The sequence below is a fragment of the Hipposideros armiger genome, unplaced genomic scaffold (assembly GCF_001890085.2).
Source record: "Hipposideros armiger isolate ML-2016 unplaced genomic scaffold, ASM189008v1 scaffold_81, whole genome shotgun sequence".
NCBI classification, from domain to species: domain Eukaryota; kingdom Metazoa; phylum Chordata; class Mammalia; order Chiroptera; family Hipposideridae; genus Hipposideros; species Hipposideros armiger.
This window is the reverse complement of record NW_017731431.1, coordinates 2,692,546-2,796,189: the sequence shown is the minus strand read 5'-3', so window position 1 is coordinate 2,796,189 and position 103,644 is coordinate 2,692,546. Positions and strand designations below refer to the sequence as shown.

Sequence of the window (103,644 nt, the reverse complement as noted above, 5' to 3'; positions counted from 1 at the left end):
CCCTTCCCCCAATCCCCCAGCGCTGTTCCCATCCCCCAATTCCCCAATAAAAATCTTAAAAAATAAATTAATAAAATAAAAATAATAATAAAGGTCAATGAATGGCTAGATCTCTTCAACGAAGTATACGTAATGCAAACTTCTGCTAGCTTTGATAAAATGTTTTGAATCCAGTTAATAAAATGTCTTTATTTCCTTCTTTATAATTTGTAGGTCACAAACTTTTTTGGCCTTGTTGGGAAGTGTATGAAGGTTCTGCAGATAAATGGAACCAATAGGATGTGTATGTATGCATATATATATGTAAATATTTATACAATATTATAAGGAATTGGCTCATGAGGTTGACAAGGCCAAAATTTGCAGGGTGGGCTGGCAGGCTAGAGACCCAGGAGAACCGATGTTCTAATAGTTTGAGTCTAAAGGCAGTCTGCTATAGAACCAGGAAAAGCCAATGTTGAAGATAAAGTCTGAACACACTCTGATGAGAAATTCTCTCTTGCTTGAGGGAGACTGAGCATTTTGTTCTATTTGGGCTTTCAATTGATTGGAAAAGGCCCACTTACATCAGGGAGGGCACTGTGCTTTATTTGAAGTCCACAAATTTAAATGTTAATCTCATCCAAACACAGAATAAGCCCAGAATAATGTACGACCAAACATCTGGGCAGTTTGTGGTGCCAAGTTGACACATAAAATTAACCATCACAAGTGCACTCCTTGTCAACTTGGCATCCATATACATTTCCTGAAACTATACTTAACCTTCAAATAATCTCCATTATTAACCTCCAAATAAAGAGAGTAAGAGGGTCATAATTCCACCTAACATACATCTGATATTACATGATAAGGAGATAAAAGAGGAAGAAAACAAAGATATTTGCTATGCAAACGCACACACAAACATATTCATAATAAAATGAGGAAATACTCATAACAATCACAGTCCTTGTTTCTGTACATGGTCACATGGTCATAGCTGGTATTCATGATTACCATTTTCCGCTATCCAGTTTGTATTCCCTTTGCCCTTAGCAAACACCTCTGCTGGTCCTGGTTCTCTAGCTGGTGAGGTGACCCAAACCTTCATTCCTGACAGTGTACTGGCACATGGGGCATTTGTAGGCACCAGACCATACGGTAAGTAACAAGCAGGGAAATCTAGGCTAAGGAGGAGAAAATGTCCAACTAAGTGGACTATTTTACTGTGGTTTAATATTATTTGACTAACAATGTAAACATTGCAACAGCTACTTTATTCCTTTAGTTTGCAAAATGCTTTGGACCTATTGTCTAAATAGCCTCAGTACTGTTCCAGTCAGGCATATTTTTATGGCATAAAATCCTCTACCAGTACGTACATATATTGTTTTTAGAGGGCATGTATCTATCAGAGGATGCCGAGAATAAATTATCCTTTTACTTTGCTTATTAATCAAGAAGAATTTTAGTTTTCAGAGGAAACCCTGAATGTTATTACTTATTCATATACCTACCCCATATAAGTATCACATGAAGGTAAGTGCTCCATTTTATGGAAATGTAAATCTGGTTCCTTTCAACCAACATTGAATTCATAGTTGGAGTTTCATATTTCAATTAAGTAAAACTTGTTGAAGTAAAATATCAACTTTAAATTGCCATAACTCAAAACAAAGTATCACAAATAATTTAAAAAATAGACTAAAACAGGTGGAAAAAGAGGATTTCCAGTCAAGACAGCAGAGTAGGTAAATGCTGTGCTCACTTCCTCACACAACCACATCATAATTACAACTAAACCACAGAAAAGCTATCATTGAGAATCACCTGGAATATAGCTGAACCAAAGTCCTACAACTAAGGACACAAAGATAAGTGACCTTGAAACCAGGAGGAGAAGCAGAGATGTGGAATAGTCCCACACACACATGTGACCATTAAAAATCAGGAGGGATATCTCTGCTGAGAAGGTCCTCCGACCTGTTAGAGGAGTGAGGGGTCCCAGCACCCTACGAAGCTCCCCCTCCCTGGTCAGGATTTCAGAGTTGGGGAGAGAAGTCCCCATAACTTCTGGTTTAAACCAGCAGAGATTGTGGCTGAGTGAGACGGAAAGCAGCTGGAGTCCCAGGTGCTCCTCTTAAAAGGCCTGTGCATGGACACTTACTTGCTGATGGACTTGCTCAGAGCTCCAGTGCTGTGGCGGCAGCTCCAAAGGTGCCTGGAACATACTGGGAAGAACTGAGCTGTTTGGCTGCAGAGCAAAGGCTAGACGGGCAGCTTTCTCTCAGACGGAGGAGTTGACAGAAGCCATTGTTACTTTGTTGAGCCCTCCCCCTTCTTGGTGTGCAGACGCAGGCAGCTGCCATATTTAAGTCTTCATCAACCTGGCCCCACCCCAAAGATTCTGAGGCCCCGCCCCTCCCAACTTGCAGGCCCACCCAAGCCACTTTCAGTGGCTTTTGCATACAAACCACCTGCCTTGGCTCATGCTATAGGCTTTCATAACATAGCACAAAGGTTCACAAAACCCTAACAAGCAGCATCTGGCTTCTGCGTATCCTATACCCTTGGCTGAGTAGCCCTAAGCCCTAAACTAGAGATAGCCAGCTTTGGTTTGTGGCTTGGCCTCTAGAGGCACCTCCAAGCATAGCACAGGTGGTGGATTGCTTTGTGGCTCATGCTAGGTGGCCCCAGGCAGGGCACAGGCTGCAGCTGAATTTGGGTTATAGCAGATCCCCTCCCAGAAGGCCCTGGGGCTGGCACACCCAATGACCAGCTTTGGTACAAGCCAGACCATCACCCTGCCACCTCAAAAAACACACCCAAAGGGCACACTGGGCAGGCACTAGAGTCCTGCTATGCGAATCCTGCTCTGTAAGGTCAGCCTCTGCACAACAGCTCCTCCACTGCATTCACAGCCAGTCCTCACAATCAATCAGCCTGAGGGTCAGTTTCTCCCACTGATGTGCAAACAGCAACCAAGGTTCAACTATAACAAGAGGACACACACAACCCACACAAGGGACAAAACTCAAGCACCCGGTTCTGGTGACCAGGGAGACTGTACCATTGGGCACCACAGGATACCTACTACATAAGGTCACTCTACTAAGACCAGGAGGCATAACAGCCCTACCTAATACATAGAAACAAACATAGGGAGGAAGCCAAATGGGGAGAAAAATAAAAGAATAGAACAAATCTCCAGAAAAGGAATGAAACAAAAATGGAGAAAACAATCTTCCAGACACAGAGTTCAAAGCACTGGTTATAAGGATGCTCAGTGATCTCAGGGAGAACTTCAACAAAGAGATAGGAAACATAAAAATGAAGATAGAAAACATAAAAAAGAACCAGTCAGAAATAAAAAATACATTAACCAAAATGAGGAATACACTAGAGGGAATCAACAGTAGATTAGATGAAGCAGAGGATCAAATTAGAGATTTTGAAGAGAAGGTAGCAGAAAACACCCAATCAGAAGAGCAAAAACAAAAAGAATCCAAAAAATTGAGGACTGTTTCAGGGGCCTCTGGGACAATATCAAGCGTACCAAGATTTGTATCATAGGGGTACCAGAAGAAGAAGAGAGAGAGCAAGAAATCAAAAACCTATTTGAAGAAATAATGACAAAAAACTTCCCTAACCTGGCAAAGGAAATGGATATTCAAGCCCAGGAAGCGCAAAGTTCCCAACAAGATGAATTCAAAGAGGCCCACACCAAGACACATTATAATTAAAATGCCAAAGGTTAAAGACAAGGAGAGCATCTTACAAGCAGCAAGAGAAAAGCAGTTAGTTACCTACAAGGGAGCCCCCATATGATTGTCAGGTGATTTCTCAACAGAAACTTTGCAGGCCAGAAGGGATTGTCACAGAATAGTCAAAGTGATGAAAGGCAAGGACCCAGCAAAGCTATCATTTAGAATCAAAGGACAAGATAAAGAGCTCCCCAGACAAGAAAAAGTTTGGTGTTCATCACCACCAAACCAGTATTACAAGGAATCTTAGAGAGACTGCTTTTAAATGAACAAAAAAAGAAAAAAAGATAAAAAATATGAATAACAAAATGGCAATAACTACATTTCTATCAACAATTGCTTTAAATGTAAGTGGATTAAATGCTCTAATTGAAAGACATAGGGTGACTGGATGGATGAGAAAACAAGACCCATACATATGTTGCCTATGAGACTCACTTCAGATCAAAAGACAAACAGACTGAAAATAAAGGATGGGAAAAAGATAGCCCATAAAAATGAAAACAGGAAAGAAAAAAAAAAGCTGGGGTAGCAATATTTATACCAGACTAAACAGACTTTAAAACAAAGGCTATAACAAAAGACAAAGAAGGACCTAGCAATCCCACTTCAGGGTATTTATCCAAAACAAACCCAAAATGCTACTTCGAGTAGGACATGTGCATTCATGTATTTACTGCAGTATAATTTACAGTAGCCAAGATATGAAGGAAACCTGGGTAACCCTGAATGGAAGAATGGATAAAGAAGAGGTGGTACATATATACAGTGGTATGTTATCCAGCCATAAGTAAAGAATGAAATCTTGCCAACTGCAACTACATGAATGGATCTAGAGGGTATTGTGCTGAGCATAGTTAAGTCAGACAGAGAAAGACAAATGTCATATGATTTCACTTATAAGTGGAATCTAAAGAACAAATGAACCAGAAACAAACTCATAGATACAGAGTACATTTTGATGGTTGCTAGAGAGGAGGGGGTTTGAGGTGGGAGTAAAAGGGGAAGGGATTAAGAAGTGCAAATTTGTTGTTACACAGTAGTCATGGGATGTAGGGTATAGCATAGGCATATAGTCAATAGTATTGTAATAACTACATATGGTGTCAGACGGGTACTAGATTTATTGGGGTAATAGAAGAGAGGGGGGTTGGAGGACAGGATGAAAAAGGTGAAGGGATTAAGAAATACAAATTGGTAGTTACAAAATAGTCATGATGATGTAAAGCAAAGGTAATATAGTCAATAATATGGTAATAACTATGTATAGTGCTGGGTATGTACTAGACTAGTCAGGGGGATCACTTCTTAAATTATATAAATGTCCAACATCCATGTTGTACACCTGAAATTAATATAAAATAATATTGAATGTCAACTGTAATTGAAAAGTTAAAAGAAGGGGAAAGGTAAAGGGCAATAAGAGGTTCACATTTCCAGGTATAAAACAAATAAGTCATGAGGATGTGATGTACAGCATAGGGAATATAGTCACTAATATTGTGACAGCATCGTACTGTGTCAGATGGTTGCTGAATTTATGGTGATCACTTCTTTAGATATATAAATGTTGAATAACTATGGTATACACCTGAAATTAATATAATACTGTATGTTAGCTAAATTTTAAAAAATCCTTAAAATTAAATAATAAAAAATACAAGCACACACACAAAAAGAAGTAGTACAAATATACTACAATGGAATATTACTTGGCCATAATAAGAGAACAAAATCTTACCATTTGCAACAACATGGATGGACCTAGAGGGTCTTATGCCAAGTGAAATAAATCAGAATGAGAAAGACAAATAGTGCCATATGATCTCACTTATATATGGAATCTAAAAAACAAAATAAATGACCAAACAAAATAGAAACAGGCTCATAGATAGAGAACAAATTGATGGTTGCCAAATGGGGGGAGGGTTGGGAAGATGGGTGAAAAAGGTGAAGGGATTAAAAAGTACAAATTGGTAGTTACAAAATAGTCAAGGGGATGTAAAGTAAAGCATAGAGAATATAATCAATAATATGGTAATAACTATGTATAGTGCCAGGTGGGTACTAGTCAGGGGGATCACTTCATAAATTATATAAAGGTCTATCCATTATGCTGTACACCTGAAATTAATATAAATAATATTGAATGTTAGGTATAATTGAAAAATAGAAATAATAAAAAAGATGGAGTTTGAAAAAGGGACGATAAATCTGAACACACTAAAGTATCTTTCAAAATAAATGAGAAATTAAGAGAAAATAAAACTGCCTTTAAAAACATTACTTATTTTATAAAACTTGAGTCTTAATAGTCTTGCCTTATACTGGGAACAAGACAAGCTGTGGATAATCTCTAAAAATTTGCTCAACAAATATTTACTGAGTACCTACTATGTGCCAGGTATTATTCTAAGCCCTGGAGACATAGCAGTGAACAAAACAAAATCCTCGTGCTTACAGAACTAAAAATTAAAGAGGATGGATATAAATCAATACATATGTCAAGCAGTCATAAGTGCTCTAAACAAAAATATAGCAGAGAACAAAGGGTAATGATTGATGGATGGAAGAGAATATGCTATTTTATCTTGAATGGCCAATAAGGGCCTGTCTGCGTAAGGCAATATTTTGAGCAGAGACCTGAAGAAAGTGTTAGCTGTTGTGGTGAAGACATATGAAGAACATTTCAGCAAAAAGCAAGGTGCAGAGGGTGGGGTGGGCGGACTTAGGGAGATAGGATTCTACCGGTAGCCAGGATAAGAGCTTTGGTTTTTATTCTGGTGGGTTTCAAGCAGACAAATAACATGATCTGAGTATGTTTTAAAAAGGTGTACTAGGCTGTGGAGCTTAGACTGTAAGGAAACAAGGAAAGAAGCAGGGAGACTGGAAGTAATAATCCAACAGTAGTTCTAATTCTGCAGTATTTCATTCTGAGAAAAATCTACCCTGTATGCATTTGGAGAATGCTAAACTAATCAAAGCACTTTCAAAACAATATTATGATATTTTGGTTTCCACATTTCTAAAATTTACACATGAACAGAATTCCATCACTTACACAGGTCCAATACATGAAATGTGGTAACAAAAAGCAAAAATTAAATTCATGAAGACAAAATACACCAAATAAAGAATGTGTAACTGAGAAATATGGTGTTAACAACTAATTTTGAATTATCATACTAAGTATATATCTCAGTATATGTGGCTTTTTAAAATTTTTATTGCTATTATCAAAATAATTTATAGGGTTTATACTGCATATGCTAGTTGAGATGCCTGCCGTGCTTGTTTAAAATGTAGTTTTCTGGGCCGGCCAAGTGGCGCGTTGGTTAGGAGTTTGCTTGGGATGTCAACTCTGAGCAGCAGGGCCCCATTTCGGATCCCACAATTGAGGGCCAGTGACACTGAGCCCTCTACAGCTAAGATGGTGAACAACAGCTCGACTTGGAGCTGGGCGGCTGTGAGCTGCTGTGAGCCGGTATGAGCAGCCGGCCAGCGAGCGCCTGCCTCACCCGGGAAGAGCNCAATGATAATACCAACATGGGCCAGTGAAGCGACATCCTCCACAACTAGACTGAAGAACAAAAGGACAGCAACTTGTCTGTTCCCCTTCTCCAATTCTCCAACGCTGTTCTCCTTCCCCAATTCCCCAATAAAATCTTAAAAAAAATAAAAAAATAAAATAAATGAAATAAAATGTAGTTTTCTGGGTTCTATCTAGTTTCAAAATCTCCAGGGTTTTAGGGACTGGAATTCACATTTTAAACTAGCTCCCAGATGATTCTAACATATAATGATGTTCAAACCAGCAAATCTCAGAATAACGAAAAAGTATTACAATAGTTTGAATATTAGGATTAAAAACGAGGACTGTATTCTATTACTTTAGTTCAAATCCATTTCTGTATAGGGAGGGATAAGAATGAAAGAAAATTAAAATTCCATTGCTGTGCCATAATTCTAAGAAAAACAATGAGTTAAACTATAATAAAAATTGCAGACGAATATGCTTTGTTAATTAGAGGGCAATGAAACAGCATTACAACGAGAGCTTTATAGTAAAAATGACCTTAGGAAGCTTGTGGAACAATTTTCTTATTTTATAGATGAGGAAATTGAGACTCAGAAAAGTTAAGTAAAAGCCAAAAAAAAAGTACAAGCCAGAGTGTGGACTCCTCATAACTCCTGTCTCCTCTCTATTGTTACCATTACTACACCATCAATTATCTGGGAAGATTTCTATTAGTTTATCATATTTTTTATTTCCTACAGAATTAGGTGATAGTGATATTTGGAAAAATCTTTTTATTTTCCAAAAAGTGAATAGAGACAAAGAGTAAGATCCTTCTAAAAATTCCGAACCAACTTATTATGTAGGTTTATTTTCTAAAACCTATTATTTTAATACATATATATATATAGATAGATAGATAGATAGATAGATAGATGTATCTATAGATAGATATGCGTATATTTATATATCTATAGATAGGGTACCAAAAAAATGTATACACATTTTAAGAAAGGAAAAAACTATTGAAATTGTAATACTCGATATACTCATGTACCAATAACAAAAGATGAATAAAAGTAATGTTTGACTTCTGCAATTACAAGAGGTGCTCAAAGTGGTTACCATCAGCATCTAGACACCTGATTACGGCGAACTACTGCTTGAGCAACGTTGACCAAAGTGTCCACTTGTGTACATTTTTTTGGTACCCCCAGGATATATATTTAAAATATTTCCTTTCAGATTATTTTGATTACTTTGGTTACTCATAGTGAGCGCAACTATTTGTGGTACCTGTGGGGTATTATTGTTCAGAATTATTTTTTCACAACACCTTTAGTTATGATTTACAATGGCTTCCTGTAGGAAGAGTCATTTTGTTGCTCCAATGACTGGGCTTGGCCACGACTTGCTTTGAACAGAATGTTAACAGACTAGATGTGCACTGTTTCTACTGAAACACTTTTAGACCCATTTCACATAGTTGGCAACTCTCTTGCATCACTGCTCTCTGCCACTAGAAGGGCACATCCCAGGTAGGGGCCTTCTCTTCCAGTCTGGGTCCTGGATGGCAGACCTGAACCTGAACCACATCCTGGAGGACAGCCACAGCAACCAACCCGCAATAGCCAACATGCCACAGGTGAGAAATGTTATTGAAAGCCACTGAAAAATTTTGAAGTTGCTATTCATTGCTGTCTGATAAAAGCTAGCACATAAATGTTCCCAAATCTAGACCAAAAACCTGTGACCTGAGCCAGAAAGATATCAAAAGTAAAAATTCCGAGGTTCCCAAGCTAAGAATCTTTGTTATACTAATGTGTACATATCTTATCTATGTTCCTGTATAAACATTAGTGACAGAATGTTTTTATGCAGTTTAGAGTTTGGTATATGACAGGTATGTATGAGTTATGGTCATTTGTGTTTGGAAAATAGGAGTAATGAATCTACATGACAATTTCACAATGTAAAATTGCACCAATGTGCAGAAAGGAAATGTCACAATTTATCTGGAGATGTAATTTCAAAGTTGATGGAAATATATAAGAAAGTTTTTAAAATTATAATCCCATGAACACATATGTTCTATCCATTTAGATAATCAATGTTGGATTTACATCATCAAAAATAATTTGCTTCTTCTTAAAATTTTTTCAAAGTTTTCCTCCTTACTATTCCTAATCTTCTACTAGTGACTATTGGCTTTTTGTTTAGGAAAATCTATTTTAATTTTATTCTTTCAGTGTATTCAGTGGCAAGGAAGAATTTCATAGATTTTGAAGGACAACTCTACTACAGATAACACCAACTCTGGGGGAAATCTAGCTATAGATTATTATGCCTATTTTTCAAAAGTTATAAGATCAATGTTTAATAATTTCATCTGGCAGTGGTGAGCTACAGCTGGTTCATATAGAATCAAAAGAACAAATTGTGTGCATCTCAACCCAATTCATTGACTTCACATTGATAGCTTGAAATCAGTCACGGAGCGAGAATTTGTGACAAAAATTGGAAGGCACTACAAATAAGGGCTTTTTGCCCCACAGGAGTTGGTGGTGAAACCTTTACCCATATATAAAGAGGCTTAAAAATTCACCTTAACATTTGGTGCTAGTGGCTTCTTACAGAGGTTTAGAAGAGCTGAAGGCACTGAGAAATGAGACCTGGTGATGTTCCAGAAACACTATTCTGCTCAGACTCTAGGCGCTGGTAAAACTGATGCACCTAGAGCAGGAAAAACGAGGCCCTTGACTTTGGCAAGGAGTGTGCATAGATGGGAAATCAGAAGACATTTTTTTCTTTTTTGAAAAGATTTTTATTAAAATATAGCTAACATACAATATTATTTTTATTTTTTTTAAGATTTTATTGGGCCTTTGGGGGAGGGGAACAGCACTGGGGAATTGGGGGACAAGTTGCTGTCCTTTTGTTCTTCAGTCTAGTTGTGGAGGATGTCGCTTCACTGGCCCATGTTGGCACCATCATTGCGCTCTTCCTGGGCGAGGCAGAATGGTTGCCAGCCTCTGAGCGGCCGCTCACGGCGGCTCAGTTGCCGGCTGCTCACACTGGCTGCCGGCCACACACGGTAGCTTATGGCAACTCACCACAGCTTCACTGCAGCCTACGCCGTCTCCGGCGACTCACGGCAGCCCAGCTCCAGGTCGAGCTGTTGTTCAGCATCTTAGCTGTAGAGGGCAGGGTCACTGGCCCTCATATGTGGGATCCGAACCGGGGCCCTGCTCAGAGCTGGCGTCCCAAGCCAGCTCTTAACCAATGCGCCACTCGGCTGGCCCACATACAATACTGTTTTAGTTTCAGGTGTACACCATAGTTATTCAACATTTATATACCTGAAGAAGTGATCACCATGAGTCCAGCAACCATCTGACACCATACAATGCTATATCACATTACATCCCCATGACTTATTTAATACCTAGATATTTGAACCTCTCACTCCCCTTCACCTGTTTCCCCCCTTTAAAAAATTTTTCAATTACAGTTGACATACAATATTATATTAGTTTCAGGTGTACAACATAGTGATTAGACATTTATATAACAAAGTGATCACCCCAATAAATCTAGTACTCATCTGACACCATACATAGTTATTAATTACATTGACTATATTCCCTATGCTATACTTTACATCCCAGTGACTATTTTATAACTACCTTCACCTTTTCCATCCCACCTCCAACGCCCTTCCCCTCTGGCAACCATCAGTTTATTCCCTGCATCTATGAGTTTGTTGTTTTGTTTGTTCATTTATTTTGTTCTTTATTTTCCACATATAAATGAGATCATATGGCATTTGTCTTTCTCTTATTTCACTTAGCGTAATATCTTCCAAGTCCATTCACATTGTTGCACATGATAAGACTTCATTCTTTTTTATGGAAGAGTAATATTCCATTGTATAAACATACCACAACTTCTTTACACTGCGTTTATTGATGGGCATTTAGGTTGCTTCCATATCTTGGCTATTGTAAATAATGCTGTAATAAACATAGTGGTGCATATATTTTTTTGAATTAGTTTTAGATATCTTCAGATAAATACAAAGAAGTGGAATTGCTGGGTCATAAGGAAGTTCTAGCTTTAATTTTTTGAGGAACCTCCATACTGTTTTCCATAGTGGCTGCACCAATCTGCAATCCCACCAACAGGGCACGAGTCTTCTCTTTTCTCCGCATCCTCCCCAGTACTTGTTTGTTGGTTTATTGATGACAGTCATTCTGACAGGTGTTAGGTGGTATCTCATTGTAATTTTAATTTGCATTTCTCTGATGATTAGGGATGTTGAGCATCTTTTCATCTGCCTATTGGGCATCTGTATGTCCTCTTTGGAGAAATGTCTATTCAGGTCCTCTGCCCACTTTTTAATTCGATTGTTAGTTTTTCAGAAGGCATTTTGAAAGACAGAAGCAGAACCATCATCATAATTGAATAGTGTTTCTCTTTTCTGGGTAGATACACATGGTCAGACACACTGCTAACAAACTGTAAGGATAACATATGCTAGGTACATATGTTTTAAGGTCTTTCAATTTTTAAAATATTTCTGATTATAAGGACTTATGAGTTATTTATTTTAGGTTTTACTGGGTAGATTTATTTTTAGGACTTTTAAACAAAATAAACAGGACTTCAACACTGTACCAATTTTTTATCTGGGGTATCAATCAGTAAAAACATCTCCAGTAAGAAAAATGGTGTGCCAGAATTTGTTAGTAACTATTCTCTAGCTTTTGTTGTTGTAATCTTAGCAGCAATTTATAAATGTTCTATAGAATGTATTGCAGAAATGTAACTTCCCACTAAAGAAAAAAAAGTTTAACAAAGTAAACATATTTTCTTGAGAGACTGAAATAAATATATGCATATATATGTGGCAACACACATAACAGGGTTCACATAAAAGTATCCATTTGGGAAGAAATTATTCTCATCATAAATGACCACTTTATTCATTCAGACGTTAGCAAAACAGATGCTAGTTGTGAATTGTTACTATACCTATTTAAAAAAATTACATATTAAACAATTTAAAATAGTCACTGATTGGAAGTTAATCTAAAATTTCTACTACTACACAACTAATGATTAGAATGGTTTACGGACTAGCACAACATATAAATATTAAAGCAAATAGTGAAATCCTACATGCAAACATTAATAATTATCAGATGGTACAGCAGTTCCTCTAGGCATTTCCAATGACTAGACTATGATTCGTATTCACAGAAAATAAACACAAATTCTAAAAGTCTATATATGAATAAAAACTGAGTTAGCAATTATGGACCAAAATAAAAAGCTATCATGCTCAGAAATATTTTTAAAAATCACATCACCAAAGTATTGGTCAACATCCTAACATTCTTAAACAATAAATTAAAAATACTTTGTTAGAAACAAATTACAATGCATAATCTTTAGCAAGCATATTAAAAGTTAGTGTAGTGTAATTTTCCCCAACTGTGCTCTGAGAAGGTAAAATTTTCAAAAAATGTTGACAGGCATTCCATCAAAAATTAAGAAACACTGCAAACTTTTACTCATCCCACCTTCATAGTGTCCATGGTATAGTGAAGGTTCTGAAGAGGAGCAATAAAGAAACCTGCCTAACTTTGTTGTCTATTGTATCCCATGCATCTTTCACCACATAATTTTTTCTTGGCACATAACGATTTTTGAAAATTGCTCTGTGGTTATTGATATGCATTCAGTAAACTCGCCCCCCACCCCAATCTGTGCCTAGCACACACGTCAATATGTATTTGTTGTCAATATATATTGTTGACTAAATGGGTGGATGAATGTGTCTTATCTGTTGTCATTTATTCCAGTCTAGCTCACCAAAAGTAGTTTGGGCATGAATAAGAACTAGGGGACAAGTAAGTGGCTCGTTATTAATGAAGGAATTGGCTTCTACAAAAGGCAAATAAATACCATAGTACATACTACCTTATAAGTAAAAGCAGGAAAATATTGTATCAAACTTTAGTTTGTTTTATGTAATAAACCAAACAAACTCTAAGTAAACAAATCTCATTTAGTGGAATTACTGAGAAAGTAGAAAGAAGTAAATAACACTGTGAACTCAGTTTACAGTTTAATTGCAGATTCATATAATTTTAGAGTTTAAAATGCTGATGTCATTTCATAGCATGAGGATGGTTTGTTAGTGTTCAGCACATAGTTGATGGCTCATCTTCCAGGCTTCTCCGTGTAGGAGGTTGGACAATTACATTTGCAAACTCTACTGCATAAGTGCATGGCGGCAAGTTTGCGAATGCAATTGTTCGACCTTCGTCATTTCATAGAGGCTGTCACACAAACCTATATACCCAAACCTGCCATAATATATATCAGTGTCCTGAAATGCTCAACTTTGAAAGTGAGCTAATGAGACTCCCAAGCTTATCTTATTATTCTAAAGTACAGAATAATACTCAATAGACATTAAACAGCATTTTTATACAAATAAAATTTAAAACACCTGTTTGTACAGATTCTCATTTGTAACAGAAAGAACTATTTTATCTTTGCTGTAATTTCTTCAATTTATCTGATCACATGACTGCTTTATTTTTAAATTTTTCCTTAAAAGTTTTATAGCTAAGACCACTAATTTACCAAATACATTGATAAAAATCTTCCTTCCTCTGAAAATGTCAATTTTGACATAATTACTTTTTCCTTTCAAAATGTAATCAAACCATTAATAATATTGACATGTACAAAAATTTAAGCCAAAAATTCAGGTCTATGGGCAAAAACCTTAAATAATCTCTCTGCTGTGCGAAAGGAAATATCCTGGCCTCTACCCACTCTTATAAAAATATATGTAATAACTCAGGATCTCTGATGAAAATAATTTGTCTTTTCCCATTTGACTTGTAGCTATTACTGCCAACCATTACCTCATTTGTTTATTGACACTGTTGTGCTGCTAGAGAACTAGGCCGTAGGTGTAAAACAATAGCTGGTAGAATAGTGTTTTGGCAATAGCTAATATACTGTTAAGGGTCATTGACAAAATATTCAGAGTGGCTAAAAGGATAGTTCTTCTGAATTATCATTATTCAATGTGCCAAGAGGATGGAAAACTAGATGCAACACTGACACATGTGTGATAAATGACTCTGAAAATGAAAATTACTGTGAGTGATACACATCCTTTTAATACCTTAAAGAAAAAAAAGAAAAGCCAAACATTCATTAATATACATGGCAACAAAATGTAATTTTTATTGACTCCTTGGTTAGTATTATTACACTCGCAAGTGAGTTTTCGGTCTTTAGTTAATTCCTGGGGAGCACGAAAAATAAAAATACTTCTGCAAAGAAATCAGTTTTTCTTTGCTATATATTGGCTCAAAACTAATCACTCCAAAGGAAAGGAAGAATATTAACCATGTAAATGTTTGCTACATATTGTGTATTTTCAGGGTCTTATTTCAGAGCAATTTAAATTGAGAGGACCCTGTAAATATGCTCACAGAGTCAGGGACGTATCTTTATCCATTACTAGCCACTTGGAAGATAATTTATCTTACCAAAACACTAAGATAAGTAAGTATTAAAAAATTTAAGTCAGTTGACAATGCTAATAACAATGGGTCATTTGGTTTCAAATTTAATGGATAGTCTATATATTGTCTTTTGTTAAGGGAACCTTTGTAGACTGTTGGTGGGAATGTAAATTGGTACAGCCATTATGAAAAATAGTGTGGAGGTTCTTCAAAAAATTAAACATAAAAATAAAATACCGTATTATCCAGCAATTCCCTTTCTGGGTATATATCCAAAGGAAATAACATCAGGATCTCAAAGAGGTATCTGTACTCCCACATTCATTTCTGCATTATTCACAATAGTCATTATAATGGAATATTTTTCTTGTTCAGCCTTAAAAAGAAAATACTGACATTTGCAACGATATAAATGAATCTACAGAATTTGTGCTAAGTAAAATAAACCAGACACAAGACAAATACTGTGTGATCCCATTTATATTTGGAATCTAAAATACTCAAATTCATGGAAGTGGAGAGTAGAATGGCGGTTATCAGAGAATAGAGAGGAGGAAATGGGGAGATGTTGGTCAAAAGGTACAAAGTTCCAGTTATGCAAGATGAGTAATTTCTGGAGATCTAATGTACAATAATGTGGCTACATTTCACAATACTTTATTGTATACTTGAAATTTGGTAAGAGGGTAGATCTTACGTGTCACTACCAAAATAAAAGTGGTAACTATCTGGATAGGTATGTTCATTAGCTTGAACAGTGATTATTTCACATTGTAAATGTATATCAAATCATCGAATTATAAACCTCAATATATACAATTCTTAAATATAAATGTATAGAATATGTACAATTGTCAAATATACCTCAAACAAAGGCAAAAAATTTTTGAACTGTCTTTTACTGTGGTAACAAGTTTTGTTTTCTCTAAGTCAATAAAATAATATTTTTCATTTTAAAATCTAAATTATTAAAATGAGAAAGATAAAGGCTGAGAACAGGTTTGAACAAGGTTTATAAAACTAGGAATGGGCAAACCTGGGTTTACTAACTGATTTAAAAATATCCTAGAACCGGGTATAAATTCAGTCCATAAGCCAAATCTAGACTGCCACTTAAAAATGGTGTTTACAGTTTCTAATGGCTAAAAAAATTCAAATCACAGGAAGAATATTTTGTGACACATGAAAATTCAATTTTTAGTGTCAATAAGTAAACAGAGTTTTATTGAAACATGGCCACACTTACTCATTTATGTATTGTCTATGGCTGGTTTCTTCTCTACTACAGTGGCCGAGTTGAGCAATTGTAACCGAGACCTACGTGGTGCTCGCATCATTTTGCACTACTGCTTAGCACATTACAAATCGCAGTGTTGCAATTATAACTACCAGCATTTTGAATGCCACACATATTGTAATACCACAATATTTTAAAGTTCTTTTCTTATTACCAGTGCATACTCATAATGTCAGAATAGACAGCGGGGAGAGAGAAAGGTGGTCTTCAAGTGTCATGTATTTAAGGCAAAGTGGAGTATGGATTATTTTGTTACTTAATTAGATGGCATTGTGTTTAACATGCAGTAATACCGTAGCTGTTCTGAAAGAATACTATATATACATTGGAATTACTAAACGAAGTACTCACCACAATATTCTCAATTCATAGAATACAGTGGCCAGAGAAATTAGAAAATTTAAAACAAGGAAACTTATCACAGCAGAATTTTTCTACAAAAATAAAAAATGAAAATAAAGCTACAGCCAAAGTAAGTTTCTGAATGGCTCATTTGTTAGCCAAGCAAAGAAAGTCTTTTCACCAATGGTGAGTTAATTAAATTGTTTTTGATTCATTAATTAAAGAAACATGTCCAAAGTAAATTTGCTTAAGACTATTAAATTGCCTTCTGGCAAGAACAGTTGCGGGAAAGAATTGAGAACACTGGGAACATCAATAGTCAATAATAATAAATAAAAAAGGCAAATGATTCTGAGTGGTTTTCCTTGGCTCTTGATGAGTAAACAGATGTCACTGATACTGCCTAGTTATTGTTTTTTATTTGATAAGTCAATGCCAAGGTTGAAGTGTCTGAAGAGTTAGTTTCTATGAATAGTCTGTGTGGGACAATTATGGCAAGAATATTTTCTAAGAAATTAGGGAAACATAAATTCAGAACAACCCGAAGTAGAATCTGCTAAGATGTGTTACAATTGGAGGTGGTAAAAATATGTGTAGAGAAAAAAAAAAAGGCTTACTTGATCAAATATACAAAGCTTGTAAAAATGTAAAGTTTTTAAAAACTTATGGTTATTTACTGTATTATTCATCAGGTTATCTGTGAAATGTATTTGACTCAGTGTAGCAGTGTCTACAGTGAACTTCATTTAACCATCATTAGTTGTTATCTCTTGTCAGATTTAGAAGTGTAATATCCACATTGGTCCTACCACACAGCAGTTTGTTGTACTTTTGTTGTAAGTTTTTGAGCTCAGAACTGATACTGAAATTTTCTGAGTAAGAAGAAATACCCTCAACTACTATTATGAATGGTATTTGGAATTTAGCCTTTGTTGGCAAACTTGATAATGCTCTGTAATGAATTCAACCAAAAATTGAAATAGTGCAAAACAGTGAGAACAGTTATTCCTACTGTGGGATTCACGGGGATTTAGGAAAAGGTTTCAGACTCAAGGAGAGTACTACAGCAGTGCTTCTCAAAGGGTGGCCCTCAATCCAGCAGTATCATCATCACCTGACTACTTACTAGAAATGGAAATTCTACTGAATCACAAATTCTGGAGGTGGAGCAAAACAGTGTTTATATATGAAACATACTAATGTAATTTGGTAACAGTTAACATTTGAATCACAAAGTAACATCAAGTTGCTTTATATACTTCCTTGCCATCGAAAGGTAAGACAATAAGCAAGATCTCCATTCTCACATGAATTTGCAACAGATATATTTTCTGAGCTCTAAGCTCAAACTATAGGTCCAACACAGTTTTCTGGACCCTGATACAAGTATAAAGGAAACTTCCATTTTTCAAAATCCATTCAGTTGTGCAATTGAGGAGCCTCCACCTACCTAATCTTCAGTTGGAAGTGATGAATCTGCAACATGTTAAAAGTAAATTATCAAGAGGAGAAAGAATCTATAGCATTCTATCAATGCCTTCCAAGTGATAATATGCTCAATGAAAATCATATTCTTCTCATGGATTGACATATGTATTTGGCAATACCTATCTGCATGAAAAGATTTTCAAAGACAAAATATGTAAGATCATACTAGAGATCAACATTAACAGATAAATATTTGCAATCAATTTTGATGACAAGGAAATACTAATGTTGAACTCCAATTAAGTGAAATATTGGGTTGTCGGAAAAGTCATGTTGCATTTTCGCAACAAAAAACATAGAAAAAATACATCATGGGCCGGCCGAGTGGCGCGATGGTTAAGAACTCGCTTGGGATGCCAGAGGGCCCCGGTTCGGATCCCACATATGAGGGCCAGTGACACTGCCCTCCACAGCTAAGATGCTGAATGACAGCTCAACCTGGAGCTGGGCTGCCATGAGTCGCCGGCGACGGCATAGGCTGCACTCCCTGTGGCAGTGGGTTGCCATGGGCTACCGTATGTAGCCAGCAGCCAGCGTGAGCGGCCAGCAGCCACAGTGAGCGGCCGTCCAGAAGCCGGCGACTGATCTGCCTCGCCAGAGAAGAGCGCAATGATGGTGCCAACTTGGGCCAGTGAAGCAACATCCTTCACAACTAGATTGAAGAACAAAACGACAGCAACTTGTCTGTTCCCCTTCCCCCAATTCCCCAGCACTGTTCCCATCCCCCCAATTCCCCAATAAAAATCTTTAAAAAAAAAATACATCATGACTTTTCCGACAGCTCAATATTATCCTCCCCAGAGTATTTCATTCTTCCAATTAGAACAATATTACAAAAAATTGTTCTCAATTATTGTTATGTTTTGAATTCTGTCAACAAAAACTTTGTGGACATTTTTTTTCTCTCTATTTATATAAAATTACCTACATAATAATCTCAGTTTTGCCTCTAAGCTCCAAATCCTCAAATATTTACTATCTGGCCCTTTACAGACAACATTTGCTGACCTCTGCTCTAGAACCAGAAGTGACCCCGGACATGTAAAGCATAGGTTGAATGCACTGCCTCTAAAGCTAGATGTCTGGGGTGTGTATGCTGGCTCTGCCACTAGCGGCTATGTGATCGTAAATTCTTCGATCTTTCTTTGCCTCAGTGTCCTTGTCTGTAAATGGGAATAAGTAATTGTATCTATATTACGGGGTTGTTTCTGAGGATTAAGTAAATTAGTAAATGCAAAGCACATGAGAAAGAGTGCCTGGATAAAATAAGTGTTCGTACTCCTTCATCCAGTTGGTAGTCAAAGTGTAAATCTCATCATCCTGAAAGGTCCACCAAATAAAACTTATAAAATGTTTACATACATTCGTGAGTGAAAAGAAAATCTAAGTGCATGAAGATCACAAAGGAGGATAACAAGCTCTTTTCCAACTGCCCCTTGCTTCTACCATACACTGCCAGTCGGCAATTCTCATATAGATGGCTTCTTATATGGAGGAGATTGTATTAATATTTTAATACTTTAAATGTCATAATATTACATTCTTTATATTCTATAAAATAAGGACAGTACTAGTAATAATTTATAACATTTACATTTTAAAAATTTGACATTATATGGCTTAATTCAATAATACATAATTATTCATTCAATAAATATTTATTGAATGCCTACTGATTGCCATATGTATAAATCTGCTAACTTAAGAACTTTGGGGGTCAGCGCTTTCACATATGTAGTGATGAGTACCCTCAATATTGTCTAGAGATATATATTAACCATGCTAATTTTTTAACCAAATGTGCTTTTTCTTAAATGACTACATCCTATAACACAAGAAATTCTACAGTAATGCTGTCCAATATAACCACTACCGTCAGGTGACTACTGAACACTTGCAATGTGGCTAGTACATTGAGAATTGAAATTTTAATTACATTTAAGCTAATTAAAATTAAATAAAATAGCCACATAGGATAGTGGCTGCCATATTGGACAGCAGCCTTCTACAGGATTACTCTAGGATGTGCAGGTGTTGGAATTTAACATTTTGCCCTGTGTGGGAAAATAAGTTTTGTTACACTATTCACTTAATATTAGTTTGCTATTCACGACAACCCTTCTTTCTCATGCCACAAAATATTTTCTGTTTACTTTCTTAGCAGGAGAAGTAATTCAATTCACTATTTAACAAAACAATATTTGCTTGTTTATTCCTCCGCTATAGGTGATTTGTAATTACTTAAGGTGCTGGGGCACAGAAAAAAATAAATATAAATAAAATCCACATAGAACTCAGAAGTTTTAAACCTTTCCCTCTGGCAAATTTTCAAGGTATCTGCTTAACAGTTGGAAAGCTGTTTTGTTTAGTTTACCTCTTGCTCTTGGTTATAACCATATTTTTATATTGGTATCATCCAGTAGTAAAGTAGATAAATATATCAAAAAAACAAGTGTAAAAACTAAAAATTTTCAAGTTGATGAGTTAATATATCAGCTTAAAAAAATAATTTTAACAGATGAAAAAAATAAGACTCTTTTTCCAAACTAACTGACAGTTTTGTATATACCAAACAAAATACTGTCCAGGTCACGAGGCTTATAAAATAAGGCAACCTTACATGCAGGTGTGAAAATTTAATTATATTTTTTTCATACATATCATGATAATTTATTGCTCAAACTGTTCCTTTAAAAATAAGTTAAAATGTCTCCACATTACTCTTTTATTAAACATGTAATTGACAAAAGCATAATATCACTACTTAACATACGGTAAAAATAATATCAGCCATTCACATTTTCTTGAAGAAAAGTGCTTACAATATTTTGTGAAAACCTTTGTTTACATTTATACTTGATTTAGTGGACAATTCCATATTTGTCTTTAAAATCTACATTAAGATTTTCCACCAATATGAAAACTACACAAAAAACAAAACCCACCCTAAAATAAAACCCTACAAAAACACATTAATTTTATTACAGAACATATATTAAGTCACTGAGTAAAGCTCTTTTTTATGAACACTTTTGGAAAGCTCACATTGAGTTCTAGCACAGCTCTATTATCAATCTGTGAACAGAAGGACACATCGAGCAAGGAAAGATCTTTACAAGATTCCAGGAGTTTTCTTAGGGATGCTGGACTTACCATTCTTGTTCCTGTTTAAAAAACAAAGCCACATAAAACACTTTCAATATAACATTGATATAATGTTCTGATAAAGAGTCCATTTATTATTTATTGTTTAAAATAACTTAAAGTAAATTATATTTTAAAAAAATTAAAAACATGTCTTAAAACAAAAGATTTCATAGTGAAATAGTCCTGTAAAAAATAAGAACTGAATCTTCCCAGCCAATCTGGCATCGTCTGTCAATACTCTACCAACTATCTTCATGCCTACCTCCTACCCCTTCCAATCAGCTCCTCCAGACTTTCCCATTTCTGTCACCTAGTTCAAAACCATTTGTACATCTCATTTTCTGTAACCCATGGGTCAAATCAGGCAGCAATGCTTACAATGATTCAACCTCTAATTCCATGTAATGAATTAATGAGCAACTAACTACCCTATAGAAACTTCTGTTTCAGGCACTAGAAATACAAAAATACACAAGACAGATGTGTGTCATAAGGAACTCATTAACCAGAGTTGAAAGAAAATAACTACAACAAAATTTGATAAGTTTTCCAGTAACTGGTTGGTATAAAATGGCATTACTGGAAGATAAGATGATGGACGATGAGTACTATTTAGCCCATGTTAAAACTGAAGAGATTATGGGATATTCAGATGGAGGCTAAATTATCACTAGCTCTAAGATGTTATCTGTTGTAAAACATACCTTACTTTAACTACAGCTTTTCTAGGGAGGAAAAAAAAATCACAGTTGTATTCCATATTCATATTTACTGGGATGGGGATTCAAGTTTCTGAAATGTTAACCTATATGTTTTTCTCTGAGAACTTCTTTCTATTCCCCTCCCTGCCATGGGTTCCGGAAGCTGTAACTATACTGCTACCTGGGTTGTGACTGGCCCCACACCTAGCCAATACAGATTTCCCTGAAAATTTAGAATTGGCATTCAGTAAAGACATTCCTTGAACAAAAGGAATGGAAAACTGGGTTGGAGTTGTTATATTTGGCCACGTGTACCTGGAGAGGCAGAGATGCCCAGTATGACCATAAAAGCACAAGGCAAAAACCAAAGGGAGAAGCAGACGGCAGGGTCTTTGTGGGTGCTCAGCTGCAGAGGGTGGGAGTAGAAGACGGCTCCCTGATCACATCAGATGGAAAAAGGAAGGAAAAAGAGAAAATAGCTTCCTTGCCTCCTGGCGGTTTTCCAGTGAGGTCTGACAATAGCTGGCTCCTAAGCATGGGATCTGAGAAACACCTGTATCTTCACAGTAATTTTCTTTTTCTTATGCTTAAGTTATCTTCAGTGGGATTCTGTTATATAAGAGCAGAGAACCTAAGCTAAGACACCTGGCTATGTAGTGGTGTGTTTTTGTTTTTGTTTTTTTATACCTAGGATTGCGGTTATTTTCTATTTGCCAGTCTTGGTCATTAGGATCTGAGTTTCCTGATAAATTAGGAATTCCTAAGAAAATGTCAGGGAAGGAAGTCGGAGGCTGAAAATTTAACTAGGCTGGGGTCCCCTGTCCTCGGCTTGCAGAGCATTTTGCTTTTGCTTTGTTATTCTCTTACGACATGTTTTCAGTCAGCTTGCACCTTCAGGGCAGCAGCCATATCTATCTTGTTCACTGACATATTTCCAGTGTTTAAAACAGTGCCTGACGTGGTATTTGCTCAATAAGTGTGTAATAAATGAAGCGATGAAGGGATGGTAGTTAATTTCCCAATACCATCACCCTGATTCGGACCCTTATTAGATGTATTGCAGCTAATTTCTATGATTTAGATCTCTTCCTTCTCCAATTCACCTACACTTGTTTCCAGATTAATATTCCCTAAATGTATCTCTCACACCCCTAATTAAAACCCAATAATAGCTCTTCCTTGTTTAATTTTGTGCAGATTCCTCATCCTGGCATTCAAAACTCTCCATGAAAGCCTGCTTTATACTAACATTCTCAGTCAATTTAGATTGCCTGTTCTCTGAAGATATTCTGTATTTTTACCTCTTCTGCTTTTGTTTCATGCTATTCAATCTTCCTAAAATGCCCTCCTATCCCTAGTTCCTATTTACTTTTCAAGGATATTTTCCAAATACCAATTAACCTTCTTAATTAAGCTTTTCCTCATTTCTCTAATCATATATACTCTCTTTTCTTTGAGCCCCATGAAAATGGACTTGCTTCTAGCTTGCACTATAGTTACGTATATACTTGTTTTACTCCTCCTTGCTAGATTATAAACTCTCTGAACGTCGGGACTGTATCTTATTCAGCTTTGTACTGATCAGTAAGTATTTCCAGTATGAAGAAAGTATGCCACTTAACACTCATATGTGCTGACCACAAAATGACAAAATGATAATTATCAGCTTGGTTCAATTAAGAATCCTTTTTAAAAACGGACTCTAACACTGAAGGATGAAAGGAGACAAACACACAATAAAAATAAAGGAAATATAGTACTTAGGCAGACTCCAGTTCAAATCCAGGTTCCTTACTAGACATGAGACCCTGGGCAGAGAGATCACTTAACCTGTTTCATTCCACTCCTCATTTATGGCTAATACTAATAATTGCCTCATAAGATTGTTGTGAGCATTAGCTCAGTTAATATATGAACAGTATAAAGTATGTAGTAACGTTGCTGTTAACATTATTTACTATCATTGATATTATTTTTACTGTGCTCTTCATATTTAAAATAAGATGTCCTAATATATTTGCATGATGGCTGTCTTCCATCTATAATTAGTTTTGGCATAATAAACAATGATACTTCCTTGCTCATATGCTCATGAAAGTTACAAATGCTTTCACAAAGAAGTCATTATACGTCTTACCTATTTTTCTTTTATGTCTCTGTCAAGTAATTAATACATTTATAAGTCAAAGTTAGGTCACCTGACACTCAACCCCACTGTTTGTCACAGCTGTGCTTTTGTTTTAGGATCAGTGTTACCAACTTTGTGCTTCTGTAGCATCTCTTTCGGGCACTGGCTACTCTTCGTCTCTAGTGCATGAGTTTTTTGGTTTTTATTGTTTATTTGTTTTGTTTTATTTGTTCTTTGTTTTGAGGGGGAAGAGTTGTAAAACAGACTTTAACCAACAATAGCACCTCCCTCTGAAACGAAGTGTGATGCCATCAGCAAATCCCTTTTAAAAGGCCCTGACCACCTTTCCTCATTCTTTCTGTGAATTCATCACTTTTTCTTGAACTTTTCAAAATATTTCTCTTATAAAAGGTCTAGGCTAATTCAAGGGGGAAGGCAGGTAGGAAGGAAAAGAAACAAGCAAGGTAAGTGGGTGTGGTGCTTTGAAAACAATGATGCTAACTATGCGGCCACAGACCCTGGATTTGAGCCCTGCTCTGCCATGTTAACTGCCCTCACTCATGAAAAGATGATGGTATCCAACTTGCTCAGCTATGAAGATCAAGGAAAATATAACAGATGAAGTATGTATCTAGCCCAAAGTGTGCATATGATAGGCAAAGATTTCTCTCTAGTTTTTAGGCAAGAATTTCTGCCTAAAAGTAGCTTGACTAAGTAACATGCAACTATATAAGCAACATCTACCAATGGGTCATAAACCTGGACTGTGTGAAGACTTTAACTAAAACCATCAACACAGGTTTTCCTTTTGTTGACTGTTTAATAAACAGGAAAGGATATAATTAGCACTTTGTGGACTAATCTGGTAGTACTAATAAATCACCAGAGAACACAGAGCAAGCACTATGTGGGCTCACATAGTACCAGCCATGTGGGCATTTAAAACTGTGACGCTGCGAGCACTTCTGGCTAAAGTAAGAAGTAACAAAATCTCACAGGGTTCCATGCTGAGAAACTGCAGTAAGGACATAAAAGAATCCCAGAACTGGAAAGGATTTTCATTAGCTCTGCCTTGGGGTAGAACCATTCCTAAAAACTAGAATTATCAGGGATGGAGATTTTACAATATTCCTTAATCAAGAATTTGACATCAAAAAGCCATATATGTATGTATGTATGTGTGTGTGTATATATATATATAATCTCCACATATACATATATATATAAACTTGGATTCCTTATACAAATTAATTTACCTTTCCTTAATGAAAACGGAGAACACAGATCATATAAATTCTCACTCTTCTTATTAGACCAAGAATTAATGATTATTTAGAGCTTTCTGATGGGTTCAACTATAACATTTTGTTATTGTCCTCACTCTTTTACTTAAGTACAGATAAAATTATTCTTCATATCAATTGACCTATCTTGTACTTCCTATCAAGCCAAGCAGTATTAGAAGGACAACATTTTTATTGTATCCAAGTTCTTTTTTTCCTTGCAAAAAGTCTGAGATTAGCTTTTATGTCAAGGCTTTAAAATACATTTATGTATTGTATCCTTACCTAATATGTCCAATTGCCGTAATCTGGTACAATTACATGCCAGTTCTTCAATGTCTGTATCACACACAGACCTGTTAGCTGTGAGAAAGAGTTTTTGCAAGTTTGGAAGCTGGCGTGCCAGTTTGGCGAAGCACCCAGTGCTGCTCTGCAGAGTCGGGCACCAGCCAAGGTCAAGTTCCTCCAGGAGCGGACATCCAGAAGCCAGTTCTGCTATGCCATTCTCCGTAATATTCTTACATCTCCATAAGTCCAGAGTACGCAGTTTTTTACATTTGGCTCCTATCATGCTAGCTATCACATCATAGTCTTCAATCTGGAAATCAAATAATTCCAATCTTTTACATATCATGCTTAGAAATACATACTGTTTAGAGCAAGTTAAAACATTCTTAATCATTCCTGTTGTTTGCTTCCATGTAAACATGCCCACATTCTCATTCATATAGATCTGCCCACTCATCTCACAGATCTGCCACTGTTTCGTAGGACAGCAAGAGTAATCACTTACTTAGAAATCCATTTCACAGAACTCCAGATAGAGGACGTTAATGAATTAAGTCCCAAAGCCATCTGAAATCCTCCATCTCTCATGAAGAATTTGAGGATTACATATTGGTCCTGCCTGCCTCCCATTTTGACCGTGATGCTGCTACTTGCTGAGAGGGCATGGCTTCTTCTATTTTATATATAATTAATCAACTTAGGTAGATATGTAAGATCACCCTGGTAAAGGTGTGTATTTTGCTAGGCTCTAAAATAGTATGTGAATATTCTGATAGTACTAATATGGACACTAGTTTGGGGTCAAGTGAGGCATTTGGGGTCTGAAGATAATACACGAAAATAATTTAGATTATGTTGTTAATCATTGTCGGTTACAGGAGGTGTCAAGCGATTTACCTCAAGACCACTGGATAAGCCTCTACCAACGAAGGATTAAACATTTAAGTTCATGGGTTTCATATGCTTTAGTAATGTTTCTTTAAACAGGTTCTTTTAAGAGGTCCATTTGATTTGGTTGTAATCAGGTGCCAAAATTATCACCAGTAATCAAAAGGGAACAAAATAATAAACATTTCCAATGATTATTTCCTTTTATTAACTGTTTATTCATATTTTCAACAACTATGTGCCAGCACCACTCTAGATGCTAGGAAGAGCAGTGAACCAAAAGACTAAGACTTTGCTCACATTTTTGGGGAAGACATACAAAAAATAAATTGGCAAAATAAATCCAGAGGGATCAGTATGAAAAGAATACAACAGGGTGATGTGAAAGCGATCAGAGAGGGAGGCCGAGGTGGCTCCTGGGATCTCCAGGAATCAGCTCGGCGCATCCAGCGAACAGAAATAAGATCAGTAAGGCCTTGAGTGGACAGGCTGTAAGGGGAGAGAGTGAATGCTGGGGCCAGGCCATTAGGCAATAAAATAATTTTGATTTTTATTTTAATTACTAAGGAAATCAATGGGGGGTTTGATATTTACATTAAACGAAAACCAAAACCTCTCTTGCTTCTATCAGATGGTGTATGGTGGGTAAGAATGCAGGAGGTGGCCCAGTGAAGAGGCCTGTACTAGCTTAGAAGAGATGACAAGAGCTTGGATTAAGGCGGCAGCAGTGGGAGTGGACAAATGGACAAATGCTGGGCTATACGTTCAGTAGAATCAAAGGCTTATGGACTAGATATAACGATGATGATTTCTAAGGTTCTGGTCTTCAGGAACCGAACCGTGTACGGTAGAATCATGCAGTAAACCATGAGAAGCAGATTGTGGGGAATATAATTATTCACTTAGGTGACTGTACCTGAACAACACAAAACTGTAGCTTTGATAATCAGTGCAGCCAATTTGCTTCTTTAGAAAGAAACAATTTAAAAATGTTCTGAAACACATCATTCTGATTGGTATTATTTTAATAGTCAAATATAAAATTGGAAATGAATCGTCCTGCTTTGGGTCGATTGACAGAAAAGACACTGAGATAAACATGGTATGAAAGTATTGATCAAGAGCTGTCTAGGTCACTGTCCTGGTAAACTCTGGACCTGCTGTGCTGTTCATGCTGTGAAGTGAGAATGATGTTTCTATGACAAGCATGAAATGCTTCCATCATGACGGTAGTAGCAATATCAGCAATATTAGCAGTATTTCTGAAGTTAATGCCAAGTTCTTTTTTTTTTTTTTTTAAAGATTTTATTGGGGAATTGGGGGAAGAGAACAGCGTTGTGGAATCGGGGAAGGGGAACAGTCAAGTTGCTGTCCTTTGGTTCTTAGTCTAGTTGAGGAGGACGTTGCTTCACTAGCTCATGTTAGTATTATGATCACTGTGCTCTTCCTGGCTGAGGCAGGTTGGTAGCCGGCCATTGGACGACAGCTCACAGCGGCTTTCGCTGGCCACTCATGCTGGTTGCTGGCCGCTCACGGCAGCCCACTGTAGCCCTGCTGCAGCCTATGCTGTCACCGGCTATTCACGACAGCCCAGCTCCAAGTCGAGCTGTCTTTTACCACCTTAGCTGTAGAGGGCGCAGAGTCACTGGCCCATGTGGGAACCGAACTGGTGGCCGTGCTGCTCAGAGCTCATGCTCCCAAGCCAACTCTTAACCAACTGAGCCACTCGGCTGGACCCTAATGTCAAGTTCTTAAAACTTCCTTTCCTGGCAAACAATGTCAATGGTAATTAATGTATTTTACTGGTAACTATTGTATATACTTTAATTTAAAAATAGCTTATGTATCTAAGGCAGCATTTTCCATAGTACCTTACATATTAATAGTTGTAATATGGAAAATTAGGTTCAATAGTTAGATAAAGTTGGAAAACACGGGTTTAAGCAAAGGCAAACACTTGTCACAGAAACTGCCAATCAAATGTAATTGGGCTCATCTAGAAGAGCCATTAGAGCAGAGGTTCTCAACCTTCCTAATGCCGCGACCCCTTAATACAGTTCCTCATGTTGTGGTGACCCCCAACCATAAAATTATATTCGTTGCTACTCTATAACTGTAATTTTGCTACTTTTATGAATCGTAATGTAAATATCTTTTTGTTTTCCGATGGTCTTAGGCGACCCCTGTGAAAGGGTCGTTCAACCTCCAAAGGGTTCACAACCCACAGGTTGAGAACCGCTGCATTAGAGGGACCCAACAAAAGCTTATGAAATGACTAAACTAAGGTAAGAATTTGGCCAGAAGTAAGGAAAACCTAATGCTAACTTAGTGGGCTCCCAAGATTGTTTCCAGATGCCAGGATGGGCCTGAGCTGATACTTGAGATCTCATCAGGCCTAACTGCCAGGATTAAAAACTACAGGGACACGGAGATAAATGTCATCATAACTGGCCACTCCAGCCTACAATGCCAGACCTTGGTGCATCTCTGAAGCCATTGCTGAGCTCCAAAAGATGTTCAAATGGGATCTATTTTAGGTCAGTAACTGCCTGTTGATTCCAAGTCTAGGACACCAGGGGAACCTCTGTGGAATCTTACAACTCTCCTGCTTATTCTGGTCTTCCTAATAAGTGGATGCAAAACTGAAATGGTTGGGGATCTTCTAAATCTGCTTTGGGTGGGTAAAGAAATGAAGAGAAATGGATTGCTCATAGTCAATTATATTGGGAGATGCATTTCCTGTGAGTGCACATACGTGCGCGCACACACGCACATGTGCACCAGACACCAAGTGCTGTACAGTCCCTTGAGTGTCAGTATTATTTATAAGCCATGTAATTTAGATGAAAAGGATTTAACTCATCCCATGAGCTCTTTCAATAGCACATAAACTCATAACTTTAAATCTGGAAGGATTTTAAAGACTATCTAATCCAACAGTCCCTAGGCTTTTGGATTTCATGAACCAGTATAATTCAAAAATGAGTTCCAGGGCTCAGTTGGTTAAGAGCTTGCTCAAGAGTGCAAGCTCTGAACAACAGGGTTGCCAGTTGGATTCTCACATGGGCCTGTGAGCTGCACCCAAGCTGAGCTGCCGCTGAGCTGCCAACAGGCGGCAGGATGGTTCAGCTGGTGCTCCTAACAACAAGTTGCCTGTTGGAGAGGTGGGCTATGCCCACCTGCAACTAAGACTGAACTTGGCACCTTGAGCTGAGCTGCCGCCTGGATGGCTCAGTGGATAGAGCATGTGTTCTTAACAACGAGGCTGCTGGTTCAACTCCTGCATAGAATGGTGGCTATGCACACCCACAACTAATTGAACACAGCACCTTGAGCTGAGCGGCGCGACTGGACTTGGAGCTGAGCTTGCTGCGCCTTTCACAACTAAGATTGAGGACAACAACTTGGCTGTTCCCCTTTCCCAATTCCCCAACACTGTTCCCCTCCCCAAATTCCCCAGCGCTGTTCCCATCCTCCAATTCCCCAATAAAAAAAATCTTAAAAAATAAACATGAGTTCCAATACAGAGTATCCACCTTTTTATCTCACCCAGTAAGGCCAGTAAAACAAACATAAAAACAAAATAAATCTTTCTACTATCAACATTTCCAGGAAATATTCTCAGAACTTAAAAACTAAAATTAGCTTTGTGAAAAGCTTACTGAACTACTAGCATTTGGGTATGATGAATAATTTATTTTATAAAGAAACCCAAAGAGGTAAATAACTAGTCAGAAATAATATCTGATGTGAGGCAGAACCAAACTCTTCTCTCCTTGCTCTTATGGATAATGTCAATGTTTCAAAGATATACTCTCCAATTTAAGGAAAATGTTTGAAAGTGGGGTACAATAGTTAGCCATAAATCAGAAGAGCTGTGGGTAGGTACGAGGTGGAGTGAGTCAGAATAAAATTCACCTGTGGGAAGAAAAAGAGAATAAGTAATTGAGTGTAAAGAATTTTCAAATACTTACCATTACACAACTACCCAAACTGAGGTGCTGAAGCTCTGAACAGAAGTTCAAAATGCTGAGCAGCGCTGTTTGCTGCCATCAGGGACCACATCAGAGGCAAATATGGAAAGTAAAAGAAAGTGAAACAAAGAGAAGAGGTCAATTAGACATTAAAGGCTGTCACTGCTTTTTCTGAAATAGAGCTCAAAACCAGGGTGACAGACACCACAAATGCAATTTAATGAGTCCCCAGGTGCTTCCACCATTGATTGGCTTGGAGTCAAGGTAATCATTACTAGTCTCCATGTAAGTCGTTATTCTGTATATGGTTTTGCATGCCCTAAAGATACCTATATTCCCTATGACCCCTCAGTTCATTTCCCAAAGGCAAGCAATTTGAAAGTCTGGTTAAGACTGAACAAGACAAGCTAAACAGCCCCTCCCTCAAAAAGAAAAAAACCCCAGCAGGCTGGTGACACTCTGAAGACCAGCGGCAGCTCTGACATTCACTGATCAGCTGCAGCCTGATGGAACTGCCAATAGAGTTGCCTAAAATCAGGAGTGAACTGATGACTTTAATGTCAAAGGATTCTCTTTGCTGACAAGGATCCCTAGAGCCATTGAGCACTTGTCACTAGCAGCATGCTGACTGAAACATATATAATGTGCACTTTCTAATCATATTCTGGCCATTTTAGCCCTTCTTTCCTGTGCAATGAAAACAGTCTCACCACTAAAGAAACCCAAAGGTATGACAGACTGCGACATAATCATGGTTCCTAAAAATATCTCTAAATAGCCATAATTTCATGTGAGGGCATGCTTGAAATCAAAACTTGTGAAAAACAACACAAAACATTCAAATTTCTAATTTTTACCTTATACATTAAGGAAAAAAAATGACTTCAATTTATGTGGCAAAATTTCTTTTTAAATAGCTGAACTACATCATATCTAACAAAATTAAGAGGATATTACACAACCTTTGTTTATTGTGTTCCAAATGTTCAGAAACTGAAAAATATCAGTTGAGGAGATGACAAATATGTCAATGACAATACAAATCATTTGTTCCTTTGTTGGGCCCTTTCCAAAACCCAGCTGACAGGCACAGGAGGGCACCGCATCGGAGTCTCCATTAACCGGGCTAACACCATTTGCCCTGCCTTGGTGATTCCCTGAGACCCCACCTCATCCAACTTGCGGGCCTACCCAAGCCACTTCGAGTGGCTTTTCCATGCAAACAGCCTGTCTTGACTCATACTGCGTTCTTTCCTAATATTGCTAAAGGTTTCACAAACCCCAAACAAGCAGCATCTGGCCTCAGCATGCCCCATACCTCTTGCTAAGCAGCCCCAAGCCTGGCACTAGTGGTAGCTGGCCTCGGTTCACAACTTGGCCTCTCCCGGGCACATCCAGTAGCCCCACCGCAGCACAGGTGGCAACCATATGCAGATCACTTTTTAGTTCATACCAAGTAGCCCCAGGCAGAGCACAGGCAGTGGCTGACCCTGCTCTGAACTAAAGCTCCTCCCCAGAGGCCCTAGAAACAACACATCCAGAAGCCAGCTTCAGACCACATCACAGCACTACCCAATCACTTCCACAAATGACACACTCAAAGGACAGACTGGGCAGGCACCAGAGCCCCACTAATGTGAATCCTGCTCTATAGGGTCAGCCCCTGTATAACAGCTCCTCCACTGTAGTCACCACCAGTCCTCATTACCAATCAGTCTGAGAATCAATCGTTCCCAATGATATGCCAACAGAAACCAAGGCTCAACTATAACAAGAGGGCACATACAACCCACACAAGGGACACATCTATATGTCCCAAATGAAAGAACAGAACAATGATCCACAAAAGTAACTAAACAAAATGGAGACAAGTAATTTATCAGATGCAGAGTTCTAAACACTGTTTATAGGATGCTCAATGATTTGAGGGAGAACTTCAACAAAGAGATATGGAACATAAAAGTGGAGACAGAAAACATAAAAAAGAACCAGTCAAAAATGAAGACTACAGGCCAGCCGAGTGGCTCAGTTGGTTAAGAGTTTGCTCAAGAGTGCAAGCTCTGAGCACCAGGGTCACTGGTTCGATTCCCAGCCCGAGGTGAGCAGCCGCTGAGCTGCCAACAGGTGGCAGGATGGCTCAGCTAAAAAAACAGCAAAAACCAAAAATACACACAAACAAAAATGAAGACTGCAACAACTGAAATGAAGAATTTCATTCCCTCGTTAGAGGGAAACAATAGATTAGATGAAGCAGAGGATCAAATCAGCAATTTGGAAGACAAGGTAGCAGAAAACACCCAATCAGAACAGTAAAAAGAATCCAAAACATGAGGATAGTTTAAGGAGCCTCTGGGAGAACATCAAGGGTACCCACATTCATATCATGGGGGTACCAGAAGGAGAAGAGAGAGAGCAAGGACTTGAGAACTTACTTGAGTAATGACAGAAAACTTCCCTAACCTGGTGAAGGAGAGACATATGCAGTCTAACAATTTAGTTTGCAAACTTGTTGCAATGATATTGCTAAACTTTTTTGATATCAGAGGGATTATTCATTATGAACTTCTACCAACTGGACAGTTAACCAAGTTTACTGATTGACAGTGCTGAAAAGGCTGCATGAAAAAGTAAAACGACCTGAACTTTTCGCCAACATTTCATGGCTCTTGCATTACGACAATGTACCAGCTCACACAGCACTGTCTGTGAGGGAGTTTTTAGCCAGTAAACAAATAACTGTATTGGAACACCTTCCCTACTCACCTGACCTGGCCCCAATGCCTTCTTTCTTCACCCAAAGATAAAGGAAATATTGAAAAGAAGACATTTTGATGATATTCAGGACAACAAGGGTAAAACAATGACAGCTCTGATGGCCATTCCAGAAAGAGTTCCAAAATTGCTCTGAAGGGTGGACTAGGCATTGGTGTTGGTGCATAGCTTCCCAAGGGGAGTACTTTGAATGTAGCTGTAGTGATATTAAACAATGAGCTATGTAGCACTTTTTCTAGGATGTGTTTGCAAACTTAATTGTCCTATCTCATACAGCCCAGGAAGTGCAGAGGGTCCCAGACAAGATGCACCCAAAGAGGCTCACACCAAGACACATCATAATTAAAATGCTAAAGCTTAAAGACAAGGAGAGAATCTTACAAAAAGCAAGAAAAAAAGCCGTTAATTACCTACAAGGGAGCCCCCATAGACTGTCAGTTGATTTCTCAACAGAAACGTTGCAATCCAGAAAGGATTGGCATGAAATATTAAAAGTGATGAAAAGCAAGGACTTACAACCAAGATTACTCTACTCAGCAAAGGTATCATTTAGAATTGAAGGACAGATAAAGAGCTTCCCAGACAAGCAAATGCTAAAGAACTTCATCACCACCAAACCAGTATTACAAGAAATGTTAAAGGGACTTCTTTAAGAAGAAGTAGGAAAAAAAATTTTGAATAAAATTGCAATAACTACAGACCTATCAATAATTACTTTTTATGTAAGTGGATCAAATGCTCCAATCAAAAGACATGGGGGTGGGGGGAAGGATAAGACAATAAAACCCTTACATATGCTGCCTACAAGAGACTCATTTTGGATCGAAAGACACACACAGACTGAAAGTAAAGGGATAAAAAAAGATATTTCATGAAAATGGAAACAAACAAACAACAAAAAAGCTGGAGTAGTGATATTTATACCAGACAAAATAGACTTTAAAACACAGGCTATAACAAGAGACAAAGAAGGACCTAGTAATTCCATTTCTGGGTATTTATCTGAAGAAACCCAAAACACTACTTCGAGGGGATGTGTGCATCCACATGTTCATTGCAGCACTATTTACAATAGTCAAGATATAGAGGCAACCTGGGTGTCCATCAATAGGTGAATGTATCAAGAAGAAGTGATACATTTCGTGGATGGTGTAGATACCTAATCAAAGCAGTGTACACCTGAAGCTGAGGCTGAATAATAATGAATGTCAACTATAATTTAATATATTGGGCTGTTGGAAAAGTCATGACATATTTTGTCTATGTTTTTCAAAGGTCATTTATTTATATAAAGAACAAAGATCAATGATATATTGCCCGATTTGATTGATAACCTTTTGCCATCTTTCAGTGAGCTTCATAATTCCTCATTCATAGAAGGACCTGTCTTTATTTACGAAAAACTGAACAAGGTGCTGATTTACAGCCTCATCTGAATTGAACGTTATACTATGCAAGGAGTTTTGAAAAGAGCAAAAGAAGTGGAAGTCTGACAGCATAAGGTCAGGCAAGTATGGTGGGTGTGGAAACACATCCCATCCAAGCACCAATAATTTTTGATGGGTGATCAAATTTGTGGTCTTGCATTGTCACAATGGAACACAACTCCTTTACAATTAACAAGCTCTGGACGTTTCTGGATGATGGATTCGTTCAAACTGTCCAATTGCCGACAGTACACATTTGAATTGATTGGTTCGTTGGTAGGAGCTCGAAAAACATGACACCTTTAAAATCCCACCACACTGAGAGCATAACCTTCCTCTGATGAATGTCTGCTTTCGATGTCGCTTTAGGCGAATCTTCATGTTGGGACCAAGACCGTTTGCGAACCACATTGTTGTAAACAATCTACTTCTCATCACCAGTTATCAGTTGCTTCAAAAAAGGATCGTTTTCCTCACGTTTAATGAGCATATTGCAGATGTTTATACGCGCTGTCAAATGAACTTCTTTGAGTTCATGCAGAACCCAAATATTGAGCTTTGCTTACGTATCCCAGCTTCTTCAGGTGGTCGTGAAGGCTTGAATGATGGATGTTCAATGTTTCTGCAATCTCTTGTGTTGTGTAACATGGGTTTAATTCAATCAATACCTTTATTTTGTTGTCATTAACCTCAGTGGGCCTCCCTGACCAAAGAGCATTGTTGAGATCAAAATCACCAGCACGGAATTTTGTGAACCATCATTGGCATTGATGTTCTTGTAGAGCATTGTCACCGTAAACTATATGCAACTTTTCACAAGTTTGACGTGCATTCTTCCCTTTATGGAAGTAAAACAGTAAAATATGGCAAAAATGCAGTTTGGTCTTTCATCTTCAACTTGTAAAATCTCCAAAATTCAACCAAATCGCTCAATATTTTTTTGGAATGAAGCTAGAACTGTCAGCTGTCAAATGACATAGCAATAATGTAGATGCGAACGACTCTAGTACCTCTAAAAATGAACTAGTGCCATCTGTTGCAAACATGCATCATGACTTTACCGATGACCCAATATATACAGTCACAGGATGTGGAGTACAGCATAGGGAATAGAGTCAATGGAATTGACATATATACCATGTCAGAGCGGTAGTAGATTGGGGGAGGGGGTTTATCAGTTTGTGAGGGGTGTAAATGTCTAATATTATTTTGTACACCTGAAACTAATAAAAATAAATTAATTTAAAAAAGAAGTGGTACATATATACAATGGAATATTACTCGGCCATAAAAAAGAATGAAATATTGCCATCTGTAACAACATGGATGGATCTAGAGGGTATTATGCTAAGTTAAATAAGTCAGACAGAGAATGAAAAATACAATATGATTTTCCTTAAATGTGGAATCTAAAAAACAAAATCAACAAACAAACGAACTTAAAGATACAGAGAACATTTTGATTGTTATCAGATGGGAGGGGACTCGGTGGGCTGGATGAAAAAGGTGAAGGGATTAAAAGTATAAATTGGTAATTACAAAATAGTCACTGGGATGTAAAGTGTAGCATAGGGAATACAGTCAATAATATTGCAATAACTATGTATGGTATCAGATGGGTACTAGATTTATCTGGGTGATCACCTTGCAAGTTATAAATGTCTAATCACTATGCTGTACACCTAAAACTAATTTAATATTGTGTGTCAACTGTAATTGAAAAATAAAAAATCATTTAAAAAACAGCCACTTATCAAAGTTGGAACTTCTCAAGAAAAAAAAAATTTGTTCAAACTCCAGATAAGATTTCATTGAGAAAATAAAGTATTTAAGATAAAATAAACTTAGTTAATTCGGAAATAAAATAATGATAGTTGTAACAGACCCTAGAGTAATACCACACTTAAGAGTAATTGTTTCACTGTTGGGTATTTCTTTAAATTTAAGCAAAAGAAATAAAAAGTTTATATTGATCTTATGCTTAAGTTTCAACCAACTTATAACATATCCAAGGCAATCTCAGGTAGCTCTCAGAATGCTGATATTAGGGGAGATATATGAAGATAAGTTAATTTTCAGATTCTCCATAATACTTAGCTATTTTAACTTACTAACAGATGTGAAAATGATATGAGGTTTGTTGTTATTTTAGTGCCAGATCTTTATAGCAAGGTTGTTACAAGATTTTCCCATGAGCAAGACCCAGCCATATTGGAGAATTTTTAGAGAGGATCCCACATATTTTTGCGGTTAAGAAATTTTAAATTCACACACATACACACATACACTCTCACCACTCATGGATATTATTTGGTAATTTTTAAATTATTACAATGAAGAAAGTTAAATAACATATTTAGTCTCTACATATCTCCTCAATATTCAATCAAAGTTTAGCCATGCTTAACATTTCAGGATGACGGTTGTCTCCTTCCATCATTTTGAAAGTATTACTCATTACCTATCAGCCTTTATTACTTTGATAAGAGGTCTATTGTCAGTCTGTCTTCCTCTGTAAGTCACGTCTTTTCCTTCTGATAGCTCTTGTCCCTTTATCTTTTATATTCTGCAATTTCTTCACAATAAATCTAGATAAAGATTTATTTTCATTTATTCTGTTTGGCATCCTGAGTGAACATTTGATTTGCAGACTTACATCTTTTTTCATGAAAGATGAAGATTCTTAACAATTCTCTCTTCAAATATTGCTTCTCCATCACTTCATCCACTTTTTTCTTCTGGAACTCCTATTAAATGAACATTGGAGTCTCCAGTATCAGTGCCTACAGTAGTTTAAAAAATAAGTCCATGAATTATTCTATACTCATCCCAGAGGTAGAACTTAACTCTTCTCCTTTTGAGTGTGGGCTGGACTTAGTGACTTACTTCTAAGAAACAGAACATAGCAGAAGTGATGGTAGGTAAGGTTATTGTGATAGTTAGTATTATGTCACAGGCTGCCTAGGTATTTGGTCCAATATACTGCTAAGTGTTTCTGTAAGGGTGTTTTGGGATGAGGTTAATATTTAAATCAGTATACTGAGTAAAGCATGTTATTCTCTAATGTGGATGGCCTCATCCAATCAGTCAAAGATCTGAATACAACAAAAGGTTGACTCTCTCCCAAGTAAGAGAGAATTCTTCCTGCCTGATGGCCTTAGCAATAGAACATCAACTTTAGACTCAAACTGAAACCTAAGTTCTTCCTGGGTCTCAAGTCTGCTGGCCATTTGACTGGAACTACACCATTGGCCCTCCTGGCTCTCACTGTGTAGGACTGGGGACTTGCCAGCCTCCATAATCACATGAGCCAATTCTTCATAATAAAATCACACACACACTTTTATTTGTTTCTCTGAAGAACCCTGATAATACAGTTATAAAAGGGCTGTGGCTTCTCTTGGGTTCCTCCCTCCTCCACTGCTCACTAGGGAAAAGCTACCTTTCATCTCATGAGGACACCCAGGCAGGAGAGGCCTATGTAGAGAGAAACAGCGGCCTCTGGCCAACAGCTCTAGAGGAACTCTGCCAACAGCCACATGTGTGAGCTTGGAAGCTGATCCCTCCAGCTGCAGTCAAGCCCTGAGATGACTGCAGCCTCAGCAATAACTTGGCTGCAACCTTGTTAGACACCCTGAGCCAAAACGACCCTGCCAAACTGCTCCCAGATTCCTGACCTACAGAAACTGTGTGAGATCATGAATGGGTTTTTTTTTTTAAGCCACTAAATTTTGGGGTAATTGATATACAACAATAGATAAATAATACAGTGACTGGCACACAGGCACAATGTATATTTATTAAATGAATAAACACAGGGTTGTTATGAGAGCTAAATGAGTTTATATTATGTATATAATAAACGACTTAGAGCAGTGCCTGACATGCAAAGATTTTACAAATTTAAGTACATTCCTCAGGCTGCTCTTCTAATGTAGTAATTCTCTGTGTTTAATTTAGAATTTATTGATTATTAAAAAAAATTACGACTGTCATTTATTACCTAGATTTCTAATCAGTTCTTTGCCACAACTACTTGCTCTTGCTGTTTTAGCCTATTTATGGTCCATAACTTCTTGTTCTATTTAAAAATATGCTTTCATTTACGTCTTTGAACTCCAATCCCCTGCCCTCACTCTTTTTGTTCTTCCCTGTCTAGAGTCCTGCAGACTGCCCCATCCAGAACCAGGAGTTCTACTGGAAGTGCAGTGGTGCTGCCCTGCAGTGGTCCTGCCCTGCAGTGGTCCTGCCCTGCAGTGGTCCTGCTTTGCAGTGGTCCTGCCCTGCAGTGGTCCTGCTTTGCAGTGGTCCTGCCCTGCAGTGGTGCTGCCCTGCAGTGGTCCTGCCCTGCAGTGGTCCTGCTTTGCAGTGGTGCTGCCTTGCAGTGGTGCTGCCTTGCAGTGGTCCTGCCCTGCAGTGGTCCTGCTTTGCTGTGGTCCTGCTCTGCAGTGCGATAGGGGGTAATGCAGACCCAGGAGGGGGGGGGGCCCAGGTCACTATAAACTTTTTTGGTATGTCCATCCTGGCCCAAGTTCCCTCCTCTCTCTAACATTTACATCCAACCTCTGGGGTGGCTTGGACAGCCATCTAACACAGTCACCTAGCTGTGATTGACTACCTCTATGCTGGGACCTTAAGACTCTCTTCAAATGAGTGTGATTTTGAAACAAGGACCAACCTCATTTAAATCACTGCGCAAAGAAATATAGTTTGAGATGAATTCCCTATTGAATTGGTTTTTCTAATTAAAAATAAGAGTAAGATAAAAAAATACTTCTTGTCAAGAACACCATACTGACCTTCCTGGACAGTTTCTTAGCGGAGCCTTATCTATTGCTTATTGTCTGTCTTAAAGGTGGTAACTTTAAGGCACAAACAACTCATTGTCAAATTAAGATTCAAATAATCATATATTTAGAAAATATCTTGTATAAGAGTAGATGCATTCTGGAGGAATTTCAAGTCGTAGAATTCATGGCGTACTATCCTCACCCAGGCAAATATTTTACAATAACTTAAACAGTCTAATCATTAAATTGGGAATTAAAACATTCATTTAATAGAGAGAACATCACTTTTTATTCCACCCTTAAAAAATAACTAATATAGCACAAAAGAGATTCATGTTGAATGATAGCACACATCTTTGCTAAATAAGAGATGAGATCAAATTCTGACACCAAGATAGTAGGGGATGGAGGTGACAGCTAAAGGAAAAAAAAGGATCCCCTTGAAGAGATGCTGTGAGGTATGTAACAAGGAGTCAAACAGAGATAAACCAAAGGCCCGACAGGTAGCAGTGAGGTGAGCCAGCACAAGTTAACACTTTCATGACTTCCTGTGGCAGAGCTCATGATAAGCCAGAGACTGTGGGAGTACCCAGGTTTAAAAAACAGTCTGCAATTTCTCTAAATCCAGTTAACAGTTTCCTTCTAAAATATCTTTAGCATATTCTTTCTCGATGCTGTTAGTATTCAGAATTAAAGTACTGCTATTGATGCTAAAGCAAAGAGGAGAAACAGAGTTCTTCATTCCCAATTATAAAAGTACACGATTTTGGAGGGACCACAGACTCAATGGTTTGTAGCAGGAGATAGCAAATTACTACCCATGGACCAAATCCAGCCACTAACTGTTTTGTAAATAACATTTTATTGGAACACAGGCACACCCATTCTTTTACTCCTTGCCTATGGCTGTTTTCACACCACGACAGCAGAGTTGAATAGTTGTATAGTTGCAACAGAGACCATATGGCCTACAAAGCCTAAAATATTTGCTATTTGGCCCTTCACAGTAAAAGTTAGCCGACCCCTGCTTACAGAACAATTCTACTGTAATGAGTACTTGCCACACTTTTCTACATGACTAGAACCCACAAATGGATGGATTAAATGTCCATTAAGTGTACCAGAAATAAAAAGTGAAATATTTTATGAACCTCTTATTTAAGACTTCAGATATCTTTTAGGTCCCCAAGTCTACAGATTCTGCTGTGACTAGTTCTCTAAAATTCATTCAACAGAAGCATAAGAGTAGCTCTATAAAATTAAAATATAACTTAAAGAGCTAGTAGCTTTTATAATGCAAGGCAACAGATTCATTTTCACATGAGTTTGTAATTTTGAAACAAAGGCCAACCTTATTTAAGTCACCGTGGAAATAAACTCACTAAGGAATGACTGGTCATGTTAAATTCTTCTACAGAATTATCAAAGTACAACCTACGTAAGTGCTGGCACCGGTAACAGAATATATGTTCATAAAGAAAGAATTCTTTGGCATTCCACCTAAAATCTACCGACTAACCCAGTTCAGCAGCTTCAAGATCCAATGGATAACAATAAATGATAGAGAATTATTATTAACGCCTTTACTTGTTACAAGGCAATTTACTAAGAGAGAAAACAAGGCAGGAATTCATATTTTCATTGACAGCCTTTTAAGAGATGCTACCCATAAACTTCATAACCTCCCATCCTCCAGACTTCTAAGTGCTAAGCAAAAATCGTTAATAAAATGATAGCTGATGTTTATTATACTCACATATAACTTTTACATAGTCCAGATTTATGGCTTAGTAGACTTATATTTATGCATGCCATGTGCATTTTATAATATAGTGAGACCATGTAAAATCAATGTATGCAGTACTATGTTAACTACTTTACAATATAGGCTTATAGTCCATAATGTTTTTCACTCATTTAAAAATTGTTGCTTATCTTAAATACAGAACGCAACCCTTAATGATAAACTCTTAATACAGGAGGGTAGGATTCCAAATCAGTATTCTCCAGTCTAATATATGATTCCTAGAAAGCATATTAAAGGAACATATAACAAGTTTTATGTATTACAGACATACACTAGCTAAAATATAGACTAGTGACATCACCTGATCACAAACAAATGTACTTTCAGGTAATCATGATACATCTCAAACACATGAGAGCAATATTTACAAATAATGAGACGGGATTTTATAAAAGTATATTCAGGCACCAGCCGAGTGGCTCAGTTGGTTAAGAGCTCGCTCAAGAGTGTGAGCTCTGATCAACAGCAGTTTGATTCCCGGCCCCAGCTGAGCTGCCAACAGGTGGCAGGATGGCTCAGCTTAAAAAAAAAAAAAAAAGGAAAAGTATATTCATTAAATGAAGATTCATAAATTTGTAATAACAACTACCACCAAGGAAATCCCAAAAACAAAATCACTCAATTATTAGAATTTAAAATACACATATATGTGTGAATCTCTTTCTCTAATATTTTTGCCTCTGTGTTTCAATATCAATCTCAATAAATTTGAGAAGGAAAATATAGAATAAAAGTTGAAGTATTTTTAGAACTATTTAAAGTGCTTGAAATTAACTATAGGTAGAAATAAACATCATTGTTTCAGAATATTTAAATTTAATTACTTTACACAGATTTGCTATGAACCATCTACTACAAATTATCTTTTATGCATTTAGATATACAATATGGTATAGGTTATGTGCTTATACATGATTACAACTTGAAAATAATGTCTTTTACAAGTTAAACTTTAAGATCAACATTGTGGTAGAAAAGTTAGACTCCTGACTGATCTCTAAAAAGAAAAAGGTTAAAGACCATAAATGACATAAATTAATAAAGCTCTTACATATGTCTTTGAGAGAGAGAGAAAAAAAAGGAAAGTTCTTTAAACCTAACTGTAGATGGTTAAAGCTACACTAGACCAAAGACTCAGAAATTTGGCTCTATAGTATGATTTTTAGTTAAGGTTCAAATTATTTGCTGAATTCTAAAACACATGTGTGTCATAGAACAAAACTGAAGACTAAATCCCACACGTCTGCCTTGCTCTGTAGTCTCATTTAAGAACGTATTTTTACCATTGTAGATCTCCCGCATAATAATACAGTGGAACACATCTTTGCTCACAGATAACTGAACTAATCAATTTCCCTACCTACCCAGAAGGGATGATGGCAGATATGCAGTCAAAAAGTCATGGCAGTTTGCACACCGGCTGGACTTGACAGTAACCTTATTGAATATATAGAGACAGACTGTTTCGATCAAAGAGTAAGGGTTGGACTGTCAAGGAAGCATATAAGAGGTGCCTGAGGCATCTGTTGGTTGACACTGTCCATCTAAATGATGCCCAGCTGAGAGAAGGCACTGGTCCAAAGAATTTATCTATCTTCCTCCCAAAGCACTTCTTTCTTCCTGTGAAGATGAAGGTGTCAACCTGTTCTGTGCTGATGCCTTTAAGCATTTAAGTCACATAATTCTCAGGTTTCTCATTCTAAACTCACCAAATAAGTCTTATAACTACAATTTGGTTTTCCTTCTGACATATCAGCATTGAAAGAATGTGGTAATCAGCTATCTCTATTGAATGGTGTCCTCTCCAGGTAGATTTATTATACCTGGTTTATGGGTCACTGTCATGAATGCGACACTAATGAGTCTGACCCCCTAACAAATGAACCTCCCAATTCACTACACTGACAAGTCAGGCTTTTTGACCCTGACAGAACCACACAGCCCATTTGCTCAGGTCACACATACCCAACCCCACCAAGAGCCTCATATTCTCATTAGAACTTCTACATTGATAGACAGAGCTATAGATATAGTCTTGCCTGGAGACATATGTCAAAGACTTAAAAAGTTTGCTAGTTTTAGTATATGATAGTTAATAAGTTAAATATGTTATTAAAACCGTAACTCCTGATTCTGTTTAAGAATAAAGTCATTAATATCCTTTTTTATATGTTATCTAGCTAAATTTATCTGTTAGAAACAGACTGCATTTACGGCGACAGCTAACAACAGCCTGTATTAGTCAATTTAGGTGACCAAAGTAGCTTCTTCCTATTTCCGTTTCTCCTCTGGGTCTTGATGCGTTATCAGCACAGGCTCTGCTAAGTGAAAGGCCACCCCTTTCATTTCCCACATGGTTTGTTTGCTCTTGTAGTCTGAGTTTGTTAGTTGTACTGGCTCTATTAAGAGATCGGCCATTCCTGCTTCTACTTGCCAATATACAGTAATGTGTCCTTTAAATCAAATAAGAATGCAGTTAAGAAGACCCCCATTGTGTATGTATCGGAAAGCAGATTCATGGCAGTAAATTAAATCATACTCTTTTCAAAAGATAGTTTATGTATCTTTTGTAGGAAAACCCAGGTGCTTTGCATCAACAGGGTGGTATGAATTTTTACTTACATATCATATCCACTCTGCCAAATAAACTGGCACAGAAAAAAAAGAAAATAGGTGGAGAGTGTTGATATCCAACAGAAGTAAAGATCAACTATTGATAGTTTCCTTGTCCTCTAGTTCTGAAGATGAAGACAGCGGGGAGTCCTTGAAATGGTTGTCCCAGCCTAGTAGGCCAAGTAAACAGCTGCTGAACCATACTTAGGGATTACAGTCATATGCTAGTCTCCCACAATACCTATAATCAGTTTTTTCACTTCTTCAGATTCTTTCAATTTATGCTCTATCATTCTTGAAGTGAGGCAATCAAAACTGGATGCAGGTGTTCCATTTATAACTCCAACTTTTAAAAAACACTCTTGGTTTTCTTGTCTGCTGCTAAGCAACAGAATGACATTCTTACTGAGCTACCTGTCATGCCCCACTCCAGAGATACACACACACACACACACACACACACACACACACACACACACACACACACACACACACACATATATCCCCCCAACAAAGGAAAGGTAAACAGGCTCAAACTTCTAACACTAACCCAGATTGTTTTAGTAAACGCACAGGACTTCCCTTAAAGACACTTTTTTGTGCAATATGTTAAAAAGTTATTCTTATTCCACCGTTTACAAGTTGTATTAGTTTGCTAGGGCTGCCATACAAAGTACTACAGCCTAGGTAGCTTCAACAATAGAAATTATTGTTTTCACAATACTGAAGGCTAGAAGTCTGAGATAAACGTATGTCCCAGGGTTAGCTTATTCTAAGGCCTTGATTCTTGGCTTGAAACTGGCCATCTTCTGATGTCTTCACACATGTTCTTCCCTCCCTGTGTGTCTATGTCCTAATCTCTTCTTATAAGGACACCAGTCATATTGGATTAGGGCCCACCCTAATGACCCCATTTAACCTTCATTATTTCTTTAAAGAATCTATCTCCAAATAACAATCAAATTATGAGGCACTGGGGTTTCAAACTTCAACATATGAAATTTAAAGAGACACAATTCAGCCCATAACGCCAGCATTTAAGAGTACATTATAGATATATGCCCCTTTGAGGGTAAAGGAGAACTATATCTTCTACTTATTTTCAATTGGTTCAGGAAATAAATTATGCATACAGTAGGAGAATCTACTTTTTATGCAACTTTTTGCATAGAACATTTTTTTTACTAAGTCTGAAATTATTTCAAAATAAAAGGTTTTTTCCTTTTAAGGATTTAAAAGTCTATTTCATGAGTTAAATTTTTACAGCTTTCCTATCATGAAAATGCATCAACATATATGGTTAAATTAATGCTTGCAATCAATGTTCACCATAGATATTAAGAATCTGTGGAGAGAAGGACCAAAGATATTGAAACGGAAGTCCTTCCAATCTTGAAACATTTAATTCTACTATACTTACTTCCTTGTCACAGATACTAGAAGAAACTAAGTATAACTAAAGTTTATTTCCTGTCCTAAGTTCCCATCTTTACCTAATGTGTTGTCTATGTAACCCTAAAAGATTCACTAAATTCAGTAAAAAGGAAATTACCTTATTTATCAACCCACTTCACAAGTTATTTTAGGATCACACAGTAAATAGGGCCTGAATCTCAGCTTGAGGGTCATGTCTTCTAAAAAGATTTCCCAACACAGACAATTCTCCAACCAAGCACAGATCTGTGACACCGTTAGCATGCACAGGGCCTCTTATATACCAGTCCACTCCATCTCTCTCTCTTTTCTTTTATTTTTTATTTTTTTATTGTTAGTTTCAGGTGTACAGAACAATGCAATAGTAGTTATCCTTTTCACCCTTCACACAGAAACAACACTCCATCTCTCTTTAATGTAGTAGTATCTTGTTCTTTATTAGGCATATATTTACTGCTCTGTACCTACTGAAATCCTGCAAATGAACACCACTAACTCTGCAAATAGCTTATTTAGTGATTTTCTGGTTTTGTTTTGGTTGATGTTATAAAAAGACATTGGTTATTTCTCTGGTAAAGCAATTTTTCATTTCAATCCTAAACACATCTAAAGAAAAGAAAGAAAAATATCTCATGAAATAAATTAACAAAACAAATTGAACTATATTTCACTATCTTTTTAGGGATAAAGATTCTGAACAAATATTTTCTTACAATTTTTTCAAGTTGTAGATCTACCCATCCATTTGCTTGCAGATGTGGTTATTCTATAGAAAGACAAACTTAGCTTATGCTTACTAACTTATCTAATAATAAAAACATGAATTAATAAGAGATAGATACTGCTCCTTCATTCAGTACAAGCTTACTGAATATCTGCTATACTGAAGACCAGACACTGTTCTATACAACAGTTGTAAAGTAGTAAACAGTTAACATGATCAATCCCATGATGGCGTTTACAATTTAGGAATGAAGATTCCTTTTACCAGAAACAAGTCCTAAGGGTGAAAGAGGTAATTCAGCTAAATCTCTCTTAGCACACAACAGAAAGAAACTCTGGGATGATCTATAAGAATCCTTTGCAAACGTGGAAATAATTGTGGAAGACTATACTAAGTCTATACTATCATTTTCACATTTACACAAGTCCATCTTTTTAAAAATTTTAAACTGTGGCTTTTTGGTTTTTTTTTACATGTATGACCTAATTCGGTCTTCTTAATAGCCTATGTGATAGGGTAAGTTTTCTTTTTATAATAAATAAACTTTTAGTATAAGTGACTTACCTAAGCACATAAATCTTTTAAGTGGGAAAGCCAAGGTAAGGACTGAGTTTTATGACTTGGGTCTATGACACACAGTAAATAACAAATATCTTCCCAGTTTTTAAATTATCAAATAATGTGTGAATCAGATACTCAAACCTCACTACTAAACAGTTTTAATCACAGCTAAAATCTCAACAAGATCCTGCTGCAGTTTCTCTCACTGCAGGGTGCTAGCCATGGTATCAGCCAAAAGCAGTGGAACTGGGGAGAAAAATCTTTCTGAGTTAGGCCACCCCATAAAATGCTGGGCTCAAACTCTGGCGACAGGGATACCTGGGACTTGTTTTTTTTTTTTTTTAAAGATTTTTATTGGGGAATTGGGGGGATGGGAACAGTGCTGGGGAATTGGGGGAAGGGGAACAGACAAGTTGCTGTCTTTTTGTTCTTCAGTCTAGTTGTGGAGGACGTTGCTTCACTGGCCCAAGTTGGCACCATCATTGTGCTCTTCCCGGGCGAGGCAGATCAGTCACCGGCTTCTGGACGGCCGCTCACGGCGGCTGCTGGCCGCTCACGCTGGCTGCTGGCCGCTCACGCTGGCTGCTAGCTACATACGGTAGCCCATGGCAACCCACTGCCACAGGGGCTGCAGTCTACGCCTTCGCCGGCAACTCACGGCAGCCCAGCTCCAGGTTGAGCTGTTGTTCAGCATCTTAGCTGTGGAGGGCAGTGTCACTGGCCCTCATATGTGGGATCCGAACCGGGGCCCTCTGGCGTCCCAAGCCAGTTCTTAACCATCGCGCCACTCGGCCGGCCCTGGGACTTGTTTTAAGGTTGCTCTCATTTTAGTTTACTACCAAAGCAGCAATCTAGCAGTACAAAGGATGTGCACTGGGCTACATCCCCAGTTCCTGACGAGGTTCCACATGAGGCTAAGCTGGTCGTTGTAGCAGCCTTGCTGGTGAAATCTATCAGGTAGAGAGAAGCCCAGTGCCCTGGGCTCACTAGCTGTTGCACCATTGGCCCATAAAGGGGCCACATCAGCATCCAGGACCCACCTACCAACATATAAGGCAATTCAGACCTTACAATAGTTTCATTCTCCTGGGTTCATTCTTATTGAGTAACCAGACCTGCAACATGCCTCATGCCTACCCACTTAAGAACACACTATCTAGACATCAACAATACATCATTTTACATGCCAAAATTATTTTGGGGATTTATATCCCAATGCTTCTCTCGAATATGGTATGAAATTGAGAGCTGCCCTATATAAACCATTTGCTTGAAGCAGTTCATTATGTATTGATTCTATAAACTATTACTTAAATGTTTCTAAATGTAATTTGAATAACTAATTATAATTTATAAATTCAGAACTAAGTCCTCAAACTAAGTTTGTTCATAATAAAAATAAGACAAAAATTTCATTTCCCTGTAGTAGGTATTTTAGACTAGAAAATATTTATAGAATATAATTTAGCAGTTTGTATTTTACACTGGATCACAATGTTGTATAGCTTAGTTGCATTACGTAGTTGCAATGTTGTATTTCCTTACCAATTGCAAATCAGAAAACAAATAAGTGGTAAAGAAAAAAAAATCCCTATTTTAGATAGAGGCAGCCAAGCTATTAGACTAGAACCAGGGCTACCAAACCTGGGTTCAAATCCTGCCTCTAGCTTATTGCTCTGTGCACTGGGAAACCTATTCATCCTTAGGGACCTTCATCTTATCATCTATAAGGTGAGAGTAACACCAATCCTCTTTGGACTAGCGCAAAGAATTACATAATTGGCTAACTGTCTAGGACAGCAAACAATATATTCAGTAAGTTTTTCCAAACTTTGGGGTGAAAATCCAGGTCTCCAATTTCCTCTAAAGCTTTATTCACTATACCCAGTCTTGCTTAAGTCATATAAAATGGCATAAATGTATTACAGTGATTAATGTAAATTTTATATATAGGCACATAAAATACATAAATCTGCAACATAAATCTAGAACATAAATCTGATATCTCTGTAGTTAATATGCTGTAATAGGGTCAATATTTTGTAATATTAATTTTTGCTTATTTTACAGTTTTTTAGAGTTTAGAAAAATGGATAAAAGTGGCACTGGATAACTGATATTCCTCAAAAAACAACAACAACAACAAAAAAGCCTCTCCCAGGAAGTTCAAATTTGTATCTTTTTTTTTTTGTCATGTATTTCCTTAGAGCAAACAGAGGCATTTGAAATCAATTGCTGTTCCTTCTTTTCAAAATAGTTTATAATGTCTGAGTGTACCACCAATGATTATGTGGAAGGTATAGAGAGAAGCCAGTCCCTAAATTTTATCTTCTTGTTCTCTTTTTTTCTCATCCACCAACATTATTGATTGCAGGACTGAAAGGGTGTATACATGGAAGGGAGAAGTGGATGACATAATGCTTTGCTTAAGTGACAAGGGAGGTGGTTACAGAGTGATAGGAATACCAGTGCTGTGGCTTCTGATTGTTTTAAAAGAAATCAGTTGATTGTGTTGCCTTCTCCCTTTAACCCTATGAGTTACTCAGTAACCATATAAAAATCGGATGTAAATCCCAAGGACGAGAAGATAACAGAAGTGAGGAAAGCACAGATGAAGAGCATTGAATACAGAGTTGGGAAGCAGTTTAAGTGAACATGCCTGGGTAAGTTTTGCTTCATTTTGAATTTTGCCATCCATGTCACCAAAATGACCTATTTTTAAATTTTATTGTAAATCAACTGTAGATCAATGAAAATTAATTTTAAAATTATTTGTACATAATCAATGTCAAAAAATTGTAGAGAATACACTTATAAATGATTTTTATGGTATTTTAGCATATGGACTAATAAAACCAAAACTTAATAGGTAGCAATATAAGCTACAACCCAAACTTTATTTAATGCATTCATGCACTGATTTTATATCTATTTTAAGTAACTGGGGGGAGCCGGAGCTGAAGCTATCTACACTTAGATACATATGTGTAGATCTCCACTCAACATATGAAATCTTCTCAATCCTTGCAAATCACACTTTTAAAAAAATGTGGTCACATTCTATCAGTTTCTTGAGGCAAACTAAAGAACCATGTGGACTACTGAATGATTCCCTGACACTTAGATCATGTGAATACATGACATTTCAAAAATATCCCATGGGATATATTCTTACAAATCATCACAGATGTAAGATGCCTAACAAGTTAATCTCTTGCAATCAATGTTTACATCTTCTCTTTGGTTTTTCTTCTGTTTTTCTTCCTGAAGGTTTATTTAATAATTAACTGTGCTATATTTCTTCTTAAAGTTCAAATTAATCATAACCTTTAAAATGACACACTACGCTGTCGGTGGATCCCAGACTTTATAGTACACAGGACAACAAAACAGTCCACATACCAATGAAAGGAAGGGATGGCGCAATTTCAGGCCTCCCCAAGAAAAGGCAGCTGGTGATTGTATTCCCACACAAATGGTGAGTCATTTTACCACAGACCAATGAAAACAAGGACTGACATTACCCTTAAGCTGTCATTCAAAGTCAACAGTCCTCTCATTTTACAAATAAAGAACCTAGGAATTTGAGAGACTACGTGACTGAACCTAGATCACTAAGGTTGTTACTGGTAGGGCCAGAACTAGGATCGAAGTCTTCTTTCCACCATACCAGGTCACCAGTTAAACTCTAGCTAAACATTTTGCCCCAAATTGGGATTACTGCAGATAAACAGAAGCTCTTATACTCACATACTTTCAGGCTTCCATAGATTAGAAAAAAAGCTATGTCTAGAAAAAGGTATCTACTCTGATCTACCAATAAAAAAGGCTCTACACCCAGATGGTTTTACAAGTAAATTCTGTTTAACAGATAATTCCCATTTATTCAAGTTATTCCAGATCAAAAAAAGATGGGAGTTTCCCAAATCATTTTGCTATGCTGTTACAATCCTACCTCCCCCCATCCCTAATAAAATGGCATGAACAAAAGAACCACAGCTCAACCTCACTTAGGAAAGCAGATATAAAAAGTATTTACCCTTAAAGAATATTTACTACGAACCAAGCACTGTTGTGGTCACTTTATGTATTGTAAATCATTTAATCCTCACAACTCTTTAACATGCATACTATTATCATCTCCACGTTATAGAAGGGAAAGCTGAAGCACAGGGGGGTCAAAACACTTCTGCAAGGAAACACAATTAATTAGTGATAAAACTAGAGCCCAAACCCAGCAATCTGGCTCCTAAATATCAGGAAATTAATGTAGGTAAGTATTAAATTAAAAACATGTAGGGATTACTCCAGGAACGCAAGGACTGTTTAAAGGAAGGCATTATACTAATAAATAAAAAAAAAAAAAGTGAAGTGTGTTAATGGAGAATTAAAAAACTTAAAATATACATTTTTGATAAAATATTCTCAAACAAGAATGACAAAGACTATTTATCAGAAAGCAACACCAAACAACATAGAAAATCAATAAGGTGCATGAGGAGTTGTCTGTTTAGTTCATTTCTGAAGTTGCAGGGCCTGAACAGTGTCTGGCACATAATACGTCCTCAAAAAAACATAAAACATTGAAGACAGTCCCACTATATTAGTAATAACACTGGTACACCCATTGTGATGCAATTATTCCTTATCATTTATGAAGTTCTGCCTATTGTAGCAATACTTTAAATACTGGAAAAGAAAAGTATGTTTATTTCCAGATTATATAACTGTATTGTTAGAAAATCCAAAAGATATAAGTAAAAAGTTAATAGAATATTTTAAACATTCAGTACAGAGAGTAGATATAAGATAAACATACGAAAACCAAATTTTTCTTTATACTAACAATAACCAATTAAAATTAAATAGAAGAGAAAATAATATCTGAGACTATAAAAATGCAAGAGATAAATTTAAACAAAAAGATATAAAAGCTCAGTGAAGAAACCTATAACATGCTCTTGGATGTAAAACAAGAACTATATGAACAGATGAAAAGCTTACTGAAGAGCATAATGAAATATAATGAATGTAATTCTAATAAAATCCTTGCTGGAAGACATATCTGGAATAATAATACAAGGATTTACAAAAAAAAATTCAAAAGAATAGAGACGAGACCCCCCACTCCCAACACACACAGCAAAACATACTGCAAAACTGCCATGATGATATTACTATTACTACTACTGTTATTATCAGCTAGTATTGAGAGTTTACTATGCTCCAGGCACCCTCTAAGCTCATCACATGTAACTTCTCACAACAACCATATGAGATCAGTTATTTTTATTATCTCCATTTTAGAGATGAGGAAGCTGAAATACTGAGGCTGAATGCCTTGACCAAGGTAACATTCAAGGGAGGCAAAGGTTCACTATAGTGGGAAAGCAACTGGTGTATCATTTTGGAAAAGTAATTTGGTTATCTTACTCATTCATTTATTAAATATTTATTGAATGGCCAATCTTTACCAAGTCTATTCTAGATGCTGGAAACATGGCAATGAAAAAAACAGACAAGGATCCTACCTTCATGAAACTTATCTCCTGGTGTAAGGAGACAGATAATAGCAAGACAACAAGTAATTTCAGAGTGATAGGATGTTAAAAAAGGAAATAAAACTAAGTGACATGAAAGAAACACACCAGAAGGGGGGCTACCTTTTATCAATGTCCAAGAAGCCGTCTCTGAAAAAAAAATGTAAATTGAACATCAAGTTGAGAACGAGGCAGCCATATAATAAGTCAGAAGAATATTCTAGACAGGTAGAAGAGAAAAAGCCATGAGCTGGGACCAGATCAGAACGTTCAAGGTATAGAAAGACGGCCAAAATGACTGGAGTAGAGGGAACAGGCACAGGAAAAGTCAAGTGGTACATGTGATGACCTGGAAAGATGTCCTAGAGATATTACGGGGGGGGGGGGCAGGAATATATATATATATATATATAAAACATGATTCCATTTTTCTTTAATGAAGACTCATAAGTTACTGTATCTGGAATTCTAACTCCTAAGTCTGATCCTGGATAAATTCCTCTTTGCTTCCTCCTGCTCCAAGCAAATGTCCTCCTGCATCCTATCCGGCTGCTCCTTTCTTTAATTTATCCCCTGTCAGTATCTCAACTCACCTCAGCCCATTACTTTTTCTTTACCTAGAAACAGTATTACAAAAAGTTTTAGAGCACAGAGAAGAACATTTTCCTATAATTATTAAAAATAACAACACCACAATAGACTCTAAATCATTTTGAAATGACTGAATCAGCTCTAATGATTGTGGAATAGTCAGGTGGCATCATAAACTTATGTATTTAAAAACCAGAAATCACATTATTATGAGCAATTACAGGCAACTAAATAATAAGTTGGCTATTACACTAGCAAAGATGTACATGATGAGTTAGTCTTACCTCTACTTTTGTTCGATAGAGAACAAGTCGTTTAAGGCCACATAACTTGGCAATGTGGTTAAAAGCTTGAGGTGGTAGCTTATCACAGGATGAGAGATTTAAATCCTGCAGATTTGGGCACATCTCAGAAATAATCTCCAAGCAAGTTTCATTAAGGAAGTGGCTGCAAGATAATTCAAGGCGCACTAATTCGGATCCACAAACCTTCAGAAACCTGTAAAAATAATATTCTGTGTGAATTTTGTAAAATTAAAAAATAATTTTGCAAGTATTTTGGAATTATATTAACTCTAAGCAGGCACCTTCAGAAGAATGGATTTCTATTAGGGAAAATGTAAAACTTGTTTTACTTAAATCCTCATTTCCTACCTACTGAAATAGTTATGGTGAGGCTAAAATAAATCAACCTGAGAAGATAAAATGGACTAATGTCATATAAAAAGTCAGCTAATGCAAAATGGAAAGTTAAGAAAGTGGAGGGTGTGCTTGTCCTATGTACATGTAATTCACATCTAAGTTAGTAGAGCTAAAAAACAAAACATAACAAAACTCTAAACTCTTGGAATATTTTTCCCTAAACAATAGCCATCCAATACTAGATAACTGATTTTGAACACAGCATACAGAGTGACAGCTTTAATTAAATGACCTCAAAACAAATCAGACTGGCCTATTCTCAATGCAGAAAATTTCTGGGTTGGTTTAACTGTACTGTTCTGATATGTTCCTTGTAACTGTTACTATTTAGCAGTTAGACTGATGTTGAAATTATTACAAGATATTCAATTGCAGCTTCACATAAAATATACAGCAATAATTCAATGTGGAAGACACAAAATTCCTTTTTAGAGTAGGGATAACAATATTTATCTTAATTACATTACAGATGAAGGAGAAACTGTCCTGTCCATAATTATCACCTGGAAATGATCTAAAAGTAAATATGAGTCTAGGAGTATTTGAATCCATGAAACTATCACCTAAGCAAAATGACCCCTTAAACAAGTATGCTAATCATTCCTGTCTGAGTCTCTTGACATTTTCTTGCCTTTCTCAGTGTCACATCAGTAATATACTGTTAGTTTATTTATGCCACATGTTTCCTAAATGATATAATTAGCTTACAAATACACATACAAAATTAAATTGACTAAATCAATCACGTAAGTAAATAAAGTAACACTAGACTTCTAAGTCAAAGATGCATTTTTTTTCCCGTTCCACTACTTTCTAGATTGTGACCTTGGAAAAGGCATTTACCCAAGACTCAGCATTTCCTCGGCTGTCAAAGCCAGACTAGAATTATATAACAGCACTCACTACACTGCCCCCTGGATTTGGACATCAAACAATATGAGAAAACAAGTCTGTCAAGGTCAAAGCACCTCACAAACATTGAAATACAAGTTAAAGCATGGCCAATTCACATTCAAACAATAAAAAATTCAACTGCTATAAATTTATTTAAAATATTGCCAATTACTCTGTAGCCCACCCATTTTATTTATACCTAAATATCCATTTAGTCCTAATCCATTGCAATATGTGTTCTGCTCTACCTAAATTCACCCTTTCCTTTTAAATAGCAAATGCAATGGCCTTTCTATTCAGTGCTTGTATTACTTGACTTATTGTGGCATTTTGCACAACTGCCCACCCCTCCCTTAAAATTCTCTGCCACTCCTCAATCTACTCTCTCCTGATTTCCTCCCACCTCCTGACTATTGTTACCTTTGCTAGTTATATTAGCTAAACTGCAGTTTGCATCAAACACGTTCATCATTTATTCATTCATTCAACAAATATTTACTGAGCTCCTAGCATGACCCAAGCATTACTCTGGGCACTGGTGGAGTTAGCAGTGGACAAAACAAAGTCTCTACTCTCACGTAGCTTACTTACTTCTTGGTAAGAGAGATAGACTATAAACAAATAAGTAAAGTAAATAGTATACTAGAGAGTGAAAAGTGCAAGGAGGAAATGAAAGCAGGGAAGGGCAATAGGAACTATCAAGGGCAATAGGGTGGCCAGAGAAGCCTCACTGAGAAGGCGGTCAAGAGCCGGCGGAAGTGAGGGGGTGAGCAAAGCAGGTCTCCGGAGAGAGCATTCCAGGCAAAGGGAAGGGCAGCGCCAGGGCTCGGGGACAGCTTAACGCATCTAGTGAGGACATGTAGGGTGGCTAGTGCAGGAGGCACAAAGTGAGGGGGCGGGGCTGAGGGGCAGGTCAGACAGGCAAGGGGCAATTCATAGAGTGTGTGTCCTATTAAGACTTTGGCTTTTATTTTGAGGGAGATGGGACTCTCCCATCTGAGCAGAGTTCTGAGCAGAGGAGTGATACAACATGCTTGCGTTTTAACATGACACTGGTTCTGTGAGGACAGATTGAAGGAAAGAGGGGTAAAACAAGGGGACCATCAGGACAGCGCTGCAGTAATCAGGGAAGTGAGGATGGCGCGCGGGATCCAGGTGGCAGCACGGAGTGTGGTGCTCAATACGCAGGGTCCGGACCTATCTCAGCGGCAGGCGGTGGATCCCGCGTCAGGACATGACCCCCAAACACGGAGCTGAACGCAGGCGCCTCTACTTCTCAACCACTATTTATTTTTCTCTTGCTCACAATTTCCTTACTAATTTGTTTACACCGAGTTTTATAAGCTGCCTCAAATCCTTTGGCAATTGGAACAGATTCTTGATGTACCCAGTACTTAGCACAATGTCAGGTAGGTAAAAAAAATTTGGTTAAGTTTGTTGAATGAATCTTCCAATTATGAAAATTCATTTGAAGAATTTAAGTTACCTCTATTCTGGAACAAATTTCTATAAACTCAGGGTATTTTTCCCTTCATAGGGTCAAACTATTCCCAAGAAACATGACAAAATTAACATTTTTACCTTACTTTGAGCATACATAGTAGTTATGCATAATTCTTCATTATTTTTAAGCTAGCAGTCCAGAAATGGATATAAAGTTTCAAAGAACTAAATTCAGAGTATCCTATTTTGATTTGATTCTTCCAAAATTATTTTCAGATCATAAAAGTTAAATGAGTATATTAACTCTCTTAAAATTAAAATGTTTAGGCATCTGATCTCTTGAAAGTCTTCATTATTTGGCAAAGCACTTTGCTCTACAATTCTTTTTCATATCGAACTTGGGATACTTTGACATTCCTTTTCTTCTCACTCTCATTATTGACCTTTTCCCCTCTAAAGGATTTACAGAGTGATATCAAGCCAATCACCAAAAAGTCAGCTGTTAACAGACTAGAAAACTCCCCAAATTAATTTAATGAATGATAAAATTTGAAAGCACAATAAAGATAATGGTCATGCCTATATTACCTTTCTGACTCTATTTCTACCTTGCATATTTTTATTTTGAGCAGATTATTTGGTCAGTATCCCCATATTCCCTCTTCTTTATCTTACAAAATCTACACTACCTAATTTTTCGTAAAATCTCCATTCCAAGAAAGCAGAAGTAGCAGCACACTTGATCCATTAGCTGAAAACAACTCGTTTTTTTCCTTAATGCTCCTCATGTAAGTTTTATTTTAATGCATAATTACATACATGTTTTTGTCTAGATCATCTATTTTTTCATCTCAATTGTGATACTGGTCACCTGAAAGGAGGACTATAGCTTCTTTGTTTCCCTACAGCCTATTCATTCCATGCTATGAATTCTCACAAAGTATTTCTTGATATTGAGGGTATTATGAGAAGACCTAAGTTCAGATAAACAATCCCAAACTAGGTCTCCGGCTATGAGAAAAGGAGTCTCTGGAGGGAGAAATAAATTGCTTATCCTCATGAGGTGAATTTATTTGTCCAGAGTAATGTAAGTACATCAGAAGTAATTTACTAAATGGTAACTTGCACCCTAAAATAATTACCATCACATGAATAAATGATTTCATCTGAATTTACTCATCACAGAATAAAAGGCACTAATCCTCAGAAGCTGCCTGATGGATAAAGGTAAGGGGGGAATTACATATAAATATCCATTGCTTCTGATTCCTACTCTTATGTTTTGTTAGCCGACTCTCACTGAGTTTTACAAAACAGCATATTTAAGGTAATTTTTTATTCCAAATAACTTGGGACATTATTTGTTATATCTGATTCAAAATAAAGGCAAACTTCCTGCTTAACTGTGTGTGGTACTATCCAACAATAGAAGGAAGGGGAAAGAAAGCCTTAAAATTGTCTCCAGTCTCTAGGTACTGACAATCTAAAAGAAACAACTGTGCAAAATACAGAGGCAAGCAATTGAATAAACTAATATATGAATAGGCAATAAGCTCTTTATCCAAAAACACTGTAGCTCTGTTTCAAAACATCTAGTCAAGTTCTTGAATCTAGAAAGCTTCCCAAAATGTTTTCTGAAGGAAACAAGTAGGAGAGTTTAGGGGTAAAAATCTCTACGTAACAGGTGGAGGTCACGGTGTTTAGTTTGGGCAAATATCTGAAGAAAAATGGTAGAGGAAAAATAAACCTAAGGGTTTTTGACATCAGAATGATATGGCTAAGCCTCAAAGCACAAACAGGCAGGGAGGTGAAGGGATATCCAAGACTTTAGGGAACTGTATTATACAAAAAAAGGAATTATAATAGATGTGATTTTTAATGAGTGATGTTATACATGAGCAGTACTTCAAGTTGCAAACCACAAATCCGTAGATAGAATTGGATTTTAATAACTCATTAAAACTTTTAAGTTCTTGTTATTCCAATTTAACCTATTTCCCTGCTATTTTGAATAATATAAATTCTTAAAAAGTTCTTTAAAATCCAGTTATACAGTTCTAACTGTATACAGTTATACAGTTCTAACTGTGAGAAGGTTTTTAGGCAACAAAAATAAACTATATTAAACTTTTCCCAAAGACTTGCTCAAACAGCAGCTCATCACCAGTGGTCTCTAGTTTAAAAATGTACTGTTTTTTTCTTTAAAGTATTATAAATAAGTCTTCTTTGTCGTAATGAGCACAAATAGGCCATACTTATTCATAGATTATTCATTAATAATCACGGCATGAATATTTATTGTTTATTCTGGGAATGCTGCCTACAAGCCATAATGATTATCAATTCAGCAGTCAAGTCAGGAGGCCAACAGTAATCAGGGGGTGAAAATCCAGTATCTCCCACCCAAAAAGGTTCTCTCCCTGTTAAATTTTTCCTTTTTCTAATGAGAACAATGACCATGCTTAAAGGAATGCTGTCAAGATTTATGGTTTTACTGGCTGAAAACTAGGGTATAATATGGAAAACTTAAATTTATGTATATACTTAAATTTATGTTTTGTGATTATTCAAACAACCCCATAGCAACTAACATGGCTGAATTGAAAATGAAAGAGAAATTGCTAGTGAGAAAGTGGATTGGAGCTTTAACGTTGCAAAAGAAGATCTTTATTCCCTATGAGTCTAAAATTTAAAAAATAGCATTGCTAAGTTTTCTTCTCACAGCCTATGTTTCCACACATGCACCAGAATGAGCTATATAGTTTTAAAAAACTGACTTAATATTACCCTTACATTCTACTCATTTTATCATTATTATAGACAACATTTCACCAAAGAAGCTGGACTTCAGCAATCACTACCAAAGTTTCCTTTAATGTCTATACTCATTAATTGCCTGTTATTTAATTTATAAAAATGTAGGAAGGATATGTTTATATGTTTACCTTTATATCTTAATCTTTATTGTAGTCTGGAGATAGGAACTATATTATACATCTCTTTACTTGGTCAAAAACACTTACTGTAATGCCTTTACACATAAAGGGTTGAAAACAAACAATAAATTCCTAATAGTGGGAAGCATTAAGGAAAGAGCTATGAGGGTAATTAAAATACCGGAAAGGTCCCTATAATGTAAAATACTGCTTACTGACACTCATTGTTTTATCTGCTCTGTTTGTCTTGGTTTATAATCCACAGTGTAGGCTCTAAATACCCACAGACGTCATTAGCTTCAGTTCTTCTTGATCTTATTAGGAGAGAGGAAAATTTGCGAATAAAGTGTATGTGTTTGTGCGAGGGGAAGTAGGAAGGACTAAACTGTGTTCCACTAAATAGTTGTCAAATGTTCAGCAAGTTTTAAAATGTGAATTCTATAAAAATTCACCAAAATCATGCTGTTAAAAAGAAATGCCTTATGTTTCTACTATAGATATCATCCCCTCTTAAGCAAATTTACATAATGAAAAATAATTTTGTATACATAGCATGTTATAAAATCTTTAGACTCTCTGACCCACAATACCCTAATGTTTCATCTAAGAACCCTTCCTCTAGCTCTGTTTCTGGCAGAAAAGAAAGATGCTTGGTGCATCCATGGTTTCTACATGTGCCATAAGCCATTATGTGCTTGTGTATATTTTTTACTTTGATACATAAACTATCAATATTAGCATTTTTGAACACCTTTTACTATTCCAAACATTGTTTCATCCAAATCTAATGGTATCAAATATTTATTTTCTTTTCTAGAATTACACTTTTATTTTTATAAGGTAAGTCAAGTGGGAACAAGGCTCAATATACATGTTTTTGATTCATAAACCACTTTTCAACAATGTATCCACTTGGGGATGTGTGTCGGGAGACCTGAAGTTCATTTTCAACTTCTAACAACAGGATAGAAGATTATTCATTAATCAAAAATAGCAGGTAATTTCCCCAAAGTTTCTACTCCTTCATTATTTAACCTAATGAAATGATGGGATTATACTGTTACATACAATGAGAATAACCATCATCAAAGTTAAGAGAAAAACACCTGTTTGTATCATAAGAAAAATTACTATGGCATTACTAAATGAATACACACTTGTGCAAGCTTTCAAATGTTTAACAGGTGACATTTAATAGTAAGGAAACTAAATGCTTAAATAGAAAGGAGCAGAAACACCTGGGCAGGTCTGCAAGTGTGGTCGCCTATTTAGCATGCAATTGCATTTTCAATATAATTAGTTTAAATGAGCTTCTAAATTTGGGTGATGTATTGCACATGTAATTAAGATTTAATTAAAAATGTTCTATAATAAATTGTTTTCCATTTTTGACAAATCACATTAGAGAGGTAGATTTTGATTTGGAAAGAGTTTTTAAATGTGTTAATCATCTGTGCTGAAAATATAAGAAAAAAAAGGAGCTCTGTTGAAAGTTACTCGGGATTTTAAAAAATATGAGGTAAAAGGCATAGTTTTCCTTCATATTATGATGAAGTTTAGCTGAAAAGGATGGTGAAACTCATTCACTTTTAGAAACAGAAGCATTCTAAACATGAGGATGCATAAAATGGATTTTTTTATTTCTGTAAAGTTACATGGTATATATTTTCAAACTCTTATGGAAACTGCTACAGAGTAAGTACAGCCTGCTGGTGAACTGACTTCAGTAATGCTTGGCACTAACCTGCTAAATCCTGCCACGGAGATGAAACCCCTATTGCCAGTCCACGACAAATTAAGCCACTGGACGAGAGCGCAGCGAGCCTGTAGAAACTCCAAGGAGGTGTCGTTTACTTTTGCCCAGTATGGCTGCAGGTTGAGGTGGATGTACTGGAGAGGGTCACAGCAATGCTGGTTTAGCAGCTTGCAAGTCTGTGCTAACCTACACAGGTCTGGTAGCGTAAGGTGATTCAGAATCAGCTGAATGAGCTACGTTAAAGCAGAGAAACCGAGATCATCAAGATTGCAAAGAACAGCATCACTTTATTAAACACATAATACAGTCTAATAAAGAGCAACAGTATCATATTTCATAACAATATTTTCACATACTAAAAAAAATTTTTTAAAAATCAACATTCAATCGAATTATCCAAAGCAGAAGAAACCACACAGACATAAGACTACATCACATTTCAAAATTGTTCAGTCTACTCAGCTCACGTTGACTACTTATTTATTGTTTCCCGAGCTAAGATGTATTTTGGTAATCTGTTGAATAATACAATTTTTCATAGACTCAACATTGACTAAACGTATACTACACATCAAACACTGGTGATAAAGAGAAAAGGGATTCCCACTTTCAGAGGTTTCAGAGTCCAGTGGAGATTGGTAAAAGCAATGGCATGACTTCATAGCTCTGACAGAGAGAAACACAGACTGCTACTAGAGCCGAACACCAGACATAGGCCTGCACGTGCACAATGTGAAAGCGGACTTGTAACCAGGTTGGCTCAGTTTTAAAGGGTGAGAGGCCAGCTAGGTGAAAGGACAGAGGGAAGGACTGGGTTACAAAAAGCTCACCGAGGAGCTGGGTTATTCTGAAAGCTGAGCTTGAAGGGATTGAAACTGCAGAGTGACGCGGTCAGATTTGTGTTTTCGAAAGATTATTACAGAGGGTACTACTGGAGGCAGGGAGGCAGGAAGGGAGAGCAGTCAGGGGCTATTGCAGAACTCCAGGAAAGAGAAAACAGGGGCCAGCTTCAGGCAGCTGGAAGTGATAATGGAGTGGCAAACAGATACAAAAAAGTATTACAGAGGAGGGATCAAAAAGATTTTCAGTACTAATTAGAGTAATTTTCTTGAACCAGCTCAAGATATTTTTTTCCTTAATGGTGAACAGTTCAGGGTTCCTAAACTAATACACAAGGAATTGTTGCTAAATAGTACATTCTGAACCAAGAAACAAAGAAAAAAAGATCAAATATTTGCTAAATGGTAAAAATCCTTAGATGAGAGAGGTTGAATTTTTTACTTAATGCAGTGTATTTACCTAGCTACACTTTCTGTTTTGCAAATGTGCCCTTTAACGTAAATGTTCTTCTTCAATTTATTTGACTATGTAGGCCCAGTATTAATTTTAGGTCAGAATTTCACTGTTTTAGGCCAAAATATTACAAAATAAAGAGTGACAAAATGATATTTAAAATAAGTTTAAAGAGTATAAAGCATGAACATCTCAGACTAATAATGTTTATTGAGTATGGTAAGGCTTAGGTGTTTTTGTTATTTATTTTTAACATCTGAACTGGGCTTTTAAAAAATAATATTAAGGGGTGTGTGTTTGTGTGTGTGTGTGTGTGTGATAAAAACAGGAAAATATAAGGAAATTAAAAATTAGTCTAAAATCTCATCATTCAGATAATATTAAACCATTGATAGGCAAAATGTTACACAAACAATGAAAGAAAATTCTGGTAAAACATCAGAAACCCAAATATTGAAGAAAGGTAGGAAATAAGAAGTTTGTATTTCTCTACCCTCAAATCTAACAATCCCTCTCCCTATTGGTAAGCACAGTTAACAGTGCTTCTGATCTCTTCTAGATAAATATGTATGAAATTCTATTCTTGGATTTACACTAAAAGAATAACAGTATGCACACTGGTCTACACCTTGCTTTTCTCATTTAATGGTCTATCTTGTAGATATTTCTACATCTGCACATACAATCCATCCCATTCCAGTTTATAAATGTGGCATACTAATTCAATTAATTTTTCATTGATGTATTTCCTGTTTTTCCCCCTATTGCAAATAATACTGCAATATCGTTATGCATATGTATATCTCGACAAACTTTACAAATATACCTTAGGGTAAATTTCATGCATTTAAAAGTTTGATATAAGCACACAATTGACCTTCAGAATATTTGCATCAATTTACCACAAACAGCATATAAAAGTATCCATTCACTTATATCTTAGATAGCACTGGTATCAATACTTTCAATTTTGTCATTCTGAAAGGCAGAAAAAAGGAAAAAAAGACAAAAACAGTAAAGCACTGTCATTTTTATTTGCAGCTTTTTTGGTTTTATTTATTCATTCATTCATTTATTTATTTATTTATTTATTTATTTATTTAGCTGAGCCATTTATTTATTTATTTAGCTGAGCCATCCTGCTACCTGTTGGCAGCTCAGTGGCAGCTCAGCTCGGGCCGGGAACCAAACCACTAGTTGCTCAGAGCTCACACTCTTGAGTGAGCTCTTAACCAACTAAGCCACTCGGCCGGCCTAGTTTTTTGTTTTTTAAACAGAAATGTAACCCTCTGTCAATGTTTCCTTCCTTCCTGTTGGCTTTTTTTTTGGACTGTCCTCTATTCCATTTATTCATTCATTATTTCTTCTGTATCAGTAGCCCTCTGAGTCAAATAAGTAAGTTCTGTTCTAAATTTTTTTAAGTTTATGTGTTAGAATGCATTGGATAGCTTGGTTGGAAATAAGAATTTATATTCATTGTTGACCCACACATATCAATACAATAGCTTCACATTATGCTTTATTATCTGGTGGGACTAGTGCCTGCTCCATCACCCTTCTTTTAGAGAATTTTCCTGAATATTTTCATGTTTTTTTTAGGAGAACTTTTCAATTAAAAAAGAAAAAATTGTGTTTGCATTTTAACTGGGACTTCGTTGAACACACAGATTACTTTAAGGAAAACTGACCCTTTTATTTCATTGTGTCTTCCGACTCCAAAGCGTGGCATGGTTTATCACTGAATGGTCTTTTATGTCCCCAGAGTCCCTAAAGTCCTTGACTTTCCAACCTGCCAACTTACTTATTGTTTGTAATAAATAGTGTTTGGTCTCATCTCCCGAGTATTCTGAAGCATAATCATATTGCCTGCAAATGATTTTACAACCTCCTCTTCAAAAATTAAGGCTTTTACTTCTTACATCTTCCAGCATTGGGTAGTACTTTTCAGAACAATGTTGAGTAACACTGTTGTCTTGTTCCTGGCTTTAATTTGGATATGAACCACAAATATGAGGCACATATATAATTTGAAAGTTTTAGCAACTACATTTCTTTAAAAAGTCAAAGGCTATAGTTAATAATATTGTGTACCTGAAAGTTGCTGAGAGTACATCTTGAGCTTTCTCACCACACACAAAAAAATAGTTAAGATGTGAGGTGATGTATGTATTACCTTGATCTTGGTAATCATTCCACAATGTATATCAAACCATCACATTGTATACTGTATTTGTCAACTATTCCTCAATGAAGTTAAAAAAATAAAGTCAAAATAAACAGGTGCTATTAATTTTAATACTTTATTTAATGATATAATAAAAATTATCATTTCAACATGTAATCAATTAAAAATTACTACTGTGGTATTTTATTCTTCTTGTATTAAGTCTTTTAAATCCTGTGTGTATTTTATACTTTCAACACATCTCAACTCAGACTAGCCATGTTTCGAGTTCTAAATAGTACATGTGGCTAGTGGTTACCAGATGGGACAATGCATTTCTAGTGTTTGATTAATTAAATATGATGCTAGCTTTTGGTTAATGATATTTGATAGTAGACAATCAGTAGATAGCTTAATAAAATATTTACTTTTTAAAAGACATGGTTAAAAATCTGGATATCTATCCAGCTGTCAGCTGTCAACCGATTTTGCACATCTACTGAGATGATCACAGGATTTTTCTCCTTTTCACCTAGTACTATGGTATTATTATATTCTAATACCAAAACACCCTTGAATTCCAGGACTACATCCTCAATGATTTTGTTGTATTATCTTTTAAAATAATTCTCTATATTTTATTTGTTTGCAGAAGTAAAATTATAGTTGGCCCTCCATAGCCACAAGTTCCACACTGGGGGATTCGACCAACTGTGGATCAAAAAGATTTTTTTTTAAATGTTACACTGCTGCTGATGTGTACTATGTAGTTAGGCCTATGACGGTTGTGTCTGTACTGAACATGTACAGACTTTTTTCTTATTATTCCCTAAAACAATATAGTGTAACAACTATTTACATCGCATTTACATTGCATTAAGTATTAGACATAACCTAGAGATGACTGAAAGTACACAGGAGGATGTGTGCAGGTTGTGCATATATGCAAATACTATGCCATTTTATATAAGGGACTTGAGCATCTGAGGATTGGGTATGGGGGGTTGGGATAGGGGCTGGAACCGATCCCCAGAGGATACCAAGGGAAGGCTGTAGTCTGCGGTTTTCTTATGTGTCATAGTGTTACACTAGCTTCATAAAAAAATTGACAACTTTCCTTTTTCTTTATGCTGTGAAAGAGTTGAAATAATATAGAATTTATCTGTTTCTTAAATGTTGGAAAGAACCAATGAAGGGCCTGCCGAGTGGCGCGATGGTTAAGAACTGGCTTGGAATGCCAGAGGGCCCCGGTTCGGATCCCACATATGAGGGCCAGTGACACTGCCCTCCACAGCTAAGATGCTGAACAACAGCTCAACCTGGAGCTGGGCTGCCGGGAGTCGCCAGCGACGGTGTAGGCTGTAGCCCCTGTGGCAGTGGGTTGCCATGGGCTACCGTATGTAGCCAGCAGCCAGTGCTGTGAGCGGCCGTCCAGAAGCCGGCGACTGATCTGCCTCGCCCAGGAAGAGCGCAATGATGGTGCCAACTTGGGCCAGTGAAGTAACGTCCTCCACAACTAGACTGAAGAACAACAAAAGGACAGCAACTTGTCTGTTCCCCTTCCCCCAATTCCCCAATAAAAATCTTTAAAAAAAAAAGAACCTATGAACTATCTGGGCCCAGCAACAGTAAGAACTTAAATATCTGTAAAACGAATTGAAAATTTGTTTTAACTACAATATTAAAAGTTATTTCAGTAGAATTTTTAAGTAGTTAGTACAAAGAGGCATTAAAAGTTAAATATATCCCTGTATCAGAGGATAAATAATTTACTTTTTCCAGATGATCTGCAATTTAAATAATTCCCAGAAATTTCTGGAATCATTCCAAACAAAAGTCACCAATATTAAAAGATGTATATTATGTGAAAACATTCTATGATAATTAATATTACATTTTAAGGAAATATCAGAATAGAAAAAGAATAATGGAAAGTTACTCAGAGTATGACACTGACATGTGAAAAAATACTTTTGGATTTTGATTAAATAAAAGATAACAGGTGTCAGGCCTACAAGACAACATCCATTAATCATTACTCACCTAGTACCTAGTGTCTGTCAAGACGTGCTTTTATAGTCAGGTATGCTAGCAAAAAGCACAATTTGGTACCACAGTGAATGCAGGACGTGATGTGTCAGGAAGGACTCTCAAAACACATTATCTGCCCTCAAACCCACTCTATTCATAATACAATTATTTTCAACCTTAAACACATGTATCACTCGACATAATTAAATGTTTTTTCCCCTTTAAATAATCTGGGTAACTTTTTAAAAAAATAATTTCTCTTTTTGCTCACTGTGAGATCATTCAGTGTTTCGCAGCACAAACCCTTTATGTGTGGTACTCTGTTTTCATCATGGCTATTTAATGTCCTCCAGGACTCCTGATTCCATCCCCTGGTTTCTTCCACATCCTTTGTTGTATTGATTAAAACTCCTCACATGTTTTGTACGCGTTCCCTCTCTACTGGCTCCTTCCCTTCAGCATATAAACATGCTGAACTCTCTCCCAGCCTGCATCACAAACCAAAACCTTCCCACCCTGTGGCTTCCTCCACACCACTCACGCGTCTTTTCTCCCTTTGAAAGGGAAGTTAGAACAGACATGCCTATAATGACTTCATATACACCCTCATTTTGATATGCCTCTTTTTGAGTGTGTCACAAAGGGAGTGGAGTGTTAGTCAGGATATCAAGTATTATTCATGATTGGTATGATTGGTGGACAGTCTTACCCATGTTACAGCCCATAATTAGAGTATATTAACAGAATTATTTTTTTACTCAGAGAGTAAACACTTTTTGACTCTGCTTCTCCCTTCCCTCCTCGATGCCTTAACCAAATATGGTAAGGTTTTCTCATCCCTCAACTTATGGTTATGGCGCCAATGAACTTGTAATGGTAAAAGATTATCAAAGACCCCTCAATGACAAAAACAAGTGGACACTTGTAACTTACACTCTGCAGCAATGTAGTTGACTACACCCTTTTTGTTTTCTATACTTTAGCTTCCTATCACTTTGCTTTTAAGGCTATCTCATATTTGACCCAAGTGCCTTTTCTGACTTGTCTTCCTCTATGAGATTCTTAGACGTCAGTATGCCCAGAATACTGGCCCTTTACTTGGCCCTTTACTCACACTCTACGGTTTCATTGGTCAATTTCATCCACCATCGTTTGCCTCCCCTCTCTCGAGTATACTCACTAAAACGTAAACTCAGACCTTCCTCCTGAATTACAAACTCAAATAGCAACTGCTTACTGTCCTCCACCAGACAAGTCTGCTTCAATGAATCACAGGCACCTCAAAGTCAATATGTCCTTCCCACCTTCACCCACTGTTGTATGATTGATGGCATGTCCATCCCCTGAGTCATTTCAACCAGAAACTAGAAGTCCCTCTGATGTTCTGCTTCATCTCCACATTCACTAGTTACCTTTGATTTCGACCTTCTGCATCTCTTGACTATTTCTCCCACCCAACTCCTTTCCAAACCTTCCAATATCTAGGATGCCATCACTTCTTGCCCAAATTACTGCAGTAGCTTCCTAATGGATGTCCCTGCCTCCCACCCTGACCTCCTTTTGGTCAGTTTTTCATTTACCAACAGAGAAATCTAAGACAGAAACCTCACTCTGTTATTTTCCTATTTAAGATAAATAAAATAAAACCTTCAATGTTTCCCTACTGACTACAGATGAGGTTCACAATCTTTTTAATACCATGACACATATAAAAGACAAAGTTTGCATGGTGACAAACACGTGGGCAATTATTCTAATTGTGGGCTGAAGCATGTACAGAAATGCCTGCATATTATGGATAATTCCTGGAATTTTAGCTATTATTCCACACTTTCCCACTCAACAAAAGCATATGAAGAAATCAAGAGAATACAAAAAAGTGTGTGTGAAATTATTTTAGGTATAATCTTGGATCTAACTTTTTACAAAAGTAAATAATCTATACAGTCTAAAGAATGGATGACTCCCCCAATGGATTTTGCTGTGTACTGAAGAAACAGAGTAGCCTGAGGACCACTAGCTGAAGGAATGAAACGCAAATCTCTTGGTAAAACTCACAAGAGTCCCCTGTGATTCAGCAGTGCAATCTGTGTCCGGCCAATGCTAGGAGGTCCCAATCACTGTCATCTGTGCAAATGGTGTCCTGTGGAGCTCTTCACTGAGGCAGTCCTGAGCGTCCATCTATTGGGTTGTCAGAAAAGACATGACATGTTTTTCGTTGCAAAAATGCGTCATGACTTTTTCGACAACCCAATAATTTCACCTCATGCAGCTCCTATCAAATCGTATTCCAGCGAGACTGAAGCGCTGGAGCTCCCACAGTTTCACTTCTCCGCACCTCTGTACATTCTCTTCCCTCTGCCTAAAGTTCCCCTCAGCTATTCATTTGAATGCTATGTGTCAAGTATTTTATCAGGCCTGGATAAAAGTCAATAAATGTTTAACACATATTTGCTGAATTTAAATTTCTATATTGTAGTTCTAGGAAATGAGTAAGAATCAAAGAAGTGATTTCATTTCCTCCAGATGAACTGTTCCCACTGCTGCTAGGACAGATCCTCCTGCGAGCCCTAGGGAACAAAATTGTAACTATCCCATGCTCCGCTCTTTCGCCAACTAAACTCTTCCTTCATCTTTCCTGCCTCATCCACTAAGGGCCACAGGGTCTTGTTCAATCTGTGAAGCTTCCTTTCCATGTCACAAGACTTGACCTAGAAGGCCTGGGTTCAATCGTGGTACCCAGGGCTTACTGACTGAATTACTTTGGATCCTTAAATTCATCTTTATGTGGCAACTTTAGCTATTTCACAGGAATGTACCATAGCATTTTAACTGTAAAATGTTGCACAGACATTATAGTCACTAATAGGCACTCAAGAGGCTATCTTGTTTTTCCATGCAAGTTAAACTATTTGTGTTATTAAAATGAAACCTGAACTACCCAACAATTTGGAAGGGGGACAGTCTGAGTTGGTTAAAATTTGAGGTTTAAAATTTTTCTTTTAAAATTTTGATATTATTTTTAACTACACACAGCAGTTCTCAGCAAGGGACAGAAATGCCCGGTCCTACTCCACTTCCAGGGACTGTGCTACTGGCATTTGATGCCTAGGAGCCAGGGATGCTAAATATACTGCAGAAACGCCCCAGTGGAGACACAGTGAAAACAGGGCTATAGGTAAAGGCACTCTGCACCTGCTGTGAAAAATTATAGCTAGTTGGACAAATATAGAATAGAGTCGGTACAGAAGAATAAATGACACTTGGAGAAACTGTGAACTATTAAATAGTATAAGCACTCCTCTCACAATCTTATTATTCCTCTTATTTTTAATAGCAAATTATCTTTAATTTAACAGATATAAAGTTAAGAACATATTGCCCATATTTACATTGTATAATTACAACTTAAAGTGGGATATAATTTATTATTGATTTATGTATTTTGGTTATTGTTAATCAGTGATATAACATATATTTAATAGTTTATCCAAAATCACTAAAGTTAATCCAAAACAAAAGTGGTGAAATTACTTAATAATTTTTGTCTAATTTTCCCAAAATCAAAATATACAACACATCGGATTATGGACACCTTACCAATGCTTCTGCTTCTCTGATATCTAGCAAAATAAGTATTAATACCTAAACTTTAAAAAACTATAGTGACATATCCAATATTGCTACTGAATATTTTTGGCTTACCTCATAAGGGAGTTTATCAAAATATCCATTATTTGGCCCTTCCCTGAGGGCAGTGCTGCTAAGCTTTTGGGTAAGACTGTCCATTCCACAACCATCCTTTTCTTCATAGTCGTCGTCTTCTAGATCATTCATATCAATAAGTGAAGTCTTGAGAGAAAGCAGTGGCTTGTCCTTCGTACCATGTAATACAACTGCATCTAATTCAGTGTAATAATCCAGAAGAGAACTATTTACTTCCAGCCGTATAAGGTTTGTGGGAAAATGTATCTGCTTAATACAAGGTTTAAACTGGCGAGCCTGGGAACCATTCACCTTCGTAGGTCTCTCTGACCAAAGAATCTCCCATCTGCCAAAGAAAGAAACTTCCCTATAATACAGTTTAGAATGAGATTTACTGTTACCTTAAGGTTATGGCCCCATGCCCAATACATTACAGTGTGAAGCAAAGGCATTAAATAAGGTGTATAGAATCAAACACAAGGATTGTTTCCAGGACATAAAAAAATTTTAAGAACTAAATGCCAGAGACCTTATTACTTAAAATATTTCTACTACATAAATTATTTTTACAACTCCCTAGAAAGTCCTTTTTGGCAGATTTCACATTGGTCAGTTCAAAACTGGAATAGGTTGTTAGAGGTACATGAAGAACAACATTCAGTTTTATAGAAAAAGTAAACCCAAAGTAAGAGTAAAGCAAAGTAAGGGTAAAGCTCTCCCGTGTCCATGTCTCAAACCAACTGTGTAAACTAAATTAACTGATCATCTTCCTCACAAAGGTCTCCTTTTCTACTTCTGTTACTGACGTCATACAAAATCAAAACTTTTATTATCTTTGACTTTCTTTTATCCAGTCATTAAGTTTTGTCAAAATTTTCATGAAATTCTCTTATATACGCCCTGCTCCTAAATTTCCATTTTTGTCATCTTTCAATTATCCTTGTATTCTCAGTACCTAGCAAGTATCTAACAGTTAACAAATGAGTAATATTTTTTCCTATTTCCCCAAAATGAACCCCTCCTTTCCAGCCAGATTAATCATTACTGTTCAGATAATAAACTTATCTCCACCTTCGTGTCTTTGCTCATGTTGTCTCCGCGCAAGGAAATACCCAACCCACAATTATTGGCCCATCTACTCTCCAAGGTTCAACTCTTATTCCAGCTCTTTATATGTCTTCTTAAAGAATTATTTTCCAAAATTACTTAAAGATTCATCATAACATAGCATCATTAGATATACAAAATATTCTCACATATATGACATAAGTAAATATTTCTCTAATATTGTTTCTAATATAGCAGATACAATTAGAAACACAGACTGAAAATACTTCAATAAACATCTTTCTGCTATTCCTAATTATTTACTTTAGTTGTTAGCATAATTTTTTTAATAAAAATTTTATGTCAAAGATTAAGAATATTTTTAAGTCTCTCAATATATAAAACAAACTCCTTTCAAAGAAGCTTATGCCAATACTATAAAGGAATGACTACTGAAAGCATTATTTACTTTTAAAAATAATCTAATTGCATAGTGAGTCATATCTCTATGTCATAATTTATAATTCACTGATTACTAATAACACTTAAAATATTTTATACTCTTATTAATCATATGAGGATTTTTTCCCCCCTGATATACTGTCAGTTCACATGCTTGCCCCAAAGACCTATTGAGATCTAAATAAAAATTGGTTATGGCCAGGTGTTTAGGAAACTGAAATAGACAAAAGAATTGTGAAACTCTGGGGAGAAATCTGAGCCAAAACTATAGAAGTCATCAGTATACAGGTGTCCTAGGGTCTTTAGGCCAAGATGGGAGCAAGAAGGGCGTATAGCACCAATCTTGGGAGAACGGGAAAGGAACATATGGTAATTTCTACTTTTAGAAATAAAAGCATAAGGCAGAAACTCAATGGGGATTCTAGTAAACATACTACTAATCATAATAGTAGGACCTTTTGCAGTTTCTAGTACCTTTGTAATCAATGCATATTTGCTAGCTTTGTTGATTCTCTCCTGAAAATTAGGACTAAAATCCACTAAGCATAAAGAACCTGTGAGTAACTGTATTCAGAGATAACAGGAAAGTAGGACCAGAGAGACCTCTAAAGAGTAGAGCAGGTTGTGTCAGGTTTAAAGAGAAAAAAGGAAAGCAGGCTGAGCATCTTCCTGTGACAATGCAGAAAAGTAAACTTGGAATGCCAGCCTAGACCTAACAAGTGCTCCTAGAGCTTAACTGCAAATATCTTGAGGGTTCTTAACACTGGAATTGATTTGAACACTCTAATGGAAATCTATGCAGCCATATAGGTGCAGGGGAACAGAAGTATTAAACAGTTAAAACCATGTTGGAGGGAAAATGCATTCCTAATTTTGGACGGTATATTTCCAAGAATCATGGAGAAAATTCAAGCTTTGGTTTTATTCATCCTTTTGTTGCCACTGCAACATGGTATCAGATGATATTGGAGGAACGTCTCATGTCCAAGAAACAAGGGCCACTCAGGACGCTGTGAAATAAACTGCCTGTGCTGGTTCACAATCCATGTGGGCTAAACCAGCCTACTTTTTAAGCTTCAATGGGGAGTTTTTATGAGGCTTAACAGAAACACTGAAAATGTAATGTAGAAATCAGCTCTGCCAGGTCCTTGCGATAAATAAATACACAAACAAGACATGTTCTTCATGTATAGCTTGATTTTCAGTATAATGTAAATCATTATTTACATTATAAATAAAGATTATACAAATATAATCTTAAAGAAAAGCACTGATTGAAGCAGAAATGTGCTATTTTAATAATGTATTCATCTACTAATGTCCTCAGAACCTTGCAGAATAGACAAGGTTGAGATGATGCTTTAAATTGACTTCCTTAATATTTCTGGTTGTTTAAACATACCAGGGTTAATGCTAAAATATTTTAGCACCATTGTTGCTTCTGACTTCTGCATAGCATGGACATTATATATTTAGTTATACATGTACCATAATTTATTTATTTATATATATATATATATATATATATATATATATATATATATATGACAGCATACTTAAAGTAGAACACTATCAATATTTAGAAACACTTAAAATTGTACCTAAATATAAAATTATTTTCAAGTATAATTCATTTATTTATGTTTTATTTTGACTTTTCTTGATAAGCTAAAAAGAGAAATAACAAAAAGATGGAAAAATTATCTTATAGGTCTGTGGTCATTTAAATTACATTAATATTAACTATGAGACTAATACAAATTGATTTTGATGTATCTTCATTAAAGTGAATTTTTATTTAAAATTCCCTAATGGAATTAGAATGTTATTTCAAAGTTAGAAAGAGAAAGATATCTATTGCGCGCGCGCGCGCACGCACGCGCGCACACACACACACACACACACACACACACACACACACACACAGAGACTTTTCTGTGAGATAGTTCCAAATCTTAGTCCTCTAGACCAAGGGCAGTACTGATGTGATTAAACTGCTTTAAGTCATGGCCTTTGCAGTCTGTACATTTATGTGTTTACCATATACGCTCAGACACTGTATTTATCTACTGCACACATCCGACAAACTCCACTGTTCTATGTAAGTATTATAAATCTGCAGTATCAGATGTGCAAAATTCAGCTTGGATTCCTTTTCAGGCTGTGCTTCACTCTGTACTCTGACCACTTAATTCTGGGATGGTAACCAACAGCACTCTTTTCCCCAGCCCACTTACTTCTCTCTCTGTTGATTGTACTGAGTACTATGAGCCCAGTGCTTAGAAACAACGAAACAAACCATTCTGTATGGCTGCTGAGCTGTGGTCAGCCCACTGAGAAAGTCTCTCTCGAGATCCCTGGAGGCAACACGTAGATGAGAGAGGAAGAGAGATGTTCATCAATGGAACCCTGAAGAAGCAAGTTTTCTAAGTATTCAGGTTAAAGCCAGGCACATGGATGCTTTAAAAAGCTTCCCCAAACCAAAATTTCTCCTGGCTAGTAAGCATATCTAGTAGCCAACACAAAGAAAGTTCTCTTGCCAACATTCTTCCACTTCACCAGTTGCAAGTGAAGGGATAGACCAGGAAAACAAGGAGAATAAAAGAAAAGTATCCTGATGGGTGTACCTCCGCACCCCCTGCCATCCAGCCCATCTCTAATTGCAATGAACAAACTGGAATCTGCTTTACAAAGGATCAACCAGTACAGGGTCTGGTCAAGTCTGACTTAAATGTCAAAATCATGCTTCTTGACCCACAAAGTGAAGAAGGCCAGACCACACCAATTTGTGAAATCGTTGCTAAGCAGTTCCCATTGGCAGCAAATTCTGTCACAGTCACTTGCTTTCTCCTTGCTTTCGTAACTTCAATATTATATAGAGAAAATGCTTTTAACACTCAAAAAAAAAAAGAAGAAAGAAAAAAACCCCAGAAGAGACCCATACCACTAAATTTTATCCCCAAGTAACTTTATTCCAATCAGCTTATTTAATATGGCCTCAATTTGTCATTTTCTTCATCTTGTTTTCCCTGTGTCTCTCTTCCAGTGCGTAACCCTGGGCTAACCTATTTTCTGACTCTTACACAGGCATCCATTAACATCTTATTATCAAGACCAGGACACTATACAATCTTTTCCTTTTCTTTTAACAGGGCACTAGGCAAGAAGTCAGAAGACTTTGAGATCTTGTAGAACTGCCTGTAACTTTTCTATTTCGCTCACTGAACAAAGAAATGCAACTGGACAAAATAGGGAAAGATCACTTTTAAATTCTGAATGTTCTGGGACTACAAGTCCATTTCCTGCAAACACATTCCTGAGCTACTCCGACACACTCTCTCATTTGCTAATTCCTAAGGTGGGCATAAAACCAGGTGCTCAATTCAAATAATAAGCAGCATAGTCCAGTGGTTCCCAAACAATAGTGTGTGATGGAGCTTGCCCTAAATATTTTTTAAAAGGACACTGGTATATATAAAAATATGCACACACATATGTGTAAATATTTTTTAAAAGAACCCTGGTATATATAAAAATCTGCACACACAAATGTGTAAATTTGCCAACCACTCTTTATTTGAGATTCTCCTCATGCTAATTTCTCATTATAAACTAAGGTTATTTTTATAAAATGATGATGGTGTTTCATGTTTGCTTTTTTAACGTGTGCTTATTTAACAAAGCAAATAATCTGACAACCCTATATCAGTTCTCTAATTTTTATTATCATTATTATGTTTACTAGTTTATTGTAAATGACTATCCCTACGTAGATCTCCTGGTCAGTTCTGAGTGCTCGATCTGCTTGCTGCACCCCTAAGGCTTCCACCTGCAGCCTTCTCTAGAGAACTACCTGGGTTCCTGGGGCATCTTCATCCAGAGGGTGGCATGTGCCTTTATTCTGATCATTTCTTTTAATATGAGCTCAATCTGTCATCTCTTCCTCCTCATGTCCATTCCCCTTCCCACTCCCCCAGCCCACAGCCCAGGACAGATGGGTGCAGGAGTGTGAGAGCCCGTCCCCCTAGATGCTTCCAGGCCAACTGGAACTTCACAGGTGAAATACTTGCTTGACTTCCCTTTCCCATGGCACTTTCCCCAATCCCCACTGGTTTCTCCAGGAGCACTCCCTTAACAAATCATTTGGACAGGACCAGTCCTCTCAAGGTCTCCTTCTGGGACACTGATCCAAGAGCTCTAGGAAAGCCTAAAGTCTGGAAACCACTGGTCTAGATCTTAAGAATCGCACTCCCATACTTATGTACCTTCAATAGCTTGTTTTCTACACTCCTGGACTTTCGCTTCTTCAAACACCAAAATCTCACCTCCTGATCCCACCTTTGCACATGCTGTTCTCTCCACCTTTCCTATTGAAACTAAAGCCTCCCTTAACCCTCAAAATCACGTCCTCAGTGAAGACTTCTCTGAGCCCCATAGATTAGTTTTCTGTTTTCCCTCTGCCAACACATGGTCCCTACAATCTTACAGTCTTCTTCTAGGCTGGCCTCTGCACTCAAAGAACATGACCCATATTTGTCTGGCTCTCTAGCAGAGATGGTGTTCAATCAATGTTTTGGACTGTTTAAATGTGAAATTCACCAAAATGTTAACAGTTACTGAATCTGGGCAGAAGAGCTGAGGCTTGTTTTTTTTTCTTGCATATTTTCTCTTTTGGTGTTTTCTAACAAGTTTATTAAACAGTGAAACATCTATTGATTTCATAATCAGTAAAATCTAAAAGGCCCTTTTTTACTCTCCAATAATATACAGTGGCTAGATTCTTTTTTTCTTAAAATTTAATGTATTTTCAGTAAGATAAAGCTAAAAATCAGTTAAGCACATTAGAGATACATTGTAAATGAAGCTGTCACTTAGCTCTCAGCTAAGAACCCAAGAGCATAATTTATACTCGAAATCATGCAGACATTAATTTTTAGATTAAAGACATTACATGTTTCATAGATTTCATCCCCAAATTTGTTCAGCTTTTTAAGAGAAAAGTGGATGACTTTGTAGGTAAGAGGCAAAGAATGACTGAGTCTAATAAATCAATTCTCACATATGAAAGGATCCTGCCTAAAGCACTTTTTTTCTTTTAGGGAAAAAAACCTGTATATTAAAAGATGCTGGTTTTCTGTGTTTCAAAAAATTCTGATGCATTAATAATATTGTTCACAATGAATTATCAAGGTAATTCTGAAAAGAACAAATAACAATTATATCACCAGCCTGAGTTAAGCTATACCCTGCATTTGTTACCTAGTACGCTGGAAGGTGTTCCCCTAGAGTTGAGGGAACAGGGACTTCAAGGAAACAGCATGGCAGCTGATTCCTGCCCCCACTCCCCCGCCACTGGCAGCTGGGGTCCTACAGTTTAATTGCGAGGGAATAGAATGAGCTCATAAAGGCAGGGAATTTTATCTGTTTTGTTCATTGTTTACTGATGTATCCTCAATACCCTGAAAAATGCTTAGCATATGGTATACATGCAAATATTTAATGAATGAATTAATAAACTGATATAAAGTTCTAAAAGCTGATAATATCAACAAGTAATAGAAAAATGGGCAAATAATATGATGAGATAGCACAAAGTGAAGGAAATATCAATGGCTCTTAAACATAAAAAGATATTCAGCCTCAGAGATAATAAACGAATTTTAACTTGAAATTAACATGATAATTATTTTTTATCTACAAACTGACAATGATATTAAAATGTATTAACACATTCTATAGGTGAGGCTTTGGTAAAACACGTATGCAGTATGCACGTACTTTGTCAGTGGAAATATAAATAGGTAGCACCTCTTTGGAGGAAAATTTGGCACTATGCATACACATTACAAATGCACAGGCCCTTGGCAAAGCAATCTTTCTGGGAACTTACCAGAAAGTTCAGATAAACTTGCACACGTGAAGTGACTCATGACAAGGCTATTCACTGTATTAATGTCTACAACAGCAAAAGTATGGGAATAATTAAGTAACCCTCAGCAGGGGCATGGTTAACAAGCTGGGGTCCATATACACTACACTGTGCATTACTTGCAACTGTAGAAAAGAATGCGGAAGCGCTCTTTGCACTCATATGTAAAGATCTAATACATACTACTAAATGACATGAGGTACAGAAAAATATGAATAGTGTGCTTTTTTTTATGTACAATGAAAATAAAAATATATTTGTATTTGCTGATATCTGCATAAAAAACAATGGAAAAAGACCAAAAAAAGGGGATAAAAGTGGTCTCTTTGAGGGAGGGGTGGGTCCTAGACACATGGAGAACAGGAGAACAGAGTACATCCAAGATTGCTTTATGCACTTTCTAGATTATTGAAACGTGAATATACTACTAGTCAAATAATTATACTTCAAAACATCAGGAGGCTGAACTACAAAAGCAAGAGATAGGGGCACTGATATGCAAATTAATGACATAAATAAAGAGGCTTTTAGGGAGAATGCATGAACTACTTAAAGCAATATTCATTCTCAAATGAATATGCTTGTTACAGAAACATTCACCTAACATTAAAGCTAATCCTTTAAGGACCGCCTCTCAGTGTTTAAAAGCAGGAACATGATGCCTGTTTGAAAATATGTTAGAAGTCATATTTCCTCCTAACTTATCAGATTGGTCCATGTCCCAATTAGTTCAAATCATGCTTTTCGTTTACAGTAAATTCTGTGACACACAAATTTCAGGATCTATGAATATTATGGTGTGAGGTGTTATAGGTATGAACAGTTCATTAAATCTTCATATTTGTGATCCTTCCCTATCAGAAAACTAAGGGAAACTGTAAAAATCAAATTTGTTTAAATTACTTAAGAGAACGACTCCAATAAAAATGCCCTCCAATGTTAAAACAACCAAACCTTCCAGCGATATAGCTTGATCATTAAAAAAGGCATCTTACCTTACTTCAGCTGGTGGACTTGGGGAGTAGGGGTTGGCTGAACAAGCTAGAATTCTAATGACCGCTCCAGGATGATAGGTTTCCAGGACATGCACAGCTGTGGGATACACCTGTTGTTCGAAAGTAAGTTCCACATAGTCTTGGCTCTGAAAGTTAGGCGGTGTCCTCTTGAACGGCAAGGAAGCACTAGGACACTGGTCCCACCATGTTCCGTAAGTTCGAAACACAGCTGTCTGAGTGAAGTCACCAGAACTTGGAAATACATTTGGTACACCTGCCAAATTCCACATGGTGTAGGACATACTATTCTCACTTCCATAATGGGAGCTGAAGTCCACCACTTCTTTGGCATACTGGACCACCTCTGCATTCAAAGGGCAAGTTCTGCTGTTTGATTCCACAGTTCTATGGCTGTTCATTATTTCTCCTCTCGCAGCTGTCCTGGCTCGGCGCCGAAGGCATAAATAATAAAACATAGTCAGAACTGTTAACATGGGGAAGACTGTTGACATCTAGATGTGAATTATGAAACTCAAAAGGTCAGATGTCCTCAGTAAGACGCATGAACTCTTTGAAGGATGTTCTAAAAAAAAAAAAAAGAAAAAAAAAATGAATGGCTTGGTGAAGTAAAATAATTTAAATAAGCATGAATAAGGCAATAAACAGGCTTTTCACTCAAGGTAATTTCCCAGAATAAAATTGAAAAAACAGAACTCACAGTAAATGTGAATCTCTGGTAATAATCAATCTAATGTAGTTTTAAGAAACCTAAGTATTAAAAACATATACAATTTTATGCTATATGAGAAGCAAAACTAATATTATAAGGCAATGGAAGATGTATGATCCAAAACCCCTATTTTATGCAAAATTATAGCTATCATTCAAGAAATACTAAGTCCTTGAACTTTTAAAATTAAAGTTACTTAAAATATATGGTGAACCACTAAAACACTGCTGTAAATCCAAAAGAATCTTTGGCATTTTATAATTTGACTTTTTAACAAATAATTCCTTATTGTTAATTATTACTCATGCCCAAACATGCTAAGTACAGATTTCACATTATAGGAATATAGTTTTTTGGAGCTGACAGTTAATCCAGACCAACTAAATTAACTGCCTTACACATCACAGATCACCAGACAGTGTTTAATTTATAACTCTTAGCATTATTTGTTAGGGCAGTCCACAGCTGGCTGGCATCTGGTTTGTTGCCAGCCACTCTTGGAAATCACTCACCCCAGATAGAATGGTCACAGGATACACACAGGAAATACAAAAGTTGGCACTCATCCATGTGGCCTGAAAATTGCATGCTGATTTCAGTTACAAACGTTGAAATGTGACATTCTTTTACCTGTAAGATTAGAGTTTTAGAAAATATTTCTAATTCCAACTTAGGAAGTCAAATATCCCAAAAAGATTTATCATAGATAAACAGTTGCTTATTAGACACAGAACTTTCAAGCTGAACACGTCACATTTTTCTGATTTTGTAGATAATTATGAATAACTAATATATATATTTTTAATTTTATGAAAGAACATATAAATACAATAATGAATCCTTTCTATATAGAGGTTGTAAACCCACAGCTTATGAGTCAAACTATGCCAGCAGACATATTTTATTGGGACCAAACACTGTTTTTTTAAAATTTCGACTAAATTGCAAGGTTTAATAACCAAGAGGATGCCAGTTAGAAGAGGCCTAAAGCTCTCTGGGTGACAGCCAATGTTCTCAGCCAGCTCTACCAGTTTAAAACCCAGGGCTGACCCGTCTGCATCAAGTATGTAACCTCTTGTTTATTCCAACAAGGAAATCAAACATAATTATTTGTGTACCTATAAAGTCTTAAGTTTAACTTCTCCTGAGTAAAAGAAGGGGAATGTACTAACTTTTCTTTAGTAATGTGCTAGCTTTTCAAAACTTTAGCACTTAGATGACAAAACATTATAATTTATAAAACACATAAGTAAACTTATTCCCTGCTATCACCTTTGTATTGGATATATATCCTAGCTCCACAAGGGTCTACATTAGGACTAAGTTTCTTGAACGAGGTAATCTAGCCAAAGATCTTCATTTCTCAAAGTTCTCAGTACATACTAGGCACAAAATGTTGACATGTTGACAAAAAGGTGATAGGCAAACAAATAAATATATATATATATATGTATATATATATATATATATATATATATATATATAAAAGTAAAAAATAATTTAAAATTACATAACAACGTCCTTCTGTCTCCCAATCCCAGCCAGATCTAAACACACTAAAATGCTTGACAAAATGTAACAAGTAAAACAGTAAACAAACAGCTGAGCTTGAAACAAGTGAAGAAAATGCACGGTTGTGAGAAAAGTCAGAGTAGAGCAGGAGCTGAAACTAATATGACTCATGGAACCAGGGTTAGGCCTTAATGGTTATAAGGAGATTTTCTAACACCCATGCAGAAAGGTGATTTCAATCCACAGGTCACATTTGGAAGTACGTTCATAAAGCCAAAACTCATGAAAAAAATCACCCTAATCCACGAAACCAGGAATATGAAAACTTAGCTTACTGGCCAGGAAGCCCAAGGAGGCATGGAATCCACTTGAGCAATGGAAACAGTCACCAACATGAAATCAGAGCCCCATTAGGCACGTACCACGCACAGAGTGTACTACTACCTTTATGGTTTAGAATCCATACTCCACTCCCAAGCCAAAACATTTAGAAAGAAAAAGTCCTGAACTGGTAACACTTTAGGACCTGTTAGGGACAGATGGGAAACCTCTTTGCAGGAATGCTTCCACAGCACAGGACAGATTAAACCCTTTCCAAGATGGATCACAGTGAAAACTTACAGCCCGCAAGAGAAACTGAACCATGATGAGGGGCAGGTAGACTAGCTGGAAGAACTTGCACCCCAAGAACAAGCAATAATAGCATGATCTGAACAAGACTCTTTCTGGAGAAGAGTAGTAACAAAGCATGTATTAAAATAAATAAGGTGTTTCTGCAACACACGTTCCCAGGGCTTATGTATCATGAATCAACAAATCAGATTCCCCTCAGGACATATAACACCAAATGCTGAAGTACAGGTCATGTTACAAAATGTGGGAAAAAGTAATTATCTAGTATATCACTTGCTTATTCAAACATTTCACCTGCCACAAGTATAAATCTGTCAAGTAAAAAAAATTTCACAACCGCACAAACCTCAAATCTTTAACAGCAAAATTTGAAATGCTACAACTCTTCCTTTTAACATATATGTATACTTTATTTCAAAATAGGCCCCCAGGTAAATTAAAACGGATAATTTTCCAAAGAAGTTACTTGGCTGCTCACTTTCTTAAAAGAAAAAGAACTAATGAAGTAAATTTAAACTCTAAAAATGAAATTTGGGAAATAAAGAGCAATGCACAAGTATCCAACTCAATTGACAGATCAACTAATTTGGAAGACTGGATGTTTTACCCCTGGAAATCTTCAAGAGAAGGACAGAACACCATCTGCTAAGGTGGACGGATGAATTTGACTGTATAATCTTTGGACATCATTTCTCACTCCACAGTCTATAAATTGTTTCTACTGAGCTTCTTTCACTTTCTTTATAAAACTGCATTTATCAGAAAGTAAATTTTATAAAACCAAAGAAACACCTCCAAAATAAAGATATTATCATTCATGTGAATGTTCACCATAATTCTTGGCAAAAAGATTGAGACAAATTGTGAAAAGTCAAATTCTATTTCACATACCAAACCACAAACTTTATAACTGTTTCCCAGCTAGATTTTACCAACGTGTATTATATGGGATAATATCAAACGTAGCAAGATTGTCCTATGGGCAATATAATTTTTAGGCTTTGTTCAAGTTAAATAAAATTTTGCACTGAGGCAACATATAAAAGTGAGTTATAAACTGTAAATATATATATGTTCAAACTTCTCCAGTGTACAAGAGAAATGTAAATGGATGCTTTATTTTTTTCCACCTACGAATAACAATCTTCAGAGTTAATTTTTTGTGTGAGATGAAGCTAAAAATGACAAAAGAAATTTCTGAAAGAAAAAAAAGCGGCAGGGTAGAGTACATTGACAAAGCAAAGTATTTACTCTTTTAACAGCAATACTATTCAGAAAAACGTAATGAAGTTAAAATCTGTTTTTGAAAATAAACAAGGCATAGAAATAAAAAAGGGAAATGTGCAATCCCATTGTTAATATCCTTCATTGATTCTAAATTCCTTTCCAATCAACTAAGATGACACATAAAAGTGTTTTGGGGGTGGGGAAGAACATATGGAGGAGAAAGGATAGCTCACTCTACTTTTCCCTGGGAAATGAAGCTGAAAAAGGGAATAGAGCCATAGTCTCAGGACGCATGGCAGCTACAACCAATACAAAGTCCAAACTGTCCATGTACATCTGGACTTTTGCCAAGGCATGGAGGCAATCTGTGATATCCAATACATATCCCAATAGTCAATAAGCCCAAAGCAGAAGATACCACAACTCTATTTTGTGAGGGGAATGGGATTCAAAAACAAAATGATTTTTCCTACTTGGTGCAAATAAATAAATATTAGTCTGATACATTAAATTTGTCCAAAAGGGTAATCATAAAACATACCTCTTGGGAGGCATTTTCTTTTCCAGTTCATTCAAAATGCTACTTTAATTTTAAAGACTCTTACAATGTATATAAATATTATTTTCCATTTAACAAAAAATCTAAATTAGAAACAGGGTGATCTTTATTAGTTGTTTAATCCAATCACTCATCAACAATGATTGAGGTGAGACATTCTCCACAACACACTCAACTTTTTTACTAGCATAATCAAGGAATACAAAACAATAGCCATTTCAACTTGCATCGTGAGACTCCTTGGGAAACAACTTGCTTTTATAGGACATGATTTTATTATAATACAACTTTATTTTCAACTACATCTTTCATATTATAAAATGCTTAACAAAGTTAAATAATACAATTACAGAGAAAGCAATAACAGTGGAAAAGAGAAATGAAGAGGTACAGACAAGGGAGAACATATGTTCACTACTGAGATTTGAAGCGAGATGGGGAGTCGATGAGGCGGAGAGAGGCAGGATGGCAGGAGCTGCAGAGAAGACGGCTTGCGCTTCGGTGGCGGAGAAGGGAGGAAGGAAACGGACTTTTCGTGAAATCAACAAAAGGAGGTAATGGGAATGAAGCTGAGCCAGGACCACCCAAAGGCTAGGTTCATAATGGGATGAAAGAACCGGGAAACCAAGCTGAAAACTCGAAAGAGGATTCCCAACTTAAAAGTGAAAAGATACAGACAAGGATAAAACGGGCAGGCAATAAATAAGACACAGTCATACGTTGAAGGCAAGTCATAACACAATACTTACTTGCAGAATATCCCACAGAGACATGTCAATGACATGAGAGGAAAAAAAGAGCGTTTAGGCAGCTTTGCAGCATAATACCAAAACGTAAGAGTGCATAATGTGGTAACAAATCAAGAAAAAAGGCGGAACCTTAAATGTTATTTCTGTATCCTGCTGAAACTAACCTTAAATGATATTTCTGTATCCTGATCAAGAGACATTATTTTGAGGAAAGGACTTTTCTGGGGGACTCTAGAAATCAAGACATGGAGGAATGGAGGAAATGATCAATCTAGAGGAGTGGAATTATATGTGAATTTGGTGCACAGCTAACACTCATAACCAGCCCTCTACCCTGGCCTGGCCGTCTAGGTTCCCGCGGCACCACGTGCTCTTCCATCTCCTCCGCCTCTCAGTCCTCTCTGGGTTGCCTTCTTCCTCATTCTCTAATGTATAGAGGTACCATTAAAAGCAGGCTGTCTTTCTGATAGAATGATGCACAAGAACGTTCTACCTCCCTTGGCACCAGTCTTCTTCCCCTCCCCTCTCCTTCCACATACCCACCTCATGTGCTGCACACCCACTAGAACTACACCTGTGCTTTCTCACCTGAGCACCTCCAAGCCTTCCACCCAGGCTGGGCTGCTCTGGAATGCCCTTGTTCTTCGTCAGCTTGGCGCCCTTTTATTCATCCTTTAAGGTCAGGGACAGACCTTATCACCACTCACTTTTTCTTTGCTCTTTCATGTTATCTGTCATTTCCTATATGCTGAGATAATTTTCTACTCAGACTATGAATTCTTCAAGTTCAAAGAATTATTAATTAGAACTATACCCATAGGGCCTAGCACAGGCCAATATATGCTCAATAAACATTTGTTCTATTTTTTGAAGATGGCAGGAGATAATTAACATAAACACAGAAATGAAACCAATGACTCTTCAAGATAAGACACATGTAGACCAAAAAATGAAACCAAAAAAGTTCCATATCTTGATATTGAGAAAAAGAGGGGAAAATGGATAATAAAAACCAAATCACAATAGGTAAGAATCAAATGTATGGCCTTCCTTGAAGCCATCCAATGAGAAATAGTATACATATTGAAATTTTACTGTTCAAAGAGAGTGTAAAAAAGTAGTAACTTCTGTTAGCACAAAAGCAGCCCGTGAATACATAAAAGACTTGACCCTGGCCACAAAGAAACTCTGATTGAAATTAAAGAAAAATTCATGAAATGATTGCAGAGGTATTTTCTCAAATACAATGATTTTTTTTTAACACTCCAAATCTGTGTTAAGACCATAGGGTGATTATGGGGAACTGGAAAAACTATGAATGAGAAAGTTCTTAAAAAATGGGATAATCTAAGAGCAAGACGGAATAGACAGCTGAAGAAAGCCAATAATATAAGAGCAAGAGTAAAAAGACAGATTGATATTGATCTGGTATTAGATATGCTGGGGAGGAGCAAAGGCTGAGTATTAGCAAAGCATCCTTTTTCTTCATCATAATTACGTACATTCCAATGTACTATATTGAAAAAATGTAACATTGTCAGTTAGGAGATTCTGGGATAGAGTATTACGACTTTATGTGCTTCTCTTTTCCTCTAAGTAAATTCTCCTCCAGTGAAAACTTTTTTATTACGATCACAGTTTTTAATCAAGTGCCCAATATAGAATAAATAGGTAGAGTTCTTAACTGAACCAGGTGCTTGAACAGGGAGAATACAACCTCCTATCCAGCTTCAAAGCTTCCTGGAAATCCAGGCAAACAAAAACAGAAATCCAGGGCACCAACAAGAAAGAAAAACCAAAAGGCAGAGGGAAAAATAAAAGAGGCAAACAGTACCTTCTCTCCAGGAATCAAAGCAGGCCTCAAAAATACAAAAAGTAAAAAAAAAAAAGACTTTTTAAATGTTAAAAAAAAATACAAAAAGTATTAGGACACAGTGGGCTCTTCAAAACCTCTGGATTAATGAACAAATGGCGAGGACTTACCAAGAAGTGCTAAGAAATCAAACTAGGAATGATCTTGTTAGAAAACAAGGGATAAAATTTAGAATTTAAACTACAATAGAAGTTGATAACAGTCAATTTGCAGAATCGTTTCCCCATCCTCATTCTTTCCTAAACAAGCATATCTAAACTTATGAAATATTCCAGGGGCATTTTCAGAACTGGCAGGGGTGTTAGTAAACTTCAACAGCAAGGAAAAGGAGTTAAGGAGTCAAGTTTTTGTTTGTTTTGTTTTGTTTTAAAGCAGAGCTGTAGGATGTGAATTGTGATTTCCTGATACAATTGATCTGGAAACTCTCTTCCTGCCCAAGGTTCTATGCCACAAAGTGACACGGAAGGACATGTTTTTAATTACACAGACATGATATTATAAAATACCTTAGATGCAAATGTCACTATGCTGTATTATCTATATTTTACCTTTTCCTACATTGTTTAATGATGGGTAAGAATAAATCATTTGAATGGGAAGAACTCTATAACTAGAATAACCCTAAATCTTTAGCAGATACACAATGTATATTTAACTAAAACCTAGAATATAACTAAAAAATCAGGGATCTCTGGTTGAGGATAATTTTAATGGATTCACTGAAGACAGAAAAAAATATTTCTTTCTAGCTATTTAAACTATAAAGTAGATGTGAATTTACTTTAGCCAAATAACCGGCTTTACATTTTCGAACATTAAACAGCATTTTACCTAGTAAAAATATATTGAATTTAGTTAGCCTTCCTAACAAAAATCCAAGTATAAGATCATAGGTATGTCACTGCCAGCCCTTCAAATTAAAAAAGCAATTAACTAAAATGGTGAAATACTATTAACTTTAGGGTATAATTTACACTCCAAAAAATGTACTCCCATTTTAAGTATACAGTTTAATGAGCTCTGACAAAGACATACACCAATGTAACCACCACCAAACCAAGATACAGAATATTTCTATTAGCCCAAAAGGCCCCTTGCTGTCCCCTCCCAATCACCAATACACTCTCTGAGCCAGGTGAAAACTAATCTGCTTCCTGTCACTAAAAATCAGATTGTCCTTTATTCTAGAGTTAGATATTAGTGAAATATATATCTATTCTTTGTGTCTATTTTGCTCAGCATACCTTTGAAATTTATCCCTGTTATGTATATCAGTCATTTTTTCCTTTTTATTGTTGAATCATATTATATGGACATATCCATTCACCTGTTGATAGACATTTGGGTTGTTTCTAATGCTAAAATATGTCCTAAAAGGCTGTGGAATTTCACATTTCTATCAGCAATATATGAGAGTTCTAGCTGCTCCACACCCTCACCAATAGTCAATGCTGTCAGTCTTTAGCCATTCCAGTGTGTGGGTGATGATATCTTATGATTTTAATTTCCATTTCTCAATTGACTAGTAATGATGTGGAGCATCTTTTTATGTCCTTATTTACCATTTGTGTCTTCTTTATTGGAATGTCTATTTTGCCCGTTTTTTAAATCAGTTTTTTGTTTTCTTACTATTGACTTCTAAGAGTTACTTACACATTCTAAATACAATCTTTATCAGATAAATGGTTTGCAGATATTTCGTCAGTCTGTGCTTGTCTTTTCATTTGATAATATCTTTTAAAGAGAAACGTTTTCAATTTTTATTGTTTATCCTTTTGTTTTTTTCCTTTTATGGCATATTTTTGTGTGTCCTAGCAAACATTCTTTAGGGTAGAATTAAGCATAGTTTCAAAGGGGCAAACCCTGGGACAAATAGTATTCAATATCTTACATTTGGAACAGTTAACTACAGATTAATCAAATTTTAAGATGATATCAAATTGTATGCTGCAAACACTTCTGGTGGGAATGCCAAATGATAAAGCCACTTTGGAAAATTATGGTGGCACTATAAAGTTAAATATACCCTATCAAACCATCCAGCAATCCCACTCCTAGTTATTTACCTAAGTGTATTGAAAATGTATATTTAAAACAAAACCTGTACACAAATGTTTATAGCAGATTTATTCATAATCACTCCAACCTGGAAACATTTAATACTGCCTCAACAGATGAACGAACAACGGTACATCCATACAATGAAATACTACTCAGTAACAGCAGGAATGAACATTGATTCAGGCAACAGCATAGACGCATCTTAAAAGGTATTTTGCGGGTGAAAGAAGCCACACCCAAAGGCTACATACATACTGTTTCATTTCATTTATATGACACTCTGGAAAAGGCACAGCTATGGGGAAGGCAAACAGATCAATGGTAGCCATGAAGTTAGGAGAGAAGACGGGTCCGACCACCATAAAGGGCCACAAAAAGGAATTCCTAAGGCAATGGAGCTGATCGGTAATGCCTTTGTTTTCAGTCTTTGTTTTGGATCAAAACAAGTCAAGTTGGAGATTTGATATCCCAGTGACAGCTTGTTTATGGGTGTCCTATCAGTCTGTTCTTAACCAACACACCCTGAAAGATATCTACTAGTTGCCATGTCCTGGCCATTCATTATGCCCAGGGCAAAGCCTGATCCCAGCACCCCACCCACTCCCCTGGCCTCAGGGTACTACCAGTCCAGAAAAGATAATGGTGACTTTCAGGACTTCAGAAGGTTTCCCAGCCAGAAACACACCAATCAGATGTATCTGCATTTGTATATGTGAGTAGAGTTCACCACCTTAAACACCAGGAAACAAGCTCGACAATTAGAGCAAATGGTCTCCAATACAAGTTAATGCAAAAATTTAGAAGAATAATTTTAAAATAATAACTATTAGCTTTAGTGTGAATTTGTAGGATATAGGATTCATAAAATGAGAACAAGCTAATTAAAGAAAAAAATTTTTTAAGTTCTCAGAAATTGAAAACACGGTGGCAAAAATCAACTGAAAATTAAAATGAAAAAAATATATGTGACTTAGAACACAGAAGCAAGAAACCTAATATCCATATAGAATGAATTCAAGAAGAGATTGAAGCTGACAAAAATTCAAGGAAATGCTAGAAGCTCATGTAATATTTTAGAAATTCTAAAGAAGAAAATCCTGATTCAAACTCTTATTCACATAGAAAACAAACAACAAATTGAAAAATATTTCTGAACATGCAGGTGTACTCCCCAAAACTCTTCTTAAAAACATGACTCAAGAAAATGTTCTGGTCAAAAAACAAAGTAAATAATTTTTAAAAGAGGAAGACATAATTATCAAATAATCAATGACCTTATAGTTAAATCTAAATCATTACAGATATAGTACTGATAAAGAAGAAAGGGATGGTTAGAGGAAAAAACAAACAAACAAAAAAAGCAGAAGGTAACTAATGTAAAAAGAAAATAGATTCAATTGATCTAAGAATGTGGGTAAGGCAAGGAGTCAAAGTCTCGCCTTATTAAATGGTGGTATGAGGGTACCAGAAAGTCAATTACATATGGTTCTAGATTTTTCAAACTTGCAGGGGAGAGAAAAAAAGTAAATATGAATAGGTTAAATTTTCCTATTAAAAGATAAACCCTTTTGCACAAAAGGGTCTTTGTGATAAGAACAGTATTTTGACTATGGTGGTTGTCACAAGATTTACATAAAATTGCAGAGAACTAAACACACACAAAGGTGCATGTAAAACTGATGAAACCTGAGTATGATCTGTAGGTATCAATGTCAACTTCCTAGGTGAAATATTGTGTTATAGTAACACAAGTTGTTATGGAAGGAAAAAGAATGAAGTATACACAGGAACTCTCTGTATTGTTTCTTATAATTGCATGTGAATCTATAATTATCTTTTCAAAAAATAATTTTTTAGCAATGCAAAAAAATAAAGACAAACTTTCAAATTGGGAGGAGTATAGATTGAAAGGAGAATAAAAGCCCAGCTATATGCTGTTTGATGTTTTTAAGAGTGGCAAGTAAAGCAAAATGATGTGGAAAGGCTGAAAATAAACATATGGGCAATAAAGATCTATCTGGTATACACAAAACTGACAGAGATGGCAACAGTAATATCAGACTATGAACACTCTAAGGCAAAAATCATTACACAGGCCAAAAAGGTATTTTATATTTTGTAAGATTAAAATCCACTAAACAAACAACTACACATAGTAATCTATAAGGATGAATTCAACCAAATTCCTAGTCACAGTAGGAAACTAACATATTTTACTTACTAATGTGACAGTTTCGAGAAAACAATAAAGATACAGCATGTTATAATAGATGTGTCAAATCAAAACAATAGGGAAAGGAAGGCTGTGCAAAAATGTTTTGAGAGAACATCCAGATATTTAGAAAAGTAAATTTAGAATATTATCATAGCAACCATTTTTAAAAATCTAAATATATAATACAAAATATCCAATAAGAGAATATGCATAAAGAGGATTTTAATAATCTTGGGGTGGAAACTCAGAAGCTATAAAGGAAGAGAACAGCAAAACTGACAACATACATATTAAAGATTTCCTTTAACAAAAGCTCCCAGAAACAGCATTAAAAGAATAGACTATGTAAAAATACTAGTAAATGATGGACCAAGTCATTAATAGCCACTACACGTAAAGAGCTATTACAGATCAATAAAGAGGAACAAGTCAACAGAAAACTATACAAAGAATATAAACAGGTAAGTAACAAAAGAATACAAATGGCTAATATTTACACATATTCAACTCCATCAATAAGCAAAGAAATGCAGAAAACAGTAATAAAATAACATTTTTCATCCATAAAGTTACTAAAATGTAAAAAATGATAGTATCTTAGAAGTGGTTGTTTTGAGACAATTCTTCACAGGTTTCTCACATTTCTGCATGTCTGATAAGCAGGTGCACTGACAGTCTTTGTTCCAGACTATCTTTTCAAGGATATATATACCAAGGGTGGAAAAAAATGTATACAAGTGGACACTTTGTGTCAGCTTTGCTCAGGCAGTAGTTCACTATAATCAGAGTGTCTGGATGCTGATGGTAACCACTTTGAGCACCTCTTGTAACTGCAGAAGTCAAATGTGATTTGGTATTCATCTTTTGTTATCGGTATATATTGAGTATTACAATTTTAATATTTTTTCCTTCTTAAAATGTGTATACATTTTTTTGGCACCCTCTGTATATCCTCTGTATATATCTCAGACATCTTTGGCAGATAAAGAGAGATCTCCCTCTGGAGCAGAGGGCAGGTTTGTTTACTATCCAGCATAGTAAAGGTAATGTCTCTCGCTAGGGCAAAGGTTAAGCATGTTTACTTGCAGCCTATTATGAAAGATGTGGGTTCCCTAAACTCAGGGTTCCTCTCCTGTAATGCAATCTACTGTGTGTGCTAGAATCATCTGGCCCTTGTCACACTGTCCTGTGGAAAATAGGGTTCCAGGAAGCAGCACAAGAAAATGTCTCTGACCCAGGAGTCTCATGTCTTCTGCCAGCATCTATGAGACTGTTACCTTGCAAGCAGGGTAAAATCTCAGCCTTGACAATTCCCATCAATGATATGGCAGCAACAGCATTCTCATAAATTGCATAAATTTACTCTTACAACCTTTGAAGAGCAATATGGAACAATTTTTCATAATTTAAATCATATGTAGCCTTTGACCCAGCAATTCTGGGTTATTCCTACAATGAAATACCAAAAACACTTTAAAAAGATAATGTTATATGCACTGACATAGAAATATTTTCATCAATTATTACTAACTGGGAGTTATAAATAATTACACATAGCAAACTGCCATTTATGAAACAAATGTAGACTTATACACATGTATTTTTAATGTCTCGATGGAGCGAGAACAAATGATTAAACAGTGATGATCTCTGTGGAACTGGGTTACTGAGTAGGTGGGCACACACTTTTACTTTCTTCTCCTTTGGCTATTCTGTATGTATTACTTGACTTTTTTTAAAGAAATGTATAGATTCTTTACATTATATGGATGTTTCTAATGTATCTATTATATAGCAACACTTGAAAATTCATTATATTTGAGATGTTGGGGTGGTAAAATACAGATAGATACGGGTCTGTCTCAGGGATCACTTCCATATGCATTTATCCCTTAGAGCTGCTGAAATCAGGTACATAACATATTGAGTCAGAACTGATGAGGAGAGACAGACACACTTACTAATACACAACGCAAATCAAAAGACATGCAGATTTTGATTTGAGCTGCTTCTCCAAGTACAACTCTGAGGAGCAACTCTACATGGAGAGTTCTGAATTAGCAAGAGAAAGGATTTAGTGATGGTTAATAATGATTCAACTGACCATGAGAAAAGCAAGTTAAAAAATAATTTCAAGAATAGGCAAGAAACTTTAAAGGCGGGATGGGTAAAAAAAAAAAAAAGAAATCAACATACCCTACTAAATGTGTTCATTCCAAAAATATTTAGTGATGTCTAGAACGTGCCACGCATTGTTTGAATCCCTAAACATTAAAACACATTATAAAGCTATAAAGCTAGAGTAATAAGAGCAGCATGGTATCAGCAAAGGAAGTCAGTTCACTGAACAACAGAAGTCCCAAGCATATACCAGAATTAGGGCCTAGGATAAACATAGTATTTGTTATCAGTAGGGAAAAATAGAATTTAACAAATGATGATGGGGTCATTGGCTAACAATTTGGAGGGCGGCAGGAGTTAGAGCCTTGCTTCCTTTCTTACATTAAAATATAGCTGAGGTAAGTTAAAAATTTAAATATGAAAAATAAGATGATTAAAAAGTTTTAGAAGAAAACATAGCAGGATATTTATACACAATTCATGCAAAAGGTCTACGAGGATACCAGAGTTAGAACCATGAAGTTAAAATGGATTATGTTAATCACAGGAAAATTAAGAGGATGAGGCAACAAGACAAACACTGTAAAGAAGGGGCTATTTTTGTTAACTGACCATATTTCAAAGTAAAAGATAAGCAGTTAGCATTGTACAGAGGGCTAAAATTGCATTACTGGATCATGGTGTTAGTGGAAAGAAATTAACCATCTTACAGTGAGCTGACTCTTCTGATTTTCAAGTCGTAACAAAAGGGAAGAGCATGAAAATACAGGGTTCAGAAAAGCCAAAATTTAGGAAAGCAGTTTAAAAAAATAAAAGTAGGTACACAGAAAGGAAGTGTGTGGCAAGAAGAATCCAATTCAATGAACAATCAAAGAATGCCTACTATGGGGTGATGCATACTGCCACTGGAAATACAGTCCTTTCCCCCCCAAGAACGTACTATCTTAATAAAGGGCTCTACGAGTGTTGACCTCTATACATAATATTTCCCTCTACTCAACCAACAGGTACAATATGTCATATAAGACCAAAGAAGCACGAAGTGAGCTTTAAGGGGGGAAAAAAATGTGCCTCTATTTTGAACTTAAGAACCGAGGAGTGCATACCAGGAAGCAAGAAAGGCAGCTTGTGTCCTCCAACAGACCAGAACAAGCAAGACGCCGCACCTCGTGTGAATCCTACAGAGCATAAAGCCAGACACAGTATGCTGCCAACGCAACTACCTGACTACAGGTTTATATCATGCCTTCCTAACTACTTGTATATTTCAATTAGGGACTGCATCCCCACTTTGTGGCAAGGAGCATTTGGGGAACCATCAAGGAAATCTAACACCGCTCCCTTTGCCAACCTGCTGAGAGGGAGGTAACGTGGATGTTCCTCATCACACCACACTCTAAGGACACCCCTAACCAGGAGCAAGGCTGCTGACGGGTGTCGCGTGGCAGTTCTGAATAAAGACGGGCCTGGTTAGGCAAAAACTATCGGATGCCAAAAGGAAATCAAGGCAGCGCGCACAGGAGCAACAAGTACACAGACGGGCGACTGGCCAGCGCAGGGCTGCAGGGTCACCGCCGCCCGCAGACACCGGCGTAAACAACCCTGCGCCGCTCGCATGCCGGGGCGACGCCTCGCGCGCTGCAGACAGACTGGTGCAGAGAGACAGCGCCCGAGGGACGTGAGCTGTTTTCAGGGTCCCCAGGAAGCCCCGCATGCGCGGCGTGGGCGGCGAGATCGGTGGGGACCTCTGCCGCGAGCCCAGGCTCCCCAAAGGGCGGCGCTCCGCCCTGGCCTGGCCCAGCCCCAGCGCCGAAGGAGGAAGACGGAGACCCGCTGGAGGGAGAAGTAAAAGAAGGGCCGTACCCTGCAGGGTCCGGAAGAGCGCGCGCCGGAGGCTTCGCCAGCGACTAGGCGCCGCGGGGAGGCCCCGGCCGCGGGGCGGCTCCCAAACTCCCGCGCTTCGGCGTGACCGCAGCGAGCCCTGCCCAGCGCGACCCGGAAGGAAGATGCGGAGGCCACGAGGAGGGGCGGGGCGGGGCCAGAAGGGAGGCGGGGCTCTGTTCCCGCTGGAAGCTCTGCGGACGTCTGGACCGCCCTCTCCTAGGCCGAGGGGAGGAGCTTCCTACTGACTTCCTGGCTCCAGGCGTGCCCTATAAATCGCTCAGTTACTGTGATGAGGGCTGGTTGCAAATCTGCTGCGGGGTGAAAAATCCCTTCCTCGCACCGGTTTGCCATCTGTAGTTTAGTCCTCCTAGGGCTTCTTCAGTCCAGAGTTGGTGGGTCTGGTGATGCATAGGGATTACGAGTGGTAAAGTCATCAGAGGAAATGTGCAACAGAGTTATGAGCCTTCTAAAGGTATAATTCACCAAATTCGCAAAATTCTTATGCCCCAGATACAAATCCTTCCTGCAGGTTCATTTCCCTCCCAACATTCGGAAACCCGTGACCATCACCTCTGATGAAGAAGACGCTCTCACGGTCTCCCTTACTCAACCATTTTTTAATCTTCAGTATATACAATATCAATTTTTTTTTTAGTTTGCATCATCTTTATCTTGTTAACAAGGTTTCCATTAAGACAAAAACATTTAATAATGAGATAATGAACTACACTTTATTTGCTATTTGATTGCTCCTAAAGAGGCAAAATAAGGACATTTGTTTATAAATTATATATATGAACTGAGCTGATATATGATGTGCGGTATGAATTGTATACAAAGCGGGAAATTTTAGAAAGGAATTTGAAGCTTAATCCCCAACATCCCTTGAATATGGGCAGCACTTAGTGACTTGCTTCCAAAGAATATGGGAAGGGGGGGAAAGTAGCTTTATTGTGGAGAAACCTGGTAAACACTACCTTGGCCACATTTGAAAGTTAACATCATCAGGGTTAAACCAAGTTGATAGCATTCACCCTGATATGTGTGATGAAAAGGGTATTTCATCGCTGTGATAGTCTTCCCCAAAACCCACAAACCTAGTCTTACCTTGGGTCAACATCAGAAACCTCAAGTATCCTACAAAATTCCTGAAAAAACTGTCAACTTGATGGGGGGTGGGAGGTGGGCGGTAAGGAAAAACTGAGAAATTGTGGCAGACCAAAGGAGGATTTAGAAGACAGGACCAGTGAATGTAATATGGCATTTTGAATGGGTTTCTGGAAAATGAAAAGGACATTAGTAGGAAAACTAGTGAAATTGGAATAAAGAGTGGAATTTAGTTAATAGTAATAATGTACCAATGTTGGTTTCCTAGTTGTAACAAATGTTCTGTTGCAATGTAAGATGCTAACAATAAGGGGAAAATGGATGAGTGGCATTATGGGAACCCTCTCTGTACCCTTGTTACAACTTGTCTATAAATCTCAGTCTAAAATCAGAAGTGGATTACAAATAATAATTTATTAATAAGGAAATAGCTTTTTTGTGGTTGTGAGTGAGACTTAATTGAGTTGATGCCTTCAGAGCACTCGGATCCAGTCTAACTAGCGTCTCGTTTCTAACATAATTTCCAAATAAACTTTTCATTGAAGTATAAAATATATTCAGTAAAGGACACAAAACATGAGTGTAGAGTTTGATGAAAAATGAACATACCCTGTATTCACCATTCAGATAAAAAATAGATAATTACCAGCACTCAGGAGCCCCCCCCCCCATGTGTTCTCCTAAATGTCTACCCTTTACTCATCTCCAAAGGTATCCATTGTCCTGAATTTTAATACCAGGGATTAATTTTGCCAAGTTTTTAACTCTATATAGATGGGGTCATACATTATATACTCTTTTGAGTCTGGCTTCTTTCAACATTAGGTTTGTGAGTGTTATTCATGTCGTTGAATGTAGTGGTAGGTTCTTGAGTTTCTATTGTATAAACATGCCAAAATTTATGTATCTGTTTTACTCCTGATGGACATTGAGCTGTTTTTAGTTTTGATTATTCCAAACAACGCTGCTGTGAACATTCCTATGCATATCTTTTGGTGCATATCTGTTGCATGGCCCTCCATACATTTTCATCTCATTGGTGTTTAAGAGATGTAGTAGTTAGTGCTGTTAGTTATTTTGTTTAGTGTTTTTGTTCAGTGTTGTTTTTAAAGGCAATTAAAATGCTGCTTGGAAAGTATGCAAGTTTGTATTTAAGGAAAGGAAAAGGACTAGGGCAAAGTTCCATTTCTGTGACTAGACGGAATTTTTAGTCGTCATTGCTCAATTTACCCTCCCTCCAACCTTCTTGTCTCAAGGGCCATGCCATGGCCATGCTTTGTTTGCTGGGCAGAAGAGCCAAGTGAGGCCAAAGAAACGGGAGATACTTATCAGTTAGTGATGGCGCTGATTTAATGGGTGAACTAATGCCTACTTATTAAATGGAATGTTGTTTGGAGCTGAATAGCATCCCACACTGTAACAGCCCTATTACAAATAAAGAAAGTCCCAACAAAGCTTAATTGTGCGTAAAGTCACCAGCTCAGCAAGCTGGTTACGATCCATTCTATGTTAGCATCAAAAGTTACAATGTTCTACTCAGACGGGGAGGCGGGCAAAGAAGGAGCAGGTTCAAAACTCTTCTTTGTCTCTAATTCTTGAAACACTCATCACCATACCCTCCCTCCACTATTTTCAAGTGAGTTTTCTTTATTTAAAAACAAAATGTCTACCAATTATAAACTTTCAGGGCAAGGAATATGCATAACAATAAGATACTATATCAGGGAAGTAGAGATATCATTCAGCACACTGCAGCAAGGGCCAAAAATGTCTTCACAATGAGCTCCCTTAGGTTTTCTATCATTGGTTCTCAAATAAGGTCTTCTGTCAAGTCAAGACCTCTCAGAAAATGCAACTCCATGCATTTTCTACATAACTCAGTTAAAAATAATGTACCTCTCTGTGAAATCTTAAGTTAGCTAGTTTGTTAAGAAGTGACATACAGTCAATAATATTAGTCCAAGATTTTTAATATGCTGGTGGCTAAAAGGCATACAAGTAAATAATAACCAGTAGGAGCAATCTCTTAGTCTACTTTTTTTAATCTCTTATGGTCAATAAAAATGTTTTATTTTAATATTAATCTAGAAATAGTCACAGCCAGGAAGAGGAAAGTAAAAAATTTAACCAAGAAATAAGCCTAAAAACCATGTAGTCCAAACCCCTTTTTTAACAGATGAGGAAAATGAGGCTCAGAGAGGTTAAGTGACTTCCCAAATGAGTGTCAGACTGTCAATGAAACTTAGTTCTCTGACTTTAAGTCCAGTGGGTTTTTTTTTTAATGATACTGTAACATTACTTTATGATTTAACAAAAACTTCACTAATCATACTTCCATATTACCATGATCTTGAATAGAGTAGAAAGAAAATTGAACTTGGGAGTAGGAAGACCTGTCTATCCAGCTCTGCCATGTATGTAACTCTGTGATCTTGGGTAAGTTACAACTTCTCTGAGCTTTTCTCACATCTATAAAATGTGCCCAACTCACAGGCCCTGGAAAGATTTAAAAGAGATCATATATTTGAAAGTACTCTGTAAGCTTATAAAGTAGTATGCAAATGTATGGACATTATTAATATTTATTACAACGTGTTGAAGATCAGAAATTGAGTCTGTCTAGCACAAAATGTCAGCATAGGACTTTCAAGTTCATTCTAGTCTAATTCTTTCAATTGTTACCAGAGGAGAGAAAAGCCTAGAAAGACTGGATAATTTACCCAAAAACTTATGGCAAGTTGCTGGTAAAGCCAGGACTTAAATGTGGGCCTCCTAACTTGCAGTTTCCAATGAACAACTTCTAATATCTTTGGTAAATGAATACTAACTAGCAGCTAGTTATATGATTTAAAATAATCTGATAAAACTTTAGACTGAATTACACAGGCCTCAAAAAGATACGTCGAAATATTTTACAAGTATTTTAAAAATATGTTTTAAAAATAAAAACTTATCTAACTTACACTGTTTGTACTGTTTTGACCTGTACTATTTTCTGTAGGTTGGGTCATTTACTTTAAAACTTAGCACTAATAAATGATTATTAGTGGTCAAGAATAATGTAGGAGAAATACCACCTGCAGACAGTGGACAGAATAGATCTCTTCCTGAGGTCATTTTATGCCTATTGTTCTTTGATGGATGGAACACAAAGCCATGAAAATGAAGCCTGTGACCAGTGCCCCAGGTAATCCCTCTCCTTCCAACTTTTTCCTTGTTTAAGTGGACATGCTTTTGAAAAAGTTCCTGTGTATCTGTATTAGGCAGATCCCTATGGTCTAGTCACAGAGTGACATGGTTTTCAATAGAAAAAAAGCAAAGATTTTCTGTCCATACAGGTAAAGCAAAAGTGATATATATGGGATTATCTGAGTGTTTGAATGTTAGTGTTCCATATAATTTGAAGTCTTCAATACTTCACAATTATTTTGTCCTCAGTGGAAGATTTGAGGGGAGTAGGTTATTCAAATAAACACAGAGTATTTCACCAATTTATTTGTGCCCTTGCACAACTGTGAATGTCTCTTCCCCATTGTAACATAATCTATGTACTTAAAACAATTTTTATTAAATTTATTGGGGTGAAATTGATTAGTAAAATTATATTAATTTCAAGTATATAATTCTATAATGTATCATCTATATATTGCATTGTGTTTTTGTCACCCAGAGTCACTTCTCCTTCCATTACCATATGTATAACCCCCTTTAACCCTCTTCTATCACACGCTTACAGTCTGGTAACTACTTAACTGTTTTCTGTGTCAATGAGTTTTTGTTTGTTTTTTCCCCATCTAGTTAATATAAGTAATAAGACATATACAGTAAATATAAATGACTCAAGAATAACTTACTGAGTATCATTTAAAATGAATCTTTACGATGACTGATGAACCTTTATTATAAAGCTTCTCCCAAACCCAGTACCCTTTGATGATGCATTTTTTCACCCTGCAGTTCTATATCTCTCACAGATAGCATGTGAAAGGACAAAGGTAATCTGGCGGAAGCTCCCTAAAAGTGCATCTTTAAATACGATCCTTTGTGATACTATAACTGGAGTTTCTTGGTTAGATTCCTGAGTGCTTTATTGGAAAAAACCCCAAAAACTCTTCTATTTCAAAGTCATTTAAAAAGAAATATAGAAAACAAATTTAAAACTAGGCATTTTTTTTCATGGTTATAAATTGATAGAAAGTTTCCAGAATTTTGAGGAGAAATTGACTTTCCTCTTTAATGGGTTTCTCAAAATGTTACCCAAGATAAAGCTCCCTATTATATACTATTCTCTTGCTTTTTTTTTCTTGCTTATCATTTTAGCCTTTAATGGTGAGAGATTTGATTGCTTTAGAGTAGGGGTCTTTTCCTCCGAATCAAATGACTCACAAAGAAAGTCACTAAGAGAAGAGGGTGAGAAGCCAGGATGGGCGGCTGGCAGTGTGCCCCCTTCCGCCCGCCTCCTGGCCTCCTGCCCCCTGAGAACGCCTGCGGCTGCCAGGACAGCACAAACAACTTGGAGATGGGCCAGACAAGATTTAACAGTGGTCAGTTGGGATCAATCTGTTATGGAACTGGGCACTTTATTTGCTATTTACTAAATAGATTGCTATTCATATGGTGTTGGACTATTTTATAGGATGAGAGGTCTTGAGCCAATTTCATATTTGTATGTCCTATTTCCCTAATAATGAATATTATTCCACAGCCTTTAGTGCAGCTAGAAAGCAAGCTTAATGCAATCACTCAAAAGTATCTCTTTAGGGAACCAACACAAGTATTTGAAATTCAGAAGAGTGGGTGTTTGAGCTACTTTCTTTGAAGGTCATATTTTGAGGATGGGAGGGGCTTTTTTTTTGTAAGGACAATATCAGTATTTTATTCTCCCACTGATAAGAATTTATGTTCATTTAGACTGAGATTTGGACCTCACATACTTGTGTTTGGTAGTTTTTTTCTATTCCAATTTTGTTTGTGCCTCAACTATAAATGGAAATCTAAGCAGACATTCTTTTACGTGGAATGCCTAACAAATACCATTCACTATAAAAATAGTAGAAGTCCTATAAGCCAATACTTTGCAGACTTTAATGTGCAATGGCATATTATTCAGCCATGAGAAAGAAAGATATCCTCCTATTTGTGACACATGGATGGACCTTAAACATGTTATACTAGGTGAGCTGTCAGACAGAGAAAGACAAGTACTGTCTGATATGACTGATATATGGAATCTAAAACAGTTAAATCTTTAAAAAACAGAGTAAAATGGTAGTTACCAGGGGATGTGGGTGCTGGGATAACAGTGATGGTGTTTAAGGGTACAAACTTGTATCACATAGTAAATAAGCCATAGAGATCTTATGCACAGTATAATGAATACAGACAATACTATTGTACTATAATCGTGTAGTGTGATAAGTATCATTACATCAGCAATCATGTAACAATATATAAATGTATCAAAGTAACACATCATATACCTTAAACTTATACAATCTTACATGTCAAATTTATTCAATTAAAAAAAACCTTTAATGTGTGTATGCATCTTTTGGGAATTATGTTAAAATACAGATTCTGATTCTGGGTTGGAGCCTGCATTCTGAATTTATAACAAGGTCCCGGATGATCTGGGTGCTACTAAACCCTGAACTCTGTACACTTTGAGTAGAATGCTTTAGGCCATGTCACTTGCAGAATATTGTATATACACTATGCAGATTTACCACGAACAGGTACTAATATTACAAATCAATATTTCAACTTTAACTGTGGACTTGAACAAAGTAAATGGATAGAATCTTGTTAAACATATGTGTTGATTCATTTAGAGAGTTTTAGATTTCCTTGGGAACAGGAAAAGGTAGTCCATATTCTATTTTTGTTTTACTGAAAAGGCAAGTACAAGAGAAAAATCTATGAGGTGATGGCACAAATGGGCATCCTGTTAGTCTCAGAAGACTACGGCTGTTCCATCTTTCAGATAAGCCAGCAAACAATATTAGAAGAGTTTTGTGGGTAGAATTCCAGCATGTACCAAGACTACATGAGCTTGACCAATTTATCTTTCTATATGTCAGAGTTCTCACCCAGGGTATCACGTCTCCAACTGCTGTTCTGCTCCGACCTGCCTTTGTTTTCACCAAGTGCAAGTGCAGCACAGAAATGAGAGTGTAAGAAAAACATCAGATTTGTTATTCACAGCAACAGCTCCAAGCCCAGACAGCTCCAAAGGAAATCCGAGCAAGGTCTTGCTGTGACTTTGTGACCAAACGCTTAATGTTCTCATACCATTAGTGGGCTCTGGCACTTTATCAAACCTGTGATATTGACTAACTACCAGTAATTGCTGATTTATGGGCAAAATTTGCTCGGCCTTGTTTTCTTCAGGAAGCTAATATCCCTTCATCTCTGAATCAGTCTGTTCACGTTCTCCATGAGCTTTGTTGTTGACATATCTAAATAGAGGACATCTTGCTCTGTTACCTGTTGCTGTTAAGATCACCTTGTAGTACTTTGCTGGCCATAAGTTATCTCTTTGAAAAAACAACCACACTTCTCTGTATTCAGGGAGGGTAGTTAACAGAATATAGCATGTGGGAAATAAATTTTATCATTCTATAATTTTCAAAAGCTCTTCACTTAAGCAGGATAAAATAATGATATAACTAGAAGGATTTCTAAAGAGATCTAGTCCAACATGACAAAGGGGTTTCACTTCCAGTGCCGAAGGACAGAGGAATGAGAGCATATGTGCCTTTTATTTTCAAAATCTAGCATCAACCCTAACTTCTAGTCCATGCTTTTCATTTCTATCATTTTTGCTTCCCCCCCACCACCATTATCTAGCGCCATTTATGTAGATACAAGTACTAACCAAGTCTCAAAATTACATCTGAGGAAGGATTAGGGTCATATTAAGAGCCTAGGATGACTCTACCAATTTCAACGTCACCTTCAAACTCCCTCTACCCCTATTTCATCATTGACCAGCACCTGGGACTCCCTAGAACCACATCCATGGCAACATTTACCCTCTAGCATTTCCAAAGGGGCCCATATTACTACTTGGTGCTTTGTGCCTGATTCCATGGTCACAAATGATCATGTTACCACAACCCATGAAACCATCCTATAGAATGTTTATGACCAAGCCACAGCTCAAAATAATGGGACACATAGATGTGTCTCTGGTTTCCATTTATATCCTTTTCCAGAATCAGGGCCTCAAAATTCCTGAGAGGTGCTTTCCCCATCTCTTTTCTATTTCCTCACTCATTTCATACAGCATTGGGAAAGAGGCAGAGGTCAGTGACGGCATCATTTGAGACCATATAATATCTTGGAAGTGTCCAAGTATAGAAATATATTTTGTCCTGTTTATTTCTGGGTTCAAGAGAGTGTTAATTGCAGCCCAAACATCTAGAACTGATTTAGATTTCTCTCTGGCAGTGTGACCTTGGCTGAGCTACTTCATCTTTTCGACATTTTGTAAAGAGTGGATAATGGCATCTGCTTTTCAATGTGGTTAATCAAAGAAAATATGCAAAAGAATTTTTCTCTCTCCCCAGGAAAGCTTCTAGTCCATAGAAACACAAGGGATTATTAAGATACTGGTATTTTCAGGCTGAGTTAAGTGTGATAGAATTTTACACCATTAAATGTGTATGTTCAGTGATTTTGTTGTTGGTGGGCTGATTCTTGGTATGTTAATGAAGACCTATGTATAGTTTTCTTGATTAACTCATGGCTCAGGACTTGTTACTTCAAGTGCCAAACAAGATTCAGGTTTTTGAGGTATTGAATCCAATATATCAATTATTCATCTTAGGAATTAGTGTAAAATTAGCACAGATCCCTGTTCATATGGAAATAGATGGGTATGTTAATTGAAATGCTGTAGCTGGAAAATATCTTGCATAATGAAAGGGTGATATTAATACCTCTGAATGGAAGATGTACATCATATTGCTAATAAGGAATAATTGATTCATGTGTACATGTTATAACAATTATTTTATGTAGTTTATCTCACTTCCAAAGTAGAAGCTATTCATTATACCTAGCAAGTATTTTAAAGCAGAAATATGCTACGACACTTTTTAACTTAAAGTAAAAGCTATGTTAAAACACTGAAATTTCTTTCTTGCTCCTTTTTATCACATGTTTTATCACTTTCCATGTTCAAATTTTCACATTCAGCTGCTGTAAGGGTTTATTGATTCTTAATCAGAGTGGAATAATTACATTACATTTCCACTAACTACCCAGATTAAACACTAGGTGTGGATGATAACTTGACATCACTAAAACTCCTTGGTTCTCCCAGGTAGATCCTTTAGAGCCTTTTCTGAGTTTATATACCAAGTTAAGCCTAAATAGTGGCAACAATAATTTATCAAAATGCTGAAGGAAATGAGATATCACATCACATGTAAATATATATGTATACTTATGTATACATGTACACACACACACACACATTAAATGCAAGTAGAAGCCTCTAATCAATTTTAAGTTTCTGAAACTTATAATATATATTATATTAACCCTATTATAATATTATAACCTTATAATACTTCACTATTCCTTTTCATTTAGAAATTTAACTCAGAAATTTAGCTCAACAAACTTTTATTGAGGCTCTATTATGGGAAAGGCATTCTGCTAAATGTACTAAAGGAAATAAAGACTAATTAGGACCACACTATCTATGTGAACAACCATCCATGTACCAAATATCTTAATCACAAGAAGAGGGTTTAAAAGCATTATAAACAAAATGCTGTGTGAGCATCAAGCTGGACAAGATCATCACTAAGTATGGCGACTTAAAGAAGTAGGTATGTCGGCCAGCCGAATGGCGCGATGGTTGGGAACTGGCTAGGGATGCCAGAGGGCCCCGGTTCGGATCCCACCTATGAGGGCCAGTGACACTGCCCTCCACAGCTAAGATGCTGAACAACAGCTCAACCTGGAGCTGGGATGCCCTGAGTCGCTGGC

General features: G+C 36.7%; 1 protein-coding gene across 1 annotated transcript; it reads right to left on the bottom strand.

The window, feature by feature from the left end:
* Window positions 1-20,567: 20,567 nt before the first annotated feature.
* Window positions 20,568-93,706, bottom strand: FBXL4 (F-box and leucine rich repeat protein 4). Its single transcript, XM_019643660.1, has 9 exons — window positions 93,514-93,706; window positions 79,213-79,330; window positions 77,971-78,553; window positions 69,538-69,883; window positions 60,333-60,577; window positions 52,899-53,112; window positions 30,356-30,427; window positions 25,491-25,803; window positions 20,568-21,110 (listed from the first exon to the last, which is right to left on the bottom strand). Exons 3-9 carry the CDS (start codon window positions 78,480-78,482, stop codon window positions 20,947-20,949), a joined length of 1,866 nt encoding a protein of 621 aa, XP_019499205.1. The 5' UTR covers window positions 78,483-78,553; window positions 79,213-79,330; window positions 93,514-93,706; the 3' UTR covers window positions 20,568-20,946.
* Window positions 93,707-103,644: the final 9,938 nt, after the last annotated feature.

Bases quoted from the DNA above. Each gene is read 5' to 3' on its own strand.
- FBXL4 (XM_019643660.1), bottom strand. From the start codon at position 78,482: ATGTCAACAGTCTTCCCCATGTTAACAGTTCTGACTATGTTTTATTAT. The intron at 53,113-60,332 runs GTTAGTGCCAAG...TTATTTTTACAG, and splicing joins TCCGTGGCAGGATTTAGCAG to GTTTCTGAAGGTTTGTGGAT. The intron at 25,804-30,355 runs GTAAGTATTTGA...TTTGATTTCCAG, and splicing joins GTTTGGGTAGTTGTGTAATG to ATTGAAGACTATGATGTGAT.